The sequence below is a fragment of the Elaeis guineensis genome, chromosome 13, assembly GCF_000442705.2.
Source record: "Elaeis guineensis isolate ETL-2024a chromosome 13, EG11, whole genome shotgun sequence".
Lineage (NCBI taxonomy): Eukaryota > Viridiplantae > Streptophyta > Magnoliopsida > Arecales > Arecaceae > Elaeis > Elaeis guineensis.
In genome coordinates, this window is record NC_026005.2 from 1964285 (window position 1) to 2108463 (window position 144179).

At 36.9% G+C, this 144179-nt stretch overlaps 2 protein-coding genes across 5 annotated transcripts; one reads left to right on the forward strand and one right to left on the reverse strand.

The window, feature by feature from the left end:
• Positions 1-11431: 11431 nt before the first annotated feature.
• LOC105060872 (uncharacterized) lies at positions 11432-68451 on the forward strand. 4 transcript variants are annotated; one of them, XM_073247585.1, is made up of 18 exons: positions 11432-11602; positions 13804-13977; positions 15148-15329; positions 21964-22069; positions 26103-26179; positions 26947-27034; positions 28063-28252; positions 46984-47110; positions 47242-47322; positions 53410-53508; positions 53652-53747; positions 54005-54079; positions 55709-55828; positions 58022-58150; positions 63604-63681; positions 65784-65870; positions 67933-68019; positions 68130-68451. In XM_073247585.1, the coding sequence occupies exons 1-18, from the start codon at positions 11548-11550 to the stop codon at positions 68178-68180; spliced, it is 1902 nt and encodes a 633-aa protein (XP_073103686.1). In that variant the 5' UTR covers positions 11432-11547; the 3' UTR covers positions 68181-68451. The 4 variants fall into 4 exon arrangements, with proteins under 4 accessions (XP_073103686.1, XP_073103687.1, XP_073103689.1 ...); XM_073247586.1 differs by lacking the exon at positions 55709-55828; XM_073247588.1 differs by lacking the exons at positions 63604-63681; positions 65784-65870; positions 67933-68019; positions 68130-68451 and adding an exon at positions 62087-62105.
• A 28946-nt stretch (positions 68452-97397) lies between these two features.
• LOC140853349 (mannan endo-1,4-beta-mannosidase 1-like) lies at positions 97398-99771 on the reverse strand. Its single transcript, XM_073247858.1, has 5 exons — positions 99412-99771; positions 98798-98992; positions 98540-98662; positions 98090-98292; positions 97398-97894 (listed from the first exon to the last, which is right to left on the reverse strand). The coding sequence occupies exons 1-5, from the start codon at positions 99733-99735 to the stop codon at positions 97567-97569; spliced, it is 1173 nt and encodes a 390-aa protein (XP_073103959.1). The 5' UTR covers positions 99736-99771; the 3' UTR covers positions 97398-97566.
• Positions 99772-144179: the final 44408 nt, after the last annotated feature.

Genomic DNA, 144179 nt, shown 5'->3' on the forward strand with positions numbered 1-144179 from the left:
CGGTTGTGCTCCTTTTGTATTAGTACATGAATTATAAATAAATAAAAATTATTTTGATATTTTTTCATCACAAATGTTTCATCTTCTAATGAACTCCTGTGTTGTGGTGAAGTCCTTAGGACTATTTAGACTCGACAAAGGAGGATTTGTCGCTTAGTCCTTAAACATGTTCGCGACCAAATGATACGTTGTTATCAAGGACGACAACGTTTATCGAGCATAGGTCGTTGTGTGCCATATGGATTGGTTGTCCTCATAATCAAAGAGTGTGGAGACACTCCTATGGCATACAGATGAGATGTAATGGTACATCTGCACTGAACGTGACCAACTCCGGAGCTATTTCTGCTGTCAAGATTTGCTCCGATGGGATATGGGTATAAATGTCCCTCCAACCTGAGACCGCCACGGTGACTTGCAAGCAACTCACTATACTTAGGCACTGGACTACCTGAATTTCTAATTCAGTGATGGAAGGCTGTTGGGTGTAGTCAAGTACTTGACTTGTCGGTGCATGTGTCAAGATGGGATTGACCACTCCAGTTTAGGAGCTGTGTACAGTCGTGTTTCAATTTAGCAAAATCTTGGCCAGGGTAGTCCTAGTGAGGAGTCACAGGACTAATTGAGTTGAGCACGATTCGGATGATATCATCAGGGTTGACAGTTTAACCCTGAGTCGTCCTAAACACAGGGGTCAAAATGGATGAATTATACGGTAACCATATTCACGTAGGTTCTGAATGTTGCGATTGCGATTATTCGACCTATCCGATCGTCGGATATCATTGCTAGATGGTCACTTTGATTAGTACAGAAATTGGTTCCTGTGCTACTGGCTTAGGTTCGAACCTGCGGGGTCACACACATTAGAGGTTCCTTTTTGATCTGATGGCTGATTATGAGTCTTATCTGTCTGAAACTCTATGATTGAGAATTAGGATTCTCTGATCATGAGTTCCACACATTTTGGGTACCGGGGATCAAAATTTTGAATTTCAAATTTTGAATTTGAAATTTGAATTCTTTGATCAGGGTTTCATATCGATGGTCTCTGATGCCTGATTGCCCATCGGATTTAGACTCAATATTTATGAGAGATTTAATTAGTGATTTGATAGCTAATTAACTCAATTTGATTGATTAATTATTTTTAGATCAAATCCAATTGAATTGGATTCAGTTTGGATTGACCCGATTAGGTTAGATGTTGACCTAATCGCTAAGGTGGTTTAGTCCCTGATTTAATCAGGGATTAGGCTTAATTAATTCCTGATTTAATTAAGATTTTATTGAGCCTAATTAAGCCTAATTATGTTGGGTTTAATCTATTCTAATTGTGCTTAACCTATTTAGATTAGGTTGGCTCAATTTGAATCAAACCACCTTGTTTTAAATTCCCTGCGACACCCAACTTTCTTGCACCCATTTGAATTCACGAGAAGAAACTTCTCGTGAAATTTTTCTCATGCAAAACCCTTCCCCACGCCCTCATTTGTGCACCATATGGATGGATAAAATAATTAGTTAGCCATTCAAATTCAAAGCATGTTTGAATTTGAATGGATAACTTATCACTTGCCCCTTCATCCTTATCCATTTTGTGCACCACATTAGTTACATGAGAAAAGGTTTCTCGTGAAACATTTTTCACGCACAAAGAGCCACGCCCATTCTCTTCTCACGTCCAAAAGGATAGGGATAAGTTGGTTTTGTTTGAATTCAAATTTGATTTGAATTCAAATGTGTAACCTCTTGTCTTTATCCTCTCACGCGGATAAGACACGTTCGATGTTGTTTTAAAAATGGAAGAAAGGTGGGACGTGCGCAGAAAAATTAAGAGAAAGAAAGTGGGGCATGAGAAAGGCTGGTGTACGAGGTGAAGGTCCAAAACCTTTCGAGAGAAAAAGAAAGAAAAGAGAGAACATTGGGCGTAGGGTTTTTGGTGTATACCCTAGGGTTTCTACCTAGGGATCGGGAAGTGAGATTGGTGTGCCACGAGTGTTGTGAGTCCACCAAATTTTAGAGAGAGATCCATCAGCCTCTCAAGCAACTGTGCAGATGATCCGGAGCATCCGAGAAATCGGCACACATCGATCGAAGGAGTTCAATCAACATCTACCATCAAAAGGGTGAAATCACGAACTAGCATTCGTGAGGAGCTGATCAGACGGAAGCTTCGTGTGGACGATCCGCAGAGGCCAGATATTTGTGTGACTATGATGTGACGATCAGAGCCCCCCGACGGTGATCAGATTGTAGTGATCGACTACCCGCAAAAGGTGATGTATTCTGAACACAGTACTGTAAAAGGTTTACTGATTCAAATTTGAATTTCAAATTTAAATGCATGCTGTTGTATCATATTTAGATCCTAGTGTAGGGTTAATTAGTATTAATTAATGATATTAATTAATAATTCTGCTGTAAAATAGTAATTTTGAAAAGTTTTAAAATTACCATTTTGCCCCTGCACTAAATTTTTGCTACAGCATGGGCATGCAGGGGGCATGGAGCCGCTCGTGAGGACCATCGATCTGACCTCAAGGTCATCGGAGAAGTGTGCGAGCATACGGGAGATGCCGTCCAGCAGAGGGATGCGAAGTCGATCAAAGGGTGTGCAGAGGCGGCATCAACTGAAGGACACGCACCAAGGAGATGTCAGTCAGAGGACACTCGATGAGGAGGTGTTGGCAGGAGGGTAGCACGCAGAGAAGTCGTCAGCCGGAGAAGAGTGTGCGGAGGAGTTGTCGGCTAGAGAGGAGTGCGCGGAGGAGTCGTCGACCAGAAGGGGGGCTTTAAAGAGGAGTGGGGGCGCCCATCTGATGGGACTCGATGCACATGGATGCGCAGGAGGTGCCAGTTTGCTTGGGGGCCATCGATCCAGCATCAACACACGACGGAGATGAAGGAGAGAGGTCGCATGCGGGAGGCAGAGCCAGGAGAGGTTGCACGGGGGTGGAGGAGCCGGCTCCGACGCCGGTGGAGGTGTGTGAGCATGTGAGGAAGGCCAGTGACCGTCGGTGCTTGCTGCTTTTTTTTTTCTTCTTGCCTGCATCTTTTCTCCCTTCCTTTCCCCCTTTTTCCTCCGCTCCCTTTCTTCTTCTTTCTTTCTTTTCTTCTTGTTTTTTTTGGTACCTGTCACCTGTGGTGGATGGGACAAGAAGGGAGGGGGAATGCCAGGCATGAGTGGCCTACGTTAATCCCCACACAAGTCAAGAATGAAAAAATAACATAGTACATTTCTCCTTGTAGAGCATGGGTGGCCATGCATGGATGACTTTGGCAAGGCCGAGGACGGACATGCTGGGGGGCCTTCCTTCTTCCATTTGTTTGTTTTGGCTATCATATTTCAAACTTACTAAAAGAGCAAGTCCAGCTTGTCCGTCATCACCACTGCTGGCTGAGGGGGTGGAGGGATTTCTATCCATGACGGCCACTCGCTTGTCGAGAGATAGTGATGTTGGAGTGGCGAGAGGATGCTCTTTTGGGTGCCATTGCTGCTTTATCTCTATCTACGTTCCTCCAAATGGGATAGTGCGGTCCTTTCTCTAGCGTCAATCTGTTGATACAGAATTTCATCGAACATCAGAGTGGCTGGAGTCAGTGGAATGTCCCATCCATTAATGGCATGGGCTGACAAGCTACAACTGAAAGTGTGGGAGGGGCTTGTTTTACTCATGATTACCTCTATTTATTGATGGGAGGATGCGACAGAGCCGCACAGAGGCTCTCTAGGGGGTCAATAGAAAAAGATGGAGTGGAGGCCGATGCCAGGTCAGAGGCTGAAATGTGGTTGGGTGTGCACAGAGAGTGCAAGCACCTGCGGGCTGAAGCTAGGCACGTGGGAGTAACTTCTTTCCTCTCCTGTCACATATTCTCTTCTCTTTACCTCTTCTCCTCTTCCTTTTGTCCTATTGTAACGATGCTCATGGGGGGATGAGACAAGAAAAGGAGAGGCCATGAATGCCTATGGTAAAGAGTAAGGGCAACTCAAATAAATAATTATTCTTGTTCAAAGGACCCAGGGCAACTCTTGTTGCACGTACACAGTGGATGATGTGCGGTCGAAAATAAGATATAGAGGGCAGCATAGTAGATGAAGGCTTTTTAGCGCTGGTAGTGGGCTGGTTAGATACTGGGCCTCAATCTCTTCTTAACTTCGGCTCAGACGAAATTTTTCTCAATAAAAATAATTTAAAAATATAAATTAATAATTAGATCTAATCTAACTAGCATGCATAAAGAGATCACATCTCAAATAAAAATCTAGGCATCGTCATTAAATATAAGATTAAAGATCTAAAGAAGAATCTGAATTTTATACTTTGTGCAGGTAGATCTTCACCGTGATTCAATGGTTCATAGATATCTTCGAGATTCCGTTGTGGCCGCACAAGTATCTGACTTCTACAGATATCCACTAAGGCTAATTTGATCAGAAAGACTCAACCTCACTGAGGTGCTAGCTCTCTTACAGAGATTGCTCTTTGGATTATTGAATTGATTTGATCTTTGATTCTCTTCTCAAGAAAATCGCTTAGTTCTGTAGGAGGAATATAAAATCAAATCAAATCTGATTTTTTTTTTCACTTTTCTCTTCTTATAAGAAAAATAAAAAATCTACTGAAGAAGACAAGAGATCTAATATCTTTCTTCTTGTCCAATTCTTGGACTAGATCCAAGAAAAGAAGAGGAGAACCTTTTTGTCCATCTCATGGACCAAGAGGGAGAGAAAAAATCAGATCAAATCTGATTTTAATCATATCCAACTCTTGAACATTTTTGTAAGAGAGAAAGAGGGAGACATATCCAACTTTTGAATAAAGAAGAGAGAGAAAAAATTACCCCTAAACAACCAATTCTTGGTTGTAAGAAAAAAAGGATATGGTGAAGGGGCGCCTAACCTTCTTCACATTGAAATCCTCTCACGCCAACATCTCATATGGGGCGTCAACCACCTTCATCTCATCTCCAAGGGAGGCGCCCCCTTATCCCCTCTATTTAAACTTCAAAAGCTAGGGTTAGTTAGGGATTTGTTAAAGATAGACTAGGAGTCTATCTCTTAGTTGTCGCCCCACCTTGTCCCTCCTAGGATTTCTCTATGCCTAGACATATCTCATGATTTCTCCTTTCTCAATGTGAAACCAAAAACATGTAGGGCATGGACATGTGGTATGGTCTCCTCTTGGATTAGGTCAAAGTTGGTTCAAACCCAAAACAAAGTTAGAATCTAATTAGATTTGGATTTTATCATAAATCAAGTCCAATCCCATTAGACTAATGAAATTTAATTCAAGTCAAATTAAAACCATATCTAATCAAATTAAATCTGATTTAATTTGATTAATATCCAATCCAAATCAAACATTGCTAAAGATTAGGTCAAACCTAATCCAGATAGATTTGGGTCAAGCATTCATTAGGTCTAATCTCATTAGACTTGTAAAACATAATTTGAGTCAAACTTAAATCAAAACTAATCAAATTAAATCTGATTTAATTTGTTTAAGATCCAATCTTAATATTTGATTAAATCAAATAATATATAATAATTATAATTTAGTCCTCAACTTACTAACCCTTAACTAGTCCTCAATAAAACTTTTATATTTAAGTTCAATCATCAATTAAATTGATAATTAAAATCACTTATAATTTACAATTCGAAATCATAATTCGACAGTTCGATCTATCAAGATCTCGTTTATATGTGATAGATTCTATTCTGTCAGTAGTAGGAAATATCTTGATCTCTATCAAAATATCATTAAATTTTTTTTAATAGATTGAAATAATTTTAACTCATCAATCGAGAATTATTGATCATCAAAATAATTTTTGTTGGTCTCATAATCCATCAGTGATGTCTAGCAGCATGTAGTGACAAACAGAAGGTTGAACTTCTAAGTGTAGTTATCGTATGATTCAGTTTTTCTATCGTGAGTTTTGACAAGACAGAGATTATAAAAAATTTGTCAAACCCTATCATCTATCATATGTAAGATTTATTTGACTTGAGTTTATTTGTAAAATCTGATGGAAACTCCTTTTCATCATTCACACTTGTCCGGTTAAGATCTTCTGAACTCAATCTCATAAATCATATAGGACTATTCCTTAACTATTAAGATCGATAGATCCCTTCTAGATGTACATCCTATTTCTACAATAAATCTACTGCAGCCAACATATACCTCAAGACTCCATATGACTAGGAGATCGAGTTATGGTGCAGTCAAATTACAGCAGTCTCATTGTAAATAGTCGAGGCATCGTAGGTCAAAGAACTAGTTACACCACTATAGCATCGAGAATGTCATTGACGAGTAAATAGACATCTAAGTGACTTTTGACATCTAAGTGACTTCTCGTATTAGTCACACTCAGTACTTTTATTTTCTAATAAATATCTGCACTCTTACTCCAGTGTCTTCACACTATAGATTCAAGACTCGTCTATCTAAAAAAAAATGATCCTTGCACTAATCTTATCGGATCAATCACCGTCTCTATGATGATCCTTCGATCGAAAGTAATTTGAGAATTAACCATCAATGATACATGCCTCAAATTCTCAATTTTTGAGAATATGTATTATCATCTTATTAATTCTCTAGACAATTTATAGATACATACACTATATGAGTAGAATTAACTATCCTAATTAATTTGATCAAGTATAAAATTATGTCCTAGAAAAAATTAATGTATCGGTTTGATTGACTTCTAGGATATACATCTAATATAAATTTCTTAAAAACTAAGATCAAAGCCATGTCATAGGGTAGACATGCCTTTGCCTTCCCAGTTGCCTCTTTGATTTGGTGCATCATCAGTGCTGGGAGATTCAAGGCTGCCTCCTGAATCAAGCAGTGCAAGATGATGACATCTCGCTCGAACATGAAATCAAATCTATCTATCTTCAGAAAAAGAATGCATCCAATGATATGATGAAGTAGCCACATTTTGACTGATAATAGATTGGCATAAAGTTTAGTGATTCTTTTCACATTTGATCACTCTAAAATGTCCTTCAAAGTATCCTAGCCAGGCTAGATGGATATGTGAGGGTTGGACCTTGTGGAGAGAGATGCCCAATCCTTCCCAATCTTTATCGGTCAAAACAAATTGGACTCCCTTGACAGTGCATTCAACTCCCCTTGATCCTCTTTTTATTGAGTTGTAGAACTCCCTTAGTAGGCTAGGAAGATGGAAAGGTCCAGACTGCAAAAGAAATCCCTCCCTTGTTACTGAATCCATTGCCCTAATGTGAATTCTTCGCGATCTAGAAAATCAAAATCCATCTTATGGCCAGTGGTCACAATCTGATCATCTAGAGGATCAATTGGGAAGGATATTGAGATTGTGAAGGAGTGGCAGAGGTATCCTCATGGTGTGATGGGTAACTCCTAGCTTTGGTGCCATGCTTGGCTTCAATTTCGATCCATAACTACTTGGAGCGATATGCGAGCTACTTCTTTGGTCCCATTGCACATGAAAAAGATTTGAATCGAGAGAAATGGATATATGGAGGGCTCCATAGAGGTCAAAGAAAGGTTAGGGCACTGCTCTAAGGTGAATAGTGAAAAGAAAAAAATAAAAAAGACAACAGATGCCTCAATTAAAAAGATATGGTCCTAACCAGGAGTCAATTCGAGATTTTTGTTCGAGTCGATTTGAGCAGCAGTCAACTCAAACTTTATCTCGAGTCAACTTGAGCTCAGATATAGAAATAAACTGTTAATTTTTTTAAGAGAAAAAAAATCAACAAACCCAAGTCGACTCGAACTTCATCTCGAGTCAACTCAAGCTCAGATACAGAATTAAACTCCTAATTTTTCCAAGAGAAAAAAAATCAACAAACCAAGCATGAGTCAGCTCCAAGGATGTAGATTAGAGAGAATTTAAATTGAAAGTTATCAAGGGAACTTAGATATTCAACAAATCACGATGTTTCAAGGAGAGAAGAAGAAAGAGAGATTTTGAGAAGAGTTTAGGCAAAAAAGATCACATACTCCTAATTCTCTTCTAATCATACTAAATCTTTCCTCATTTAGGAGTTTTGTGAATATATCCGTTAATTGCCTATCAGTACAAGCAAAATCAAGCAATACATCACTATTTTGAACATGATCTTTTATGAAATGATGTCTTATCTTAATGTTCTTAGTTCTTGAATATTGAATAGAATTTTTAGTTAAATTAGTTGCACTTATATTATTACATCGTATGGATATTTTATTTAATTTGATGTCATAATCTTCTAGTTGTTGTTTAATCTACAAAATTTAAGTACAACAACTTCTAGTTGTAATATATTCGACTTCAGTTGTAGATAGTGCTATCAAATTTTATTTCTTACTAAATCATGAGATTAAATTGATATCTAGAAACTGGCAAATTTTACTTGTACTCTTTCTATCTATCTAGCAAATTGAATCAGTATCAGAATATGCAATTAGGTAAATAGAAGAATTTCTAAAATACCATAACCCAATATTGTATATACCTATTAGATATCTTAAGATTCTTTTGATAATAAAAAGATATGACTCCTTAGGATTAGACTAAAATCTTGCATATATAAAATATTATGTCAGATTTACTAGCTGTAAGATAAAGTAAAGATTTAATAATATATTTATAAGATTTGTGATTGATACTTTTACTATTTTTATCTTTATCAAGCTTACATGAAGGCTTATAGGTGTGCCAAAGAGCTTAATATTCTCCATCCCAAATTTTTTGATTATTTTCTTGATGTATTTGCTTTGATTGATGAAGATTTTCTCTTTGATTTACTTAATTTGGAGTCTGAGGAAGAAGTTTAATTTTTTCATCATGCTCATCTCAAACTCTTCTGCATTAACTTTGAAAATCTTGATAAAGATATTCATTAGTAGCATTGAATGTAATATCTCTACATAGATTTGAACAATTAGCAAATCTTTATTTTTTTTTCAAAAATAATGTTGTATCTACGCTACCTTTTGTAAAACTATTTTCAAACAAAAAGTTATTTAATCTCTCATGCCATGCAGGATGTGCTTATTTTAAATCATACAAATTTTTATTTAATTTTAAAACATAATTTGGTAAAGTATGATTTTCAAAATCAAAAGGTTATTCAATATAAATTTTGTTTAAAATGAAATCATTCAAAGATGCACTTTTAATGTCCATTTGATACAATTTGAAGTCCATGAAATATACAAATACAAGCAATAATCTAATACCTTCTAATCTTATAATATGAGCATAAGTTTCATTAAAATCAATACTCTTTTCTCGATTATATCTTTTAGCTAGTAGCCCAGCCTTATTTCTTACAACTAATCCATTTTCATCTAATTTATTTTTAAATATCTAATTTATTAATTTTAATTATTGGATGGTTAATTGGTCTGCTAAGTAATATTCAAATATTATTTTTTTCAAATTGATTTAAATCTTCTTGCATAGCAATCATCCAACTAGGGTCATTTTTAGCCTCTTTAATGAATTTGGATGCTATTTGAGATGCTAAGACTAAATGAATATTGATATTTCTAAAAAAGAATAAGTTCTTATCCCTTTACGATAAATCACCAATTATAAGATCTTTATGATGATCATATACGTGCATACCTCCATTCCTTCGATAGATTCTCATAATGAGCATTTTCATGACTTTCCTCTTCACCTTCCGCTTTCTTATTATTTTTTTATCATTTTGAACCGAGGATTCTTTGAGAGTAAATTTTCTATTCTTTTGTCTATAATCTTTGCATCATCATCAACATCTTTTTTATTAGAAAATAGGTCATTATTTTATGAAATACCACATGAGTAGATTCTTCAACAAGAAATATCCTCTTATTGAAGACTATATATCTTACAGATATAGAGTATCTTAAGAAGATACCTTTATCCGATTTGACATCAAATTTTTTAATTTTATTTTTTATTATTTAAGATAAAATATTAATAATCAAAAATATGAAAATAACTGATATTTGATTTTTTTTTTTTCAAAGCTTATTTTCTTTAAATTTGATCGAATTAAAGCATGATTTAAAATATAATGTACCATATTGATAGCTTCTACTAAAAAATATTTTAGGAGATTACTTTCATGCAATATGCCACCGGCTATTTCTTCTAAAATTTTATTTTTTTTTTATAATCATATTTTATTGAGGTATCTTAGGTGTAGAAAAATTATATTCAATACCTAGAAAAATTATACTCAATGCCTTTTTCAATATAAAAATTGTTAAAATGCTTATTTTCGAATTCAGTTTCATGATCATTTCTAATGCAAGCAATGGTTAAATTTTTTTTATTTGAAATTTTTTGATAAAATTTGGTGAGTGCTAAAAAAAATTTATTTTTTTGAGCTAAGAAAAAAATTTAAATAAATTTAAAAAAATTATCCACAATCACTAGTCTATACATTTTACTTCTTAGACTTGTGGTTCTAAAAGCTCTAAATAAGTCTATATGAATTAGTTCTAAAGATTTAGAAGTAGAAATAAAATTTTTAAATTTCAAATAATTCTTAATTTACTTTTCAAATTATCAAATATTACAAATCTAATTTTTTTAAAATCTAATTTTAGTAGTCTTTTTAACAATACCTCTTTTAAAATTTTATTTATAAAATATCTATGAAGATATTAAAAAATATTAATTTTTTTTTCAAGATTTCATACATTCCCGTCAAGATCAGATCTTCAACGTCTTGGCCACCCACGATAATGGTTGAGACGTGACGTGACCCTTGAAAAACCCACTCGACATTTTTGATTTGAAGGTGCCAAATGCAATGCGGATCGTGTGCCCAAGGAGAAATTATTGCCTGAACCACGTATACCTAGACCAGCGTACATCTGGAAGTCGTCCACGGTGGATAACGCGCAATCGAAAATTCGGAAAAGACAAGGGTTGGTATGGCGCGTTGCCTACCGTGGGATCTGAGTGGTCTACCTAGACCACCCTCAGGCAATAATGTTTCGTGCCCAACTGATGATGAGAGGAGGAAATAGCAGACCACGGGTCCACGAGGGTAAAAACATATTCGCACAAACAAGTTGACGTATCGAATGTGCCGAAACACGTTACATTAGCAGACCGGCGATCCAAATACTGCTGATATTTCCAATGGACCATGGTACTTTGTTTCGCCGTCAATCAAATTCATATTTCAATCGCTGCCTTCCAGAAGCCCATGAGCGACTCCGCCGTCCCTTTATTCTGGCCAACTACTACTAAACGGATAAAAAAATTATACCCGACACTGCGTGCACCGCGTATACGTGTACGCCAGCTGATTATAGGCTCTATTCATCAAACGGACATTTCGATGCACAGCTTTAAAGATAAACGGCTGTGATTGCCGGTGATGCCATGCCGTTTAGGACATGATTTCTCCGGATCGAAGGCGGCCATGGTACTGCATTTGACTGGGTGCCTCTCTTTGTGTGTCTTCTATTAATATATCATCACCAGGTCGCAACCCTCTGCGTCCAATAAATCTTTCGAACCGTAGCTTGGTCTGTCTGTAAGATGGAGCTCAAGCCCGGCATGTCCGCTCTCGTCACCGGCGGCGCCTCCGGAATCGGTAACCTGATTGCTTTCGTTATTTCTTTGCCTGATATGTTTTCTTTGGCCGAAGATTGTCGTAGAAAATTCAAAATTTCAGCGAAACGTTTGTTCAGGAGCTGTCAGTCATTAGGAAACTGGGTGACATTGCCCTGCTTCGGAAAAAGGTAGAGAGCAGAGGAGAGGGGAAGAAGGTGTCGCGCTTGCTCGATCCCCGCCGGATAAAGTTGGCCTCCCGAGGTCATTGTTTTCATCCCGGGAGCAGGGGGCGGGCTTTCGCCCTTCTTCTCCTCGTTCTCTTTCCTTCCGGGTTGGAAAGTGGAGTTTTATGTTGAAATGTTGAAATAAGTTCGATTGTGTCATTTTTGATTGATTGGAAATTGGTGTGAAGATGTGATGGATGATTCAAAGGGTTGAAAGTGGAAAGAGTTCCTGATTGGTATTAACATCAAGAGTATAGCTCAAACGCACAAGTTTTGGCTTTTTTTTTTTTTTTTTTCCCTGTAAATTTGGTCAAATAATGGATATGGTGATGGGTCACTCCGGACTTGTGTAACAACATGGAACCTCACACAAAAGGCTAGCTAAGAAGGTGTTATTTGAGTTCGTTGGTTGTGTGTAAACACCCAAAATCTATTCTGTATATAGCTGATGTGGGGCTAAATACATGCCTGTACAAGTCTTTATATACTCTTTCCGTTTGAGCCCTGGCATTCTCATGAAGCTAAGGATCCAATCCATTCAAATCCAATCAAAAGTACTATAAATCTAATCATAAACGCAACAATCAACCCTTGGTCAATCCAAATGGGCTTATGTTGCAATATCCCGTAGTCCACATAGGCCATGAATGGGTCCAATTGGATACCGGTGATAAAAAATAAAAATAAAATAAAGAGGGAGGAATAGAATCACCACCAGAGTTGCGAGATGGAGAAACTCGCAAGTTCACTTAGCCAAAACGTGGATATGGATAGACTTGGTCTTGTGGTTCCATCATACTTGATCTTAGAGTCCGTCTCTTATAGAAGTGCTCCAACATTCGGATCCCATAATAAGAGGCAGGTTTCGGTTCCATCTCTTCTCCAATGGATATATTTGTTTGGGATCACATATTTGATAGAATGGAGTATCACAACACATCAGTCAGTTGGATTTCATGGCCACAATGGTTAACAACTTGGGGGCTGCTTGATGGTTTATGTCCTTTTGAATACAGTTACTTGTGAAATTTTTTGTTGTCTCTAAGCTTTTGGATTCTGTTTTATCGACGTATGCGTTCTTAGTGATGCTTGAGGACAAAGAGCTGATGTAGAGAGCATGTGAGTTTTTTGTTCTTGAGAGTACTGTTACTGGCAAATAATAGTGGTCTGCTCTGCTGGAGTTCGGCACATGTTGAGCTGCCATCATGGTCGTTTCATTGGAAATTGTGGTTATTATTTTTTAGTTATGTGGAAAAAAGTATAAACCATCATCATTGATTACATAGTTATCACTATCATGAACTTTGTACATGGTGCAATCTTTTTCTCGTATGCCTTTTTTACTTAAAATTTTTTTGTTCTTTTTATCATTTTATGAATCAATTACTCATTGCTTTGAGCTGAAAGCTTCTGTTACACCATGAATAGCTAGAATTATAAGTCTTGAAAATTGAAAAAAAAAAAAGTAACTCACAGAAAATCTTTGGCAAATTGGAAATAGGGGTTTCCCCTCTTGCAGTTGCATAATGCTTAAATGGTACTTTGTCTGTTAAATAAGACGTTCTTGTGTATATAGGCTTATTCTACACTCTTTATCAGAGTAGATTTTCTGAACTATCAATCAAGTATGCAGCATGAAGAGGAAATTCCTATATAGTGAATGTACCTAGGGCCTGTCTGAGTACCTGGGCATTTTACTATTTGCGGTCCTGTGACTGTTGACAACAGAGGAAGTCTGATTTTTTAACATTTAAAACAAGTTACAATACGCTGACTTCTCTTTTATTTCTTAAAGCCTCAAATCATGAAATATCCTGAAATATGGTCCATCAATATATTATAAGTTTTGTTTAGATCAGGATTCAGAAAATTTGAGAGTTCAAAAGAGATCTTTAGATGTCAAACAAATGTGCCATTATGCAATAATGGTTTTTATTACATGTTTCTTTGTTATGCAAAATTGTCCTTGTCATGGATGTAAAGCCTATTACTAATTTTTTCTATCAATTTTTTGTAGGTAAAGCACTTAGCTTGGCTCTTGCACAAAAAGGTGTATGTGTAACTGTGGTTGACAGCTCTGAAGAGAGGGGGAAGGAAGTTGCTCTTTTGATAGAAAAAGAGAATGAAAAGTTCCATCTGAAACTTAAATTTCCACCAGCTATTTTTATCAGGTGTGATGTCACAAATACAAGTAAGTATTCCACCCATTTCCCAATTGCGTATGAGTGTATAACAATTATCAATTTCTATGCCTTAAGATATTCCTTTGAAATTTGAAACTAAATAGATTCTATTAGTTATTTTTTGCCACTTAAATTTTTCCAAGCTTAATACGGCAACACAAATACTAAACTTCTATTCAGCTTTTGGATTGAAGTCACTGGCCTAAATATGTGACTGGATTTCTCACTAGCTGAGGAGGTAAACTACTATATTACAATTACAAAAGTTAGCAGCATATGAAATATAATATAGCACCGTCAGGGATAGACACTGACTGGCTATTGATGCACTGCTTTTTTGCATGTTAGCGCCTGAATTTTGGATGAAGAATTCCTCTTTCCTTGTTATTTATCTTTATTCTGCAATGGTCTTGTATATACTTCTCAGACAAATAATCATTTTTGTAGATATCTATTCTTTCATACTTCTTTCTTTCAAAGCTTTGAATGTCCATGTGCTAAAACAGACATATGAGTAAATCATATTGGATTATGGCTGTGAACATCAACCAAATGTTTCTAATGATATATCATCTTCTATTACCATGAAGCAGTTGGATGACATTAACTTGCTGATCCTATGCTAATATGCACTTGCAGAAATTATAGTTGTGCAGAAGATGCTAAATGGGCATAACTGATGTCATTGTGATCTTGAGCCATGATCTGCTGCAAAACATGATATAATAAGAACATTATTTTGGAAGCTCTTACCTATATATGCATCAAATGGCCGCAAGATTAATATCAAAAGCATAGAAGTTAAATAAATTTTCAGAGAGGAACTAAACCAATTGTGGTGGTCCACCTGTATCTTCAAATCTGTAAATTATCATAAATGTTTCTTATTGTTGATTTGATGGTCCATGATATACTTTCACAAGAGGGAATGACTATATTTAAATGCTTTATGAACATTAATGCCATCCTTATGATTACAATTTTTATAAAATGAATCGAAGAGAAATTCATGGCTATTTTGATTTCCATCATTTAATTTAATTAAAAAGAATTGAAAGTTTGTTGGTTCATTGTGATTGGGTACATCTTAGAAATCATTGGTCTGTAAATAAATTATTTGTATGTAAGTTCTTGACTCTTTATTTAATGCCTTGCAATTGCAAATTAATAATGAGTAGGTGATGTTGCTGCTGCTTTTGAGAAGCATGTGGAGACTTATGGAGGACTTGATATCTGTATCAATAGTGCTGGAATTGGCAATATTGTTCCATTTTATCAAGACAAAACTGATGGGAATGGCACATGGAGACGTACTGTCAATGTTAACCTGACTGCACTTATTGATTGTACACGCATTGGGGTATGCATACTCATTATTAACTGTTAGGCAGTTCATTGTTGACATAGCAAATTTCATTTTGAAACCTGAGTCTAGAAACTTTTCTTTCTGCTACTTAAATATCTTACCCACTAAAATTGCTACTTCTTGAAGACAAAATACGTATGTATGTATATATTAGAATTTGGGTTATATGGAATATTCTATAGGCTAGATTAGGGCCGAGCAAATAACCGAAATCCGAAGAAACCCATCCAATCCGACCCAATAAATATCGGTTTCGGTCGATTGAAAGACATAAATCGGGTGGAATCGGGTTGGGGTTTGTAAAAAATCGATTATTTACAGTCGGATTCGGTTCCTGCATTTTTAAACCATATGAAACCGAACTCAACCGTTGTAGTATCTCACAAACTCACTTTCATTTTGGGACGACGTCGTTTAGACTTCAATACTTCATTCTAAAAAACACCGCGTCACCCATTTGGATTCATGAAAATATTAATATTGAATTGTTGATGGAAGCACATCAATTTGAGATAATTCTAAAGTGAAAGCTTTCAGATGTAGTTGCTTTCAGATGAATAAATCTTTCTTTTTTCTGTTTTGTTTTGTACAGGTTTAAAAATAAGTCCAAAATTCGTAACTTATAAGATTTAGATCTTTTTTGCATTAAATTGACAAAAAAAAAAGCAAATAAGTTTAAGTGGGCCAACATTGGGTCTAAAATCAACATTGGGTCAATATTAAAGTTCAAACCCACACAACCCACCCGAATCCACTGCAAACCGTTCATTTCGGTTTCAAATGGTTTATTCATGATAAACGGTTGGCAGCGGGTTGAATTTTCTTCAACCTGATTGGGTTCGGTCGGATGAAATTTTTCTCTCAACTCGACCGAACCCGACCCGTACTCAGCCCTAGGCTAGATAGTATTTTTGAGCAGCAGAGCTGCTCACCTGATATGTCTGGGTGCTCTGTGAAATGTGAAGAAAGCTAAAACTTCAAGAAAATGATGAAAGGGATTAAACCTTTAGTGCAAGAAGCCAATAACTATCACGTGATGATATTCATGATTGTATAAGTCGGCATTGTCAAGGTAGCAAAAAACTATGGGTTGTAGTAATTCTTTGCCAGCAAATCGTTATCATGCAAAACAGGCTGCCTGTGACGTGCTAGGTCAAAAGAAAAGGAAAGAGAGGGAGTGAAGAACTTGATGAAACCTACTATCAGAAGGAATTCAACACTTGAAGACCTGCAACAGAAACTTCTAATGATTTTATAATGCCTGTATAAATTGTAGGTTTGTGATTTTTACTATGCATACTAGTCTCTTGATGAAAAAATTTAACCTCTTATTCTTTCCTAAGACAAAAAAAGGAATAGAAAAGAGGAGAAACAAGGAAGAGATTAACTGTCTTAGGCTACTAGTCTCATTGCAAATTTGACTTTCATTTCATTTTCTCATGATGGTAGAACTTGGGAAAGCGTGAACTAGATACTTGTAGAGCTCAAAATTTTTATAATGACAGCACCTTTGTTCAATGGATTAGTTAACTCACTAATATGTAAAATAGCTGGTTTGGTCCTACATCAATTGCTTCTATCTTGTGGAGTTCCTCTTGTAGCATCTTTTAATGTTCTAAAGAATCTAAACAATAATGTGGACTCAACACTCAAAAGAACAACAAAATATATGATGAAGGTTATAATTTTCTTTTATTAACTGCATCTATGTTTCTTTCTGACAATCTTGTGAGATAGTTACACTGAAGGTTTTGAGCAAGATTTTATGTCTGACTCATGCTGAGGGGTACAGGGCATACTTTAGTGACTTCATAATGTATTGGTTTGGTAGAGGGACTTGGAACACCCTGTGCCAACACATCGTAAAGGTGCTGTGCCAAGTCCACTAGTGTACCATGTATTGGTAATAGAATGTACCATGTCCATACTATACCAATATGTATTAGTTAGATACAAATATGAGGCCCAATACTGAGGTTTAAAACATTAGTTTTGAGACTTGGGTTTCAGTTGGTCTTGTTGAGCAATGATTTGATAGTTTGCTCCATGTTTTGGATTTTTATAAATGAAATATATTGGAAAACCAGTAAAATAACAAAATAATGTATAAACAAAAAAATCCAAGAGAGTGCATATTATGTTATTTGAAATCTTGAATACTTTTTATTGTTTGAAATTTTAGAAGTATGGTCTTGATGATTTTGGACTGAAAGCCTGAAAGGCCAAAAACTGAAAGATAAAAATTATTGAAAAAAAATGAAATACATAAACAATCATTTAATGTACAAGTTAGTTTGTATGGTAACTTTCAATTTTTTAAACAACAATCTACTTATATTATTCATAACAATGTAAGTATGTAAATATTGTACAAATATTATCATGCATAGAAATATGAAGTTGGTATGTTGATTACCATTGTATATAGTTCTATATATCAGCATGCGGGTTGCAATTAAAAATTTTAAAAGATCTAAAGGCATAGAACTGAGCTCCAATCATCCAAATCCAAGTTCAAATCTTGTGAATCTGCTCATTGGAAGAGGGGGCTCAATATATTCCTTGAACTCCTTTTAACCTCTTTCTCCTCCACAAAAAAAAAAAAGGGTATTCAATCTTAATACAATGCTTTTGGAGTCTGGAACTTAGCTACCCGAAGTGGGAACAGGTGCAGAAATGGATTTAGGTGTAAGTGCAGGGAAATGAATCTCTTAAAAACATTTAGAATAGGAAGCACTTTTGAAGTGTGTTGGAAGAGAGTTTCCTTAGAGATTCTGAAACAAGAACAGAATTCTAGGTAGAAGTTTTTTTGATAGGTGCTACTAAGGTGTTGTGTTATCACCATCAGTAATTGACCCTTATTTTAACTCGAAAAATAAAAGTAAAGGGTGAAATTGAGGTCTGCCCTTGGATTGACTGCTGTTCTATATTTGGAACCTATGATTGAAAATTTGAAATTTTCAATCATTGGTTTCAAAAAATGCTTTTGGAGTCTGGAACTTAGTTACCCGAAGTGCGAACAGGTGCGGAAATGGATTTAGGTGTAAGTGCAGTGAAATGAATCTCTCAAAAAAGTTTAGAATAGGAAGCACTTTTGAAGTGTGTTGGAAGAGAGTTTCCTTAGAGATTCTGAAACAAGAATGGAATTCTAGGTAGTAGTTTTTTGATAGGTGCTACTAAGGTGTTGTGTTATCACCATCAGTAATCGACCCTTTTTTTAACTCAAAAAATAAAAGTAAAGGGTGAAATTGAGGTCTGCCCTTGGATTGACTGCCATTCTATATTTGAAACCTATGATTGAAAATTTGAAATTTTTTTTGGCTCTTAATTTCTATGGCCATTTCATGTTTAATCCATACCCCATGCTTAACTGTGTATAAGACAACCAGAACTATGTATGGGGACAAAACATAATGTGCTAACTGCGTAAAGGACTAAATGTAAGATGGCATTCAAACAAAAGATCGGATGTTAATTTCCCAAATAAAAATGATATCTGACACTAATCATACTTGAAGAAATCAAGAATGATTTCCAAAATACACTGAATTACCCAAATAACAATTGAACCTAGCATTGATGTTCATCCAGTGATTTTTGGCTGAAACCCTGAAGTTTACTGAATCCATCAATGCTGGCTGAACTGTATTGGATTAATTGGTTGGCTTTAGCGGAACAGATCATAAAAACTATTCTAGTATCCAGTCCAACCATTAGCGATCCATTATACTTGAAATAGTTTGATTAGGATCTGGCCAAAATTTAAGAGTTAAGACCTTTGTGATAATCTTGCTTGTGCTTCATTCAGATTACTTCTTGTCATTCATGTGCTGCAAACTAATAGAAAGTAGGTCTTCTATCAGAGGAAGTTCATTAATCCTTATTTTTATGAATCAGAGGACATAATTGCCCTAGGTAGCTCATCAAAATTTAAACTTTAATATCCATAGGCTAAATAATGGGTTATGAAAGTAAGACTTTGAAATGACTATGATAGAATAGAGGAGACTTCCACCTTAGTATCAATGAGTTTGGTTTCCTTAGTTCGGAAGCAGAGCATTCCCTAAGAGCCTGGCCTCAAAGGCCTCCTTCCCTTGTGCATGTCTCTAGCAATTTGCTGGAAGGCCTGACCCACCAGCTAAAGGGAAAAGAAGAAACAATATAAGTCTGATTAGAATCAATTGGCCCTTGAGATCTTTTGGAGGAGGGGAGAATAAGGAAGAGCAGTGATATTGCACCACTATGGCATTCACTTACTGTCCGATGGGGAAAGATGAGATGGACGGTTGGATTGGTGCTGTGGGGGTACTGGAGGGAAATAGCATTTTTTGATTGAAAAAGTATTGGGGAGTCTCGGTAGCTGGAGATTCTGTATTGCAACATGTTCTTTCCAATTTCAAGGAATTTCCAGATTGCCCCTTCATTTTTAAGTCCTTTCCACCAAGTCTTTTTATGCTTGTCCTACCTATATGTTTTTCTCGTCACTCTCCACTAACCATAACTGCTGAAATCACAGTGCCCCAAGCTGTGTTGAAAAAAAGAAAAATAAAAAATAAACAATGCCTCAGGTTGCTGATTTGGCCATGTCATTCTAACTCTGTTAGAAAATCGATAGGCTAGTAAAACACAGTCAATTTTTTTTTTCTTCTTTATAATCTTCTTTTAGAACATTTTCAAGTTCACACAATTTTTATGGCTAATAGATCTTGTAATTGGTTTGATTCAATTGCTACTAAGCATTTTACTAAATCTTTGTGAAGTATTACTAACCAACATAAGTAATAAAACAATGACAACATGATTTTTTTTTTTTTTTTTGTATTTTCAGAGCTGAAATGTTATTAGAGAGCTTGCCTCTTATAAATTGCATTTCTTAAAAGTTTTTTTTTATTGTATCTCTTTTAATCAGCACAAATGTCTAGAAAGAAGATGAAAGTTATTGTCAAGGTCGTGGAGGAAGAACTAACTTGAGTAATTGCAATTGATGGATAAGGTTACAATGTTACAGTTATTTTTTGATTTTTGTCAATTTTTCTTTTCTTCTTTATAGTCTTCTTTTAGAACATTTTCAAGTGCACACAATTTTTATGGCAGATAGATCTTGCAATCAGTTTGGTTCGATTGCTACTAAGCATTTTACTAAATCTTTGTGAAGTATTACTAACCAAAAGTAAAAAACAGTGACAATGTGATCTTTTTTTTTTTGGTATTTTCAGAAGCTGAAATGTTATTAGAGAGTTTGGCTCTTACTTATAAATTGCATTTCTTAAAAGGTTTTTTTTTAATTGTATTTCTTTTAATCAGCACAAATGTCTAGAAAGAAGATGAAAGGTATGGTCAAGGTTGCGAAGAAAGAACTAACTTGAGTAATTGCAGGTGATGGATATGGTTACAATGTTATAGTTATTTTTTGATTGTTGTACTATCTTAAGAAAATAATGGGTTTTGAACTCTAGTGCCGGAAATTGAATTAAAGGATGTATGCTCTTTGTATTAAGGTCTTCTAATTTGGAGGACGCTTGTTTCAAAATCTTGTGCTAGAAGATGAAGATCTATATAGATCTATATATTGCATATAATTGCAGCATATGACAATTTATATTTAAAAATATAATTTATTAATTATTTAATTGATTCTTAATTTTATGGTTATATATGTTATACAGGGTTGGACATGGGCTCAAGCCAGCCTAAGGCCTGTTGGGTAGGGCCTTGAGTCAAGCCCGAAATTGCTTGGGTTGGGCTTGGTCCAAAAAATGGGGCCCGAATAATTTTTAGGCTGGGCTTTGCCAATGCTTGGGCTAGTCAGAAACCCAAGCTTGGTTTTTGGCCCAAAGCTGGCTCTGAAACTTGGCCCAAATTCATTATTAGGATCTTTTGCGAGTTTTTTAGGTCAGTCTAGAGCATTTTGGGCCACAGGTCAATTAAGGCAGTTTGGGTTTGGCCCAGCCTTTTAGCTTAAACGGGCTTATTTGGGTCATGCTCAAGTGGTCTTCGAGTAGGGTCAGGCTCGGGCTGGGATTTGAAAGAAATTTTGAGCCTAAGCCCGGATTGCCCTAACAAATTTTTAGGCCACACTTGAGCCGGTGTATGGACCTTCCTGGCCCAGGTCCAAGCCCTAATGACATGACAAGTTTGTTTATGAACTTTGAAGTCTGACAAGCCTTTATTAAATAACATTGTGGACCCCTGCACAAGAATCATAGCTTCGCCCCTGGGTGGGGCATGACTTGAGTTGTCAAGAAACTTGCACAATAAAAATATTTAAGGCCATTTCTGCTGTGCCTACTTTGAGAGAGAGGTGAAAATAGCTTGGCTAAATTTCTGTAATAGCTGGAAGAGGAAGATGACTTGTGGAATAGTGTGGTTACAACGAGATATTACAAGGCTTGCTGGAATAGAATTCTTTCACGTCTATAGCTTCAAACTTGTGCTTAACAGTTTTAATTTTATTTATCTAATTTTTAATTTTTCCATTGCAAATTGACCCCTATCATCTGTAAGATTTTGATGTTATAACAGATAAGAATGTTTAGTTACATTCCCATCATTATTACTTTGTATATACTGTGTAAAATATACTTAAAGCTCTTTCTATTAGTTATCTGATCACAAATATTTGACTCAGATTCAAACAATGCTATCTACAAAAAAGCCTGGTGTGATAATAAATCTGGGCTCAGCCTCAGGTCTCTATCCCTTGTATGCTGACCCTATTTATTCTGCTACAAAAGGTTTGTCTCGCTTCTCTGACTTCATAATCCAATTGTCCAAGTTTCAAGTTCTTAAATGAACTACACAGTATGGACTTGTGACCATCTTTTCGGCTTATATTTTCTGTTATATTCTGTTTTGTATCAATTATGGATATATGAACGACAAAACATTTATATATATATATATATATATATATGTATGTTGCATATGTGATATAGTTATATCTTGCTCTGGATGGACCAAGTTCATGACTTTTCTTACTGGAAAACGGTTGCATCTCCCATCTAATGCTTAAGTTAGCATAGCTGTATTTTTGTCATTTGACTGCTGTCACCAATGCACATTTTGTTGGTTCATTGATTACTTCACTGTTTAATGCATTAGTAGTAACATGTAAATGATAGTACTCCCATACAGCTAATGCTATCTAATACGATCCATGGGGGTGAAACTGTCATCTTCTGGTAAAACCAAGATACGAACTTTGGTTTTGCTGGAGCATTGCAACAACATATATGTACTTTTATATGTTTGCACTTTGCACATGCGTATGCTGTTGAATTAGAATAATTTGCTTTACTAATGCATGCAAGCCATTAAAGTAAAACTAATCACATGATATAACAACAAACGATAAATTTCTTGCACTTGTCATTGCTTGGTGCAAGAAAAGATAAGGGTTCAAATAAGCCATCTATAACATTATAGACCTGTCATTACATACAATGATATCAAGTATGACTTCACATTTTATTCATATAAGTATTTTATAATATACATTGATATAACAACTTGAAATTTGACAAATATTCATCAGGAATCCCTTCGTTTTTCAAATATAAAAATGATTCCAGCAGCATTTTGATGTTATCTATGCACATCATTATGTTCATATTCTCTTGCCAGTATTAACTTAAGAACCAAGACTCTATCTAGCTTATTTTTCTTCTCTCTGTTCCCTTTTTTTTTTTTGTGGGGGAGGGGGGAGGGGGTTAGGATTCTATCTTGCTTTTTCAAGTGCATAAGCATGAAATTAAATCACAGTGCAATCTCATGAGAAACATAAATCAACTGGCTTGGACTCATTTGAATTGAGCAAAGATTTAAGTTTCCAAGTGTGGAGGACATAGCCAAGAGTTTCACATTAAATATCATATGAGCATAATGCCAAAACTTACTAGCACCCAACCACCACAATGAAATTTGGTGGTTGATATTTAAATATTTTGGCACTAAACAGGTACTAGAATTGGGTTATTGGGGCTCAGGTTGTCTGTAGGAAACAATTCTTGGTTGTATATGTGCATCTTGATTTTTTCAGATGTACATTCATCTCGAGTCCATTATTGGAAGACTGCATAGATTTGCCCAACAATCAAAATGAATCTGTGGAGGCATGGTTAGAGAGCAATGTCATTAGGATTTAGTCGGGTATTGGACTGTAAATCTGCTGTCCTTTGATCGTGAAGCCTCATCATGGTGGAGCAAGAGGTGATGCCCCATCTTTTATGCATATGCTGAGGAAGAGCGACCAGGTGACACTATGCTGGTTGTCCTCAAGTACCATGTGATCATCATGTTTGTGGCAGCATCATGGCTGGAGAGTTTATTAAATAGGGAAAGGAATGTCATGATATCAATAAACTGTGACAGTGATCTTTTCTGGAACCAACATTCTCTTCATATATTCTTTGGTATGCTTGTTATTTTCAGTTTCAGTTGCAATGTTGCCCTTGGCAAGCTTACAGAAGCAACATGCGCCACCTGATACTGCACGTCTCTCTTTCTTTCTCTCCTGGCATTTCAATGGTTGTGTATTGTGTTACCATGCCTCCACAATTCACCTGATGACTGCTTTCAAAGAACATAGAGAACTGCAAACTTTTCTTCCAAACTTTCTAAATTCACGTGGTAAGTAACATTGGAGCCTTTGCAATTCCGTTTGAGGAGTGCTTGACATTTGAGATCCTCCACTTGCTCTACTTGTATCATTGATGCGTTGAGGTCATGTCTCGAGCTCCTAATTGATGTTGCCTTAGTATTGATTGCTTTTTGGTATGAAACTTAGTAAATTGCAAATAAACTTAACTAAGATAGCAATCCATCTGTAAGTTTATCCGATTTTCTTTGGCAAGGTTTGCTGTCTCAATACTGGATCACGTACTGGTACTAATCTATTATGGTATCGGTACACGGTAAGGTATGAGATAGCAAGATGTATCGAGTGTCAGTATGTTATGAGACTGCATACCGGTTCGATATTGGTATGTCTGGTATAGTACGGTATTGACCGGTATAGCAAATCTTGCTTCTGGATAAATAGACTTTTTGACTTGCAACGTTTATTCGTGCCAAACTTCTTATTGTGTCTTCTCCATACATCGAAAATTCGCCCATCTATAGGAACTATCTCTTTGATCAACCTTTTCTCAAATTTATAGTATACCCATCTATAGGAACCAGCTCACTCCATTCACAAACCTACTAGGAGTTTGAAGAAAAGAGGAAAAGACCCTTTGAGCCAACCATCAAGCATGATACTAATTCAATATTGTTAAGCTGCCATTGTAATCTCCATGATATCTAGGAACTTGCGAACATCATTGCAGAAGACCATAACTTCAAACTTCTTAAAGTTGTTCCACTTATATGCTTCTTGTCATAAGCAAGATCACTTAACATACGCTCCATTTCCTCCTTATTTTGACAAATCAATAGTAAATATAGAAGCTTGATGTAAATAGAGCATTCTATATCCATTCTCAAGTTGCCATATTCAACCTTTAAGTGTTTGATAAATAGATCACTTATATCTCTCAAATATGTGGATTGTGGTCCTGATGGGAAGTTGATTGAAGATGTTTCTTCATCATCCAAAGCACATGCTTGCCATTTTTCATTTCTTTTCCACATAATAGCCGAATGCCTTTTCCATATTCCTCTCCTTAATCTTGGCCTACTTTTGCTAGGAACATTCCCCGCTTGCATAGGATATTAAGATCACATTTTGTCCTTGGTGGAGTAACAATTACAGAAGCTTTCTCCTGTTCTTCCCTCTCAATGACCTCCACACCTCATTTGCCCTTTATGTAGCTATGAGGAAGAACCCTACGCTGAGCTCATGTCTGAAGCCTTTACACCAAAAGCACCTCAAGACATTTCTTCAAGCTCTTCTAACATGTATCAGTGACCTCAAGATATGATAGAAAGCTCTTTCTGGAAAATTTGCTGAGAAAAGAGTAGTATTCCACCTTTTGCCTTGTGGCCAATGGTTCATACTACCTCCCCTCCTGGCTCTTTTGGTATCCTTCCTAAGAATCAGATCTTAACTTGGCCTGCTAGAAAGCCCTTATTTGATGATTAAATCTAGTTTCTCTAAGCGATTAGTGCTATAATGGTGCTCCATTGATGCTTTAGACAACATTTTGTGGACTTAGATGATTACTAAAAAATTATGCTCTATGATCTGAGCCATTGATTTCATCTGCTTCATCGTTGATGCAAGTTAAGGCTTGGTCGTTGTCTTCATCTCTATCCGAAGCATGTGACAATAGCTGGAATAATGCTAACTTGGATAGGGTCTACAAATATAGTCTTAGTCAAGGTTCACCATCTTGGTACCGGACTCCACACCGGGAAAATCTTATTATAGTGTCTGTACGCGGTTCGGTATGGTACAATAATGTCGGTATAGAGCAGTATAGCATGTTGGTACAGTACAATACGTCCTATACCTGGTGGTATGAGGTGGTACTGCAAACGATGGTCGTAGTATGACTTATACACTTTTTCCCAATCTCACTTGAAAAGGAACAAAAAGCTTGATGTGCAATTATAGTTTATAATCATGGGTTGATTGAGTAAATGCTTAAGAGCCAAAATGCCTGGCTTAACATGTGCTATAAAATCAAGGATCAAGGACCTTTTTATTCCCTTACACATTTACATGCATGCATACATACATAAGTACATGCATGTGTGCATGTATGTATGCTCTGATTCACTGGGCTATATAGAATGTTTGTGCACTCAGAATTTTGTGTTTAACAGGTGCTGTTGTCTTATTCACTAGATCACTTGCTCCATTAAAACGTCGGGGAATTCGCGTCAACGTGCTTTGCCCTGAGGTAATATATACTTGGAACTTATGAAGTTAAAGTTATTTTCACTTCTTAAAGAGTTTTTTTTTTTTTTTTTTTAATTCAGAGTTCCTTAATATTAACTATTGTTAAGTACCATACAATGCCAACTCTTAGTAGGTGGGAAAGGCTTGATAGTTATAGCTATGAGGCTGTTCTTAAAATAAATAGAATCTTAGTCAGTGTGTTTTTGCCAATAAATATCCAGACTACTTATGCCATGTCCAAGGCTTTAAAAGAACCACATACTTAGTGTTTCTATTCAATATCACGCATTGTAGAATATGTGAATGCCTGTTTCGTTCTTTAAATTAGTTAGAAAAATTAGAAATTGAAATTATTTTAAGATTGCTAAATTTTAAATTTATGAACTTCTGGTGTATTTGCTGGAAACTGTTGTTTGATAGATACGATCTTATTTATTATGAGTAAGATGTGTTTTCAAATCAATTTCTAATTTTAAGTACGTGTAAACAAGATTATATCTCTAAGAATCTTATCCTTTTCTCTTTCTTTCTTTCTTTTTTCCATTTCCCCTTGATTTTAAACATGTAATGGATTTGTCAGCTCATAATTAGCAAGTAAAATGATGAAGATTTGTATCAGTATCGGTTTGCATCTTGACATGTGAACTGAATGTTCTCTAAAAATCTATGTAGTGATAATGTAAATTTATTTTCTTGTTGTTGCTAAATTATGCAGCAGATACATATTGATCAGTAATTTGTCTACACTCACTCCTTGATTACGTGCAGTTTGTTCAAACTGAGTTGGCATCAAAGGTGGATCCTAAACTAATTAATGCACTTGGTGGCTTCCTCTCCATGGAGATGGTTGTGAATGGTACACTGTCTTGATAATGGTTGCTAAGTCTGTACAAATTTCATGAAAAAACTTCAAGTGCATTGAATTTAAGTCTTTCAATTTTTTAAAGTTATGATTTGATGTTATTAGTATCCATATTTGATTACCATTCACACTTTGTTTATCTGGTGGCTTTATTGTTAGTCTTGATATTATTCTGTTATCTTGTGGTACTATAGTAGTTCTAGTTGTAAAATTCTCTAAAAGAATTGATGCTCTTGATGGTTGATATAGATTAGTTATGGTTCCTAGGATGGTTGCCATATTGGTCGGGACTGATGCATACTGACCATACCAAATCTTACAAGTATTAGATCGGTATGCAGTATGGGAGGCCCACTAAGTGTCGGCATGCCAAACTAGCCCCATACCTCCGACATAGTAATAGGATGGTATCGGCATAGGAGACAGTGAACCTCGGTTCCTAATTCTAGTTTCAGTACCTATACTAGTATCTAGCTAGTATGATGTTGGTATGGGGTTGTTCATGATACTGACACTTGGTACACTTTCTGAGTATGGGTTCGCTGCTAGTATGTTATGGTATACCTATACGACCGGTATGGTTTGGCATTGTGAACTATTATTTAAGACCCAAAAGCAGTCTTCGTTATTTTGAATAAATTTCAGAGTATGCATCTATATCACATTTACATAATGCTTTCATTATAATTACCATATTACCTCTAGTAATATGTATTTGGGATTATGCACTTACCAGATGCTTTAACATATCTATGTATGCTACTCTAAGAATTAACATACAACTAGAATCAGATCGGAAGTTGAACCACATGCAATTGTATGTTATAGTGCATGATGAAAATTATGGGGCTTCAATTTTGTGTGATAAATGATTATAAATCTTTTAAGAGCATATGCATGTACCAAATTATTGGTCTATACAATGAACGGTAATAGAAAATTAAAGCGTTTTCTCTGTTCATGTTTAAGTTGTTGAGTTCCTTCATATTTTCTAATATATCTGCTTATTTTACCTGACCTAGGTGCATTTGAGCTTATTAAAGATGAGAGCAAGGCGGGTGTCTGTCTATGGATCACTAAACGTAGAGGTATGGAGTATTGGCCTACACCAACAGAAGAAAAAAAGTATTTATTGCAGCCATATAAGTCAAAAAGAAGTTTCGTGTACACTACGGGTTCTAAAATTGATGTACCTCATACTTTTGAGAAAATGTGAGTCCTCTATATCTTTTGTTATATAACTTTTCGAGCTAGCTCTTTTTGGCTGAAGTTCTAGGTTGTTACAAATGGTATCAAAGTGGACCTAGCTTATGGCTCATGTATAACTTGAGGATACTGCAGGGGCCCTTTTGGGGCTGAACACGAGTTGGTTGTGGTATTCCTATTTTAGATTGGACACTTTCTTTGCAAGGACACCAAGTCTTAAATGGGGGGAGAGGACCAGTGTGGGCATGTGTCTAGTCCCACACTGATTGTGTGTTTGGGAGGTCTTGGGTACTTAGGTAGAATCAAGGATCCTGGTTATAAACCTTCTGGCTACCCCTTTTAGGGTAAGGTCTTGGGTCCCTAAGAATTATCTCAAATTTAAAAGATCATCAATCATGTAATAAATCTTACATCACCATATAAAGAAACCAGTTCGTGAGAGTTACAAGGTTCTTTTCAGTTTACCTTGTTGTATGCTAGATTTTTGAAATTTCTTAGTGATTCATTGGTACATTAATTGATAGAATTTGAGCTGAAGCTTAGGATAAAGTTGTAGGTTTGCTTCTATTTCAATTATATAATGTGAAGTATTTGACATGGGTGTTATAATGGAAAGATTGTATTAGCAATTAGATCAATTGCTTTCTATTCCACTTTATGAGGTAAATGGCCTGTATAAGAGTTCTACAATCTCACAGCTGGTAATTGGTGTTAACTTTCGGTGTTATTAACCTTTCGATATCTAGGACACTTTTATTAGCTTTTGTTGCATTCACCCTGAAGTCCGCTATTCTAGAAACAGGTACTATTTGGGATCTACTCCCTTATGTGGAGTCTACTGTAGTCAATCTTGTTGCTAATGAAAGCTGCCTCTGTAACTTGACCTCATAGCAGACTCATCCCAGTATGATCAACATGATGTTTGTTACTACATGACATTGTCTTGGGTTGTTGGCTTCCTCCTTATCTAGCCCTTAATTGTGTGTTTACTGCAAATGCCATGCCAATTGAAATAAACTGGTTAGATGTCATTGAAAAAGCATGCACAGATGCTGGGTTCTTTTATTATTGTTAACCTAAGACTTAATTACTCAGATCAGAGAGTAGCTCTGATAGATTTATCAAGTTTTCAACAGCTCAATAGTAGCTCTGCAGATGCTGTCTTTTCCATGTTTGCCCCCTCGTTTGTTTGGTCATTATGACATTGGGCTATAGAGCCAAACACAACATTGAATCAGCTGCTTCTTTTCTCACAGCTTGGACTCGACATGTCATTTACCTCTTAGATAACCATAAAGTAATCTTCACTTCTATCTGACAACATGAGTCTATGATTCCATGATCTAGTCCCATTATTTTTCTGACCCTTGCAGATGTTTCTAAAATCTCATAGTTTTTGATAAATCTAAAATCTGTTATTTATCTTTCAGTTTCCAGTTTTATGCTTGCTTGTTCAATCCTTGTGTAAGCCTGTTATTTGTGGAGAAAGAAAGCTTTATCATTTGGATCTTTCATGTTCTTCACCTTTGCTGTAGCTTTTCTATAGTGTCTTAATTTAATCTCATTTGATTTGTAGCATCATATACTAGGTCATGGTTCTATTTTGTGTTAGATATTATCTTGATCAAGTGTAATGGGTGATGATCGACAATTCCTTTTCCTTTGTTATACACAATGAGCTGTGATGTGTCTTAAATTTATCGCAAGCGCACAGTGTGCAATGTAGCACGTCCGATGAGTACGGATCGATCCCACGAGGAATTGAGTTTTAAAGTATATTCAAATACTTGCTCAGGCGAGCTTTAAAGAAAAAGAAGAGAGATTGTTTGTTGAATTGCGAACTACCAAAGCAGTAAATTAATCAAATATGAAGATAAATTATCTAAAAGATCTAGGATTTTTGAATTCACTAGACTAATGAATCAGAGAGCCTTCATATGGTTTCTCTTATAATGTTCCTTGATTAAGGTGTAAAACATGAACAAGCATCGATCATGAAGAGATTTAACTTAACTATGATCCATCAAGCATTTCGCTTTCACTCTAATTAAGAGACTCTTTCTTTCTCCACTTCTCTTGTGTTACCCAAGTATGGGCTATGAAGGGATTCTGACCCAATTATAACCCATTAAGGTTTTCGTACGGAAAGAGAAAAAAGGGTTTAGAAATTGTAAGCCTTCTACCAATCATCCTCTCTTGCACCGAATTAAGCATGGACTATGAAGGGATTCTGACCCAACAATAGCCCATCAAGTCTCTTGGCAAGAGAGAAGAAGGAAGGTCTCTAAAAATTAAAAGCTCAAAAAGAAAAATTCAAAAAAGAAGGCTTCTGTTCATGGTCTAGCTTCATCGCAAACCCCAGAAGGATTGCTTAGCCAGACATAGTTGATTTGAAGCCTTAAAAAAATAAAATTTTATTCTACTTGCTGGAATTTAACTTGCGAAAATTAAAAATTATAAAATTAAAAGATGCAGAAATTTAAACTACTCTATTGCAGAATTTAAAATTGCAGAAATTAAATAGAAAAAGAATAACTAATTTATTGCTGAATAAAAATTCTGATACAAAAATTTTTAACTCCTAAGCCATTAACGAAGCTTGGAGTTGGAACAGAAAATAAAAAAAATAAACTCTCTTACAGAATCTGGTTTCTCTTTCTTGGCTTGGGGCCAACCTCCCCCTGGCTGACTCTCCTTCTCGTGTGTTGGAAGAGTGGAAGAAAGTGGGAACAAGGTGGCTAAAAAAATTTAAAGGGTGGGTATGCCTGCCTGTCACACGGACCCCCAACAAAAATTATGGTGTGGAGAGAGATATCTTTCAATAAGGAGGTGTAGAGGCCTTTTTATAGATGTTAGGAGGAGAAAATTTTTATAATTTCTCGATGTGGGACTAAAGAAAAGAGTAAGAATTAGAAGATGAACGGATGAGATTTGAGGGATAAGGGAGGATAAGGCAAACCATTCAATTTTAAATCTCTCTCTAAGAAATTTTCAAATATATATGTATATATATTTTTAATCTCGGCCGCGACATCTCAGATTTTATTTCTGCATGAAGGGGTGCGTGAAGCCGCGCGTCCATTCATTCACTCGCATGAAGCCCACGGTCCCGCATGACCACATGAAGCCAATCGTAACACTGCTGCTTCCTGCGCACTTCAATGCACGTGCCATGCTGCTTGGATTCAAATCGCACCCAGCCGCTTCCATTTAATTCATGCAGTGCCAAGCCCAGCACCTTCTTTTTTAAATCCTAACGGGCCTGATTCCATGTTGCTGTCATTTAAATCCTTGTAGGCTCTCATGACTTTTAATGCTCTTCTAACAAAAACTACGTCACAGCAACTTCTTAAGAACCATGAGTCGTATTATTTAATTCTTGTTTTCCACTTCTTTAAGCCAACCCCTCGTGACAAGAAGCCTCCACATTGCACATTCACACAGCCAGCTAACTCCTCTCACCCATTAAAAGCTATATGGGCCTTTAAAAGTTTTGGGCTTTTAGGCTTAGTGATCATAAAAATACAGATATCAGGCTGTTATTGCTTTAAGGATTGCTGATTGATTTATGAATAATTCTTTGTGATTAATAATTCATAGATTGACGTCTCTGTGCAGTACCTCTTTTCTGTAAAATATACGAAAAAAAGCATTAATTTTAAAAGAATAAAGATAATTTGGTTTATAAATGAATGCTTCTATATAAACAAATTTACACACTTATCACACCCCCCAACTTATTTATTGCTAGTCCCTTAGCAATACAATATATATATATATACACACACACATATACATATTTATAACCTTTTTTTTGACAATATTTTATTAAAATCATCCTTTATAAAAGTAGATCTAGGATTGAAAGTCCAAGAGTTTAGAAGTATTACTAACTAAATATTGAATTTTAGAAGTAAATTTCGTAGTTAGTGCAATCAGAAATTTTCTTAGAATACATCGAAAGATCTACAGTACTTGTGCTTGTGATGACCAACTTAGCATTTGAGTGCTGGCTTGTAAAGGACAAATGTATCTTCTCTTATCATCTTATTTTGGTTAATTTTCTATACACCCCCAAATAAAGTTCATGAACTTAAGGTAGCTTTCACATTGCCTTCTTTTTCTCTCTCTTTCTTTTTTTTTTTCTAGTGCTGAGCATTCTGGTCTTCCCTTCACCATTTGACGCAAACCTCCACACTTGACTTAGGTGCAGAGATCTGGTTACTAAGCTTAGAGCAATCCACATATACTCTGTGTTTTGTACTTTTATTTTAGGTAGGTAGCTCTTTCTTCAAATTCAAATTTTTGATTGGAGTGTATATCAATCATCAATTTTAAGTGATAATTAAATCCTCAGTTGGTCTCACAATCAGTACCTATTTTGCTTTGCCAGTGTGCAGGTGTAATTAGAAGTGCTAATAGCCTTTAAGTGATCTAAGTAAGTTGCTAAAAATCTACCTAACTAATCTACTCCTTAACTCGCTATAGTCATTAGCAAATACTTTGTAACTTTTATTATTTTTTTTCTAGTCTATTTCGCTCAAGATTCTATTTCTTGACACATAATTTATTCAAAGTTTTTTTTAAAAGAGTTTTTTTTTTAATTTTTTAATTTCAAAGATTTTTATGCGGTATATTTTTCAAAAATTTTTCAAAAATATTTTTAGAAGATTTTTCCTACCCCCCACTTAAGTATCATTATCTCTAACGAAGGAAGAAAGAAAATGGAATGCAAGAAAGAAAAAGAAAGATGTCACTTGGTGAATATGTGTTTTTTGTTGAAGGTGATTTGGTGCGATGTTGGTTTGAAAGTTTGAAATCCAAAGATGGGTATCTCTGTTTATTCAATAGAAAAGATATTAGTTTAAAAAAATTGGGTTGCCTTCCAGAAGTGCTAAGTTTAACGTCTTCAACCAGACTTTTATTAAGATGACGATTTTTATTAAGGCTATATCTAAGAGATTGGGTTGCCTCCCAACAAGCGCTAAGTTTAACGTCTTCAGCCAGATACTAAAAGAGTGCCTATTCTATTCCTGTCTGAATCTTAACATGGGTCTGTAATTCTTTACGTGATTCAGGCTCTTCCTCAAGATATTTTCTACTTGAGATCATTATGTGACTCATTTTCCTAATAACTAACAATTCTTCTTCTATAATTAGATTTAGGTATAACTTAAGTACTAGTTGGGGTTTTAAAAGACCTAAATCTATATACTCGATGTGCTGAGGGAGTATTTCTGGATCTCTTATTGTTGCCTCTTCTTTTTTAAACAGAGGTTCAACCAGTGTCATAAGGGGTTCAACAACTAATTTTGATTTTAGCTGAGTGTAATGGTCACTAGGTGTGGATATCTTATTATTATTATCAGCTTTGGGTATCGCCTCCAGTTCCTCAGACCTGAATGTTCTCAACTGATTGAACTGATCTTTAAGTTTTAGACCATTCTGAGCTTTGGGGTCAACCTCTAGTTGGCTTGGTAATCTACCCTCTTCTAGTTTACTAACCGCTATAGTTGATTGGCCCAATTGTTTAAATAACTGATCAGTGATTTGCATAAAATTATTGAGAGTATTTTTAATGTCTGAGGTTGATTGCGTTAAAATATCTAAATTCTTTTGTAATGTGTTGATTCTTTCCTCAGGATTTAAACCTGGTTGATCATTTAGTATTTGGTTGGGCCTGAGATAGGGTTGATAAAAATTATGGGCTCCTAATATTGCATCTTGTGACCATGTAAAATTGGGATGACTTCCCGACCTTGGGTTATAGGTTGATGCATAAGGTTCATTTATGTGGCTTTCATTGAAGGCACTCTCCTGTATGAACTCAGTTTGGGTTGGGTTCATCAAAAAAGAACACTCTACAACATGATCTGGTGCATCGCATCGAATGCACATGGGTGCTAGCACTTGGTTAAATTGGATATGTTTTTCGTATTCTAAGGCTTCAATTCTTTTGGTCAAAGTTGCAATTCTAGTATCTTCAAACTCTCTTGAATAAATGTATGCATCTTCAATTTCAGTGAATGTAGGATGCATGTTAATCATTTGAGGGTCAATTGTAAAATTGTTAGTTGAGGATTTAATTCTAGACGGTTGGACAGAGCTAATCGGATAACACAGGTCCAGCAAGGTTCTAGGTTGTCTATTGGAATCTATTTCTTCCTCAGTGACCTTATAGGCTTGTAGGCTTTAAATTGTGTCTGGCAATCATCATTTTGTCCTAGTAGAAATTTTTTTTAAATTTTTTATTTTAATATATGAGAGAAAAAGAGGAGAAGAAGAAGAGTTATAGGGATCAGAGTCCTAAAGGGTCCTAGACCGATAGATGAGAGACTTTTAGTTAGATTTAACTTTTAAAAGCAAGCAAGTTATCAAACAAATTAAAACTCTACGTAGGGTTATTCTAATTCTAGATGGCTCCTAACTACCAAGGTTGCTTTCGAGCCTTCCAAATTCGCAATCGATTAACCGAATCAGTCAGATAAGTATAAGATCGATGGGAGGCTCTTCGTACTTTCGCAACGGATCTAATTAGATAACCATCTTTCTTCGGAACGTAGTTCCTGAACCACTTTCTTAGACACTGACAGGCTAACCAACTTAAACCTTATCCAATTTTTGGGTTTTCTTGTCCTAATGAGCTCGGATGTCCCTAGGACTGGCGTCTAATCAATTTTATTTAACGGTTAGGTTATGTAGATGCAAGAAAGTGATTTGTGGGCTAAGGAAGGGTGATCAAATCTCCACCTTATCTGATTAATGAGTGATGCCCTTAAGATATATTATGAAAATGTAATGCAAAGAAAGAAAGATGATCAAATAAAGTGGAAGATTTTTAAAGTTTAGGTGTTTCTTTATATTAGTTAAATTTTATGTGACTATTATTTTTTTTATTTATGTTAATCTAATTACAGAAATTAAAGTAAATGCTAAGTTTTGAATACATCAGTGAGTTATGAAAGAAATAAAGAGATCCAACTAAAAAGAAATTAAATCAGCTAATAGGAAAAGAAAACTTATGCAATCTAAATATAATGTAAGAAATCTAATCTATATTAAAGGCAAAAAATCAACTAAGCAAATAAAGTAGCAATTAAAGGAGAAATCTAAGAATTAAAGGTAACGATTTTTTTTAATGCAAATCAAAATCTATCCTAGGACAATCATACAACGTAACTTTCTGTTACGTTAGGACAACCTTATGTCAGGATAGATTTTGATTTGACTAAAATAACTAAAAGAAGACAGAAAAAAATTACTAAAACTAAAAGTACGAAGAACAAGAATCTGAAACACAATTTAAACACGCCAATTTTTCGACAACGGCGCCAAAAACTTGATGTGTCTTAAATTTACTGCAAGCGCACGGTGTGTAATGTAGCACGTCCGACGAGTATGGGTCGATCCCACGAGGAATTGAGTTTTAAAGTGTATTCAAATATTTGCTCAGATGAGCTTTATAGAAAAAGAGGAGGGATTGTTTGTTGAATTGCGAACTACCAAAGCAGTAAATTAATTAAATATGAAGATAAATTATCTAAAAGGTCTAGGGTTTTTGAATCCACTAGACCAATGAATTAGAGAGCTTTCATATGGTTTCTCTTATAATGTCCCTTGATTAAGGTGTAAAACATGAACAAGCATGGATCATGAAGAGATTTAACTCAACTATGATCCATTAAGCATTTTGCTTTCACCCTAATTAAAACTCTTTCTTTCTCCACTTCTCTTGTGTTACCCAAGTATAGGCTATGAAGGGATTCTGATCCAACTATAATCCATCAAGATTTTCACACGGAAAGAGAAGAAAGGGTTTAGAAATTTGTGAGCCTTCTACCAATTATCCTCTCTTGCACCAAATCAAGCATGGACTATGAAGAGATTCTGACCCAACGATAGCCCATCAAGTCTCTTGACAAGAGAGATGAAGGGAGAAGGTCTTAAAAATTAAAAGCTCAAAAAGAGAAATTCAAAGAAGAAGGCTTCTATTCATGGTCTAGCTTCATCGCAAACCCTAGAAGGATTGCTTTAGCCAGACATAGTTGATTTGAAACCTTAAAAAAATAAAATCTTATTCTACTTGTTGGAATTTAACTTGCAGAAATTAAAAATTATAAAATTAAAAGATGTAGAAATTTAAACTACTCTATTGCAGAATTTAAAATTACAGAAATTAAATAGAAAAAGAACAACTAATTTATTGCTAAATAAAAATTCTGATATAAAAATTTTTAACTCCTAAGCCGTTAACGAAGCTTGGAGTTGGAACAGAAAATAAAAAAAATAAACTCTCTTACAGAATCTGTCTTCTCTCTCTCTCTTGGCTTGGGGCAACTTCTCCCTGGTTGACTCTCCTTCTCGTGTGTTGGAAGGGTGGAAGAAAGTAGGAACAAGGTGGCTAAAAAAATTTAAAGGGTGGGTATGCCTGCCTGTCACACAGACCTCTAACAAAAATTATGGTGTAGAGAGAGATATCTTTCAATAAGGAGGTATAGAGGCCTTTTTATAGATGTTAGGGGGAGAAGATTTTCATAATTTCTCGATGTGGGACTAAAGAAAAGAGTAAGAATTAGAAGATGAACGGATGAGATTTGAGGGATAAGGGAGGATAAGGCAAGCCGTTCAATTTTAAATCTCTCTAAGAAATTTCCATATATATATATATATATTTATTTATTTTTAATCTCGGCCGTGACATCTCAGATTTTATTTCCGCATGAAGGGGCATGTGAAGCCGCGCGTCCATTCGCTCGCTTGCATGAAGCCCACGGTCCCGCATGACCACATGAAGCCGCTCGTACCGCTGCTGCTTCCTGCGCACTTCAATGCATGCGCCATACCGCTTGGATTCAAATCGCATCTAGCCGCTTCCATTTAATTCATGCAGCGCCAAGCCCAGCACCTTCTTTTTTAAATCCTAACGGGCCTCATTCCATGTTGCTGTCATTTAAATCCTTGCGGGCCCTCATGACTTTTAATGCTCTTCTAACAAAAACTACGTCACAGCAACTTCTTAAGAACCATGAGTCCCATTATTTAATTCTTGTTTTCCAGTTCTTCAAGCCAACGCCTCATGACAAGAAGCCTCCATGTTGCACATTCACACAGCCAGCCAACTCCTCTCACCCATTAAAAGCTATATGGGCCTTTAAAAGCTTTGGGCTTTTAGGCTCAGTGATCATAAAAATACAGATATCAGGCCGTTATTTCCTTGAGGATTGCTGATTGATTTATGAATAATTCTTTGTGATTAATAATTCATAGATTGACGTCTCCACGCAGCACCTCTTTTTTGTAAAATATATGAAAAAAGCATTAATTTTAAAAGAATAAAGATAATTTGATCCGTAAATGAATGCTTCTATATAGACAAATTTACACATTTATCAAGCTGCAAGTGGCAAAGCACCTAGTCGTACCTATTTCAGTGGTGCCTCGGGTAGCCTCCGGAGGCTGTTTCTCTCTCTCCCTTTCCTTATCTCTCCTTTTCCTTTCTCCTCTCTTTCCTTCTCTTTCCCTCTCTATTGTGTTGGGTTGGGACAACGCCCACCACCTCGATAGCAGTAGTGAAGGCCTCGGTGGCTTCCGGAGGTCATGTCTCCCTCCCTCTCTCCTTCCCTCTCTCTCTTTTCCTCTCTTTCCTTCTCCTTCCCATGGTTCCTCATCAGTGTATCGTTTTAAGGGCCCGAACTGTCCTGATCCACCGTCAGTACGGTCTAGCATGCCCAAACCAGATGGTTTAGGATGGTTCTACCGACCCTGCATTTATTTGTTTCTACAGCTAAACGATGCCCCCATTTTGATCTTCCTATGCTTGATTTATATTGTACTGTAATATAGCTTCACTTGAAACTTAGTGCTGCTTATGACAAGTTACTACCAGGGGTGACTTTCTCACTACTACTGATAGCTAATCAGTTGCTTTTTTGTTTGGCAATTTCTCAGACTTATATTGTGCATGATGTACATGTGATAAGTCATTTGCCAGTGTATCTTGGTTTCTTCACTTTTTAACCTTTATATTTCCATATTTATCCTCTGGAACCTTAGGTCTCATTGCATGCCCCATTTTCTTCACTCTTGGCTTGTTAGTGCTTCAACCTACTCCAATCTTTGAAAGTTTTACAAATTGGATGACCCTTGAAGATTTTTAAGAAAACTGCCATGATTGAGTCATTTTTATTTGGATCCCGATCTCAAAATGAATGTAATAAATCATGATCATAAGTTAAAAACAGTAAGAAATAGTTAAGGGATTGCTAAAATTAATAGTGTTGTTGAAGTGAAGAAACAATGATTAATTTCATTAACTTGATATGAGTTACATATATATATATATATAGACATCATATAGGGCCTAAAGGCCCACTCAACATAACCACTAATAAGTAGACTATCTACAGGCCCACATAACTTAAAGTCCAACATATATGTTTTATTCTTAACACTCCCCCTTATGGAGCATAAATATTAATCATACCCAGCTTGTTACAAATATAATTAATCCTAGCCTGGGTAAGACTCTTTATAAACAGATTAGTTAGTTGATCCTCTGAGTGTATGTAACTGATGGAAATGAGCTTTTGCTGAATCTTCTCCCTCACAAAGTGACAATCAATTTCAATGTGCTTCGTCCTCTCATGAAACACTGAGTTTGATACAATATGCATAGCTGCCTGATTATCACACCATAGCTTCATAGGAGAAGAATCTATAAAACCAATCTCCATGGTCTGGTATTCTGATTCTGCACTTGACCGAGACACTATATTTTGCTTCTTACTCTTCTAAGATACTAAATTTTCTCCCATAAATGCACAGTATCTTGTTGTAGACTTCCTATCATTAGACGAATCTACCCAATCAGCATCAGTGAACCCCTCAATCTGTATACCACCATGATCTCCATACACAATACCCTTTCCTGGGGCTTCTTTCAAGTACCTCACTATACAGATTAAGGCATCCCAATGTACAGTAGTGGGTGCTGACATGAACTGACTCAATACACTCATAAGAAATGCAATGTCTGGAAGAGTGATTGTGAGGTAGTTGAGTTTTCCAACAAGTCTTCTGTATTTCTCTGGTTCAGTAAACATCTTCCCCTTTTCTGCTATAAGTTTGACATTTGGATCCATAGGAGTTTCGCAAGGCTTTGCTCCAAGTAGACCAGTATTTGTCAAGAGATCTAGAACATACTTTCTTTGAGAAAGAAATATATATTTCTTTGAGTAAGCCAGTTCAATCCCAAGAAAGTATTTCAGTTGTCCCAAAACTTTTGTCTGAAATCTTGCCTGAAGAAACTCCTTTAGTGAAGAAATACCTTGTGCGTAGCTTCCTGTAATCACAATATCATCAACATACACAATCAATAAAATACAACTACTATCAATATGTTTGAAAAACATAGTATGATCACATGAACTTCTCTTCATATCAAACTCTATCACCACATCATTGAACCTGCCAAACCAAGCTCTGGAAGACTGCTTCAACCCATATCATGATTTTTTCAATTTGCATACCCTACCATACCCCTGGGCAACAAAACCAGGAGTTGCTTCATATACACTTCTTCCTGCAAGCCACCATGAAGAAATACATTCTTGACATCTAACTGATACAAGATCCAACAACAAGTAGCAGCTAAGGAAGTAAATATGTGAATAGATGTCATCTTAGCTACAGGAGAGAAAGTATCAATATAATCTACACTATAAGTTTGGGCATATCCCTGAACTACCAAATGAGCTTTCAATCTATCCACAGAACCATCAGCCTTTATCTTCACTACATATATCCACTTACACCCAATAGTACGCTTACCTAATGGGAGAGAAGCCAAGTCCCAAGTGCTATTAGCCTCAAGAGCCGACATTTTTTCCTCCATAGCTGTCCTCCAGCCATTGTGTGACAACGTCTCATTTAGTGTCTTAGGAATAGTCATAGAATGAAGAGAGATAACAAAGGAGCTGGTTGACTGTGATAAATGGCTATAGGAAACAAAGGATGAAATAGGATTGGTACAATTGTGTTTATCTTTTTTGAGAGTAATAGATAGATCAAGATCAGAATCAGATGACGTGAAGCTGATAGGGATGAGATAGCCACTGGTGGATCTGCTAGTTAAGGACCTGCAACATCTGACTGGGGAGATTTATCTCGATGGGTGTAGACATAAGTAATGAAAAAATGAGGTGGATCAGATGCAGTAGAGGTGGGATAATTGACTGTAGATCAGAAAGTCCTCCATAGACTCCATCTCAAAAGTAGAAAGAGAGGGACTAGCAAAGAAAGGACTCGATTCAAAGAAGGTGACATCTTGAGACACAAGGTATCTACCTAACACAGGAGAATAACACCGGTATCCTTTTTGTGTAGGGGAGTACCCAAGAAAGACACACTTTAGTGATCGAGGGTCTAACTTACTGATCTGAGATCTCATATCCTGTACAAAACAAGTGCAGCCAAATGTCTTTGGAGGAATTGAAAACAATGACTGAGTAGGGAACAAAACTGTTTAAGGTGCACGACTATTAAGAATAAAGGACGGCATGCGGTTTATAAGAAATGCAGCAATATGAATTGCATCTGCCCAAAATAGTTTAGGTACTCTGATTTGAAATATTAATGCTCAAGCAACTTCTATAAGATGATGGTTCTTCCTCTCAGTTATTCCATTTTGTTGAGGGATAATAATACATGATGATTCATGGATAATGTCATTTTGTGTCATATAGGTATTAAATTGATCAGAAAAATATTTTTTGGCATTATCATTACAAAGAATACGAATATTGTAATTATACTGAGTACGAACTTTGGAATAAAAAGCAGATAAAGTATAAAACAACTCAGATCAAGATTCCATTAGATATAACCAAGTACTTCTTGAATAATCATCAACAAAAGTTACAAAATATCGAAAGCCAGACTTGGAAGTAACAGGATATGGACCCCAGACATCAGTGTATTAGATTGAAAAGGAGACAAGGCTCGTTTATTCACTCTTGGAGGATATGACACCCGATGGTGTTTAGCAAACTCACACGACTCACAAGACAAACTAGTTACTGAACTTAACTCAGGGCATATTTTCTTCAAGACTTTCAAAGACGGATGACCAAGACGACAATGAAGCTGGAATGGAGAGATGTCAGAATTGACGATAGATGCAACAACGGATGGGATAGTAGTAGCAATCTCGTCCAGCAGATACAATCCATTAGACTCACTTCCCCTATCAAGGATCTTCCGAGTCGATAGATCTTGAAACAAACAGTAGCCAAAAAAAATGTAATACAGCAATTTAAGACTTTAGTGATTTGGCTAACAGATATCAAGTTAAAAGAAAATTTAGGAAGATATAAAATAGAAGACAAGGGTGGCGAAGAGGTAATGGATGTATCTCCACTACCTAAGACTTTGGTAGTGGATCCATCTGCTAGTGTTACATTAAAGCACTCATTAGACGGTTTATAACGGGATAAGATACCTTGATCACCTGTCATGTGGTTGGTGGCACCTGAGTCAATGACCCGGTATTAGGATGAGGATGAAAGGTAGGCGATGGGGTTACCTGTCTTGACTAGAGTAGCTTTAGAGGAGGATGTCGACTGTTGAGACTGGGTGTACCTGGCAAACTCCTCATCAGACACGAGTACGTTGCGGTCCTTAAGGTGATGAGCAACTGAATCAACTGGATTTGATACAGCATGAGCAAATCTGGATGCCTGATACTATTACTGCATCTGCTGCGCCTGTGAAGGTTTAGGACACTGATGATGAAAATATCTTGGTTCTGCAGTTATAGCACATCCTCTGGCTCTCACGACCACCATATCTTTTACCACCATGTCCTCCTCTAATATCACCACGTCCTCCATCTCTCCCTCCTCTGTATCCACCACCACCATTGCTCTGAGATACAAGGGCAGATCCATTAGACATATCCTTAGTACCTAAGGTACTCCCTCAAGCTGCACTGAGTACAGTAGTGACAACATCGAACAAAGAATTCACATCCTTGTTGGCTAACAACTATGACTGAATCACCTTGTACTCTGTATCCAATCCAGACAACCAACCAAATACAAACAGTCTCTGATGTTGCTCCTTCATCATAGCTACATTAGTGGTGATCGGCATTGCTTTACAAAAATCTTCTGTGGCTCGTTTATACTCATAGTAATACTCTATGATACTTCGCCCATTTTTACTTGGACGACTTACCTCTTGAGCCAAACTATATAACCTTTTCATATTTTTAGTCCCAGAAAAATACTAATGTAATAACTCCCATGGCTCTTTCACCGTCGTAACATGTTGCATTGAGAGAGCCATCTTTCTATCAATGCGATTGACAATCTGAGAAACCAGCCTCTTATCTTCAGCCAACCACAGTTTGGCTTCCCTTTCTCCCTCAGGACATAATTCAGTAAGGTGCTCTTTCTTGCCAAGTTCTCTAACATTGACCTTGACAAGAAAACGCCATTCTACAAAATTGGATCCATCACTAGCTAGCATCACATCAATTAATTTCTGGTGTGCGGACACCACTTCAACACTCTTAAGGCTCTCTCCTGACGCCATTACTTAAAACACTGCACAATTTTAATCAATTCAAACAGTAACACAACAAACTATACCCTCATACCTCCACAACTTGCATCATGCTACCACAAACAACCTGTGATCAGCCCAATCATCTCTACTTGAGACTCCTAATCCATAGGTTATCATCACACAACCTACATCCTATCAAAACAAACTCCACAATCATTGCAAGAAATCTGAACTGAGAGACACGAACCAGTAAACACATAAAGACATAAGTAGTAGGCTGTAAAAGGGCTGATCTGGATGGTGGTATGGTAGATCTGTAGATCTGGTTCTGTTGTAGATCTGGTTCTGGGGCAGATCTGGTGGTCGGCAAGGGCTGGAAAGATGCAGATCTGGTGCTTGATCTCCTTCCCAATTCTTTTAGGATTGCTTGAAAATGTCAATCACACCTTCTAGTGGCAGCTGGACGGAGAGAGATGTGGCAGTAAGGAAATGATGGAAGGGTTAGGAGATGATGGGAGGCTGCAAGAAGATGGCGGCTGGACAGAGAAAGGGGGTGGCAGCAAGGATATTAGGAGTAGCAGCAAGGAGGGTTAGGGTTTTGGCAGACATAATATGATGGAAGGCAGCAAGGAGATGGCAGCTGGACAGAGAAAGGGGTGGCGGCAGCTTGCTGTGGCTAGAGTTAGAGTTTTGGCTCTGATACCATATTATTGAAGTGAAGAAAAAATGATTAATTTCATTAACTTGACCTGAGTTACACATACACACACACACACACACACATATATATATATACATCATATAGGGCCTAACGGCCCACTCAACATAACCACTAATAAGTAGACAAGAAATTTTTTGTGCATCGTAGGTGGTGTAGAAAATCCAATGTTGAGCGCACCACTTTGTCCGATTGGGCCACGTAGCCATCACTTCCCAACGCGCATTTAATGTCAGCAGGTCAGCTTTTTCATTTAAAAATTTTGTATGACGAAAATATCCTTCTTAAAAATTATGACATCTTTTTTAAAAATTATGATATCCCTTCAAAAAAATTATGACACCCTCTGCATAAAAGGCTAAACTGAAGCGGGGTGTTATAATTTATGTGAAGAGATGTCATATTTTTTAAGAAGAGGTATCATAATACTGTTTCCGCATATATTCATTATCTTTTTTCCTTCGTGCAGTATTATGATACTCTTTAAAAATTATGATATCCTTTCACAAAATTATAACACTCCGCTTCAGTTTAGCAGTGTCATAATTTTTGTGAAGGGGTGTCATGATTTTTAAGAAAGGTATTTTCGTCATACAAATTTTTAAACGAAAAAGCCGATCTGCTGGCATTAAATGCGCGTTGGGAAGCGGTGGCTACGTGGACCAATCGGACAAAGCGGTGCGCTCCACATCCGATTTTCTGCACCGCCTGCAATGCACAAAGAATTTCTAATAAGGAGACTACCCACAGGCCCACATAACTTAAAGCCCAACACATGTTTTATTCTTAACAAATAGTAATAATTGTGAAAAGAACATGAGTGGGCTCTAAAACATATCCTTAAGAACGTCAACTAAATACTAGACAGCTAATGTTACAAAAAAATGCCTCAATAGTAAGCTTTGGTTTAAGCTGTCAGAAGGGACGCCATAACACATGGGGAAAAAGATCTCCAAAGGACTTGCTATCAACAAATTGAGTGATATACATTTTTAGTTCAGAGCAGCCACCTCATGTTAACATAATGAAATGCTTTGGAGCCAATTTCATTAGAACATCCAGATAGAAAAGTCAATAATGGACTTCAGAAAGTTATCTCAGGCTACCAACTACCAAGGATCATAGAAAGATCAAGACAATGAAAGTCAACTCAAGTAGGACTACTAATACATAAAAGATAGCCCAATATTGCTTTTTTGGTTGAATAAAAATGAATAAAAAGGGCACTTAACTAAGACAAGAAGAAAAGAAAGGGAAATTAGTCCAAATGTCACAAGTTCAAGGTGGAATGATCTTTTGATAAGAGATGGTGGTTGGAATTATTGGTAACTAAGTGCTGTCCTTATGGAGATGCAAAATTGAAATGATTTTCTACTCCTTGGATGTTCCGCCATCAGAACCAATCTTTCCTTATTCAAAACCCAATGGTTTCATGGTGTTGGCAATTCTCGATGGGTTTGGTGATACTTTGTAAATGCTATTCAATACTATATGAGGATAGTGGGATGTCACCTCATAGAGGTTTGATCTAGTTGTTGTGATGGGAGATGGCTGAGTGAATAACCAGATGTGTTTCAGGAAACTAACAGTGGGCCTTGATTTAACGCTACGTGAAGGGGAAAAGAGAAGAAACAGCTAGTGATGAAGTGATCATCTAATGGGAGAAATAGCCTAATATATGTATGTGGCATTATAGTGGTCTAGAATGATGTTAATTCTACCATTATATGTGAAAGAATACAAGAAAGATATAACATATACTTTATTTTCTCTTGATAGTGTTTCATCCTGAAGATATGTTGTGGATGAGACTATATTGTTGTCTTATGTGAATTTTTCTCCCAAATTCTGTTTTTAAGCTGGAACTAGATGGCATGCATTTATTCAAAGTAGTGGTAAATTTTAATTTTTCTTGTTATTGATAGGTCTTATTTTTATATGTTAAGAAAATATTTTATTAGAAATATAAGAAGTGAGAATGTAGAAAATTTCAAGAATTTTGGAGTGAAGAGAAATCAATATTTTTAAAATTATGCCAAATTGCCAATTGATATAATGGACATTTAAGGATGGTTTATCATAACATTGCAAGTTACTAATAACTTGCTGTATAAAAAAGTTTCTAGTATCTGTACATTTATGGATTCAATGAGAAAATTGTTACAGATTAAATTATAAAAAAAATTTAGGTCAAAAGTGAATATATGTGAATAGTGTGGATATCATTTGAAATGAGCAGTTCAGATTGAATTGAACTTTCGATTGATCTTGGGACTTGAGATCTTATGGATGAAGATATGGAGTGCAACTAGCTGAAGCAAAAAAGGTTATATGGAGTGCAACTATGGTGAAAAATGTATGGAAAATTAAGCACCTTTCACAATTGAGCCACAACGGATGCCTAAGAAAGCTAATTCCTCAAAGTAATGTCGTTGCATTATAATCTATTAATGATGAATCATGGTCTTATTCGTATTTGTTAAATTAATGTTGATGTTTTTAATGCTTCCAATACTTTTGATATAGTTCTCCCCAAGGTTTGCCATACCGAGCAGTATCATGCCATACTGAGCGTATTGTAGTATATACCGAACTGGTATGTAGTCTCGTACCGTACCAACACTTGATACACATTGCTGTCTCATACTGTATTATGTACCAACACTGTCATAGGATGGTATCAGTACATGATTTGGTACCGAAACGATGAACCTTGGTTCTCTCCTTCTAGTCTCTCCTCTTTTTGGTGCCAATTGTCCTTGCCAGGAATGTTGGTTTAATCAGTTGGATGATTTATGTGAAGTTCATGGCTAGTTGTGAAAAATCAACGAGGCTTATGATCCATAGGTGACTTCATTTTGATGCGGTAATGCATGATAGCTGTAGCTATCATTATCAAATTAAAATACTATGAGTGGAATTTGATTGTATTTCCCCCACTTTACATGTCAAATATAAGCATCTCTTATGCTTCTATTACCATATGGTACATGTTAATGAAAGCAACATGCAATGTAAATATAAAGAAGTGTAGGCATGAATGCTATGCCTTGGAATCTTGAGTATGTTCATCATGCATCGAAAAAGATTTGCTGTTTATGGTTCTTAGTCCCACGTCGCCCCCCCCCTCTTTTTTTGCAGGGGACAGTTTACTGTTCTTAGCTGATGTAACTGATTTCTTACTTGAAATAACTCAAAGATCACATAACCATCTAGAACAACGGAAAACTATTTGAGATGTGTCATACTTCTTGGATGATCTTTGTGACCATGTGTTAATTGATATATTAGTTGTTTCATATTCATTTAATTTCTACTGCTAAACCTAAAATTCTCTAATTAACATTTTAGTTCCTTTTCTTCCTTTTCTATTAATTATCAATTCTTAAATTATCTAGTCATGTTTTTATCTATTGACATTTATGTTTTTGTTTCTGTTGCTTGTTGTTAGAGTTGTCCACACTCTGAGTCATAATTTCCGAAGTGCTACTAGCATTGTTCGAACTGAGTTGAGTTTGCCCATTAAACCAGAGCATGCTCTCGTGAAGGTCATTTATGCTGGTGTAAATGCCAGTGATGTAAGTTATTGATATTTTGCAATTTACATTACCAGTTTTGCTGTAGATAAAACCAACGAATATTTATTTGATTCTTTATGCTCTTTATGGCCCTTAACTTTCTTGCATAATGTCGATTGCATGCATCATAGGTGAATTTTAGCTCGGGGCGTTATTTTGGTGGCAATAATAATGAAGTTGCTGCACGCCTTCCATTTGATGCTGGTTTTGAGGTTTGTAAGATCTTAACCTCTACATGAGTATATGAATTTTTTGACATATTGTACTGTTGCACCTTGCACTTGTTTACATTACATCTGCAATTGTTTGTTGATGCTGTAGCATCAAACTCATTATTATTAAAGATATTTACTTTACAATATATTAGTCATGCACTATAATTGCCATCTTTTGTGTGCCATTTTCTATTTCTTTTTCTTCATCTAAATTGTAAATTATTTTCTTTTATCAAACCTGCTAAATGTTCAAATTGTTCCTGAATTTTTCTTTTTGTTCTCCTGGTGTCATATTGATGCTTTTGTTCTTTAGGATTTTTATAAATGTATTCTTTTTCCTGTCATACTTGTCTTGATCTGGTTAATCTGTTGATCTTTGTACCTTCATTTCCCCACTTTGGTGCATGTGTGTGTTAGGGTGGGGAGGGGGTTGTGCACTAAAATATATAGCTTTCCCAAAAATCATTAGTATCAACCATCGAGAATCAAAATCATGCTCTATATTAGTCCATATCAACTGTTCTGGATCAGATCAGTGAGATGTTGGGTCTTGGGACAGGTTTAGGACCACATTATATGGAACAACAAGTTGCCCTATTTGGTATTGCTTGGCAATCTGGTACAAATCAGGCTGGTGATTGCTGGCCCAAACTCATTGATGTCAACCAAGATGTATCAGAAAGAGGTGCCTGAGGTCTTTTCTCTTCCCTAAGAAACAAAAGATGGAGAAAACCTATCACAAGTAGCATTTACTATTCCAAATAGATGCGTTAAAACAAAAAGTTAAAAAAGTGACAGGTTGCTGTTAGAACCAACATCATAAATCTAATCATGGGCTCAAAAACCTCCCTGATCCTAAATTATGACCTTAACAAACCTTAAGAGGCATCTAAACAACAACTGAAAACAACAAACAAGAGGAAAAAGTGGGAAAGAACAAATAGTATGGGCATCCAAGTGAATTACTAGGATGCTAGACCTTCTCAAGTGTTCGTGCAGTTTTGTCCCATTGCTGTATGGACCCAATTCCTAACCGATTCTAGTCCAGAATTGGATTTTGAAACTTTGCTTAGTGTGTCATGCCTGTGCTGGTTGCACATCTTAGACATGCTTCCAATCTTGCATATGTCAACCATCAATTGATTTCTAGAGGCTTTAGTTTCCAAGTAATAAAAATTATTTACTTAAAAGGCATGATGGGGTGATGATGTGCGCAAGCTGTGGCACCTAAGCATTTCAGTTTTTGTGCCACAGAAGTCCTGCAAAGACCATTATCTTATGTTTGTTCACTATTACATTGCTTGATGTTGTACATGGACCATGTTAACATGTCTACATTTATATAGAAATTTTCCAGTACCAATGGCATCTCTCAGTAGCAGTGTATATAAAAATAATATACATACATACATATAAAGAGAGACGGGGGATATTGACTTGGTTATACTCAAATGGATTTCTATTCAGATGCAATTTGATGATGGCGGTCTCTCATCAATAATCTAAGCCATTGGATGTGATCTACTATCTCGAAGTTGTTAATACAAAAAATCAAATGATTTGGACACCCCTAGCTCATGCATTAAGTGGTGAAAAAAGCATGTATTTTTTGTTTCATGTTAGTTAAACTGTCCAATTTTTTTAACCAATTGATGTATGGGCTAGGAGTCTCCAAATCACATGATTTTTGGTGCATAAGTAGTTCATCAATGTGGGATCCGTATCATCCGATCTAGATTTGATCGGATCTGAGTAGAGATCTACTCAAGTGTAGCCAAGTTACTCTCTCTCTCACTTGCTTTCTATCTCTCTCTCTCTATAAATGAGTCATACTGCTATTGCAAAATTTCTATTTCTTTAACAATCTATATCCAACGACAATGTCTTTGCATCTAATTGTAGACATACCTGAAGTCCTTGCCATTCCTGAAAAGTATTGCCCACCTTGTGATCAGGATATGAACTTTCTACTGCCACCAAAATTTATCAGTGAGCCAAAATGGATGTATGTGTAACACACACACACATATGCATGCACGCATCATGCATGCATCCATCCATCCAACCATCATGATGGATGGATGCTGTAGGCAGACTTTCTGATTTCCATCCGTTGGCTGTATGCTGTTGATTATTGTTCATAAGCTATTTGATATAATTTTAGCAGACAACATGCCGCTGCTATTACTATATTCAGATTTAATGCTGCAAAATACTAATGTAATAATAATATGGATGGAAGAGTGGGGTGGTTCCAATAGCATTCTGTCTACCTTGAACTCTATAGAAATTGTATGCTTGCTATTTCTATATAAAATAGTTGATGAGGCTGGCAAGAGGTGAACATTGCAATGAAATTGTGGGAGAAAGATTCTACTAACCAAGTCTAAAAGAATAACCCTACCAAAGTGAGCTATGTAACTACAAATATAGTTGGTATATGCAAGGTTTTAAATTCCGTAGGATGGAGGTATCCTATGTTCTCCATGGAATGGGATACTTTCTTGTCCTGTCCCGTCTCGACAATAGTTTCGATCATGCATCTTGGTAGATGTCCTCTATCTCTCTCCTTTTCTTCTTTTCTTTCTTTATTTTTGTTTTTCTTTTTTTCTTTCTTTCCTTCTGTTCTTTGTTTTCTTTTACCTTCCGTTCTTTCTTTTCCTTTTTCTTTCCTTTTCTTCTCCTTGTTTTTTCATTTTTTCTTTCCTTTCATTTTTTTTCTTTTCTTCATCATTTCTTCCTTTCCTTCTTGTCTCTTTCTTTTTCTCTCCTTGTTTGGTTGGGTTTAGGCATCTTGAACCCGTCTTGGCCTCATTTCTCACGGAAACAGGATGGGATGGCCGGGATGCCTCCCATCCCGTTGGGACGTAAAATCTTGGGTATATGTGGGATTCTAGTTCTGCAAGCAAGGGTGGAGATTGTCTAGAGAAAGCTATTTTTTTTATCTCGATCCTATTAATTAAAAAAGTGATAAATAGATAAGATTGATAAAGTTTGAATCAAAATTTGAATCGGTACCAGGAGCTGTACTGGTCGATGACTGGTTCGGTATGGTATAGGTTCATACCATGCTAGGGTGTGCTGAAATAGGAGAGGGAAGAGGTGGAGAGGAAGGAGAGGGAGGGTGTGAGAGGAAGAGGGGGGCAGGCCCTATCAATGGGGAGCTTTGAGAAGAGAGGGAGGGAGAGGGAGAGGGGTGAGCAGAAGAAGGAGAGGGAGGGAGAGAGAGTTGGAGATAGATGGAGAGAGGGGGGGAGAACCGAAGTTGACAGGGAGCTTCGAGAGCTCCGGATCCAATGATGGGGACCTCGAGAGAGAGGGAAAGAGGGAGAGAGAAAGATTGGCGCCATGGACATAGAACTTTGAGAGTTCTGGACATGGTTTGCTCAAAGTTCTGGACATGGTTTGCTGTACTGCCTAATACAGATGTATCATACCATACCGGTACCATACTGGTATGCCATACTGATACTACCATACCGTATCGAACTGCATAACAATACTATAATAGAATTTTCTCGGTATGGGGTCTAATATCAAGATGGCGAACCTTGGTTCTAGATCCAATGATTTGTGGACCTTGAAAGAGAGGGAGAGACATGCTAGGGGCTTTGCAGGGATGCTAGTTGGCTTTGAACTAGGGGGAGAGAGAGAGAGATGCAATAAGCCATTTTGTAGGGGTCAATTGTGTCGGTAACCGACCAATCTAGTTTGGTATGCCCTAAATCGATTGGTTCGGCATATCTTTGTTTGTAGTATGGTGGATTAGAAGTGGTTCCTTTGGAGTGCTACATGATCACAAGTACTATTGACATTAAAAAAAGAAAAATTATACGACTAGTCATATGATAATCGATAAATGTCGTATAGTTTAGATACAAGACCAGTGTTATCATAAATCAGATAGGGAGTGAGATCACATTGGATTAAGATTTAAATACTTAATCGTAGATCATGAACTTTCTGATTTATTTTGAACATTGAACAAAAAGGTAGAACAACATGAAAAGTTGACAAGCATGATATATGTCACATGGAGACTCACTTCCAACTACATGTTGGATAAATATTCATGAGCTGGATATGTGTCAAGAGTTGTGGTTATTTAATTCTTTAGTTGCATTTTCCAAAGAACAATGGAGTGTTGACTTTCCCAATGAGCCACCATAATGACATTGGTGAGTAGGCGTATCTTACTTTCAATCTCTAGTCATAGACAAGGATGTGGACAATTAAAATAACTTTCTAAGCTATTATTTTCTTGTATCCTTGAGCTCATTTTGGAGCTTGGATGAGAAACATGTACCCACAAACACCTTAATAGATAATGTCTTTTAATGTTTTCTACTCTATATTTTTAAAAGGTTGATATATAATCTAGTTACAATTATTTTTTATCTATTGCCATATCTCTTTTTCTATCATCAAGTTAGACACCTGGATAGGTGTTTGAATCTTATTTTCATGTCTGTGTCCAAGCAATTCTATGATTTGTTTGTAGATCAAATGAGTAGTTATTAAGAAACCATTATATTAAAACATAAAAACCTTATATTTTAACAACTATAAACCTATAAATGGCATGCCTAAGCAAGATCTGCCAGATTGATACCATGGCTCGTACTAGTGGGCAATTGGTTCGGTATGGTATTTGGTTTGTACTATACCATGCCAGGTTGTGCTGAAATAGGGAGCGGGAGGAGGGAGAGGGAGGAGGAGAGAGAGAGGGAGGGAGGGGGAGAGAAAACCCTAACCCTAGGAGAATTGGGGGTGGGGAGAGAAGAAGAAGAGGAAAAAGAGGGGGGGGGAGAGGGAGGGAGGGAAGAGAGATGTTGAATAGTCGAAGAGGTCACAGGAGGGAGGGGGCTCGGGGGTTATTTAAGGGACTGAATTGTTTTGGCTGCCCAAACTGTCCTGATTCTTGACCGGATTGGTTCGATATGGCCTGAACCACCTGATTCATAATGCAGGGACTAACCCTGTGTCCAAAAACCATATTTAATTATTTCATATAGTTTTACTCTATAGGTACATTAGATATCTCCATTTGACCTGAAAGTAAAACCATAGATACAGCCATATCAAGCAAAGAAAGAAATGCAATGTCTTCATCACCATCATAATCGTCATTATCAGGTTTAATATACAAAATCACCTTCTTTTGCTTTTTGATTTCCCTCCCTTATTCACATCTTGAACCTTATGTAGCATCTTGAAAATGACTTTTCTTCTTTACTTTAGAAATATTTTGGTTACAACCAACAAAAGCATGTTTTGCCCATTAAATGCATTGATTTGGTTATCCTTTGAGGTAGAACATGGTATGGAGCCAAGGAACTAAGTTTCAGAAAATTGAAGAAAAACAAGTTTGAGTATAGGTCTTGGACTCCAAAGAACTGATGAAACTTTAAGGAGATTGCTTATTTTATGTGTTTGAAGCTTACTAATGATGAATTAGCCATTATTGTAGTGAAATGAATTGATAGATAGTAAATGATGTATGTTCTAATTACTTTAATACGTAATAACACAACCTATATCGGGGTTTTTTGATCCAAAGGATTGTAGAATCCATGATTTGGCATTTCAGTCCCAGTTTTACAATCCAAACTGATCCGGATCAGGGGTTGAGTCCAGATTGCCTAACACCCTTTGATCCAGCTAGTTTGTGGATCATAGGATCCCAGCAGCAATGTGGAATGGTATATCATTAAGGAGTGAATAGAGCACATGATCATCATATGAATGACCTTTTGGTAAGGTTTTTGGTGGAAGTGTAGTTAAAGTAAGTAGAGTCAAAATTCATGATAGCAAAGGATCTTTATGGTACCCAGTAGTGAGGCTGAACGAAACACGATATGTTTGAGAATATCTATCTGGTGTTCATGATCCAGAGATGACCCTAAGGTTGAGTATCTGCTAAAATTAAAATGTTTCAGTTAAAACAGAACATTTTTGCTCAATTTAGTATAGCAATTTTGATCACAGTTAGACAATCTTGGCACTGGCTAATTAATTTTTCAGAGGCATAGTGCATTTATCTCTTCTTTTCCCTTGCCAAATCTTCACATCATCTTTTTGCAGGCTGTGGGCATAGTTGCAGCTGTTGGTGATTCAGTGCATATAAAAGTTGGCACTCCTGTTGCTCTTATGACTTTTGGAAGTTATGCTGAGTTCACAATGGTACTACAGTACTACTTTTCTTTTACATTTTTTTTTTAATTTTATCCTTATTTGATGTTATTTCTGACACTCTATTTCATTCTTCTAGTATTTCAAATGTGTTAATTAACTACTACTACTACATATCTTACTTTTGATTGCAGGTTCCTGCAAAACATCTTCTTCCTGTACCTAGACCAGATCCTGAGGTTGTAGCAATGCTAACATCAGGTTTGACAGCTTCAATTGCTCTAGAAAAGGTATGTCATAAGTTTTAAGGTCTGGATATGTGCTTGTGCGGAAACTGTACTCATTTTATATATCAATATTTGGAGTTTGGTTGCCATACTGTCGATCAGCATGTTTGTGATTGAAACAATGGATATCAGGTCATTATGTGATCATCATGTATCTCAGGCATTCATAAGATTTAGTATTTTTTCTTTATTATATTTAAAATATCAAGATATAATTGATTCTTGCTGTTCATGCATGTAAGTATTTGCTGTACTTCTAGGCAGGACAAATGGAATCTGGACAAGCAATTTTAGTTACAGCAGCGGCTGGTGGGACCGGACAGTTTGCAGTTCAGGTCAGCAGCTACAGCAAGATTTTTCTCATTCTTGATTAAATGCCATCTTCATCTTTTGAAACATCATTATCAGCTTTGCTCATGGCATTTTGCTCTATTGTTATGGTTGCGGGAAGAAATGGCAAACAGGAAATCAAACCGTAAGCACATATGGAATAAGAGAATGTCGAATGTCGAATGTCGAAATTGAGGACTTAATGATAATTAAGGATTGTCCTGTAATACCAATTCATGTTGTATCAATATAGTGTTGTAGCATAAGCACAGAGCTGGAGAGAATGATCAATCCTCATGGTTAACATTTCTAATTGGTAAGATGGTCACTCACATGAATGTGACAGTTGCTACAGCTAGCATATCCTAACTAAAGCATGTGCATTAATGCCAAAACTTGTACAATTATAATGACAATTTTTATTTGACTTAGATGAGTTTAGGAGCAATTTCATGATTTGAATTATGTGCTTGTTCTTGTGAAAAATGCTTCAAGCAAATTAATTTTTTCCTACAATTTAGCAATCTATCGTGTTTATCTTTTGTTAATAACTCCTTTAAAGGATAGCGGTATTCTACATCCAAATCAGCCTCAATAAAAGTTCAGGCTATCCTTAATTGTTCCAAACACTTTGTCTGTTATTTTAATCAAGAGGAACTTTGCATCGAAATGTTTCTGAGGGAAAAAGGGGAAAAAGAATTTAAAGGCGCTTTTGGCTTTTGTTTGTAATGCAGGCATAAAATATGGAAGCAAAGATGTTTTTGTTTTGGATTTGAACCCTACAATGTTTTTATCCATTTTTAGATGGTATTTTGATTTGATTGCATTATTCAATTCTATCTAAATCAAGATAAATTCTGTGATCATATTTATTGCGGAAAGTATACTGTTTATTTCGTTTATCTGTGTAGTCCTCCCCCCCCCACAAACACACACACACACACAAAAGAAAAAAAAAAGAACAAGAAACAAGGGCTTCTGCCCTTGTTTCGATCGGCCACCTTTGGCCCTCCAACGGCCTCATCGGGCCTTCAGAGGCTCTTTCTTCCTCTCTCCTCTCCTTCCCTCCCCTTCCCTCTCTTTTCCTCTCTTTCCTTCTTCCTCCCCCACTCGTCACCGGCCTTCCAGCAGGCACAACGGCCCTACGGTGGCCTCGATGGACCTCTGAAGGCTCTCTCTTCCTCTCCCTCTCCTTCCCTCACCCCCTCTTTTTTTCTCTTTCCTTCTCCCTCCATCCTGCGGTGTTGGTTTGTGCCCAGTATGGAATGGTAGGGGGGCATACCGAACTGTATTGCCAACCAACTGGTCCGGGCTTCAGTATGAATACAGCGAATCTTGGCTTTTCCATTTTATATTTCAGAATTTATTCTGTTTTCCTTTCAAAAATGTTTTGAGAAGTTCAATTATTAGATATATTCCGTAAGTCTTTTCTAATATATATAATTGATGAAACATTTTTATATTATTATGGCAGTGTAAAAAGTAAAATGGGTGTTGGAAGCTTAATGGAGAACTATTCTGTACAGATAGGAATTTTATATATCTTATTTGAAATGTGTATAGAATAGGTTAGCTCGCATGCCAGTTTTATGTGACTTTATGGTTCCTAAATTATCTTCAATGTGTTGTGTTAGCTTGCAAAATTGGCAGGAAACAAGGTGGTTGCAACTTGTGGAGGTGAAAAAAAAGCTGCACTTTTGAGGTCTTTAGGGGTTGACCGTGTTATAGATTATAAGAGGGAAAATATAAAAGCTGTACGTCTCTTACATCTTAGAAGTTATTCTTCTGTCTTCTTTTGTTTCATTTCTACAACATGTTCATGAATAGTTATAATTTTCAATTGAAGATCGATACTTAATTGAATTTTCATTGTTCTATGGGAAGGTTTGGTCCTTCTTTCTGCTGGTAGAATTACTGTTTTAATGTGTTATACCCTCCAATAGAGGCATCTGAAAATATCTAAGGCTTACTATAAGATTGTTCACTGGTATCAATATCTTTAACTTCATTTTTCATTTTCATGTAACATGAGCCCTGTTTCATATAGATGTTATTAATCAAGTACAGGCCCATTCAATGGTGTTAATGTAGAATGATTGATTTGAAACATATTACTTATCATCAGTTATGCTAATGTCATTACTCATTGGCATATCTGTTCTTGTACTGACACCATTAAAAGGCATCTGATTTATTCATCTGATTTTTCAAAATTGTTTGCTATGCTGTTTAACATTAACTTAGTAACATACTTAAAAGAGATGCGCTTGTCTCGGTGATTTGTGGTGCATATAGCAACGGTACATCTGATTCATGGCTATGTATTTCTTTATATTGTAATTTGGAATTTTTAAACAGACTTTACTGCCCTCTAAATTGTATGGATGATGTCGTAGTCTCATAGGCTGTTGACAGTAATGTGTCTTTTAAGGTTGCTTAACATGGTATTCCCACTATTTTTTGTGAAATGGATGTTAAAATGCATTCTTAAATTTAAAATATATTATTATACATTTGAAGATCATGAGTGTCCTGAAACAGGATTGCAGTATGCTTCATCTAAAAAAATTAAAACAAGAGTTGAATAGGTGTCATGCCAACCTATTCTAGGTTCCAGCACTAGCACAGCACGATATGTGCCAGCCAGCACGGACTGGCACGGCTGACACTTGAAAGTTGAAACCATTTTTAAGATACAAAAGGCTAAGGCCTTTCATAGATGAAACATATGACAATAAAAATAATGAATCCAAAATAGAAACATAATAATAGGCATGATTAACGCTAGCTAGTTTCTTTTTCTTTCTAGAGAAATTTACCATAAGCTTGTTTCTAGGGCTATAAAATGGTCATATATATGTAGCTGTTAATAGGTTGTGGAGAGCTGATAGCAAATTTTTCTTTTCTTTTCTTTTCCTTTTTTTGTTCAAAGGCAACATTCTGTGAAGGGTTCTGGTTGATTACATGTTAACTTTGACTGACTGTTCAGGTATTAGATAATATAGGAAACCCATGAAGGAATTTTCCACAGCCCGTAATAAAGAAGAAAGTTTTCTTCTACACTCTTAGTTCCATGTGTTCAGAAGGAAGAAAAGTGAGTAATTTCATCTAACTATTTGTTAAAGTGATATATTTTTCTTTTTCACTTTACAATTCATGCGAAAGTTTCCCATACATTTGCCTTGGTCAATTATCACCCTTTTTCAATAAAAATTTGTATCGAACATTCAAACTGTCAAATCCACTTATTAAGATATATGCTGTATGGTCCAACTCCTTAACCAATTTCTATTTGCTGGAGCAAAGTTGTTGATGATTTATTTTAAGCCATTGATAATTTTGTTTAACAAAAGTGATCTTCATCACAGAACATTTTTACTGGTAGCGATGCTTTATTGATACTTCCTTTCATCATCAAAATGCATTGAAAATTGTAGGGGGGTCACATCCTCCTGTTAACTTATGATGGTTGAAACATAGTGGTGGATAATTACGGACCGGATTTTTCCGAGTTCTACTTCTCTAAAATTTGATTTGCACGGTTGCAACTCTTTCACTTCCTTCACACACATTCTATGTTATTATAATTTATAAGTATAAAAATTCATCTTCTGTAGTTCTTGATTCTGTCATTTATGAACTCTGGAACGTACTGTATAACAACTCAAGGATTTTTTTTCCCCAAAAGGAACCCTTACAACATGTTTTTTCAGTTTTTATTTTTCATATGTTTACTATATTTCACCTGCATCACAAAAACAAAGTACACCTTTTGTAGTTTGTAAATTTCTGGTTAGGTGGTTAATATGATTGTTCTCCTAAGTTCTAATCTGAAAGTAGCTTTGCTCATGAAAATTATTAACATCATGCTATTGAAATTTTGCTTCCCACAACCCCATTTTATTGTTTGTAATGACAGTGATGACTGGAACATTCATCTGCTTCAGGTGCTGAAGAAAGAATTTCCAAAAGGTGTTGATATCATATATGAATCTGTTGGTGGAGACATGTTTGATCTATGCTTAAATGCTCTAGCAGTTTATGGACGACTTATTATAATTGGAATGATCTCTCAGGTAGTTTTCTATACTTTTTTAGTTTCTTAATTTCTGTGGATTCTAAAATTGTTGCTTTGATGGGGTTATCATCGTGCTACTTGTCATAGTTTATTTTTATTGTGTAATTTAACTGACATGGTACTTATTATGGACATCCTGGAAGCAATGATAGAATAAGGACTGATCGTTCACTCTGTACTCAATTTTGCTATGGTAATATAAATTTGGATGAGGAAATTATCAGTTAAATATGATGCAAAACAAGCAAAAGAAGCACTAAATTCTTCACTTTGAAGAATGAATCCCATTCCCTGCATGGAGCAAATAAACTGTTGTTCACTGTATAGAACATCCGAAAAGCTTGGTCAAGAACTCAAGATGTTATCTCTCTTCTTACATGGTGTAGCTATATTCGGAAGCTCCTCTTGAAGGATTTGTGTTATGGGCACTGGTTGATAAAGGACAAAAAATATAGTTGTGTGGATCTATGGAGTTGGTTTTAGAAGCCCTATTTTAAGTGAAATTGGTGCAAAAACATCCTATTTTTAGAAGCCCTATTTTAAGTGAAATTGGTGCAAAAACATCCTATCTCAGGTATATATTCGGTTAGATAAGTTATGAAATCATTAGGATTTGATTTTTGAATGTTTTAGGTGTCTTTCTATACCGGGTTATGTGATATTCATAATTTTTCTTTTTTTATGAAAAATTCTGGAAATTTGTTTCTGAGTCATTAAGTGTCATAGTTTACTTGAAAATCAAGTTATATAAAATCTGTAAAAAGGCTTGATGGCTGACCTCTAGTGGATGGTAGGTAAAATTATTGAATAAATGACAGATTTCTGATTGGCCAGGTCAGGCTCCTTTTGTCCCTTTTTCTCTTCTTCTTCTTCTCTATTCTATTGTCGCTTACTCTCCTAAGCTAATCTCAGTTCTTTCTTTAATTTCATCTTCAACAATCTCATAAATCATCTGTTTCCTGTTTAAAAAGATTGCATGCACTGTTTGCTGATTTTCTCTTATAGGTCAACTGTGAAAGTTCTTATCTAGTCTAAAAATCATTAAAGTATTGTTCCTCCTATCCTTCTGTGTCACTGAAACCCAGGAAAAGTTTATTTGACCATAAGAGCCAAATTTCTTTTTCTACCTTATCTCTGGAAACCTGGAATAACCTCATCCATGTGACCATCCATGCATATGTAGGCAATCATTAGTTTGTCCTACATCAATTTGGTATTGGACCTAAAGGGTCCTATTCTTTCTTCCTTTCTTTGTCTTGATCTTCTTTGCATCCTTGTTCTCTCCCTCATCATCATGTTAACAAACAAGGAGTTAGTTTCAGGTTTGGTGCCTTTCATCAACATATCAAATGTGAGAAAACGGTGTCTGGGCGGATGCATTATGATATGATATCTCCCAAAAATGATCTTGCAACGACAAAGGATTTGTGACAAGCACTTGTAAAAGCCCGAGGTGTCGTGCATCACATGGATTGATTTCTGATCATTTAGAGGTTCCGAAGCAGATTTTCCAACACAAGCCCATGCTGAGTTGCAAGAAGAGCCAAAAACTGAGGATTTGTCATGCAAAGATCAAACAAATAATGATTTGATGGAAGAATAACTCAACAGCGATCCTATCAAGCTACAAGGGGATTTTCAACAAGTTTATCAAATTATGGTGCCATCAAAGGAGCATCCAGAACTTTTGATTGTTGAAAGCAAAATTAGTTCTTACACGGTGATTAATATTCAGATCATTGCTATAATGACCCATTCTTTGCCAGTTTCCATGGTTCCTCATGTTATAGTGTACACTAGCTGATTGGGAGCCTTCAAACAGCAGATTAAGATGCACCAGAGTTGTCATCCAATGTTTTGATTTCAAGATTGCTTGTGAGACTCCATCATCAATTTCTAGAGATCCAACAGGGAAGATTGTGTGTGGGCACCATTCAAGATATCTCATGGATGCGATCTCCCACAGTTAAAGCGAACGAGGACAAAATTTTTTACATATTTTTGAATGTTTTTCTTTGGCATTTTTTAGAGTTGGTTTCAGAGTACTATTTTAAGTGAAATTGGTGCAAAAGAGTCCTATCTAAGGTATATGTTGGGTTTGACAAGTCATGTAATAATTAAGGTCTGATTTTTGACTGTTTTAGGTGACTCTCTATATGAAATCATTAAGATTTGATTTGACTGTTTTAAGCGATTCTCTATATTGAGTTACATGGTATTCCGAATTCCTTTTAGGAAAGATTTTGGAGACTCTCAGTGTGCTGACAAGAACCAGCTTATTTCAGGAAAGAAAGAAGAAATAGGGTGGAAGATATATGTGTAGTCAACACTCAGAGTAACACTTATCAGATTCTTAGTTAAGTTGAAAAACATGCTACTTATGGATAGCACTTAGTGAAGAAGAGTTCACGAAGCTAGATGAAGGCTTGTGTTGGGCTTTCAAGGCAAATGCTTGAGCGGAATTGAGGTCTTTTTAGCTTGGCGAGATATTTTGGTATAATTAGTACTCTGGGTGCCCAGAAATTCAGTTTGTGATTAGGGGTAGTTTTCTTATTTTGGGTGCCGGTATTGATCAGGTTCAGTTGCCATATTTAGAGTACTTTTGAGTGCCAGTCCGTCTCTTGAGAGGACCAAAATTTGAGGTGTAAATTTGGGGTGCTTTGTAATTATTTGTTGTTGGAGGGGAGTTAAGTGGAAAGTTTGACTTCATGTTAGCTTCTCCTAGAAGCTACCTCTTCACCTATGGAATGGGAGCTGCTCTCTGTTTTATCTGTCTTTTTTTGCTGTGTTTTTCTAGGAAAGCTTCCAAAAAGTGATGGAGCTTCACCAGTTCACCTAGCTGGATGGTTTCAATATTCAAGCATTGGGATCTTGCTTTTTAAGGAGTCAAGCCTGTTGCATCTCTCAGTGTCTCTGTTGCTGCATTTCAAAGCATGAGTCCAGCCTATGCCAATGTTCTATTTGCTTGATAGTCATGGGAAGCTGCAACTCTCAGTTATTATCTGTGGTTTTCTGGGAAATCTTGAGTTTTGGGCTAAATCTGGTTACGTCTACTTGTGCTAGCTAAAAGTTTGTGCGGTGCTGCTGTATTAGTTTGACTAGTCTTATTGTCATTTATTATTCTTATTTCTTCCTATTTTGTTTCCCTTGTGCACTAATGGATGGGACATGAAATGTTGAGTGAATGACAAATTTCTGACTGATTGGCTAGTGATGGGGATTGCAATAGATTTTGAGTCTACAAAAGGCAAGCAAAGAAACATCTGAGCCTCTGGATAAACTTGGATGACCTGGCACCATGATGGGTGTTTCATGTATATGATTGTGTATTATTGGAGTTTATCGAATATCAGGTCTTAATGTCACTTTTTTTTAAAAAAATTAATTTTCTGTTTTAGTCCATTTTTTGTTAATTTAAGTGACTACTCAAGTCACATGTGCTATTAAAGAGACAAGAGGGCATTTTAGGAATTAAATAAGGGGCAAGTTACTGTGTATGGAACGAGTGTGAACAATAATGCTACAGCATTGTGCCTTCTATGGCTTCTTTGTTTGAGCTTTTATGCATTATGTGCAGAATTTTCCATTAAGAAATCAACATTCTCTCTCTCTTTTTTACGCATGTGAGCTGTGGAATATGGGTATCAGGCCCTGGGGAATGATTCCCTATTGGACTGGTGTGAGATTCGTTTGTTTTCTCTTCTTCTTCCTTTTCTATAATATCTCCTTGCTGTGTTTCTATTTTCTTTTCTTTTTTTTTTGTGGTTTTCTTCATTTGTGCCATATGATAGCTTAAAGCAAACATCCCTCTTCCCTTGTTGCCAGTCCATAATAATCACTTTGATAAATCTACACACCTATCTTGAATCCAATTAGATCTGCAACTTCTACAGACCTGTCATCCCTCTTTCTTTGGTTCTGGAAAACCTTGCAGTAAATCAGGATTGCTAACAGTCTATGGAGTGTCGCATTTCCTTCTATAACTGGAAAGGTCCTGTATCCGTCCTTCATGATCTATGAGCAAAGAAATGGGAACAAACTGGATTTGAGCAGCCACTGCGGTTTGTTCACCTAGCGAACAGGGTTCCGTTGCTTTGTATCCTTCAAAGAATTTGGTTGATGTTTAATACTTTGTTGCAGGGTGAAATGCTTTAATTGTGAATAGCTATTGTCCAAATCTAATTTCAGCTAGTAGCATTTAGCATCTATATCAAGCATCATCTTTGCATCAGAATAGATTATAATTTGAATCCTAAGCCTTGTAGTTTCAAATACTTACATCCATAGCATTTAGGTTTGCATAAGTTTGGGTTAGCATTTATCATATTTATGTGGCATTAATTATTAGGTTTTCTAGGGTTGTTGTACATTATATTTTGGTATCAAAGCCTAGGTTTGCATCATGGCCACCCATTGCAGGACACCTTATAGGGGATGTATGACTGATAGACGAAGAGAGGCATGTTATGGGAAAGTTGCTAATGGCCAGATGCCATGCAAGTCTGACAGGATCAAGTAGTTCGTGAGTTCATGAATGTCAATGGTTGTTTAGAATCTTTGGAGATCATTTCTAGTCCCAGAGCAGATGGGACCACTGAGAGAGGAGAAGGTTTTTTGCAGCCTTGTCTTGAAAGCAAGAATAACCACGAGCATTAGCATGAGCACCATCTTTGGTGTGAGCATGAGCCCGAGCATGAGCATGACCTAAGGTAAAATCCAGTGGATTTAGAGCATGTTGTCTAGAAATCATCCTAGACCAGCAGTTATGGCAACCACCATAGGATGCCAGTTGTTGAGCACACTCCATGGGAAGGATTTTGTACGGACCTTAAGGCACACATTGTGCACCTATTGCACCTTTATGACCCGCATATGATGGGTATGAGTTTGATAGAGGGTACGATGGTCAAGGAAGGCAGGATTTTCATGATATGGAGGAGGATTTTCATTATTATTGCATGGAATCTGCCTTCTGGAAGACATTATTCTTGCATGACAATTCCAGAATTTCTAAGCAACTTTTACCTGTTATCTTTTCATTTATTACTGACAAATAAAAATTTTGTGCTAGTGTCAGTTTCTTTTTTGATCTTGTTCATGCTGTATTGCTCAAAATTCAAGATAAAATAAGCATTAGTTGATACTGGATGCACTCAGCATCCCGTTTAGTTCAAAAGCTATTCAATCAAATACTTAAGGCTATTCCTACCTTTATGGGTTCCAAGGCTATTCTTCCACCTTCACTAAATTGCTTCAATGGCATGCATAGCAGAACTTGCTCTATAAACTCTAATTTTTGCTTGAAATATTTACAATTCCTTTCTTGTTACCAGGAGCATTCATTCAACTAAAACATTTCTATTAATGCATGATCAATTAGGAGATTGTAATTTATTCTAATATATATTCTTTCATTTAGCTTTATCATTAGTCAACTCATTGGTTTTTCAGTATCAAGGAGAACATGGATGGAAACCGTTGCCATATACTGGGCTTTGTGAAAAGATTCTTGCAAAAAGCCAAACAGTGGTATGTCCTATTCTGAACTTTCATACACATGATCAGTTATGGATGTGTTATGATTTCATCTCCTCATGCTTTAGTGCTGGACTTTGCAACTATATATTGTTGACCAAGGATTGAAGTGTTGCTCCTGGCTGGTCCATGCAGACCTTGTCATGCCCTGCTGGACTGTTGCCCACACTGGGCATGCATGTGCCGCGATATCCTGCATATCGGTGCATCAACCCTTGTTGGCCCATATCAATCCATGCTGCTTCGGCATGGCCCAGTACAGCATTCTATCGTGCCATGCCCAATTTTAGCGGCACAACTATTGGCACTTGAATTCTTTTGTTGATGGTATCAATGGTTTGATAATCCTATGGATGAAACCCATATTTGATGAGAAAAGGCTTGGAGTTTACATAGATTGCAAGGAGAAGTACTCACTAGGGTCACTAGAACTGCTTCTGGGTCAGACAATAGCCTAAGCTATGCCTTTCTATCCAACCTTTACTTGAGTCCATATATATTGGAAAGATATATCTGAAACCAAACCAATTTTATATATTTTACATCAGTCAACATTGAATCTGACCTAATATAACACATATAGTGAATTAGCACAGTACAAAACAAAAGGATTTCAAATTTTCTTGTTTTAATTTGGTTAACCTGGACCTAACCAAGAATGAATTTTAAGCCCTATAGTATTAAAAATAAATAAATAAATAAATTTCAGACATTTGCAGACCTAAACATGAGGGTTTGATTTCGATTTTTGGACCCAGTTCTCAAACAAGGGTATCCAGATGTGGCTTTTACCTGGGTAGGCCTGTTTGGTTAGGCAGATTGGAAAAAAAATTTACGACCCTTGTTTTCACAAGAATAAATCTTTAACAGAGGACTAAGTAAACTGTACAGAAAACTAGAAGGGAGTTTAAGGAATTGAAATATTTCATAAATACTTGTTGACTTGACATAAATAATATGAGGAATATTTTTTCACAGGATTTCAAAAATAAAGAAAATTGCAAGACACATTTTGTACATGATTCATGTAAGGGACTTATGACTATGATTGGAGTATTATTTTTTCTCAAATGATATGATAAATAAGTTTGAGTAGATTGTTCTTTCTTAATATTCTGAGTGGGTCAGAAAACCTGCAGATCCTAGTTTGCTTGTTGTTTCTAGTTTTTTCCATGAACTTCCAATATATTGCAATAGTTGAAGAGTTCGTATTACAGATTCTCAAATGCCATGGCCTCAAATTAATGATTAAAATCATTTTCCAAGGTTGAAGGCCTAGACGTTATAAGCATATCCAACCATGTCAGCTCAAGGTAGTCTGGTCTGACTTCTTCGAGCCATCAATTTTTTATGAGTTGTGGCCATAATTGATTTTGTAGATCACCTGGGGGGCTTCCTTATAGCAATGAAGGAAAGGGGGAATGTGTTTCCGTATCTAGTTTATCGCAAGCCGGGACTGTTTATGGTCTTTATCTTTTTCCAACCTTTCAGGTTTCTGATGCCTTCTTTAGGCATCTTTACCTTATTTTTCTCTTCTACATCTCTTAGGATCTCCTGGCATATTAGGATCTGTCTTATTTTGCACTCTTATGGAGCCTCAGGTTCATTCAGTTGCTGGCTTTTGTAATGTTTGACCGTTGGGCGGTGCATCGAGGCATGTATTTTAGGCTCTTCCCATGAACTATCTACTGAACTTACTTTCATAGACTTAACTTTTTTTAGGTTTTTCCATCAAATCAAGCATATGGCTTTGCTAAATAAGCACTATCATAATTGTTGTTGTAACATTGCACTTCCTCATCACAACTCCTATACCGAGTCCATGATGTGAAGATGATCAAATCATCTTGGAGCTGGACTGCTTTTATCTGTTAGGTTGCCATACTATCGAGTTTAAAAGCTGACAGTCCTGAAGTTGCTTGCACAGCTAGAGGATATTTCTGCACTTGCCTTACATGATACATTAGCATAGTGTCTTGGTTAAGATGACTGCCTTAATAATTTATTACATTCAATTAATTTTTCTTTTTTAAACAAATCCTTTTTTAAACAAATCCTTTTTGTTAAGTCTCATTTGTGGGCTGTTATTGTGACAGGCTGGCTTTTTCCTGGTTCAATATGCTCATTTGTGGCAAGAACATCTTGACAGGCTCTTTGATCTCTACTCTTCGGGAAAACTTAAGGTACTCTCTATAATCCTGAGATCATAATATGGTCAAGAATTGGTTCTCACTCGGACAATGATTTTGGCTGACCAGCTGATATCAGCCAGTAAAGGTGTAGTGACTCAAGAGAGTCCTCCTACTCATAAATATATGCTAGCAACTTAGAAAAACCTTGTCAAATAGGAATAGGCTCTAGTTCTTGGAGCAACATATTTCTCCACTTGTATTTTTACTGAATATACAAATGGCTGTGTTCACATTTTTACATCTATACTTTGTTTTTTTTAACTGAACCATTAATTCTTTTAATATGATTCTGGCAATTCTTATATTTCTTCACGTGTGTTATGATATTGATTTTTTTTAGCTGCACACTGGGTGGGGGTCTAGTTTATAAGCTTTCAATAAAATTTACCCTTTTTTTTTTTTGGTAGAAAAAATTACCTGTTTTTGATTCCTCTAATCTAGTCTTTATTCAAAATTTTTGGATCTTTGAGGTTTCAAGTGGGTGAGATATAGACTTTGAAAAATTATGGCAACGAAGCATGGACATGGGTAAGAATTATTGATATGACATGACATGGATTGCTGATACAGCAAATAATGAGAGAGATTACAACACCTCACACACACGTCAGAAGGCAATCATAAAGTACATTCATAACACAATAACATAGTCCATATTCCATACTCCAAAGCCCGTACAATAGCATTTACGTCATGAACTATAAAGTTAATCATCCATCATGTTCATCAGTGAAAAGTTTAAAAATTATTAAAAAGAATGAACGTGACGGCCCTCTCTCTCTCTCTCTCTCTCTCTCTCTCTCTCTCATCCCTGTAATATCTGGGAACTGTCTCAGGCGTTTCTCAGTTATTTTTCAAAAATAGGACACCTAAAACATGCATCTAATACTCTTCTAACCATATGCTACAAGTATGAATATATATAAAACATGCAATTTAAACTACAAGATGTTGTTTAGAAGGACTCGGCAAAGGTCCAAAAACTAAAGCATGATCCTTTTTTTTTTTGGTTCCTTTAAACTTGTTCTAACTAAAGAAAAGGAATAACTCATTAACCTAGCAGCAAATAAAGATTGGTAATTTCCAATTTTATATATCCAAATTGCATGAAGAAATATTTAACATGAGGATGTTTTCTAATTCATATCATATTTGCCATCTCAAATAAATGATACAAAAAGGAGAAACGTGAGATTGGGGCTTTTTTACTTTTTTATTCTCCGATGGAAAGAAGTTTGGTTCTTAGAGGTACGATGGCTGCAAAACATAGTAATCATAGTTTGCTTCTGCGAAAAAAATTGCAAATGAGCATATTATCACACCTATATGACATGAATTTTGAGATATATTGTTGAACTTGTATGAATGAATGAATGAATGACTGTGACCATGGGGGCCAAATTTAAAAAATGATGGACCTGAGAAAAGAACTAGATGAGAGAGGGAGAAGGGGGAGGAGGGGAGGGATGGGCAAGCGAGCATGAGAGAGAGAGAGAGAGAGAGAGAGAGAGAGGTACATGCACGCACGCACGCATACATGTACATGTACATATATGTATATATGGCAGACTGTGACGATGGGGGGCCAATTTTTAAAAGTGATGTACCTGAGAAAAGAACCAGATGAGAGAGAGCGAGAGGGGGCGGGGAGGAGAGGAGGGATGGGCAGGTGAGCACCAGAGATAGAGAGAGAGAGAGAGAGAGAGAGAGGCATAGTTGTTCATATTCTGACCCTGGAGCCTTGGGGAGAGACCTGTGCAACTTTAGCTCATTTTGTTTTTTTATAATATTTGTCTTTCTGTTTCATGTATTTCCAATGTAAAGAGCAAACTAACAAGTAGCCTCTTATGAGCCCCCAAAAGAAACACCAGAGTTTACTGCTGAATTTAACAAACAAGTGTTGGGAACAATTTTTATCCAGCTTAAACATGACACCGCACAACACCTACATTCTAGGTGTACATTTGGCTAATATCAATGATATCCAGAAGAGATGCATGTCATAGCTCCTCGCAGATCAAATTGCTTGTTTTAAATAAATTGCATTCTGCAGGTAGCAGTGGATCCCAAGAAATTTTTGGGTCTTGATTCTGTAGCAGATGCGGTAGAGTATCTCCATTCTGGTGAAAGCCTTGGCAAGGTAATTCAACTTATAAGAATCTACATTTCCTTTTTCATCTTTTAAGTTTACTCTTTCTCAAGTATCAGTAGAATAATTATTTCCTAATTTGGAGAAAACACAAATTGCAGGTTGTTGTGTGCGTTGATCCAGCATTCAATCAGAAATCAGCAAAGCTATAAGTGATGAGCATTATAATCTGTCAAATGTTAAGCTAGCAGCATCAATATTGTTTGGTGTCTCCTCAAATACTTACGGACTTGTCCTCCATGTTGATCAAAATATTTCAGGAAAACCTTGATCTGGAAATGGTCTATCAAGGTAAGAAATTAATTGCTACAGAGTGTTTGGAAGTAGTGTTGGAATAAGAGCTCAATGTGAATGAGCAACAAACAACTGTAAGATGTCTGGTGGTAAAAATAGAGCAATAAAGAGAGAATTTTCTTTAACCAATATCGGTGGCCCTTCAGCTTTGTTATTTAGTTTCGGTGGCCCATCTTTGGAACTAAGATTATGCAAGGAATTAATGGACTAATTCCAGATGCACCACCAATGACCGACAAACATGTGTAGACGTGAGAGAGAGGCGCAGAGAGAGAAGCTAGTCGCCGGGTATTATAGTTATTAATTTAGGGGAAGGTTATCAGATCACTGGTCCGAGTGCCAAGTCATTAGTTGGACTGTATTTATAAATAAAATATATTAATTAACAATAAAAATATAGAAATCATGTTGTATTACAAAAAAAATATTCTTACTTATTGAAGAAGCATGAAGAATATCATAGTTACTAAACCTAAACCAATGATGGTCCAGGATCGGTTGCTGGGTTAATTGGTCAAATTGATAACTTAAATATATTAATAAAATGTTAAGAAGTATGGAAAATGAGTTGTATTATAAAAGTATACACAAACATTGAAAAAAATAATTTACTTGAAATATTAATATTTAGGTCATGCAGATCTACATTTGAAACTAGTCTTTTTAGTGCAACATAAATAGAAAATATTATGAATCGTCTCTTAAAAAAATTGTAAGGTATGGTATATGTGATGTAGGAAAATATGTAAGATTTATTGGTATTCTGGTTATCTAAAAAGCAAATTATTAAAAATATCCAAAAGAATAATATGAAGTATATATAAATGGTAAATTTACTGATACTTTCTTGTGAGTCTCCCCTTCTCTCCTTTCTTTATCCTTCCCCATGCTGGAAAGGCTGCTTCAGATTTTTACAGTGGATGTCTCTACTGCTTTATTTTCGGATCGTAATATATATCCTCCTATTTTTGTATCTTTCTCACTTTGTAAATTGATAGTCTGTACTCTGAACTCCTATTCTGAATAAAATTGGTGAGCAAGGTGGGAATTCACATTGCTCTCCTTCTAATAAAAAAAAAGTCTATACTTTTTTTCCTATCTAAAAGAAACATAATTGATTGAAAATAATTCATTATTAGAAGATATGACAATCTTGCTCTTTTTAAAGCAAATTACAAGTTTAATAAATCATCAAGAAGAATTATTATAATAAATTTTGTTATGGTGGTTGGGGGATTTGTGACCATTTTGGATGTTAGAGGCCCAAATTTATCTTTAAATATTTTTGTACTATTCTACTAATTAAAATTGGTTCCATCTATTCGCTGAACCCATTTTTGAAAATCTTTCAGTGTTTTTGACAACTTTCCAATTTAACCCAATTTCTACCTGATCGATTGCAATTTTAGGTCTGATAACAAAATTGAGCTAGTTCAGTACTTCTCTAGTTTGATCAGCTAGTTTTGTCCGAGCTTAATAACCATGCTGGGTTGTCCCACGAGTAGCTTCAATATATTTTCTTTTTCTTTCAACTAAAACAACACTATTTTAAACGATGATGGAGCATTATTTCAATTTAAAAAAAAAAGATGACGATCATTTTCTAATTTAGGAGGATCATCGGATTTAATGAACTATTTTGGCTACTATATGTACTAGTGGACAAGATTCAGCAGTGAAAGAAATTAAGTTGTAAGTCAAATTTATGAAGATCATAATTTGGTTATATTGCGTTTAATTGAGATATTATTTTTTTAAAAAATTACATAATTTTTTGAGATTTACCGAATAATGCCCCATCATTTAGTGGCAGCTAGCAATCAAGCTCAAATTTTATCATTTGAAGTCTAAAATGGACCGATCAAATTGAATTTTTTTTTCAAATAAGGCTGATCAAGTGTATTTTCGAATCTGAGAAGAATTGATAGCAAAATAGAAGGAAAAGTTAATACAAAAGTTGAGATTTATTTTTAAAATTTTTGTAATTTTTTTAAATTTGTTTCTGCAAGTTATGTTTATTTTAGGAAAGAGAATCCTATTAGAATTAGTACGAGAAATCCGATCTAAATTATGCGAGAGCGAATCTTATATTATAAATAAAAACTGTATACCTTGATTTTAAATCATCAATGAAAGAAAGATTTAAATCCTATTTTTATAATTATTTTATTTTTTTAAAAAATTTTTTTAGAGAAATTCAAGTTGAGTAGATTGAGAGAGGTCTTCTTTCTTATTGATCCAATTATGTGGAAAAGATCAGAGTAGTGCCACCTTGCCTTAAATTATTTTGGAACACTCCAGTACGGGTCGATATCGTGGTTGTCATCTTTTCAGATTATTAAGATTGTAATAGCAAACCACCACTAGATTGTTGATAAAAGGAGTATAACTAATTTGTCTGTCTATAATTTTCTTAATATTTTTTTAATATTATACCCTATGTTATGCTTTATTTACATTAATAAATTCCATATTGTAGTTACGTACAATCCAACACAAATAAGTTTATACTTTATTCTTGATAACATCCAAGATTAAGGTTCTGTTGATTGATCGAACCGTAGTTATTGTAAGTTTTAAGGTGCACCTGTTGTCAATACTACAATCGAATTGCTCCTCTTCTTCTTATTGCTTCTCTCCCTCTACTAGGGACAATGCACATGTTAAAAATTTTATTTTTTATAAGAGCTGATTGCAATCTAATTAAACTAACAAACATATATTAACATTAAATCAATTTAAAATTAATATTAAATTAATATTAAATTAATCTAAAACTTACAGATCGAAGGTGTGCAATGTACTATCTTAGGTAATTTGTGATCCTTGTGTGAGATCAGACTCAAGAAATCCACCCCAAATACAACCGGAGACCTTTCCTGTGGGCACGACTGTGAAGAGAATAACAGAGCTTCAATTAGCAAATAAATGATCAAAGGATCAAGAAAAATTTTGAAGAAAAAAATATTGGGCGGAGAAGAAGAAACGAGATCAGAAGAGAGGAAGGAGTAGTGAGTATTTTCTGCCTCGAAACCCCTCCACCACAGTATCATTTTATAGGCCCACAGAGTGGCTAATTCAATATTAATCTCGTAACCATCCAGTCTAAATAGACAAAAAATAATTTAACAAATCACAAAATAGATAGAAACAACTTTACTGATCGCAAAATGGGCGAAAATAACTTAACAAATCTTAACGGGCAAAAACACAATATTCAAAAAACAAAAAAAATAAAGATTGGAGAAATAAAATGGAGGCCCCGCCATGCCGCAAATGCAGGTGCGATCATGCATATGTGAGCCAGACGGGCCGGACCCCGCATGCATATTCATAGGCCCAAAAGAAGGGTCTTCAAAATAAACCCCTTTCCCTTTTTTCTTTTTTCCAATATGGGACTAGACTTCATGAAAGCTAGAGGTTTGGTTGGAAATGGATGGAGAAAATTTTGAATTTTTATTTTTGCTTCAAAACCAACAATCTCCCTCAAAATTGAAAATTTTCAATATAATTAAAATTAATAATATGAAATAATTTTCTGCTAGGTATAAATATTGTACAATAGGTGAAGTATCTTTTAAGACTTAACTTCATTTAGTATTAATAGTATCAATCTGAAGGAAGCGAAGTGAACCAGATCTTGAACTACGTTCTCTTGACTCAGATTTTTACTATTACACATATAATACAGAAGCTCATGTCACAAGTTTGTACATTAATGACCGGTGTGTAGGTATCTTGATTATTTTATGAGAGTTTCTAGAGATTGTCTATATCTCTAGCAACGGTCAAGTACGGATACTCTCACATAAATGAGTCCTTCCAGAGATGTTTATAGTGTCATATCTTGAAAAATATCTCTCAGATCTCATTCAAAGAAAAAATCTTTCTAACCACTATATAGGAGCACTAATCACCATAGGGATAGGCTAGAGTCTTTGACTTCTATATCAGATAAATCACATATGCTCCCTGACCAACCAATCAGCTTGTTATTACCATATTGAACCTCCTTCAAAGGATCTCTATCATAGAGGTTGAATTTTCACTGCTGGAAGATCTTTTGTAGGCTAATCTCCATCCTCCTCGATGACTCTAGGATCTTAATCCCATTTAAACCTTTTGTAAGATAATTTGCTAAATTAAGATTAGATACAATATGATTTAAAGAAATTATTTGAAAATTTTCTTTTCTTCTTACAAACTTTTGTCTTAGTTTAATATGTTTGTTTATTTTAGTATTTACAAGTTTTTTTTTTTACAAAAATCTATTGCAACTCTTGAATCATAATAAATTGATATTGGAGGAATAGGAGAAGATACTAAAAGAATCTCAAATAAAAGTTTTTTTAGCCATTCAACTTCAATACAGATGGAATCAAGTGCAAAAAGTTCGGTTTCCATAGTACTTCTAGCTAAAATGGTTTGTTTGGAAGATTGTAAAGAAAGCACTTTCTCCTAAAAAAACATATAGCCAGAAATTGATATAACATTTAATATGTTAGAAATCCAATTTGAATCACTATAACCTTCAAGCACACCAGATAATCTACAAAATGTAAAGAATAATCTGAAGTACCTTTAAGATATTAGCATACTCTCTCTAAAACAGTCCAATGAACTAGACTAGGATTATTAGTATATTTGTTGAGTCTAGAAACAACATAAGTAATTTTAGATCTAGTCTGATTAGATAGATACATTAATGAACTGATAATTTGAGCATATTTTTTTTGGTTTATAGATTTTCTTGTGTTCTTCAAGAGGTAGTTGGATGGATCATAAGAAGTAGATACAGAAGTATAATCAGAATATCAAAATTTATTAATAACCATTTGAGTATAGTGAGATTGGGATAGATAGATCGAATAAAAAGTATGAATACAAGTATGTTTGGGCCACACTCAGTCTATAGGTCTTGGTTATATTCACTAAAGTACATACATGTTAGATAATGGGTACAACATTTATGCAAGAAACTAATCTAGTCTTAGAGCAACATAATCTAACTCAACATTTCCAATGTAATTAAAATACATAGGTCTTTTACATCAAAGTTTAGTAAAATTTCAAGATGAGTGCACTTTAAAATAGTATCAATGGTCTATTTAGATGTATCATGAAAGGAACTAGAAAGTATTAACATAACTTTTAGAGGTATTTGTTTTGGGGAAGTTAGGGCATGGAATAAAAATGAAAATAGATGACTCTCATTTCGATTGTTTGGTTGGATGGAATCTCATTCGGATTTCGATTCTAGGACGAAATGGAAATAATTTGATATTTTTAAAATTTAAAAAGACTAGTTGATCCAAAAAAAAAATAGTTGGAAGGTATTATTTGAATTATTTGATCATATATAAGTATTCAAGATCTTCATAATAAATAATCGATATGGAACTAAATATATGTCCGCACGAGTTCTCATAGTAAGAACATTAGGAACAATCAGATTTTATATAATATCAATTCTTGGGGGAAATAAATTTTATAATATCATCTCTCATTTCTATATATTTATCTTTCCTAAGTTGATCACTTTTTTATATTTCTTGATCGCAAACCAATAAAAACATTCACAATCAACTAATGTCTATTTTTTTAATTTTTATTATTTTAAAAATTGAATTTAAAATAATATCCTTATATGAATTGGTTTAAATATCTTCTATAACAATTCATTAAATTAATGATTCTTAACATTATTTTTCAAATTTATATAATTATTGTTGCGGCCAATCGCCTCGTCGTCCGATCGTCGGGAAGCGTGCACCTGCAAAAGGAAGTCCGCACTGACCGGAGGCGGCTCCGGCGGGGACCCTCCGACGGTCAAGTCAGAGAGGTGACTGGGCAACAGTGAAATGCAGACAGAGAGCTCTGAGAAAGAGAGAGAGGGAGAGAGGAGCGAGCCTGCGAATGTGGGAGAGACGGGTGGATCGACCCCTTTGCACTGTTGCCTTCCCCGGTATATATATAGTGGAGCCGGGTATGGCGCCGTCATTAATGGCGCGGACAAGTGAGGAGCTGTCAACTCACTGTGGGCTGTCAGAGCCGCCGTGAAAACGTCATGTCGCCGCGCGGCCGTCTAATCACCAGGGTTGACCCGGCTCTCGGCGGGACAATGCCCCTAGGTAACTGTGCCGCATGCCCGTGTCAGAGCTGACAACGTCTGGCGGCTGTACGGCGGTTGGAGGAGTCAGCCGACCCTAGGTCGGCAGCCAGCGGAGCGGCGTCGGGTTCCTCCGGTCGGTCGGCGAGCTTCATGTAAGTCGGGCCTCAGACCCCCGGGTTCAGTCGGTCGGGATGGTTACGCCCGACACACCCCCGGCTGGCGATGGGCCGTACTGGTCGGTAGTTAACCGCTGAAGGCATCCGTCAGTCGGTCGGGCGGTCGGGCCCTCCGGCGGTCGGCGGTCGGGCCCTCCGCGGTCGGTCAGGCGGTCGGGCCCTCCGACAGTCGGTCGGGCGGTCGGGCCCTCCGGCGGTCGGTCAGGCGGTCGGGCCCTCCGGCAGTCGGGCCCTCCGACAGTCGGTCGGCGGGTTTCCCCAACAGTTGCCCCCCTCCACTCCCAAGTCGGGTGGTGAGCAGGACGAAGCTTCCACTCGGGCAGCAATCCCGGACGACTGGGAGTGGATTTGTCGCACGTGTAGATCCGACCGTACTGTCGGATGATCCGATGTCAGACGCCTAATAAATGCTCAGCGATTCGGACGTCCGGTCGATGTCAGAGGTCACGTCGGCGTCAGATGTCAGACGCCACGTCTTGTCGTCGTCAGTCGTTACGTCGGTGTCAGAAGATCGGGCGCCGGACGATACGGCGTCAGTCGATCGGATATTCGGCGTCGATCGCGGAAGAGAGGGCCGCTGTCAGGCGTCCCATCGGGAACGCGAACCGGCGCGGGTGAGTGAATGCAGGGCCGCGCCCCGCGTGCCGCGTGTCAAGGCGGTTGGCCGGCGCCCCCTCCGGCATTTAATGCGGGCGGTGCGGCCGTCCCGGGGCGGGGCACGCCGAATCCTCCGCCAACCGGGGGGCGCCACGCGTCACGCATCTGCAGGTCTTCGGTCGGCGCGGAAGGATCTCGGCCGTCGGTCGGCCCTATATATATAGGACCTCCCGGACCCTGACCCACATTTGCAACATTTCGCTGGGGAAACTCTGTCCGGGCGATTTTTCAGTCGTCGCGGGCAGAGCTCTTCTTCGCCTGCGGAGGGTCCATTCGGTTCGTGGTCCCCCCTTTTCCTTCTTCCTTTCTTTCTTCTCTTTCTCCTCTTTCGGTCCCTGCATAATGACCAGGAAACCGACTCAGGGAGCTCGGTCGGGGAACCCGACCGACGACACCCGATCGGCTCCGAAAGATGAGGCCTCCTCGCTTTCGGGGCCGAACGTCGATCAGCTTCGGGAGCACTATCGCATCCCGGAGCAGTTTCGGCTCTCCGCTCCAGGGGCCGGCGGTCGGGTCAACAACCCTCCGCCTGGCGATCTGGCGCTGTACGTTGAAGACCTTCGCGCGGGTCTTCGACTTCCGATTCCGGAGTTCGTCCGGAATCTGCTTGATTACTACGGACTCTGTCCGGCGCAACTGGCGCCGAACTCTGTTCGGCTAATCATTTCTTTCGTGCTGTTGTGTCAGCTCTTGCCGACCAACCCCCGCGTTTCCCTCTTCCGGGCCTTCTTTGTGCTCCGACCCCACCCTAAAGCCCGAGGGTGGTGGCTCTTCAACCCCCGGAAGGGTCTTGCTTTTATAACTGGTCTTCCATCGTCCATTCACGGATGGAAGAACCAGTTTTTCTTTGTTTCCTCTTCCTCTTCTTGGGGCTTCCCTTCTCATTGGGGTACACCCCGAACAGAGGCCAACGAAAACAGTCGGGTGGATGCGGACGACCGGGAGGACTTCCACCGACTGAAGGACATGTCGGTACCGAAGCAGAGGGAGCTTGTTACCGAACAAGCTCTCTATGACGCCGGCTTGAGTCTGGTCCCCCAAATAGGTATCGCCCGATCCTCCGGCTTTTCTTTTTGTCCATCTTTTGGTCGGCTTTTGGTCCAGCCATTAACTCTTTTGTCGGTATCGCAGGGACACCACCGAGGATGAGGCCGACTGATGCCGAGATTCGGCAGTTCGCCAAGAGGAAGAGGCCTGCATCGGGGGCCGGCCCTTCGCGTCCTGTAAAGAAGCCAACCCCAGCACCGCCGATCGTCGAGTCGTCGGCAACCGACCAGTCGGAGCCGGTCATAGCTCTTGCGGCTCCGGCGGTCCAAGTCGAGGATGGGCCGACTGAAGAGGCGGCCGAAGGAGTATCGGTGTCTTCGCCTATGCGGGTGGAGCCGGATGACGTTCGGGAAACCGAACATCGTCCGGCGGCGTCCGTCGGCGCAACAGGGGGCGCCGGATCAAACTCCAGCGTCCCGTCGCTGCCAGTCCCGTCGGTCGGGGCAGCTGATCGGGGGAAAGCCCCGATGGAGCCCGCGGAGGAGGATAGGTCGGGGGGCCGGTCGATGCCCCCAAGCGCCTACTACCCTGAGGGTGCGTCGGCGTTGGCCGACCACGATCTTGCGAGGAGGTTGTGCCAAGGAATCCTCCTCCCAACCGATGTGGGGTCGCTGCGAACTCGGCAGGTGTCCGAGATGTTGTCTCGGTTCTACCCGACAATGGTCGAGGTAAGCTTCGGGTCCTCCCTTCCTTAGAGATTTTCCTTAGGAATTTTTGCTTATCATGCGATTCTGACGAAGCTTTTTGATCGGCAGCTAATTTTCACAATGTCCGAACTTAAGGCCGGGTACCGAAGGTTCGGCAACGTTCGGGCAGCCTTCAAGGAGAGGTCGGCGGTGGCCGAAGCTGAGAGGGCGATGTTGGCCGAACAACTTCTGCAGTCGGCCGACCGAGAGGCCAAGTTAGTCGACGAGGTCTCCCGGCTTGGGTCCGAACTGCAGTCGGCCAAGAAGGAGGCCAAGCACAAAGGTCGGGCCGTACGCCGCCTTCGACGCGAACGGGATGGTGCAACTGCCGAACTCAAAGGGGAACGCGAGCAACTCCGGGCCAGCCTGGAGAAGCTCGCGGAAGCCGAAGAGGAGCTGTCCATCGCCCAGATCGACGCCGAAATGGCGAAGGTCGAGGCGGAGTCGGCGAGGGAGGAGCTCGCCCGAGCCGAGGACGAGGCAATGTCGGAGAGAGAGTCGGCCGAACGGGCGGTGGAGGACTTCCGGTCCTCCGACCGATACCGGGAGGAGATGCTCGAATCGGGCTTCGCCTCATACCGGGTCGGGTTCGAGGATGGTCGGGACGCCGTCCATGCCTTGTACCCGGAGGTGGACGTCAGCCGCGTCGTCCCGCCGTTCGTCGAGGAAGGAGCCGAAGAAGAAGCCGACCAGCCGTCGGGAGGCATCATCCTAGCGGAGGAAGCTGTCCCGGAGCAGGGGCCGACCGAAGCTCCTTTGCCGACTGAAGCCCACTCTTCGCCGACTGAAGGACATCCTTCTGCCGTTGACCCAGCGCTGCTCTCAGTCGAGACGCCGATCATTCCCGATCCTCCGTCGGTTGAAGAGATCGACTAGGACGAATGATCGGCCCAACCGACCGTCTTCCCTTTTTGTTTCTTTTTGAAAATACATGTAATCGGGCTTCGACCCTGACTTTGTAATTTCCTTTTATCAACGAATGAAATTTTCTTCTTTTCCTTCTTGTTTGTAATGCCGACTGTTGCCGCGACGTGGAACCTTAGTCACTAACTTAAGCAAGTCGTCAACTTACGTAAGCCGATAGGGCTTCGACAATTTGTGCAGCCCCGAAGGTAGAATGCGTCCCGACTTTAGGTCGGCTTCGGGTAGTCGAAGTTGTCAGTTGGGTCCATCTGTTGGGTCGGGAGCCGACCGAACCTGGTGAATGTTAGGGGGTCGGACTTCCGTAGATGCATTTAGTCGGCCATTTGCATCGCAATGTCAGGGAACGATAGTAAGTCGGGTTCCCATACCCATGCATCGGGTTCGGTGTTTTCCGACTTCCGATGGTGAGCCGAATGTCGTTCAACCGGCCGTTGGTCGGTCGGCAAGTCGTAGGTGCGACAAAGGTCGCGTCGTGTGATAGACGGTGGTAAGCCGAATATCCCTCGACCGGCCGTAGCCCGATCGGAAGTCGCGACAATAGTCGCGTGGGCTTTTAGCCTTTCTTCGGTCGGGGCCCAATCGGCCTGTCGGCCGATGGATTCTGCCCGAAAATTCGACCGTAGAGGGAACATGAACTCCCGTCGCAACAACTGCATCGGCCTCTGTCAGGGGCGGATGTGTTGCCGAAAGTCGAAGGAGTGTAACTCCCGTTCATAAGAGTCCGTCGGCCCTTGTGAAGGTCCGACGAGTCGTCGAAGGAGTATTGACTACCGTCGTTGTAGATGCATCGGTCCGTGTAAGGGGCCGATGTGTCGTCGGTGACAGATCCACGTCGATGCGTCGGGGCTGAGCGCCGATCGGTAGTTGAAGAGTTAGAACTCCGATTTTCCACACTGAAATTGTATTCCGACAATTGAATTACAGAATTCACTGGTAATACAGCTTCAAGTTGTCGGCGTTCCAAGTCCGGGGAATGGGTTTCCCCTCAAGGGTCTCCAGCCGATAGGCTCTCGACCCGAAGGTGTCAGCAACCTTGTAGGGTCCTTCCCAGTTGGGAGCCAACTTCCCTTGGTCCAAGGGCTTCGACACTTCTGCCTTCCTCAAGACTAGGTCGCCAGGCCTGAAGAGCTTTGGTCTGACCTTAGCGTTGAAGTACCGGGCGACCCTCTGTCGGTATGAGGCCATTCGGATTTGAGCCTCATCTCGCAGTTCGGGGAGAAGGTCTAGGTCGGCCCTCCGGCTTTTGGAGTTGTCCGGCTCGTGATACTGCTCGACCCTTGAAGATGGCAGGCCAATCTCGAGTGGGATCATAGCTTCTGTCCCGTAGGCCAAACTGAACGGCGACTCCCCGGTCGGGACGCGGGGGGTCGTTCGGTAAGCCCACAGGACGGAGCCCAGCTCGTCGACCCAGAGACCTTTGGCTTCGTTCAGTCGGGTCTTGAGTCCATGGAGCAAGGTTCGGTTCGTCACCTCAACCTCACCGTTGGACTGTGGGTGCCCGACTGAAGTTAGTCGGTGACGGATGTGGAACCTGGTGCAGAAGTCTTTGAAGTCTTGGTTGTCGAATTGCCGTCCGTTGTCGGTGATGATGGTGTGCGGCAATCCGAACCTGAAGATGATGGACTTTTGGATGAAGTCCTCCATCTTTCGCTCAGTGATCTGCGCCAAGGGCTCGGCCTCGACCCACTTCGTGAAGTAGTCGATGGCGACAACGATGAACTTCCTCTGACCCGACGCCGGTGGAAAGGGGCCGAGAATATCGACTTCCCACTGAGCGAAGGGCCACGGAGCGACAATGGGAGCGATTTGGCTGGCCGGCTGGCGCTGAACATTGGCATATTTCTGGCACGGCTCGCACCTTCGGACCAACTCGACCGCATCCCTCTTCATGGTCGGCCAGTAGTAGCCCTGTCGCAAGACCTTGAAGGCTAAGGACTTGCCCCCCAAGTGATTCCCACAAATTCCTTCGTGAACCTCTCAGAGAGCGTAGTCGGTGTCGGTCGGTCCCAAGCACCTGAGCAGAGGGAGGGAGAACGACCTCTTGTAGAGTCGGCCGTCCATGATCACATATTGCGACGCCGACCATCGGAGTCGCTTGGCCTCCGCGGGATCTTCGGGACTGATCCCGTCGGACAGGTACCGGACGATCGGGTCCATCCAACTTGGTTCGGACGTTAGCTGCTGCACTTCTTCGACCCGATCGATGCTCGGCTGCTGGAGGTTTTCGACGAACGTCCGACCCAAGGAGTCATAGGCCGACGTTGCCAATCTGGAGAGAGCATCGGCACGGGCGTTCTCCGTCCTGGGGATGTGGGAGATCTCGAAATACTCGAGGCGGGCCACGAGATCCTTTACCTTCTGAAGATACTTGATCATGGACGGATCTCGCGCCTCGAAGTCGCCCTTGACCTGCCCCACGATCAGCTGAGAGTCGGAGAATGCCCGGAGGCTGTCGACGCCCAGCTCCTTCGCCATCCTCAAGCCCGCGAGGAGTGCCTCGTATTCGGCTTGATTGTTGGAGGCCTTGAAGTCGAACCGGAGGGCGTATTCGGTGACTACCCCATCCGAGTTCGTGAGCAGGAGTCCGGCCCCGCTTCCCTGAGCGTTGGAGGCTCCGTCGATGTGGAGTACCCAGGTAGAGATCGGGTCTGGCTCAGGGACCGTATCTCGTCCCGGGTCTTCAGCTCCCGACCCTTGGTCGGTCGTCGGACATTCGGCGATGAAGTCGGCCAAGACCTGGGCCTTCAAGGCAGGCCTTGGTCAGTACTGAATGTCGAACTCGCTAAGCTTCATCGCCCACTTAGCGAGTCGTCCGGATGTGTCGGGTCGGCGCAGTACGGCCCTCAGGGGCTGGTTGGTGAGTACCACGATGGCGTGGGCCTGGAAGTATGGTCGGAGCCGTTGCGCGGAGACGGTCAGGGCGAAAACCATCTTTTCCGTCTCCGAGTATCTGGCTTCGGCGCCGTGGAGCACTCTGCTGGCATAGTAGATGGGCTGATGAGTCCGACACTCATTTTCCCGAACGAGCACCGAGCTAATCGCCTCAGAAGATGTGGCCAAGTAGAGATACAAGGTCTCCCCGACTTGCGGCTTTACGAGCAGCGGCGGGGAAGCCAAGTACCTTTTCAGGTCTTCGAAGGCCTGTTCACACTCATCCGACCAAGAAAAACCGTTCGCCTGGCGCAGGGTCTTGAAGAATGGGAGGCACCTTTCAGCTGATCGGGAAATGAATCGGCTAAGGGCAACGATTCTTCCGTTCAGCTGTTGGACCTCCTTCTTGGTGTTCGGATGACGCATGTCGAGGATTGCCTTTATCTTCTCAGGGTTGGCCTCGATCCCTCTCTGAGAAACGAGGAATCCGAGGAACCTCCCTGAGGTCACCCCGAAAGCACATTTGGTCGGGTTGAGCTTCATTCGGTGTCGTCGAAGGGTGCGGAAGGTCTTCTCGAGATCCCGAACATGGTCCGGGATCTGCATGCTCTTCACCAGCATGTCGTCCACGTACACCTCCATGTTACGCCCGATCTGGTCTTTGAAGACCTTATTGACGAGTCGCTGGTAGGTGGCGCCGGCGTTCTTCAGTCCGAAGGGCATCACCCGATAACAGTAGAGGCCCTTGGGAGTGACGAATGCGGTGTGCTCCTCGTCTTCAGGCGCCATTCGGATCTGATTGTACCCGGCGAAGGCGTCCATGAAGCTGAGCAGTCGAAATCCGGACGTCCATCCACCAGCTGGTCGATCTTCGGGAGTGGGAAGCTATCCTTCGGGCAGGCTCGGTTGAGGTCGGTATAGTCGATGCAGATCCTCCATTTCCCGTTGGCTTTCTTGACCATGACGACATTGGCGAGCCAATCGGGATACGTAGATTCCCGAATGAAGCCTGCTTCGAGCAGCTTGTCCACTTCTTCGTCGATGGCCTTCTGCCTTTCTGGGGCGAAGGACCTTTTCTTTTGCCTCACCGGCTTCATTGTCGGGTCGATGTTGAGTCGGTGAGTAATTGTTTCTGGAGGGATGCCCGACATATCTGCTGCCGACCAAGCGAATATGTCGGCGTTGGCCGTCAGCAGTTCTGCCAGTCGGTGACGTTCGGTGTCGGGCAATTGAGACCCGACCCAAACTTTTCTGTCGGGATTTTCTCCTATCGGGATCGCCTCGAGCTGCTCGGCCGGCGAACCCCGTTCTTCCTCCTCCCGTTGATCCAGTTTGTCGATTGTCAGGGGATCCTTTGTCTCGTCGTTTTGAGCGGAGATTTGGAAGCATCGTCGGGCAAGCTGTTGATCTCCGCGCATCTCTCCGACTCCATTTTTGGTCAGGAATCGAACAAGGAGATGGTATGTCGAGACGATCGTCCTGAGGGCGTTCAATCCGGGTCGCCCGAGTATGGCGTTGTAGGCCGAAGGAACTTGGACAACCGCGAAAATGAGGGAGACCGTGCTTTGCCGTGGTTCGGTACCGACCGTTACGGGCAGGGTGTTTTCTCCTTCTGTCGTGACGGTGTCTCCGGCAAAGCCGATCAAGGGCGTGGAGACCCTCCTAAGTCGGTCAGTTGACAGTCGTATTCGGGAGAAGGTCGAGTAAAACAAAACATTTGTCGAACTTCCATTATCAACAAAAATTCGTTTTACATCATAATTGGCTATTGTCGCCGACACAACAACAGCGTCGTCGTGGGGAGTCTGGATGCCCCAAACGTCGTCTTCTGAGAAGGTGATTACATCGTCCGGGCATGGCTTTTTCGTCGGCTCCCCTCCTGTAGGCGTCCCCGATCCCAGTCGCTTGGAGATCATGTTGATGACTCCGACCGTCGGTTGGTTAGTCGGCGCCTCTTCAGTCGGTTGGGGGCATCGATCGGCAATCGGTCGGGTCGGCGGATCCTTCCGGAATTTGCCGAGATACCCCCGGCGGATGAGATTTTCGATCTCATCCTTCAACTGGATGCATTGCTCGGTGTCGTGGCCGTGGCTCCGATGGAACCGACAGTACTTCCGATGGTCGAGGTCCTTTGCCTTCAGAGGCGGAGGCCATCGCAGGTACTCTTCCCCCTCGATCTCCATCAGGATCTGCGCACGGAGAGCGGAGAGAGGAGTGTAGGAGTCATACCTGGGACGCACCGGCCTCGGAGTCTGTCGACGGGGTGATTTTTGGATCTGTCGGGGTGGAGAAAGCCGACTATTGGCCGGGGGCCTGCTTGGTTCGGCGGGCTCCCGACCTTTTCTCCGCTTCTCCTTCGGACCCCTGGGCTCCGCCAAGCGTCGGTCGGACGCTCCTTCGTCCGCGCGCATATACTTGTATGCGCGCTCCAGTAGCTCGGCATATGTTCGGGGGAGGATCTTGTCCAGAGAATAAGTAAATCGGGACGCTCTCAAGCCCCGCTTCATGGCTGAAACAGCCATGTCTTCATTGAGGTCCCGGACCTCGAGCGTGGCCGCGTTGAATCGCGCCACGAAGTGTCGGAGCGTCTCGTTTTCCCCCTGCTTGAGGGAGAAAAGGCTATCCGACGTTCGCGGCGGCTTTCGGCTGGTGCTGAAATGGGCCACGAACGAGTGCTCGAGCTGCGCGAAGGAATGGATACTGCCCGATCGAAGACCGGAGTACCAAGCCCTGGCAGCCTTGCGGAGCGTTGCGGGGAAGCCGATGCAGAAAAGAGCGTCGGTTGCCCCTTGAATCGTCATGAGAGCTTTGTAGCTCTCGAGGTGGTCGACTGGGTCGGTGGAGCCGTCGTATGGCTCCACGTTCGGCATTTTGAACCGACTGGGAATCGGCTCGTCGAGGACCAGTCGGGAGAGAGGTTGGGCGGTCTGGAAGTCGACGTCGTTCGAAGACTTCTGGCCGTCCATCTGCAGTTGGGCCAGTCGGCGGTCGATCTCTTCGAACCGTCGCTCGTAGTCGTCCGCTCGTCGATGCTGGGAGACCCCAGGGGTGGAGCCTCCAAAAGATTCTGAGAGAGAGGCCGACGGTGTACGTGGTCGCTTCTCCTTCCTTGCCCGTTCCAATGGGGAAGGAGAGGGCCGCTGGGACCGTCGGTCGTCGCGCCGTGGTCGCCCCTCCTCTTCGTGGGAGCGCTGTTGGGAGCGCTCGCACGGAGGCGACAGGGGTCGGCGCGGCCGTCGGCGGCTGCTCCTGGAAGGCATAGGACGGGCCGTCGGTTGCTGCTGGAGGCTTTTGACTGCGTCGGTCAGTACGGTCATCTGTCGCACGATGGCCGCAATCTGGGCCTCCGTGGTCACTGCAGGGCGCGGAGAGCTAGGCTCCGCCGCCGGTGGGGGCGGGAGGCTTCTTCCCGGCGGGAAGAGCGCCTGGCCGACCCAGTGACTCTTGATCGTTGAGCTCTTGTCTTTGTCATGCCTCCCCCTACCTGGCGCGCCAATCTGTTGCGGCCAATCGCCTCGTCGTCCGATCGCCGGGAAGCGTGCACCTGCAAAAGGAAGTCCGCACTGACCGGAGGCGGCTCCGGCGGGGACCCTCCGACGGTCAAGTCAGAGAGGTGACTGGGCAACAGTGAAATGCAGACAGAGAGCTCTGAGAAAGAGAGAGAGGGAGAGAGGAGCGAGCCTGCGAATGTGGGAGAGACGGGCGGATCGACCCCTTTGCACTGTTGCCTTCCCCGGTATATATATAGTAGAGCCGGGTATGGCGCCTTCATTAATGGCACGGACAAGTGAGGAGCTGTCAACTCACTGTGGGCTGTCAGAGCCGTCGTGAAAACGTCATGTCGCCGCGCGGCCGTCTAATCACCAGGGTTGACCCGGCTCTCGGCGGGACAATGCCCCTAGGTAACTGTGCCGCATGCCCGTGTCAGAGCTGACAACGTCTGGCGGCTGTACGGCGGTTGGAGGAGTCAGCCGACCCTAGGTCGGCAGCCAGCGGAGCGACGTCGGGTTCCTCCGGTCGGTCGGCGAGCTTCATGTAAGTCGGGCCTCAGACCCCCGGGTTCAGTCGGTCGGGATGGTTACGCCCGACACACCCCCGGCTGGCGATGGGCCGTACTGGTCGGTAGTTAACCGCTGAAGGCATCCGTCAGTCGGTCGGGCGGTCGGGCCCTCCGGCGGTCGGTCAGGCGGTCGGGCCCTCCGGCGGTCGGTCGGGCGGTCGGGCCCTCCGGCGGTCGGTCAGGCGGTCGGGCCCTCCGGCAGTCGGGCCTCCGGCAGTCGGTCGGCGGGTTTCCCCAACAATTATAATTTAAAACTTTATAATCATGATTTTCTTAAACATATTTTGCTTCTCCTAAATTGTTGATGATTGTTATATTTATTGATCTCTTTTGAGATTATTCGTATTTATAGATAAACTAATAGTGTAATTGATTAAGTGGCATCTTATGTGATCTATTCTACCAAACAAGTTCAACTTTATGAAATTCTATAATACATTTTCCTAGTTCTTTGTTAAATATTCTATTTGCGAGGCACGATAATAATATAATCATGGTTTCTAACGGGTGTAAGATGACCATGTCAACCCGGAGGCAGTGGCCCCAGACATGCACGTTGGCTGGGGCCGGTTGCAATGGTTGCACGCAGTTGGTTTGGTTTGAATTAGGCTCAGGACTCGGTTGAGACATAAGTATTAGACAAAAACTTTTCATTTGAATTTGACCTATCTATCAAACCTAATTCAATCCATCCAATTTCAAGAAGCAGGTTATATGCTAACTTATTCAATAAAACAGATGAGGCTGGGCGAGCAGTGATCTACAAATCCAAATTGACAAGTGAATGGACAGCAAATAGGTCAGGCTGAATTAATCTGATTAAGAAATAAATACTAAATCTGAATGTGATCCATCTAATAAACTAGTTAACGTTAGTGCACTTTATTGTTAAAATAAAAAAATAATAATAAATTTTGAGATTGCGGGAAATATGATGATTGTATAAAATAAAAAAATAATAATAAATTAAAAAGATCTCTTATCATTATAATATATCATACAAGTCATTCATAAGACTTAGAGTTCTTTAGCCAACGGAAGTATTTTTTGTTGGAGCTTCGGACTCTATTTTTATGTAGAGTTGGTCTCGAGACATGTGATGATCTAATTGGATTATTGTATCTTGGAGGTGACAAATTAAAGAGCTTTGTTACACCTATTTGTGAGCTTTGCCAACCATTAAAGGCTCGAATCTCGTAAAAGAGAGCAAGATTTTGCACTTTAACTTGATTAGTGTCATCATCCTCATTAGATTAATTCTTATCCTCTATTATATTTTTGTTCCAACTATTGTATATTGCACCAATACTGGTTTAGTTGAGTTAACCCATTTAATTCAAACCTAGGCCCGTGTGGGTGGGATTTGTGCTATTATTTGCCACCCTACGTGCATGTTAAAAACAAGAAATGAGATTATAAAAATTGAATAACAATTAATGTAATGTTAAATAATGATATATAACAATGATTATAAGAGTTTAAGCGTGGATAGGAATTTATATGACAACCATTTTATTATCTAATATTTAATCATAATGACCAATATCCCAAGAATATTGTTTAGTATTTGATCCTTTAATTGTTCACATAATAAAATCATTTTTATTACTTTTAGTTCTAATGAGCCATAAATTATTAGTTTTTGTTATTAAAACTTTAGATCAAATTCTGTCTAATTTGCCGCTTTTATGAATATACATGATCGGCAAGAGACCGCATTGCTATCCATCAGAATTGAAACCCAATAAAGATATTTAACAAATGTTTAGTTTTAAAAGAAGGAAGTGTGTGAAAAAATATTTCTTGTTAAAAGATATTTTCTTCAAAACTTATAAACTTAGAAATTTATTACTGTATTTGACAACATTTCAGCCAAAGGATATAATTTTTATGTTTTTAAGAAATTCCATACTACCAATTACCAAGCATATGGTAGTGACTCATACCAAAAAAAGCATATGGTTTTGGTTCCCAAAAAAAAAGAAAAAATAAATAAATAAATAGAGGCATACGGTAGTGAATAGTGAAATTGTACGGTGGAGTGACACTATCAGCCACTTACCGGAGGGAGGCAAGACCAAAAGGACCCCACAGGGGGCGTGGGGCCTGCTCACGTACAAATCCAGCTGCCTCGCGATTGACTTACAGGTGGAGGGCCGCGGACGCAAGCGCGTAAATCTCGCCTCCAATTTTCCCATCCTTCCCAAACTCTCGCGCACGTCGCGCTCCCCCATCCGTGGCCAGAAAATGCCAACTTTGGTCCCGAGAATGGTGCATACGAAGTTTAAAATTCATTATATATATATATATATATATATATAATTTAAATTTATATAAATATTTTTATAAAATTAATATTCATATATATATATCTTCATAAAATATTTTTTTTACATATATATCCATATCATCTAACATCATTAAAAATTAATAATTTAAAATTAAAATAATTAAAATATTCTTACGGATAGATATACAAAAAAATTTTATAAAGATATATATGTAAATAATAATTTTATAAAAATATTTATATAAATTTGATCATTTGGAAGGGTATACATGTAAAAAATTCTTAACATAAATATACCTCTTTTGGTTTGTTAATTTTTTTTATTTAATAAAAAAAATTAATATATATAACTAAAATAGTAAATTTACTTAATTTATTAATTTATATAGATAAGATGATCTTTTTATCAAATGATAGATCAAAATAATTTTATTTAAAAAATAAACAGATTGTAATCATCAATATTTTTCTAATGTATAATAATATGCTTTTAAGAAAAATATCTAAACCTGATATTAGATGAACAGCTTATATATTTACATAGAATGTATATAGTTGTGAATTTGAACATTATGTAACAATAAGAATTTATAATCTTGTTATATTTTGTTTTAAAAATTTTTATCAAAAATATCTTTGCGAAGTATATAAAGTATATCATATTGTTATAAGATGGACATAATCGTCCCATCTTGTATAAAAAATAAAATAAATATAATATTTTAATATATAAAATATTATATAATATCGTCATCGTATTGTTATATATGTAATATGCTACTACATTAATTGTAGAGTAAGAGGGTCTAAATCTATTTAGATGAAATAAATAAAAATTAAATTAAAATTTTTTACGTGTATATCCTTCTAAATATTCAAATTTGCATGAATACCCTAATGAAATTGCTATTTGTGTATATATCTTTATATATTTTTTTACATATCTATCCATAAAGATATTTTAGTCATTTAAATTTTAAATTATTAATTTTTTCACGGTATTAAATGATGTGGGTATATGTGCAAAAAAAATAAAAAAAATAAGATATACATACAAAACAATTTTTTATGAGGATATATATATAAGGCAAATGCTACGGTGCTCCTTTATAATATTTTATGATAAAGGGCACTGTAGGAACTTTATTTTCTTTTTTTCTTCTCTGCTTCTCCCTCCGCCTCCCTCTGCTTCTTTGCACCGCGGTCCCCTCCCCGCCCCCAACACCGCTGGTCCTCCTCCCTCTATCTGCAAACCCCGAACCCCCCCATCTCCCCCGATGGTGCCCCCTAGCATGCAGGCTTGAACCCTGCATGCCCACGGTCCTTCGTCTGCATCCAACCCCCTTGGCGCCTGTGGCTCATCCGCCCCCGGCCACCCATGGGTCGTCTGCCCCTCCTGCCTGCAATCACCCCCCGCACCACCGACAGCTCCTTTGTCATTGGCCCACGCGCCGCCCCTCCCCCCGATGGTCTTCCCCCCTGCTCGTGCTGCCGTCCCCCACCCCCTCCGACGATCGCATCGCCCCCTCTTCTTGCTTCTTCTTTGCTGCAGCCCCTCCTCCCCCCGTGCTCGTGTCGCCACCAACCTCCCCCTCCCCTCCATCCCAGCCCCGGCCTCGGCCCATAGCTTCTTCTCTATGCGCTCCTGCACACCGACGACGGCCCACGATCTTCTCCCCTCTCTATCGGTCGGGCATAGCTTCTCCATGATCTTCTTCCCTCCTGCCTCCGACGCAACACCCACCTCCAGATGGAGAACTGTTTTGAAAAAAAATTACTGTATAAATGAATTTTAACTTTCGAAATAATTACCGCACTAGTCATACACAGGGATATTTACTTATTTTAAATATGAGTGGTCTATATTTAATCTGATGATCTAAAATAAATAAAAAATAAAAATATTAAAATATCTATGGAGTATTGTAGTAAAATTTTTTATATAAATATTATTTTAAAAAAATATTTATATAAATTTGAATGTTTAGAAAGTTATATACGTAAAAAAAATTAATATTTTTAAAAAAATATGCATTAACGTGGGACATGGCAAGACGTAAAAAAAACTTGCTGCCTAACGTTGCGTTGTTATCAGAGGAATGTAAATTTCTCTGGGATGCCGCATGTTTTCTGTTTTCTAATGCCATCTTAAAAAAAAAATAGGCTGTACCTTTATCGAAAAGAAAATATTTTGTTGTACCTTTGGCACACTAATTATTTTGGAAATTTCTGGTGGTAAACTCAATAATTTTTAAAAACCAGGCCGGAAAGTGATGTAGTACTCTGACCGATTCACCAGAACGGATGGATGGTGTCAGCATGATAAGTTGATAACATACTAACATCATAAATAAATTTTATTTTCCAAAATTATACAAAAATATGAAAATAATATTAAAAAAAATAAGAAAAATAGAGAAGGGCATTTCATCTCTGAAATTTTTTTTCCTCCATCTCGTATGAGAGCTTCGATTAGAATGGATTTATCGTCATCCCCTTCCTCTTCTTCTTCATTGTTACGTGCCATCCTCTTCACTCTTTCAACAACGCCCTCCTCGAGCAGTGACATATTGTGATTGAATTTATTGGCAGTTCATGTTGTTTACCATAGGCACCTCGCCATCCTCCTAAAGGATGTAGTGAGACCATCATCAGATCTCAGTGGAATCCTCCTAGCCTTCGGTGGATGCCATGGTAGACAACTTGGACTACCTAACGAGTAGTGACAATAGAAATGGATATTCTGTACTAGCTCGACATAGAAAAATCCTGCAGCCTTGCAGCATTCATGAACAAAGCAAATAAGTCTCACAACTTCAGAAATCCGAGATCTTACTGGGCTTAGATAGAATTTGATTGCTTGATGCAAATCCTAAATAATATACAGTTAACGGAGGTTGCTGATAAAAGAATGAAAATAGTTCCACATACACTCCTTTACGGTATCTTCCTGCTACAACTTCATGAAACACGGAGGTTTAGTATCCCATTGTGAAAAAAATCATCTGGAGGCTTCCAATACCGGATAAATGTAAGGTGTTCAATTGGCTATGCTTCAATAACAAGCTGCTCACTGCTGAGGCTCAAGCAAAAAAAGGCCTCACTGGTCCGAGTAGGTGCACCTTCTATTATAACAATACCGAAACCATGGACCATCTGATGGTTTAGTGCATCTACGTACTCAATGGAGGTTTGGAGTACTCTACTTCAAAGTTGCAGCATAACCAAACTCCCTAACGACATAATGACGCTATGGCACGAATGGAGGCAAGAACAGAGGTTTGTGACATCCCCAATTGTAGCTGACATACTTTATGTGGTCATTTGTTAAATATTGTGGAAAGAATGAAATAACATACTATTTCATTTGGAGGCTTGCACCTATCGCGAAACTGCAAAGATAATCGTCTTTGTGGTATGAGTGTCACGCCCCGAACCCAACATTCGGGTCGGATACGTGATGGCCGCACACTCCTTAGAACAAATCCTAAAGGATATGCAAGGCCAAATTAAATCATTACAATCTTAACAACCATAATATTTAATTTCAATAATAATTCATAAAATCTTGCATAATTAAATTTAAATTTCTTCAATTCTCTGATCAGATACTATGACACTTTTATCTATCCTTCTGCTCATCCATAAATCCAGGCCATAGCCAACCATAAGCATCCTGTAACTCTGAGAAGAAAAGAAAGATGAAGGGGTGTGAGCTTTACAGCCCAGTAAGAATTTCCATATCACACCAATATAATAATATAATCTGAAAATAAAGATAAGCAATAATACATAAAAGTCGATGTTCACTGTCCAAAATACTGCAAACATTTATAGATTATCTGTTTTATCAAAAGAGATGCATCATCATATGTTAATAAGTGAAACAATTTTGTTCAACGATTGTTTCATGTCTTATCTTTCTTTTTCCTTCTATTATCACATCATCTTTAATCTTTTTCTTTTGGCTTTAGCTTTAGCTTTGGCTTTGGCTTTGGACTACCAGGATCATGCGACGATATTTTATTCGGATCGATTTCTGTGATCTTCTCGGATCAAATATTCATGATTTTTCTCGGATCAAAGTGGCCATGATCTTTCTCGGATCAAATCATTCATGATCTTTCTCGGATCAGATTCTTCATGATCTTTCTCGGATCATATTCTTCCACACATAAGCCTGTGGGGGCTGTCCCAGGCATAAGCTCCTGGCAAGTTATTCCACATGACAAGGCCAGTCCAAACCATATTTCTCTTTCTTTTCATTTTCATGAAATTAAAATATTTGACTTCATTAATCAATTCAACTTTTGCAGTGTAATAAATATGTCATACACATATAATCATGCCATCAATCACTGATACAAATGTATTGATATAACATACTCATACTCAAAATCACATAAATAAATAAATAACAATGTCTCAGATATAACAAATTCATCGATCTCAAAATCCAACGATGCAAAATCAAGGAGATAAAATCAACGATAAAATAACATATATAATGATGATCACGTACAGAGATTCTTACCTTTATCGGTGACTGATCCAAGACAGAAATCAATGTTCTTCTTTGATTTATGAATTTTCTTAACAAAATATTTCACTCGATATTATATGCAGACAATCATCTCTTCATGACCCTGATCAATATAAAAATCACATATATGGAGAAAATTATCCGATAATCAATCCTAATAACATAAATCTAGGACCTCTCTTAGGATTAATCAAAATTAGGATTTATCTATGTATCAGGATCTTCCACTAATCCATAAGACTTCTAGAGAGAGAAAATCCATGAAGAGAGAGAAAATTCTAGAGAGAGAAAGTAGAGAGAGAAAGTGGAGAGAGAAATCTTCGTATTCTTTCGATGAGGCAATCATGGTCAAGATCATCAGAGGTCCTATCAGATGACTTAACATAAATCAAGTGTTACAAATTTCAAGTAGAATCGGACTGGATCAGATCTACTGCACAATTTTGGAGCAATCTCAAATATCATATTTTTACTTCAAATTTATCCTAGGGTCTGTGATGTAATCAGAGAGAGAATAGAAAGATTCTAGAGAGATAAAATCCAAAAAAGAGAAAAAGATCTAGAGAGAGAAAATAGAGAGAGAAAATGTAGAGAGAGAAGGTAGAGAGAGGAGAGAGAAAGGAGAGAGAAAGAAGAGAGAAAGGAGAGAGAGGAAAAATTCTCTCCTTCGTCTTCTTATTTTATTTTATTTATTTTATTTTTATTTTTATTTTTATTTTTCCTTTTTCTTTTCTTTTTCTTTTCTTCTTCTTCTTCCTTCTTCTTTCCTTTTCGTTGGCCGAACAGGGGAGGACCGGAGGGACGTTTGCCCATGGTCCGGCGGACTGCGGTGGTATGGCTGGTGGTCGGCCAGCAGCAACCAACGGCGGTGGAGCCAGAGATGGCCGGCGATGAGGTTCGGCGGTGGGAAAATTAGAAAAATTGAAAAACAGGGGACGCCCCTTTTTTTCTTGAATTTCTCCGGTCATTGGCCGATCACCGGCGGCCATGACCTTCAGGAAACATAGGCAGAGAGGTAGGGGTCCAAACCTAGGGGTGCGGCACCATGGACAGCGGCGCTGGTGGCCGGAAAAGGGAGGAAGAGTCCAGTCGAAACAGAGCAAAAACATGGGTCATCTTATTCATGGATTTTCCGGCGACCCTGACGGCCGGCGAGGGTGCACGAAGCCGTGGAAAAGAGAGGAAAGAAGAGAGGAAGGAGAAGACGGGTTTACCTCCGACTCCGGTGAGGTCTCCGGCGAGTTTTTGAGATGAACACGATGAGGACATCCGCGGCTTCAATGGAAAAATTCGAGAAAAATAAAAGAAAAATCCGGTGCTCGTCGGACCAACCTTAGAAGGAAGGAGAGGGGGTTTTATAGGGTGTAGGGGAGGTTGAATCCGCCTCAGATTCAACCTCTCCATCGGTGATTTGGGTGGAAGAAGACTCCCGCAGGAGTCTTCTTCATTTTTTTTTTTTTTTTTGTAATGCTTTGGGCTTTTTGGGCTGATTTGGGCCGGGGTGTTACAGTGAGATTGGACGAAAATAACAAAAAAAGATGACCGACTAAGAGATTTGCGAATGCTTTTTACCTAGCTTCCATTCAGCTAACTCTTCTCTTAAATTTAAGGCAAACGTTCCTCTCACCTGATTCCAGAAGTTGCATGCAATATAAACCAAGTCAGGGTAATTCTTAAAAAAATTGTCCACTGTTCATTGATGTCCTGCTATTTCAATGGTTTGCTATTTCAATGCTTATTTGATATGATTTTTTTTTTTTTTTGGTAAGAAGCATGAGATGCTACATTATCACAAAATAAGGTTTGTTAACATATACAGACTCACCCTCCATCCAGTAAAGTAACTTTTTACAATAGATAACCCAGCAACATATATAAACACAAAACCAGAATAGTACCCAAAAACTTTTACCCATGAACTTCCAGAAACTTTCAATGCTCATTTGACATGATTTGAAGAAGCTCTACATCAACTTTTCTCCATAGTCCGTTACATCCTGACCGATTTTCCAATATTTATGTAATACATCCCTAGCTACATGTCATTATCTATGAACCTTTCCCACAACTCGTCCTCTCTCTCTCTCTCTCTCTCTCTCTCTGTAATCTTCATCTTTTTACTTAATATATAATTATGGGGTAAGCGACTCACTAACCTCATTTTTTTCACCTAAACAAAAACGAGCAGTGACAATGTGTCCACTAGGGAAGGTGGCGACTGGTTTCCCATCAAGGCTGGAAGAGCAATGGGGGAGGAAAGGGGCAGAAATGAAACCTAGAATTTGGTTTAAATACAAAAAAACTGATTCGGATGATCTATACTAATGGTTATCTAATCATTTATTTTAGACCCTTCATTTTAGAATCTATGGTCAAGATTATGTACTTCTAGAAAGACTTAGGAGTACCATAGCAGAATTTTAAACCATTATAATGGACGGGTTTCAACCACCCCTAATTACATGATTGAGGTGGATAACGTAAAGGATATAACAACCGCTACTTTCCATGATAATAGAGTTATAAGACAAATACCAGCCTCTATTTTTCTCCTGTACTTTTTTTTCAATATAACAAAATCTATTCAAATTTCAAAATTTTCTTAAATTCCTCCACTAAAATGATTGTACGATCAAAAATTATATTATTTTTTAAAAAAGTAAAGAAAAACATAGCGCTATTATTATTTTTGTTATTGTCCATTATTTTTCATTATAATATTGTTATAACAGCTATAACACTGGCCATTATAATAGATTGGTAGACGAAAATTAAGTTTATTGAGATGTTTGAAATAGTTAAACTTAATTTTATTATGTAATATTTCTGGTGGAGTTCATGAATGTCTTGGAATTCCAAGTAATCATATTTTTTAGGTTTCCATGGTGTCTCTTAGAGTCTTGTATTATGTCTCTTGAGTGATAGCGATGAATTTATGTACAGGTATTTGAAATGTGATATTGTATCTATATAAAATTATATCAAGTATAGCTAAGAATTAAATGAAAAATAATAGTGAGTTTCTCCATTGTCCTCTCATACTCTCTACCTCAATAATAGAATGTGATTTAGTGCCTCATTTTTACTCCTGCTACCACCAGCACGATCCACCAAACTAAGAAACTTAGTTTGGAAGCTAGATCACTCGCTGATTTTAGAATTAAAAGTTTAGAAGGGATGCTTTGGATGTCTATAACAGTTGCGAAGAGAAAGGTAGTCATTTCACTAGACTTGGCAACTCACTCCACCAACGAGTAAATCTGCTATATGCGCATTTCTCTCTCGGTGATTTGCAAGAGATAGATTCAGAAGATAGGAAAAGTGTCATGTAAGTTGGTTTAATGCTACATGTATGCCATTCTCCATACGTAGGTATATGATCACATGCTAGCTGGCTATGCTGGACCAGAAAGTCCAAGAGTATAATCATGTAGAATGGGTGACAGCTTGTGGTCAACTTGCGGCGTAATTTTTAGCTCATCCCTCACGTGCACATATATCAGTGATACTGGTGTAGCTCCTATAGCCACCGCCACTTCTCCCTGACTTCTACTTCTCATTTCTTGTGAAATTCTAAAAATATATTTTGTTTTTTTCTGGAACTTCAGCTATTTTTGCTTGGGGATTTGACGTGACTTCACGTTATCCTCTTAAATCTCTCTCGTTCGAGTGATGTTACTCTGGAACTTATTTAGTTGACAGGAAATAGAGAGAGAGAGAGAGAGAGAGAGAGAGAGAGAGGGCACTTATTGGAAAAAGGAGAGGAATTTTTTATTTGATTGGAGTTTTAGAGAAAAAAATAATAAAAAATTTTTATAGGAAGTCACTTTTCACATAAAAGTAAAATTCATGAGGAAGATGATTTTGATATTTTTCATGGGATAAAAAATGGTGTACTTTTTTTTTTAAAATAGTCTTTTAAAATCTATTAGATTTTGTAAAATATCAATAGATGGTTAAGATGAAATACTGAATAGTGATATATAATATATATTAATATTATCATTATATTTATATAATATAATATTAATATTATAATATTTATTATATTTTAATATTTATTTTAATATATATTTTTATTAATATTAATATAATATTTATATTAATATATTAATATAATATTTTACTTATATCTATATTAATAAATTTATTATATTAAAATATTAATATATTATATTATATTAACATAATAAATTATTATGATCTAATATTATATTATAATATATTAATATTATATTATATTAATATAAATATAATATTTATATTTATACAAAGTTTAGGAGTAAAAAGATAATATCTACAAGGATATAATAATATTTTATACATTTTTTCAGAAAAATAGATACTCAACCAAACAAAAGCTATTTTCAATAAGTACTTTCTTATAGTCAACCAAATATACTAAAATTCTATCCTAAAAAAATAATTTTGAGAAAGTAATTTCTTAAAAAAAAATTTTTTTTCTGCAAACCAGACGAGCCCCGGAAGTGTTGATGTGCCTTAGACCTTGTAACCTTCTACCCCCAACCATGTTCTATTACCTTAACAAACACTGATGTGGCCACCGTAGGATTGAATTGGATCGGATACGGATCGGATACCGTCATATCTACATCCATATTTGTTTTGTCTGCGGATGCAAATATGGATACAGATATTATTCGGATGGAAAATTCATATCATATTTATTTTAAACGGATACGGATACAATTTGGATACTGAAAGTATAGATATCATTATAAATATTATTTAGATAATTAAATTTATGACTACAGAATAAAAGTATTACTAAATAGATGATAAATCAATTAATAATATATTTATATAGTTAATATTTTAAAAAAATTAATAAATATTATATAAAATTATATACGATTATCTATAGATTCGAATATTCGGATACGGATCAGATAGTTGCCTATCCATATCCATATTCATATATTTTTTTTTTGATAGATATATATAGAATATAAATATTAATTAAATTTTAAATTTTATTCATATCTAAATTATTTTAAATATAAAAATAAATTTGAATAGATAATACCTATATCATCTTCACCTCCAAGCTATTTCTTCTCCGTTTCTTAAAAAAGAAACAACTTTGGCCTCCTTGCCTGAGGCCCAAGCTTACCTTCACGGCAAGGAAATACCAGTCGGTGACGTTGACTAAGGCCTGATTACAATACCCAAATTTTCTGGAGCGGTGGTGAATACATACTCGTTAGGACATTGAAACTGTACTATATTTTTTACTAGAAGGGTGTTTTGATAGGGTTTTAGAGTATCGAAAAAAAAAAAAAAGAACTCCATTTTCTAGGGAAAACTCTAGTAATCGTACTCTTTGAGCAGAGTTCCCCCCCCCCCCCATAATCATCGGGCTTAACTTCAAGGTTTTGCATAACTGGGACAAAGTGGGAGTAGAATCCATGAAATGCAATATCATATGCCACTTTTGAAAAAAAAATCACCATGACGCTGAAAATTTTGAAAATTATCATTATAAAAAATATGCTAGACAAATATATATATATTTTTTTCAAAATGTACCACGCACGGACTCTCTTTTCATTCATAATAATTAAATTTCTTTATTTCCTGCAAGAATAACAATTAACGATTTGAAAACTTGCTACTTTCGTTACAATCAAACGATCAATTTTTTATAACATTTGCATCCTTAATTAATTCTTTCAAATTAAGAGAATTGGTTCAATGGAATAGACCTAACTCATCTTATCAATAAAACAAAGAATGGAGATCCCAGACTTTTGTGCTGAGATCATTTATTTATTCTCCATATAAGGAATATAAGAAATTTCCAAATTCAGTGGCGGTCCTTCTTTCATCTCGTCATCTCTGCAGCAAGAGTAGTGGGCTAGCTAAGGCTAGCTATCATGTGGGATTGTTGGGAAATGATACTTGCCATGGAGGGGCTTTCTGAAAATATGATCTCATAGCCATCTCTGAAGTTATCCATCCCTTGAGCCAGCATTTGCCAGAACAGCCCTCCCGTGCATGGCCCCCCGGCTCTGGCTGAGTTGTAGATCATGTTGTACACTGCCCAGTAGAAGGAATCCCGCTCGGTCTTCCTGCCAAATTCTGTGATCATGAGTGGTTTCCCAAGTGTTGCACCAGCATCGTCAATGTGGGATTGGATCCAACTCCGGAGGAATGCCATTTGAGCGTCATCAGAGCCTGAAATCCTGTGGGAAAAAAAAAAAAAATGTCAACGAATGCCAGTGTCTTGTGAATAGAAATGGATTATCTGTGCGAATAATATGCAGCTGGTGTAATTTATAATTTGCCAATTATACTGATCTTCACTCCCCTTAAATTAGAATATATGGTACGTGTCAAACTTTATGTTTAAGAAGTTAATGATCAGAGACTCAGCTTACCATTGATCAGGGTAGGCATGAATGGTAGCAAAGTCAATTTCAGAGATTTTGTTGTTGGAGATGTAATCGGTGCCGACCTCATAGCCCGGGTTAAATTGCTTTCTTTCAGGCATTGATTCCCCATAGAATCCTTCTAACCCAACTTCAAGCATGTGGTTGCTATCTATTGATTTAACATAAGCAGCCATCTCTGCGATCCAGTTCTGTATGGTAACAATTAAAAATGTCAAGAGGATCTGTACGTGGACCAACTTTAGCTGAGTTTGTTCTCCATGAAGTGGCGATCTAGCTAGCATTAAAATCCTCCTAGTGGAAACATCTCCATATTTCTTGAAGAAAAAAATCGAGGAATGAGTAGAAAGATACCAAGAAATATGGTAGTTGGGTTGGAGATAAATATTAATAATTCAGTAGGAAAAGATCAGTGAATATTGTTCTATATGGATCGACCTGCACTGTTTTGCCAGAGAGATCGCCGTCGCATCGTGGTTCGTTTATAAGCTCCCATGCAAGGATTGTGGGATCATCTTTGTATGCCACTCCTGTCATCGTGTTGGTCCTCGTGAGGACCGTCTGGATCAAAGCAAGACATGAAGTGCAGTGATGTTACTCGAAGTAGCTAGCTAGCTTCTACTTGCGTACGTGGCAAAAGAAAAAGGAAACATTATAAGTTTGGTCACAGCAAGAAGGGATCAGTCATGTATTCACCTTGACATGGTTCTTGTAGTATCCCTTGACAACTTCGTGCCAGTAGAAGTCATTATCCCAGTGGACATCCGCTCCCCTTTCCTTCGCCCACTGAACATACTGCTTCCTGCCCCCAAAGTCGGCATAGTTATTCACCAGACTCAGTATCAGAAACACTCCATGCTTCTTGGCCTCAGAGATGACAAAGTCCAGGCCCTGCAAACCAAAAGGAAAAAAAAAAAGAACTTATTTCAACAAAAATATAGAGCCTAACAAATAAAACAAAAAGGACCCATGCAGGTGTTCTGAAATCATCAAATGCGAGCATTTTCTCGTGAAATCTGAACTATAAGCTATAAAGCATGCTTTTAAACACCGCAGGATGTAACGGATTTAATGACAGGCTTTCTGCTTGGTGTCTACTCTCAAAATTTGTTCCAAATTATACATTTTCTTAGCCAAAGCTAATACAAGTGGGGCTACCATCACCTTCATGTTTGGTGTATACATAGGAGGAAAATCTACTCTATTGGTCGTAGTACATGTAATCTCGTCGAACCAAGTGTTTTTTTGACTTGCTTAACTAAGAGAGAGTTTAAGCCCGGCTACCATGATGCACGGGCTTATATATATACCTGGAACATGTTCTCATTGTAATAGCCGGGAGAGTACTGCAGCGGATTGCTCCCACCATCGCTGAAGGCCCAGGTCCTTACCACACTCATTCCATAATCGGAAGCTTGTTGTAGGACAGATGACACCTTATATCTCTGTGTCGGGTCCGATGCCATCAACATCAGCCAATATGCGTTGAACCCATTGGAGTAGAACGGGCGCCCATCCAAAACAAAATGGGTTCCGCTTGTCCTCACAAAACCAGAGCCAACATATGCACCACCACCTTGGAGTACAAAGAGGGCCAAGAGACCAAGGCTGAAAAGGACTCTCTTTGCCACCATCTTTGAACTACAAGATGAGATATAATATAACAACAGGGATCGTGGAAAGGGAGGAGAGGGTACTCAGAAAGCCCAAATGTTTGAGCCTGTGATGGTGGAGAGCTGTCATGGTTGGGGGCTTATATAGAACTCAGACGAGTGCAAGAGGACAAGGGATACTCCTTGCGTCGCTGCAAAGATCCGGTGCAACTTGGATAACCGTATGGCCAACCAATAAAGGAATACTATAATCTGAAGCAAACTAATACATATCAGATGCGTACATGAGAAAGCAATTTATGGAATCCCAAGTGTTTGAGTGTAGTTCTAGTTATGCATGGTGAGGTCGTTGGATAACGATGAAGTAGCCTACACCGTCAAGCGGATAAATCTTTTATGATCAGATCAATCATAAAAAATATTATGATGGAATCGTCATCATCTGTCATACCTTCAAATCACATCGTATGTATTTATATATATATATTAAAATATTAAAAAAATAAAAATAAATAAAACCTAACGATATCCGCTCGTCGCGTACCGTTATCAACATGGAAAGGGGTAACTACCTGCACGAGAGTGGATACGGAGAACCCATTTTCGCATTTATGGTCGTTACCTGACCTTTTTCTTCAGCTTTTACATTAAATATGGTCATGGCAGTAACGGTGTCTGAAGAAGTTTCAGTCACGGATAGATAAAGATCCTTAAAATCGGTTGAGATGGGCAGCCCTTGTTCTCCTTCCAAAACCAATTTGTCCGTTACCTTTTTTTTTTCCTTTTTGTTTTCTTTTTGCATCTGCTAACCTTTTTTTTTTTTGTTTTCTTTTTACATCTGACAAGAAAAACATCTTGGTTATTTCCATGGATAAATTTGAACCGTCCGACCATGGGGTTAAGTGTAAAAGATTAAGAAAAGTGGATTGTTTGAACAATAATGTCAATTTATGAAGCTTTGTTTTAGTATAAAAAATATATACATAAGTTATGTAAATCTATATTTACTGTTGGAAGGATTGAACCTAATTAGAAAAATTATCTAAATAAGGATCTAGGGATATTATGCTTTAGCATATTTTTTGGTATTCCTTGGCATATTCTAGTTATTCTCTGACTATATTTGGATCTACATACCTGTATTTATAGGCCCCTTGTATGCACTCTTAAAGTATGAAAAAAATAAGAAAAATATTTTTTCTCTTCATTTTCGTCATGGTATCAGAGCACTCAGGTTCTGATCCATTTCCCCTTCCTTCCCTATCATAGTTTTTTTTTTTTTTTGGAACCACCTCCTCTTAATCCAAATCATTGTCGTCTCTTTCCTTCCGTTCTGTCCCCTTCCGTCGCCCTCATCACCCAGTAGATCAGCCCCATTGCCGCCATCCAAACCGTTCTTCATCTTCCCCTTCTTCATCTTCCCAACGAACCCCGCCGCATGCTCCGCTGCTCCGCTGCAATCCGACGTCGGGGTAACCTGTGCACTCCGACGCACACCCCGACGCCGCTTCTCTGCCTCCATTTTTGCCTTCGACCTCCTCTGTCTCGTCCACGGCCGCTTCTCTACCTCACTCGACGCTGCTCGACTGCAATCCGACGACGCACACCCCGACGTAGCCTCCATCTGGCTTCGATCGTCAGAACCGCCGCACGCCCCACCCATGCACCAGATTCACCACCTCGCTGTCGCACTCTGACGCCAGAACCCACAATCCGACGCCACCGCCCACCGCACTCCATTCGTCGGAACCCACCGCACGAACCACGATGTCGGCCGTCGTCTTCTCCATCTCGTGGTTCACGGGTGATGGGTGTCGGTAAGGAAGAAATTCCTTCCCTTAATTTTTTATTTTTTCCCTCTTTACTTATTTTTTTCTAAAAAAAAAAAAAGAAGAAAAAGAAAAGTGGATGCTCGGAAGCTTGTAGTTAAGAAATATTCGATGTTCGATAGTGGGATGGTGAGATTATCATACTTTGTCTTTGGAGATGGCCAATGCAATTACTATGCGAGATATCGAAAGTTTACTGAATCGACTTGTTATAGCTGCCACTTAATCTGGTGGATCGTCAAGAGATAGTGGATTCCTGAATGCTCTTCAAGTGACTGTAAAACTTGATGGACCAGCAACATATCTGCAATGGGAAAGGAGCACTCGTCTGCTTGTTCAAGGATGAGATTTAGAAGGATATCTCACCAGCAAAAGAAAAAACCTGCTAATAGTGAGCAAGATCTGGCCCAATGGAGAATGGAGAATTCTGTTGTTCTGACATTTCTTCTCAATACCATGACACAGAATGTGGCCAGAAGTGTGCAACTGCTGGAGACTGCACAGGAAGTCTGGGAGACAGTGGCCCAAATTTCTCACAGAAGCAGAATTCTGCTCAAGCATTTGAGATCAGGTCTCAATTGTGTCAGCTTCGTCAAGAAAATTTATCTATCACTGAATATGCCACCGAGTTGAAGCATCTCTCGTTCGAGGCTGATTATTATAGAACTTTTGTTCCACAATGCTCTATTGATGTTGATGGGTTTCAGAAATACATAGAAGAAGAACGGGTTCAGAATTTTCTATATGGTCTGAATCCGAAGTATGAGTCTGTTAGAGTTCAGCTTCTCGCCAGAGATATGATACCTAGTTTGGGTCAAGTCTTCTCTACTGTTTTGAGCGAGGAGACATGGCGACGAGTAACCTCTGACTCCAGTAGTCCTGTAAGATCTGCTCTTACTGTGCAACCACAGCAGATAGTTGCGAATGTATATTTTCATTGCAAGAAACCTGGGCACACTAAGGCATTTTGCTGAGATCTCCATGGTCGCCCAAATCAGCCTGGGCGTGGTAGTCGGGGTCATGGAGGTCGTCGTAGTAATGAAAGAACTGGAAGATAGAATCATGGTCGTGGATCTGCTCAAGCCAATCTCTCTGAAGAGACTGAGGGTACTGTACACAGCTTATCTGCAGAGGAGTACCAAACCCTCCGACGAATGATGGAGAAGTATGAATCAACTTCTAGCACCACACCTTCTACTCAGGAACAGCCTAGCCACCAGGATGAGTATCTTGATTCCTCTCTTTTTGCACACTCAGGTACTCCATATACACTATCATATGCATTTACTTGCGGCACATCCAACTCTTGGGTAATAGACTCAGAGCATCTAGTCATATAACAAGGACATCTAATAGTTTTATTTCATATTCAACATGTTCAGGACAGGACAAGGTCCGAATAGCTGATGGATCCTTTGCCTCTGTCTTAGAAAAAGGATCCATTGATCGTACTCCTAGTTTAAGATTATCATCAGTATTGCATGTTCATCCTTTCCCACAAATCTACTCTCCATTAGCTCTGTTACTAGAGATTTGAATTGCTTTGTCACATTTTGGCCTTCTCATTGTCAATTTCAGGAGCTGAAAATGGAAAAGATACTTAGGAGTGGTAGGTTGCACAATGGACTCTATTATCTATCAACTGATGAGAGAAATATGAACTCTTCATTGATGAGGTATGCATTGTCTGCTGAAGGTGCCACTTCAGAACTTATGTTACACCATCGTAGGCTAGGTCACATTTTTTTTTATTTTTAGTCGCTTATTTCTTTTTTTATCAAATAATTTAATAAAAATTTTTAGTTTGTGATCATTGTGAGTTGGCTAAACACACTAGAGGAGTATTTTCTATATCTGGAGTTAAAAATTTGAACCTTTTGTTATAATTCACTCTGAGTATGGGACCATATAGTACTACTATTCTCTTGGGCCATAGATGGTTTGTTACTTTTATTGATTGTTTTAGTCGAGTAACGTGGGTCTATTTGTTGAAAGAAAAGACGGAAATTTTAAACTGCTTTAAGAAATTTCATAAATTTGTGGGTACTCAGTTTAGTGCTCAAATTAAAATTTTACGTTCTGACAATGGTACCGAATATACTAGTCAGAAGTTTGTGCGTATCTTCACACTCATGGAATTCTTCATCAGACCACTTGTGTTGATACTCCTGCTCAAAATGGAGTTGCTGAAAGAAAGAATAGGCACTTATTGGAAGTAGCCCGGTCCTTACTCTTTACCATGAAAGTTCTAAGTTTTTGTGGGGTGAGGCTGTCTTGACCGTTGCATACTTGATTAATTGTATGCCTTAAGGATACTCGAATGTAAGACCCCTATACAATGCTTGAAGGGTTCTACTGATTATGTGGTCACCCCTAGGGTCTTTGGTGTGTTTGTTTTGCTCGAGATCATAGACCCATAGTAGAAAAATAGATCTACGAGCATTGAAATATGTCTTTGTTGGTTATCCTGCTACTCAAAAGGGATACAAGTGCTATTACCCTCCTGAGCGACGAATGCTTGTCACTATGGATGTTACTTTTCGAAAAACTGAAGCTTATTATGAAAGTCGTCCATCTAATAATAGGACACCAGAATTACTTCTTCGGGTGACTCTCTATGCACGCCTGGATATTCTGGTGCTCAGGGGGATATCATAGTAATGATGTTCAGGGGGAGCCTGGTATTGGAATAGTTGAAGAGTCCAGTGTGTACTCACCAACTGCCCAGGTGTTTTTACTGCTTGAAGCCTCTTCTTCAGAATCAGAATCTTCTAACGGTAACATTATTTCTGCTACTCCCTTCATTTCTGATCTTAATATTCCTATTGCAAAATGGAAGGATACTCGTCCAATTATTCCTCCTGCTCGTTACCGTTATGATATAGCTAACTATATTTCATATAAAATGTATCTCTATCTTATCAAAGCTTTATAGCTGTATTAAACTCCATCATATTTCAAGTACCTGCAAAAGACTATGGCAGAACCTAAGTGGAAGGAAGCAATGTTAGAAGAGATGACTGCTTTATCCAAAAATTAAACGTGGATCTGGTCACTCTACCAGCTGGTAAGCATCCTGTGGGGTGTAAGTGGGTGTACACTGTGAAGCAGACTCTAGAAGGCAAGATGGAAAGATACAAAGCTCGGCTAGTAGCAAAGGACTATACTCAAATATATGGGTAGATTATGATGAAACCTTTGCTCCAGTAGTCAAGATGAACTCTATTTGAACACTGATATCATATGCTGCTAACTTTGACTGAGAATTACATCAGTTAGATGTAAAGAATGAATTTATTCATGAGATCTTCAGGAGGAAGTATACATGCAAATACCACCGAGATTTGAGACCGGAGCAACCACTGAAAAAGTCTGCAGCTAAAGCACTCTCTCTATGGTCTTAAACAGTCTTCTCAGATTTGATTTGATCGATTCAGTCGGATTATGAAAGAAATAGGATATAGACAGAGTAATGCAGATGATACTCTGTTCTATAGGCATTTCAAGGCAAAGAAAACTATGCTATTGATTTATGTTGATGATATTGTAATAACAGGAGATGACCATCATGAGATAAAGCAACTCAAAGAAAAACTGAAGCAAGCATTTGAGGTGAAAGACCTGGGTCCACTAAGATATTTTCTGGGCATAGAAGTTTCACGATCATCCAAAAATTTTTCTGTCACAATGAAAGTATGTACTAGATTTACTTTCTGAGACTGGGATGTTGGGGTGTAAGCCTGTGCTACCCCGATAAATAAAATCATCAGACAGTGACAGATGGTGGAGCCCCTGTTGATCGAGAAAGGAACCAACGGTTGGTTGGAAAGTTGATATATGTTTCACATACAAGATCCGACATAGCTTATGCTGTCAATGTCATCAGTCAGTACATTATGATCCACGAGAATCGCATATGGAGGGAGTTTTCAGAGTATTACACTATTGAAAGGATGTCCTGATCGTGGTTTGTTATTTTCGCGACACAACACCTTTAGGTAAGGGATTTACTAATGCAGATTGGGCTGGATCACTGGATGATAGGCGATCTACCTCTGGATATTGCACATATATAGAGGGTAATCTAGTTATCTGGAGAAGCAAGAAACAGATGGTGGCATGATCATCGACAGAAGCTGAATATAGAGAAATGGCTCTAGGCATATGTTAACTTCTTTGGCTTCAGAATTGCTTCAAGAATTATAATTCTGAATAAATTTTCTCTTCGATTGTATTATGACAGCAAGACAGCAATTGAGATTATAAGTAATCCTGTACAGCATGATCGTACCAAACATATCGAGATTGACCATCATTTTATCAAAAAAAAAATTAATCCGGATCAGATCTGCATTACCTTCATTTGGTCTTCTGATCAGGTGGTGAATATTTGACCAAAGGACTTAGTTTATCATCTTTTTCTAGATTGATTGACAAGATGGGGCTTCGAGATGTCTTCGCCTCATCTTGAGGGGGAGTGTTGGAAGGATTGAACCTAATTAGAAAAATTATCTAAATAAGGATCCAGGGATATTATGCCTTAGCATATTCTTGGTATTCTTTGGTATTCCTTGGCATATTCTAGTTATTCCCTGACTATATTTAAATTTACATACCTATATTTATAGGCCCCTTGTATGCACTCTTAAAGTATGAAAAAATAAAAAAATATTTTTCCTCTTCATTTTCATCATTTACTTTATACTGCCTAAAGGAAGAGTGGATTTGCCTTGCTGAAAGAAACTCTTAACCTTTTTAGATAATTTGTTGGATTGTGAAGGGGAAGAAGAGTTTCAAAAATTTAAGAATATTAGTATATATAATTTAATATTTGCATTTGCATCAATAGGAGCCAAAATTAATAATAAATCAAGATCTTATATATTATAAATCAATGGTTAGAATCATCATAGGATAGTTTCAATCCTTCCGATTGATAAAGAGAAGTCTAAATTTATGTAATTGTATGTAGTGTGTGTGTGTGGGTGTGTGTGTGTATATGATACCGAAAATAAGTAGGTAATGGAATTAAAGCATTGAATTGAAATAATGATTTTTTAGATATAGATCGAGAAATTATAAAAGGACTAAAGAAGATATTTGATGATGAAAATTAGATTGTCAAAGCTTTTAAATAGCTAGAGATTGTTTTAATTAGTTAGAATTCTTGCTAGTGCAATTAGGATTATTAGGGTGATGTCAAGGAGACAACTTGTTGTATAGCTGTCGTCCAGTGAGACAATTCGAGGGGGGGGATGATTTAAGTTTTCTAAAATCTTTTTTGAAACTTAAAAATAGATATGTGCTTAATTGAAATAAACTATGTAAGAATGTAGTGGAAACAATATATATAAAGAATAAATATGATAAAGTAATAGAGCAAAGTAGAAGCAATCATTAATTACCACACATAAACATAATATTTTATAGTTGTTTGGTACCAAATTCAGTACCTACATTCACTTTTCAAGCAATCCCTTGAGAATTTTAATAATAATCACTAAGATTATAGTCTCATGGTTTTGTCGGGATTATAATTAACCCAGTTGATTTTTTTAGGCACACTTGTTAGATGTATGCTCTAAAAGTCAATTTGGCTGACACTTGTAAATACTCTAAGGATATAGTTCATAATTTTGACTTATTAAATTAATAATAATAAATTATTTTTTTATTTATGTTAGTATTTTAGTGTCCATAAATCATCCAAGAGATTAACAGATGATGACACATATCTTGAGATATAGTCATTGATGGTTAATCTCTAAATTGCTCCTGATCATAGATCATCATGAAAATGATGGCTGATCAGGTGAGATTGGTGTATGGATTGCTTCTTTCGGAATAGACAAGTCATGAGTTTACAGTATAGGGACACTGTGCGAGAGCGTAGGTGGTTGCTAGAGAATAACGTACTAAGCGTCACCATACAAGAAGTCACTTAGATATCTACTCACTCGTCAGTAACTTGCTCGATGTTGCAGTGGTGTGACTGGTCTTTGACCTGCGGTGCCTTAACTATTCACGGTAAGGTTGCTATAGTTTGACTATATATACACTTGGTCCCTAGCCATTCGGGCTCTTACATGCATGTTGGCTATAGTAAGTTTACTATAGGAGTAGTTGCACCTAAATGAAATCTATCAATTTTGTAGATAAGAAGTAGTCCTATGTGATTTATGAGACTGAGTTTAGAAATTTTTAACCAAGGTAAAGTGATTAGTGAAAAAAATTTTTATAGATAATCACAGAATGAACTTGAATTGAATAAATCCGATATATAACTGATGATGAGGTTTGACGAATTTTTTTTAACCTCCATTTAGTCGGAACTCATAATTGAAGAACTGTATCATACAGTAACTGTACCTAGAGATTCATCTCTTTCATTCTGCTGGATTGCCACTACATACTGCTAGGTGTCACTGATAGATTATGAGACTCATAAGCATCATCTCAATGATAGATAATCTTTGATGGGCAGAGTGGAATCGTTTCAATCTATTAAAAAGAGTTTCAATGATATTGTGATGGAGATCATAGTGTATCTCACTATCAGACAGAATAGAATCTATGGGATCACACAAAAAAAAATTTTGACTGATCAGATAGTTGAATCGTAATTATGAATCACATATGGATCTAATTATCAATATGATTGATGATTAATCTAATGAAAAGTTGCAATACTGAAATTCACTAAGAGTTAATTAGTGAATTGTAGGAAGATTAATTAGTAATTGAATTACTGATTGACTTAATTTGATTGAGCAATTGGGTGAAATTAAGTCTAATCGAATTGGATTCAATTTGATTTAGTTTGGGATTGATTAGATCAATCATAATTAGATTATGAGATAATCCAATTGCAAAAAAGATCAATTTTCTATTTGATTAGGACTTGAGTGTACCTAATTCTTAATCTGATTAAGATCTAATTGGCTTCTAGTTGAACTAGGATTTTCCTCAAATTGGTTGCAACCAAATCCTATTTGATTAGGATTTTGACCAAAGCACTTGAGAGGTCCCCATTTGACTGGGACTCTCTCTCCTTGCATGTGCCCAAATTCCACATGCCTTCTCCACTCTCATGGACGCCCTCTCTTGGGTTTTTGCATGAAAGAAGGCATCTCCATGCGCCCCCTTTCTCATACTTTAGCATGAGATAACTCACGCATAAAGTGGGGAGGCATCCAACCCAAAACTCTATCGATAGGGTTTTAATCCTATCTCTAATGATGCCAAATAGGAGGGATTATTCACGTAAAAAATAAGATGAGAACATCTATTTTGGACGTGGGGTTTTCCTTAGGCATGTATCTTTTTTGTGCGTGAGTTTGAGAGGAAAGGTTCTCTATTGGTTGTGATCAAAAAAAAAAAAGATGGCATCTTCTCTTTAGGCATGGGTCTAGGGAAGAGAAGAGAAAAGAGTTTTTTTCTTCTTCCTCATCTTCCTCTCTTCTTCTTCTCTAAGAGAGTTGAGAGAAAAAAAAAAATTTTCAACCATTAAGAAGTGATCTCTACAAAAAAGCTAGCACCTCAGTGAGATCAAGGAGCTCCGATCGATTAAAGCTTCATGCCACTATAAGAAAATGAAGTATTAGCGACGCAAACACACTGTCGCTAATACTAAGCTTTACCAATCGAATGTTATGATAAAAAATTTTTCTATCGTTAAAAGGTCAGCGAATTATTAACGACAACTTAAATACTTATTAGCGACAGCTTATAAATTTAAATTTTAAAAATATCTATTAGTGACGGCTTTAGCGATGTAAGCTAGCCATCGCTAATAGTGTGCCCTAAAAATACCCCTTGAGTCCTCGATTGCTTTTCCTTTCCCCCTCGCCTTCAGCCCCCCTTATCTCCCACTATGCCATCGGAGCCCCTGACTCCTCCCCTCAGCCCCTATGCTGCCATCTCTGACTCCGATCTGGCGTCCCCTCATCGGATGCATGTTCTTGAGCCCTCCCCTTATCGGATAGCCCTCTGTCTCCCCTCTTCCCCCTCGCCTCTAGTCCTCTTTTTCCCTCATTGTGCCGTCGGAGCCTCCGACATCCTACCCCCAGCCCCCGCATCGCTATCCCCACCTCCAATCTGACATCCTTTTGTTGGATCACCCTTCCCTTATCGGATTGAAGCCCATGCCACCTCCCCCTTCGCCAGACTACCCCTCCCCTTATCGGATCGGGCTCCTCGCTGCCTCCTCCTTCTCCCCCCACCCCTCTCCTTGTCGGACTAATCCACGGCTACCTCCCCCCGCCCCTCCCCCTTCAGACACCCAATTATCGGAGCATCGGACCGTCGACCCATCGCCAGACCCACATCGGACTTGCCATCGGACCCGCACCACCATCGAAGCCGCCAGGTGATTTTTAGCGACGGCGGCACAATGGACAACCCATTCTAACTTTTTTAATTTTTTAATATTTAAAATTATATTTATCTGATTATTTTTAAATTAATAATATTTAAATTTAAATATTATTAATTTAAATATTAATAATATTTAAATTAATAATATTATTAATTTAAATAATATTATTAATAATATTATTTAAATTAATATTATTTCAGAAGATGGAACTATTTTGAGAAGCTCTCTGATGAGAGTAGTCCTACTGCCTTCAATGGCAGAGATTCAAATCGGACCATCGCTGGATCGGTTCTAGCCTACTCATTCGGAGCAGCAGCTCGACGATTGGACTCTAGGTCCTAGGCCGGGCTCGAAGTCCGAAAAATTTTTTTAGATCGGACTCAAAGAGAGGTATGGCTTGGCCACCCAGCTCGTTTTCAATCCTATTTGCAATCCTGCTTGATACTTTAGAACCTCTAGGATTTGATTTACCTAGATGCCATGCTAGTATGCTCATACGACCTAGTCATCTAGCACGCTCCAAGTTCGTATGCGTAGGACGTGCATTCCGACCGTATTCATTTGCAATGATGTCTTTTACTTAAAAACTCAGTATTTTAAAAAATTTAAAAGTATTACATTACATATAACAATAGATCCATCTTTTGATTAATGTATATATTCTGCGGCATCCGTATATTTATATATTTTCGTACGAATCGGAGAATTATGTACATTAATCAATTGACTGTTCAGTTTGAACAGTTTGAGAATTATAATTAATTTTATAGATAATTACAGTAATTAAATGGTATGTTGAGAGTTTGAGAGATATTTCGAATAGTATTTTTTTTTAGTTCTCCTCACATATTTTCAACCGTATGGGGACAACTAAGAGAAAATACTATCAAAATTTTTTTCAATCTCTATTGCATATCGTTTGATTACTGTAATTGATTATAAAATTAATATAATTTTTGAATGGGATATGATCTTCTATACATATTAGTTGATGATAGGATGGATTTATTATGTAAGTCATTTTAAATGATAAAATATTTGATAAGTATTTTATCTTGTATTTATATATGCAGAATCTTTAGATAGTGTACCATGGACCATAGTTGGATGGACTGTCGAGTAGTTGACGGATGATTTTTGCTTAATATAAGAAGGATGTCAAGTACTTTTGTAATTATGCTTTTAAGAATGCTGCACTCTTAGTTCATGGATAGACTCCTTGTCCTTATAAGAGATGTGTCAATAGAGAAATATGGGATACAATAATTGCTCATTTACATAGGAGTAAATTTATGCCAAAGTACAAGCATTGGTACTTGCATGGGGAGACATGAGAGATAATTACAAGGGTTAGAAGTCTTCAGTAGGAGAGGGGCATAGACAGAATGGCAGACATGGTTGTGGATGTGGCTAGTCCTGAATTTTATTGAAATATAGAGGATGATCTAGAAGTTGGCAGTGACGATTTCTATCATATGCTAAAAGATACTCTTGAACCACTGTGGTCGAGATGTGAAACATACACTGTATTATCAGCTGTGTCAAAATTATTGAATTTGAAGATCGAGTTTAATATGATGGCCAATTATTATGATAGGTTATAGGATGGTAGCAATAATAAAGAAGATGCTACCGAAGATGAGAAGCTTGTTGGAGCTTCTATACTTCAAAAAAAATGGTGAAAGAGTGAGGCATGGGATACGAAAAAATAGATACATACTGTAATGATTGCATGCTTTTCTACAAGGAGGATCAACTGAAGAGTACACAGTGAGGTATGAAAAAAATTTGATGCTTGCCATCCTTTATTTACTCAGGAATCACGCAATGTCGATTGGGTTTGTCTATGGATGGATTTACACCGTTCAGTCATGCAGTGGCCCTTATTCATGCTGACCGATCTTTATTATTCCATACAATCTATCGCTTGGGATGTGCATGAAAGAATATAACATCTTTTTTACATTAGTTATTCTTAGACCACGGCATCCTGTTAGAAGTATTAATGTATATTTAAGGCCTCTTGTTAATCAGTTGAAATTTTTATGATCTAATGGTATACGTATATTTGATGTATCGAAGAAGCAGAATTTTATAATGAAGACTGCATTGATGTGAACCATCAGTGATTTTCCTACTTATGGGATGCTAAGGGTGAGTATGATCCAGTTTGGACTGGTTCCATGCTCAAACCTAAGCCGAACCAGTCCTAAATAGTTTGGCATTTCTAGAAACCAAATCAAACCAATAGAATATTGAAACCAAACCAAACCAACATGATTTAAACAGTCTGATTTGATTTAATTTATCAATTTATATTATTATTATTATTATTATTATTATTATTATTTTGATTCATGAAGATTTATTTTTTTTCATATAAGAGTACCATCAAGAGAATTTATCAAGTAAAATGATTTAAATTGATATAAGATATTATTACTCAATCAAATAAATTCTTAAACAAACATATTTATTAAGAATTAAGATAAAGATTTCAACACATTGTAAAAAAAATAAACAATTCAATAAGTAAGTCACTTAGAGTTTAAGGCTAATCAACACAAAATCAAATTGATAAATAATATCATAAATATAAAATTATTTTTTAATATATTAATACTCCAGCATAAACAACATCCTAATCAAAATGACGTCATTTTATTAAAATCGATCTGATTCGATTGGAGAATGATTTTATTTACTGATAAACTTGAATCAATCCAAACTTATTTTTTATATGTCAAAAACCAACTAATCCAAATCGAATAAAAATTTAAACCAAACCAAACCTGTAGTTTGATTTTGTTTCACCAGTTTGATTAACTCAAGTTCGATTTTTGCTTACCCCTATGGGATGCTGTCAGAATGGAGCACTCATGGGAAGCTAGCATGTCCTATTATATGAAGAATATAAAATCATTTCAACTTGAGCCTGATCGTTAGCACTGCTGGTTCGATTGTCATCATCAATTTTTTTCGAGTATCATCTTTTTGAAAAGCAGCAGGATAGTTTCAGGAGGAATAAGATAGAGAAGACTGTACAGCCCGCATCTCAATGGTATGAAAGTATTTTAGAAGGTATCTCAAATAGATAAAGTCCAATTTGGCATACTATTTAACAAACAGAAACTTCAGAGGTTCGGTAGAACTCATAACTGGGTGAAATGCAGCATCTTTTGGAATTACTGTACTAGTCGATCAATTTGATCCGTCATAACCTTAACGTCATGTACATTAAGAAAAATATATTCGATAATATTTTCTACACTGTTATGAATATCAAGGATAAAATAAAGGACAACCTCAAGATTCGAGCAGATATGAAGAACATATGCAAGCATCCTCTATTAGAACTAGTTGAGGTGTCACCTGAAAAATTTTTGAAGCCAAAAGCATCTTACACCTTAACAAGAGAGCAGTTGAAGGATATATGTGAATGATATAAAAATCTTAAATTTTTGGATGATTATACAAGTAATCTATCTCGGTATGTCAATGTCAAAGATTGTAGATTCTATGGGCTAAAAAGTTATGACTGTCATGTCTTCATACAACGATTACTCCTATTAGCTTGGGTGATTTTCTTCCAACTTCAAATAGAGTTTTTTCTTCAGAGGCATTTATACTACCGAACTATCTACCGACCACATCTCCAATTTTGAAACTAGCAGTGTAGAGACTATATGTAAGTTGGAGAAGATATTTTCTCCTAGTTTCTTCGACTCCATGGAGCATTTCGTAATCATCTAGCATATGAACTAGGATGGAGAGACCAATGCAGTATAAGTGGATGTATCCATATGAAAGATACATGCACAGTCTCAAGAAGAAAGTAAAAAATAAGATCAGAGTCAAAGGTTCTATTGTGGAGGTTATTTAATTAAAAAAATTTTAATTTCAGCCGATACTATTTAAACCTCAGTGTGGAGATAAAGCTGATTCAAATGGATCAAAATGATGATGGTAGTGAGAGATCAGAGGTGGAGATCTCAATATTTGCCTATCCTATTCGTGAATTTGAGCATGAAGTTCGTCGGATATTAACTGATATCGAAATTCGACAGATAGAGACATATATTTTGCTAAACTGTATAGAGGTCGATCTATATATTAAGTATCCATCACAATCTCAACTTTTAATCATTTATCATCCTGTACTTATCTTATGCATGTATAGGCAATATAATAAGATGCTGAGATGGACAACCTAATGATAAGCGAGGAAGAAATCTCCACTCAGCGCTCACAGAATTTTGTAAATTGGTTCCATCAACTGGTAAGTGACCATTATCATATTATTTATTTTAATTTATTTTAATTTATTTTAATTTATTTTTTATAATATGCGGGTCATGCAAGGGGGTGAATCCATACTTAGAAAGCTAAGACCATTAGGTTACAGGCCAATAAAATACGTGACATGTTATAATGCCGTAACATAAATAGTTTCAAATTTCACATGCAGAAATATGATATCATAAGAGTACAATAAACAGCTATGTGTGTATAAAGGGCAGCTGGTGGGTAAAGGCGGACAGTGACTACTATGGAATCTTCAAATAAGTGATCAAGTTGACCTATTTTGGAGGTAATAGTATCATTTTATTTAAGTACTGATGGTTTGATATCGACAATTGTATAAAGATTGATCCATGACATGGGCTTATTGAAATCAAATGGGAATCAAAAACATATTCAATGATCCTTTGTGCTAGTCCAACAAGCTGTTCAAGTGTATTATACTCCATTCCCATTAAGGGAGAGAGAGGAAGAAAGAATGGTGGACTGTATGTAAAGTTAAGTCTCGAACTGTTCATTATGTGCTCGAAGAAGAAGAAGAGTTTCATTTACCAGAATGCTTTCAAAGAATGAAATACTTGGAGTTCATCAATCTTTCATAGATGCAGAGTTGGATGCTCTAGATTTTTTTCTACGTGATGGCCAACATGAAAGGTAGATAATTTTGCGTTTGTTTTAAAAGATAATCCTATCTAAGAAGGAAAAGAAGAGGAAGAAGATGAAAAAATAAAAAAGAGAAAGAATCAGACAAAGAATTCGAAAGATTCCAAACATCTGAAGAGGTCGTTGAGTAGTACTTCTCGCTTATGATGAACTTTCCCACCTCTAACTCATTTTAAATATTTATCTTGTATTGCCACCCATCCGAAAGATACCAAACATCTGAAAGGTACCAAGAAGCTAGATCTGCCATCTGATGTCGATCCTCCATCAGAGAATTAGACTCTACATATATTGAGCACGAAAAGTAGCCAGATGTGCATAATATGCTGGGAGAATTATCCGAAAAAAGATATTATTTAAGATTATTAGTTAGCATATGTAATGTATCAGCAAAAAAATGATTCTCATCCAATAATACATGATAATGTGTTGGTCTGTTGGTACAAAGTTAAGGTATCATGATATACAATTAAATAAATATGATACATAATTATTTTATTTTGATCATAGTTAATCTAATATAATACATATTTATTTTTATTTTTAAAGATTATAGATCATATCTTTTCAGGTCGAAGCCGTCACAGTCGAGGAGAGCTCTGGAAGAGAGAGCTCTTATGTCACCGGTTTGCATGCTTCTGCGCCACATGTACCATGCGGTAAACTCTAATACTTTAGATATTCTTCTTTATATTATTTTATCCTTTATTATCTAATACAATATTTTTTATGATGTCTTGATACTCTCAGGTTCGGACGATGTGAGGTTACCAGTGTCCCCACAGTCACACGGAACCGCATCTGGCTCTTAGAGTCAGAGGCATGGTAGAGGACCTGTTCGGCTCACGGTACCTTCGACTCGATCGGAGGATAGAGAGCTCATCCATGTTTAGAGCCACACATAAGTACTATATAACTTCATTGAATATATTTAAATTTTAGCTATTTTAGAGTCTAATATTTATTATTTAAAATAAATTTTGCAGCACATTTATAGAGCCTGGGGTGCCTCATGTGGTTATTGACATCATCCGATAATTGATGTCGGGACCGATGAACGAGTTCTCCATTTGGCCATCGAGAGCTCGTGATGCAGTCTGAAAGATGTTCCTGATAAGTTAAAAATATTTAATTTTTAAATTCACAGTAGATTTGTATTTTATTTATTAATATACGATTGCTTCTACTTACAGAGATACTATTGATTTGAGACTCCTCAGGATGAGGAGGTTAGCCATCGGACCTTCGAGAAGATGGCCATGCAGAGGTTTTGGGATGGGCTGTGCAGCCTTCGACAACCTGTCATAGAGCACTCCAGTTTTAAATCATCATCGGACTGAAAATCTTATATAGATCACTAGATGTAGATGGACATATAGGAGGCCCTCTGCGATCAGTGGAGTACTCTGATAGGTGGCAGAGGGCATGGCAGAATCGATCTGTCCAGCAGCATCCGATCAAGCATATTGACAGCTCCATTGGCACATATGTTGTGGCCGATAGATTGATAAAAATTCTACACTTAAATTAAGTTCATATTAAATTAATCATATATATATATTAATTAATTTATTTATTATAGTAGCTAAATCATGCATCAGGGCAGCTATAAATATGGGAGGCCAGACACCAGTCTAGGAGGACTGGTGATTACTTAGATCCTTGATCTCGATAGATCATAGTAGTAACTTAAAATATTATTTATTAAATTTTTATATATACTGATATATATGGATTAATGAATTTTTAAACTGTATAAGTGGATTATACGAAGTACCTTGTATCACGACATGGCGAGGATCTATCCTCTTAGCCCTTTTTGACCTGAGGGATGGCTCAGGGCCATCAGAGGGATGAGTAGGAGCTGGGTTATAGGATTCAACCACAGCTTCGACCCTCCATCAATTCAAAGATCTTCATCCATATCCTCTCAAGGCTCGACAATCTAGACGTGGGCTGACGCACATGTAGACGTGGTCATGCAGAAGCTTTGGAGCCAGTGACCATAGAGCTTCCAAAATACCATCTGTGATACAGTCATTGAGATTCTTCAAGATCTATATCTGCATGATCAACTGGGCTCCTTGTCACAGCCATCATAGTAGATAAGTCTATCAATAATTTTTTTACTTATTTTAAATTTTTATATTTAGAAGCTTTACATGTTTAGGCTTGAGTCTGAAAAAGAGATATAGAGGGTAAAAATTCAACATAACCATTCAAATAATAGATCGAGAGTATTTATAACTCCGGTATCATCGAATGAAATGTGTAGGAACAATCTGTTCGAGAATCAAATTAGTATATCAAAATATACATCTCTACTTCGATATATACTGATAATTGATATATTTTTATATTTATTTTAAATATTTTGATAATTTATGATGCTAACATCTTTCAAAAAATTTAATTTCATGAATAAATTAGATTTTTTTTATAAAATAAATAATTTAAAAAAAAATAAAATTAGAACATATTTATAAAAAATAGATGTTGATCTAATTGAGTAATTTAAGCATCAAAATAATAAAAAATTTAAAAAATTTAATACATATTTTTTAAAATTTTTAGATAAAAATCGAAGCAAAAATGAGTCACAATACCTTAAAAAATTTTAAAAATAGCCTTCGGTACACGGTGGACCGATCACTCAGTCACAGAATCAGGATGCGGTCCACAGAAAACCTTTCGCGGTCTATAGGCATGACTCACGGGGGCTGAGATGATTTTGCACGATCCAATGGTCCATAATCATCCCGACTCAGATCCAACGGCTCCTGTTCATTGTCGGTTGATAAGAGGAAGTTTTTGCACGATCTGATGGCCGAAACTCAATCCATCACGCGATCGGACAGTCAGCATCATTTCTGACTTTGATAAGAAGTTAAACTGTATGATCGATGGCCCAAAACAAATCTAAACCCAGATCGAATGACTGTGGTTGAATTCGACTTTGATAAGATTAAAACAGTAATTTTTTATCAGATCTGAGCGGTTCGAAGCTGATCCGACAGTCAGAAATAATTATAAAAAATTTTATATGATTTTTAAGGATTTTAAGACTCCTTTTTCTATCAAAAAAATATAAAAAATTTACCTATAAATAGGAGGTCCGAGAATAAATCTTGGGAGTAGAAAAATTCAGTGAAAAGTTAGAAAAAAATAGAGAAAAAAATATTAGAGCTTTAGGGACCCAAGGAGAAGAAGAAAAATCAGTTCGCTCTACGGAGTACGATGAAAGAAGGAGAGGTCATCAACCATTTTTTCGATGAGACTAGACTGATCAACTTCAGATCCTTGTTATAATTTTATTTTTATTTTATTTTATTATTTTTTTAAATTTTTTATACTTGAATTTTAATTTCAATTAATGCAAAATTTATTTTTTTTTTACTTTAAATTTTATCTTTTATTTTTATTGCAATTAAATGCTAGGATCTAATTAGTAGATCTTAGTACCAATTTATTTTATACACTTTAAATTTTTATTATTTATTTTTATTGCATGTAGATGCTAGGATCTAAATAGTAAATCTTAGTACCAAATTTATTTTTTTTACACTTTTAATTTTTGTTTTCCGACTTAAATTATTTTCTTCAAAATTTTATCAATTTTTTGACGTCGTTGCCAGGGAAGGCACCAATTTTAATATTTAATTTCTTTGATTTTCTTATAAATATAGCTCACTAATTTTTTTGATTTTTTTTACAGAAAAAAAAAAAAATTCAAAAAAAAGAGATAGAAAGCTTCCACTTTTGCTTAGTGAGATCAATCTTAATCCTAACCCCAACTATTTTTTTTAGTATTAATTATTTTTTTTCAAATTAACCAAAAATTCACCCACATAAATCTAATAAAAATTACATAACAAGAGTAGAAATTTTATTATTTAAAAGTATTCATCATCTTAGATTTATTTTGGATGATCGCTGGAGACAAAGTAAGCTTTTAAGTTTGATTAATTTCATGCATCTAATTTAGTTGCATAGAACCACTTGTTTGAAATTGGTTGTGCATATTCATCTCAAATCAACTTAAGGGCTACACTCATAAATAAGATAAGGTGGAGATTTCATCATCCTTTCTTAGCCCAAAAATAACCAACCAGCATCCCGCATTAATCCTAATCTAATTAAAATTCAGTAGACATTGGCCCTTAGGATAAATTGAGTTTAGTTAGAGTATTATGGTGAAGTCAAGTGCAACATAAGTTGGGACTCACCTCTGAAACTGGTGTCTAAGACAAGAGGTTATAAAGGCTCAGCCTAAATAGACTCGTGATTATTTAATTAGTTCCGTTAGCTTATCTAGCCAATTCAATTGGTGTCTAAGGCAAGCAACGGAGGAATCCCCACAACTCCACCTCTTATCTGGCTAGTTAAAGGAAGTGAGAACAAACCCAATTTATATCTAAGCTAAGCTACTCTACATCAAACTATTAGGTCTAAGAAATACGTAGATATCTAGGTTTAATTATTTGCTAACTTGATTACAATTAACACTCAACCATAACTAATTCTTCTCATCTTTCATCTTTAAGTCTACGTTTTTCTTAAGGATATCACCTTTAGAACTTTTCTCCTTCTTTCTTTTCTCTTTTCTTTCTGTTTCTTATTTAAAAAAAAAACTCAATCACATATTAGGGTTTGCACTGATACATGCATGGCATAATTTTTTTATTCTGATCTAATTGAATTCAATTTTGAAATTGAACGATTGATCCATGTTACACCTAATAATCAAGTGACTAAAAATCCTGGGAACCACCTAAGCAGATGAAGGAATATTTTATTCCTTCCATCTATAATCCATCGATGTTTTCATCATTCTATGGGATCAAACATTCAAATTCTAGTCCTAAGATCAATTTGAACCTGTTAGCCTAAAAATTAGATTAAGTCGACCTTCTTATAGATAAATACCTAGCCCTAGGTCTACAATTTTCTGCGTAATACACATCACCTTCCAATTATCAGAAGATTTATTCTATCTGTGCTAGTCCAGCCCATCATGTTAGCGAATGTCTTATGGCTGCACAGTTTCACCTTTCATCCAAGAACAAGTTCAAGCTGCTCAAGGTTACTCCAATCCTATCAATGTCCCATTCTTAAATGCATATAACCAAGATTGGAGGAACCACCTAATTTTTTTTGGAGACCCAACAGACTCAGGCTAAGATCTAAATTTTTTCTTTGTAGAACTTTCAGAATAGACCCTAATACCAAAATTATGCTTATACTAGAGGTCAGCCTACTCAACCATCCTATTACAATCCACCGTCATACCCACCTCCTCAATAGATTAATCTAGCCGATGATAGGTTCAACCAACTTCAACAAATGATTATGACCCAACAACAATCCCTCATGAGGTTAGAAGCATAAATAGATCAGTTAGCTGAGTCTACCATGAGGAGAGAACAAGATCAATTACTAAGCCAAACAATACCGGAATTTTGAAAATGACCCACCTATCTACCAACCATCTGGACCTAGTCATCAATCTAATGTCCCACTTAAGAATCCTTAATTTGAAAATGATAAAATAATTTCTGAGCTTAAAAATGATAGGATTCTTAAAGATCCATATCAACTCCAAGTGAGTGAGATTAGTACAGATGCTAACCAAAGTATGAATTTAGAAGAGGAGGTTAGTACTGAGACTAACCCAATAGAAAAACCTGAGTCTGAAATTGTTACTGATCTGAGTGAAAAAGATAAAGAAGAGAAGAGAACGGATGAGTTACCTGAGATATATTCACCAAGAGTCTAATTTTTTCAACCCTAGAAGCTGGTTCTTCCACTTTAGAATCACCTCCTCCAGAACTAAAGTTATCTTTGATCATATCTGGATACACATATTTAAAATCAAGTGACACCCTTCCATATCCATTACTTCAAACTCAACTCCTAACCTAAAAATTCAATTCATGAGCATTTTAGAAGAATAAATAGAAAAAATTCTCAGCAAACAAGGGTCTGTCAATAGATTTATAAATTATCTTCTTAATATTGGAAAGATAAAACTGACAAAAAATAAAATTATGAAATACTTTTTGAAGATTGGCAACAAAATACTAAAATTTATTATAATCCATCTTCCTAAGATTGGCAATCTAAAATTATTAAAATTTGTCAATCCAATATTTGATATGAGATAGGTGAGAGAATCAGTATGATCTGACTGAAGACGGTAAACTTAGCGCTTTCTGAGATGCAACTCAATTTTTAATTTTCAGTTTTATACTTTTTGCTATCTTTTATATTTTATTTAGGTCAATCAAGTCTTATTTAGTATATTTTGTAGGTATCTGAAGACAATATTGTCTGAGTTGGGGGGGAATCAATTTTGAAAAGACTTCTAGATTAGGTGACATCTCTCCTTTTCTTTCTCTTTACATACACCCTTCATTTTTTCTACTCCATTGAGAATAATGTCGATTAAGTTGGAGGAAGAGAATAATAAAAATTTTTAAATTTTTAAAATCCTCAAGTAAGTTAGTATTTAGTATTTAAGCACTTGATTACACTTAAAAATTGAGTTAAACCATATATTTTTTTAAAAAAATTGATGCACAAATCAGAGAATTTATGAGATATTGAGGGATCAAGTATTAAAAAAACTCAATAAAATATTAGGTTTAGAACTTAAATAATTTTTTTGAATATTTTTAAATTTTTTTACTAGCATTAAAGAAGAGTTTACTTTCTATAGGCTTGTGTAGGGTAACTATATATTTTTTTATATATTTAAAAAAAATAAAAATTTTTAAGTACTTCTTACTGAGTAACCGGGTCTCTTTGCCTAAGCAAGCATTGAGTTTCGTGTCAAAAGGTATGAAGGGCAAAGAAGCTTTATTGTAAAGTTAGTTTTTACTCGTAGCATGTTTGATTCGAGCAAGTAGATCTGAGGATATTTTATACTTAGTACTCTAAAGCCGTCTGGTTCGGGAGTCACTGACTGAAAACTCGCTACATGGGTCAAACAGAAAGCTTAAGGGGTTAAGATACTTTATAGCAGTACAATGTTAAAAAAAAATCAATCAATAAATGAAGGACAGAAGTAATAATATACTTGTCCATATAAAGGTTAATAATTTGAAGATAAAGGTAGGGATAATTTAGAAAAGTTCAGAAAAAATTTAGTATTTTTAGTTTAACTCCCACATTGATTAGTATTAATATCCTAATAACATACCTCACTCACGCTCTACTGAATATCAATGATCTTTTGAAAATTATTTGGTAAAATTTGAAACTCTAAGTTAAACGATAGTTAATTCTAAATTCTTTCTTTACTCGAGGACGAACAAAGTTCAAGTTGGAGAGTGTGATAATTGACATATTTTTGCATTTATTTTAGATATTTTTGATAATATATAGTGCTAACATATTCCAAAAAATCTAATTTCATGAATAAATTAGATTTTCTTATAAAAATAAATAATTTAAAAAAAATATGAAATTAGAGCATATTTATAAAAAATATATGTTGATCTAATTGAGTAATTTAAGCACCAAAATAATAAAATTTTTTTGAATAATTTAATAGATATTTTTTCTAAATTTTTCAGATAAAAATTGAGGCAAAAATCGAGTCAAAATATCTTAAAAAATCTTAAAAATAGCCTTCAGTGCACGATGGATCGGTCGCTCGGTCCACAGAATTAGGACGCGATCCACAAAAACTTCCGGTCTACAGGTGCGACTCACGATGGACGAAAATGATTTTACGTGATCCAACGGTCCACAATCATCCCGACTCAGATCCAACGGCTGCTGTTCATTGTCGGTTGATAAAAGAAAGCTTTTGCGTGATCTGACGATCGAAACTCAATCCATCACGTGATCAGATGGCCAGCATCATTTTTGACTTTGATAAGAAGTTAAACTGTGCGATCCGATGGTCCAGAATAAATCTGAACCCAGATCGAATGGCTGTGGTCGAATCCAACTTTGATAAGAATTAAAACAGTGATTTTTGATCAGATCTGAGTGGTCGAAGCTGATTCGATGGTCAGAAATAATTATAAAGAATTTAATATGATTTTTAAAGATTTTAGATTTTTTTTCTACCAAAAAAATATAAAAAATTACCTATAAATAGAAGGTCAAAATAAGTCTTGGGAGTAGAAAAATTCAGTAAAAAGTTAAAAAAATAAAAAAAAAAATATTAGAGCTTTAGGACCTAAAGGAAAGAAGAAAAAAAGTTGATTCGTTCTACGCAGTACAATGAAAGAAGGAGAGATCATCAACCATCTTTCCGATGAGGCTAGACTGATCAACTTCAAATCTTTATTATAATTTTATTTATTTTAATTCTTTATACTTGAATTTCAATTTTAATTAATGCAAAATTTATTTTTCTTACACTTTAAATTTTTATCTTTATTTTTATTACAATTAGGATCTAATTAGTAGATCTTAGTACCAATTTATTTTATGTACTTTAAATTTTTATTATTTATTTTATTGTAAGTAGATGCTAGGATCTAAATAATAGATCTTAGTATCAGATTTATTTTTTTATATTTTTAATTTTTATTTTTTGACTTAAATTATTTTCTTCAAAATTTTATTTATTTTTTATAAAATTAAAAATTTCAAATCAAAATCTTGCCTTCTTTATGGATTCGACCCAACTCACTACTTTATTTATATTTTTAATTTTTATTAAAATTAAAATTAGATTGATAATCACAATGTCCTAACAATAACATCGCGATCATATCATATATGCTTTCATATCGAAACTTGTTAATAATATTTTATTTTTTTTATTATAGGATGCTGGGATATTCGATTTTATCCACCAACTGTTGGAGAGGACATACAGGAAGAGGATGAGGAAGATGATGAGGAAAATTGTACATGATTTTTTTTGATATGTATGCAATTTTGATACTTATAAAGTAGTATATATATGTAAATTATATAATTTATATTTTTAATATAATATAATTAATTTTATATTTATGATTACCTACATAATTATTATCTTATTTATAATAAGTTTTAAAAAATATTATTGCTTGTTACTGTGATTAAAATTGATTTTAAAATATTTAATTACTAATTTTTTAAAAAAATTTAAAACTATTATCGACGGCATTGGGGATGACAATAGTGATAAAATTACCATCACTAATAGTTTTTTAATAATTTAATTAAAAAAATAAAATTATTAGTGATGAAATTTTATCGCTAATATCAACGCTAATTATCTTTATTAGCGATGGCTAACTTACCGTCGTTAATGATAGTAATTAGCGATGAGATTATTTTTATCAGATTTTTAGTGATGGTATGCCGTCGCTAATAGCATTAGCGATGGTAAACTGTCTATTAGCGATGATAATTAACCATCATTAATAGTCTTTTTTTTGTAGTGTGTGAATATCTGCAGAGGTCGGATGCTTATGCAGCTTCAAAAAAATTGAAAGACATCCATAATCATCAGTTCACGGTGAAGATCAATCCGCACAAAGGTATGAAGGTTAAATCTTCTTTCCTTATATCTTAAATTTTAGATTTTGGTTTTCTTAATTCTATCCATCATATAAAGATCATGTTGCCCGATTTAGATTAAATCTGATGCATGTTATAGATTAAAAGAGTTTTAATCTGATTTTTATTCCACTACATTCATGATTTTTAAAAGTTAAAAATCTGCATGCATAAACCATGGCATTCTAACAACACCAACCAAAACTTTACCTAAATCACTTCTAGACTTATACAAAATCTAATTCAAAGCTTGGATGAGTCTATTTCAAAGTTTCAATTGTAATTGAAACTTATAATAGTAGAAAATTGAATACAATGTAGAGCACAAATAAAAAGCTCCTTTAGAGCAAATAAAAAGATCAATGTAACTCAAGCTGAAGAGATGAGAAGCTTTACAATTAATGCTCCTTTTTTCTCTTGAAAATCAATGAATGGTCAAAAAGCAGATGGTTGGAATTTAATTTTTCTTCTTGAAAGCTTACTAAATACTCAAACTGATTTTTGGTCTTTTTTTTTTTTTTTTTGGGGTTCAACACACTTATCTCTCATTCTCTTATGTCATTAAAGCCTTTGACACCCATGTATCTTTGTTAGAGTGTACAAAAATAAGTTTCTAGTCATTGGGAGGTGAGAACTAATTATTGAAAGACTTCTACGTAAAACTGCAACATCTGAAAATTGATCGTTGGAGCTATCAGTCGTAGTAAAGTCAACTCAAAGATAGCTCGGTAGTCTTTAGGGGTTGACTCAAGGATGAGTCTCTCTATCTTTTCTAAGAGAGTCGACTCAAGCTTTTTTAGAGTCGGCTTGAGGCCTATACCCTATATCCTTTGATGTTAGCATGCCAAAGTCGACTCTTCAAGGCTTAAAGTCGGCTCTAGCTCCTCTTCACTTGATTTTTCATAGTGTGACTTCTTGATCCTTGCTTCTTTGGATTTTTAACATGAAAATCATATGATTCTTTGAAATATGGCTTTAGCTTCCTGAAACTTTTTTCAAAAATATAAATAACTTGTTGGTATCAAATATATACTCAAATATTTTATTCTCATCAAAATTAATTCTATGGCCAGCAATCTTCGATCTTTTTGATGGTGACAAATTTTGAATATAAACAAATAATATAGCTGAATAGATATGCCAAAAAATAATCCAAAAGAGTATGCATATCATCAATTATTGCTTATCACATGACTTGATATAAAGATCAAATTTTCTTGTCATTTCAAAATTAAATTTTTAGAAAGTTGGTTAAGAGCTACAGTCCTACAACTGATATTAGAGCATTAAATCCATTTGATTGTCACTTTCAATTGTCTTATCGGCCTTTCAATGGTCTTAATATCACTTGATTCATATTTGCTTGATTCTTATCCATACTGAATTTGGATTCATTTTATGTTCACTTGATTCAACTAATAATTCAATTATTTTCTCGCTAAACTTATCTCTCCCCCTTTTGTCATCAGCAAAATGTATATCAACATGTAAAAGGCAAGAATGAGAAGAAAATATAATTTATTTCATAAAAGACAAGATGTTTTACAAGAGTGTATGGCACACAAGAAGTTGCCTAAAACAGTACATCTAAACATCAATACAACAATGAAGTAAATAAAGCATAGCAATAAAAGTAAGTGAACAATGTAAGATCCTAGATCAGGACCTAGACCTAATCTTAATCAAAGAAGACTTCTAAGGCCAATGATGAACTAGTCTTAGAGGTAGAGAATTCATCTTTCCTGCTCTTGCCTACAAGGGGTGCCAATCGCAAAGGATGGGAACCCTAAACCATATCTAATGAAGATACTGAAAGGTGGTCTAGGTATGAGCCAAGGGAAGTGGATGGTTGAGGGAAAGGTGGTGGCTGGGAAGGTGGTGCATGTTGAGACAATTGAGGAGTAGATCGACCATGAGCACTAGATGGACCTGCTGCTCTTACTACTACTGATGCTACTACTGCCATCGCTATCATATTTGGTGAAGCAAATGTCTACAACTACTTAATTAACTAGCTACCTGATAGTGATTGGGAGTGACATCACATCAGACTTTTGAGTTGTCCTCAGTTTTATGATCTCATCCTGTATCTGCAGAACTCCTAACTCTATCCTTCCTTTGAGAGGAGCAATCTCGCCAGTCAGATCGGAGAAATCAGATAGCTCAATAGATCCATCTCTAACCTTCAAAGCTGCCATCCTCTCCATCAATCTACCTAACTCAAATCTAAGTCCATTGAGCTCCGACTGTCGTTGCTTCCTCTTTGGTCTCAATCCATCTAAAATCATCTCAACTAACCTCCTCATCTAATCAAACACTAGAGGTCTGAGTGGGCTGTACTGTTGAATGGTGCTGATGCTGGTGGTGGAGTCATTAGAGGAGTAGATATATGAGATGCTCCGATAGGCATTTGAGGCTCTACTAAGTGAGGTGGTGGAGGCTCGGGTTTTGAATCGGTTTGAGGATGACTAGGTCTTACCTCATCCATTTGTCTCTGTGCCTCCTACCCAAATACCCTGCATATCCAATGATTGTCCAACTTATGGTGCCTCTTTGATCAAAAACTCCTTAAGTGACCTTCAAACTCCTTGAAAACTAGGATCAAAGCCATGCCATAAGGTAGATATGCTTTTGCCCTCCTAGTTGCCTCTTTGATCTGGTGCATCATCATTGCTGGGAGATTTAGGACTGTCCCCTGAATCAAGCAGTGCATGATGATGACATCTTGCTCGAACATGAAATCGAATCTACCTATCTTCAGAAAAAGAATGCATCCAACGATATGATGAAGTAGCCACATCTCGACTGATAATGGATTGGCATAAAGCTCAATGATTCTTTCCACATTTGATCGCTCTAAAATGTCCTTCAAAGCATCCTTGCTAGGCTGGATGGATGTGTGGGGGCTAGACCTTGTGTAGGGAGATGCCAAACCCATCCTAATCTTTATTCGATCAAAAGAAACTGAACTCCCTTAACAGTGCATACAAGTCCCTCTGATCCTCTTTTCATTGAGCTGTAGAACTCTTTTACTAGGGCTAGGATAGATGGGAAGGTCAGACTGCAGAAGAAATCCCACTCTTGTTGCCGAATCTACTGTCCTAATTTGAATCCTTCACGATCTAGAAAACCAAAATCCATTTATGGCAGTGGTTACAATCCGATCATCCAGAGGATCAACTGGAAAGGATATTGAGACTATGAAGGGGTGGTAGAGATCTCCTCATGGTCTGATGGGTCACTCCTAATTTTGGTGCGATGCTCGCTTCAATCTCGATCCGTAATTATTTGGAGTGATATGTGAGCTGCTTCCCCAATCCCATTGTGCATGAAAAGATTTGAATCAAGCAAAACAGATAGATGGAGGGCTCCATAGAGGTCAAAGAAAGGCTAGGGCACTCTTCTAAGATGAATAGTGAAAAGAAAAAAAGTGACAAAGATAATAGACGTCTCGATTAAAAAGATATGGTCCCAACCAGAGACCAACTCGAGATTTTTGTTCAAATTGACTTGAGCAAGAGTTAACTTAAACTTCATCTCGAGTTTATTTGAGCTCAGATATAGAATTAAACTGCTAATTTTTTTAGAAAAAAAAATCAACAAACCCAAGTTGACTCGAACTTCATCTGAGTCAACTCGAGCTCAGATATAGAATAAAACTGCTAATTTTTTTGAGAGAAAAAAATTAATAAACCAAGCATGAGTCAGCTCAAAGGATGTAGATTAGAGAGAATTTAAATTAAAGCTATTAAGAAAACTCAGATAATCAATAAATCAGGATGTTTCGAGGAGAGAAGAAGAAAGAGAGATTTTGAGAAGAGTTTAGGTAAAAGGATCACGCACTCCTAATTCTCTTCTAATCATATTAAATCTTTCCTCATTTAGGAGTTTTGTGAATATATCGCTAATTACCTATTAGTACAAGCAAAATTGAACATGATATTTTATGAAATGATGTCTTATCTCAATGTTCTTAGTTCTTGAATATTGAATATGATTTTTAGTTAGGTTAATTATATATGTATTATCACATCTTATAGATATTTTATTTAATTTGATGCCATAATCTTCTAGTTGTTGCTTAATCCATAAAATTTAAGGATAACAACTTTTAGCTGTCATATATTTGACTTCAGCTGTGGATCGTGCTACCAAATTTTATTTCTTGATAAATCATGAGATTAAATTGATATTTAGAAATTGACAAGTTTTACTTATACTCTTTCTATCTAACTAGCAAAATTAGCATCAAAATATAAATTAAGTAAATAAAAGAATTTCTAAAATTTATAATCCAATATTATATATACTTATTAGATATCTCAGATTTTATTGATAAAAAAAGATATGACTCTTAGGATTAGACTAAAATCTTGTATATAGACAAATGCTAAATATTATGTTAAGTCTACTAGCGTAAGATAAACTAAAGATCTAATGATATCTTTGTAAGATTTGTGATCGATACTTTTATTATTTTCATCTTTGTCAAGCATACATGAAGGACTTATGAATATGCCAAAGAGCTTAGCATTCTTCATCCCAAATTTTTTGATTATTTTCTTGATGTATTTAGTTTGGTTGATGAATATTTTTTTTTTGGTTTGCTTAATTTGGAGTCCAAGGAAAAAGTTTAGTTTTTCTATCATACTCATCTGAACTTCTTCTGCATTAACTTTAAAAATCTTGACAAAGAGATTCACTAGTAGTACCGAATATAATATCATCTACATAAATTAATTTGAACAATTAGCAAATCTTCATTTCTTTTCTTCAAAAATAATGTTGTATCTGCACTACTTTTGTAAAATTATTTTCAAATAAAAAGTTATTTAATCTCTCATGTTACACAGGGGGTGCTTATTTTAAACCATACAAACTTTATTTAATTTAAAAATATGATTTAGTAAAGCATGATTTTCAAAATCAAAAGATTATTCAATATAAACTTTCTTCAAAATAAAATCATTCAACGATACACTTTTAATCACTACAAATAAACAATCATTAACGATATTTTTAAGTGATGCTATGATTCTAAAAAATATCATAAATATCTTTATCGATATTTTTGTAGCATTTTCTTATACACCATCTTAAGATGATGTCGATAATTAATTATTGATATTTTCAAAAAAATATTGATAAAAAAATTTATTTTAATGGCATATATAAGTACCTTTAAAATTTTAATACCACCAATCTATAACTTATATTATTAACATATAAGCATACTCTATTTAACTTATTAGCATACATTTACGTCATTAAATAAGTAATATTAAAATATATATATAATAACATATTTTATGAGATGATATGACTAAATCAAGCTTTATATATAAAATTTTATAAAATTTTATAAATTATGGTATTATTTATCGGTATATTAGTTAAATGCCATAATAATAGTTCTTATTCCCCACACTTCAAGTAATATACCATAAAATATAAATTTATAGTGATATTTATAGAAAAGTACCATTAATAAAAAATATTTATTGAAAGATAGTGGATTTTTACCAAAATATAGTGAAAAAAAATTTTAACGGCATATAATAAGAAATTCCACAAATAATTTGCCCCTAAAAATTATTTTTATTGTAGTGAATGTTCATTTGATATAATTTGAAGTCCATAAAATATAGAAATGTAAGCAATAATCTAATACCTTCTAATTTTACAATGTCAGCATAAGTTTCATTAAAATCAATACTCTCTTCTTGATTATACCTTTAGCTAGTAGCCTAACTTTATTTCTTACAATTAGTCTATTTTTATTTAATTTATTTCTAAATATCTATTTTATTTTAATTATTGGATGGTTAATGGTCTACCAAGTAATGTCCAAATCTTATTTTTTTTAAAATTGATTTAAATCTTTTTGCATAGCAAAATCCAACTAAGGTCATTTTCTGCCTCTTTAATTAATTTGGGTGCTATTTGAGATGCCAAGACTAAATGATTATTCATGTTTCTTAAAGAAGAGTAAGTTTTTACCCCTTTATGATAGATCATCAATGATAAGATCTTTCTGATGACCGTATGCATACCTCCATTCCTTCGATAGATTCTCATCATGAGCATTTTCATAACTTTCCTCTTCACCTTTAGCTTCTTTGCTATTTTCTTGATCATTTTGAACTGAAGATTCTTTGAGAGTAATTTTTTCATTTCTTTGTCTAAGATCTCTGCATTGTCATCAACAATATCTTTTTTTTAAAAAAATATATTATTATTTTATAAAATACCACATGAATAGATTCTTCAATAACAAATTCCTCTTATTGAAGACTATATATCTTACTTGATGTAATATCCCAAGAAGATACCTTCATCCAATTTAACATCAAATTTTTTAATTTTATCTTTTTCATTATTAAAATAAAATATTGATAACCAACAATATGAAAATAAATAATATTTATTTTTTTCTTTTCAAAGCTCATTTTTTTTAAAATTGACTAAATTAAAGCATGATTTAAAATATAATATACTGTGTTGATAGCTTCTTCTAAAAATATCTTGAAAGATTACCTTAATATAATATGGTATCGACCATTTCTTTCAAAATTCTATTTTTCATTTTTACAATCTTATTCTATTGAGATGTCCTAATATAAAAAAATTATATTCAATATCTTTTTATTACAAAATTTTTAAAATACTTATTTTTGAATTTAGTTCCATGATTACTTTTAATGCAAAATATGGTTAAATTCTTTCAATTGAAACTTTTCGATAAGACTTGATGAATGCTAAAAAATTTATTTTTTTGAGTTAAGAATAAAATTCAAATAAATTTAGAGAAATCATCAACAATTACAAGTTCATATATTTTACTTTCTAGATTTGTGGTCCTAATAGATCCAAATAAGTCTATATGTATTAGTCTAGAGGTTTAGAAGTTGAAACAAGATTTTTAAATTTAAAAGAACTCCTAGTTTGATTGCCAAGTATTACCATTGGTTCTTTTTAAAATTTAAGTTTAGTAGTCCTTTAACAAAATCTTTTTTAACATTTTATTTGTAAAATATCCATGGGGATATGAGAAAATATCAATTTTTTTTCAAAAATTCATACATTCCTACCAAGATCGGATCTCCAACCATCTATGTCTTGGCCACCCATCGACAATGATTGAGATGTGACGTGGCCCATGAAAAATCCACTCGGCATTTTTAATTTTAAGATGCCAAACGTGCAATGCAGATTGTGTGCCCAAGTGATGACAAGGATGAAATGGTGGACCACAGGTCCACAAGGATAAACATATTCGCAAAAAAAAAGGTTGAGTTACCAAACATGTGAGTCCTTTACCATACGAATACAATTTAAAATTTTTTTATCAGTTTAATACAGATTCTAACTTATTTATGAGGATGATGCAAAGTTTGTAAAATACTATTTCAAATAGAGTTTTTCTTGAGAAAACACCATTTGAAATGATATTTTTTTATTCAAGTCACCACCTACGTGAAATCCAGCAAAAAAAAAGTGAAAGTACCATTGTGAATGATATTTTTAAAAATATCATTCAAAATGATATTTTTAAAAATACTATTTTAAATAAAAATATCATTCAAAATGATATTTTTAGAAATACCATTTGAATAGTGTTCTTTCTAAAAAAATATCATTTTGAATGGTATTTTTAGAAATACCATTCAAAATGATGTTTATATATATATATATATATATATATATATAACAACCTCAATATCCCTTTTCGATCCTTCTTCTTCGACAATGCTCTCTCCCCGATCCTTCTTCTCCGATAATCAACCCCTCCCCGATCCGTTCCAGTAAGCCACCGCCCCCCTCCCCCTCTTCTTCCCCCTGCCCCTCTTTCTTCTCTCTCCCTCTTCCCCTCTTCCTCCCCTGGCCCCCTCCTCCCCCCATCTGACCCCCCACCCAACCGACTGCCCCCTCCCTCCCCGTTGGTAGCCCCCTCCTCCCTCCTCTCCCCCGCTCCCCTGTCGGCTGCCCCTCCCCCATCTAGCTGCCCCCTCACCCCCCCACCACTGGTTGCCCCCTCCTCCCCCCATCCGACACCCCCCTCCTCTCCCCCCATCAGTTGTCCCCCCCTCCCCCCCATCCGACTATCCCCTCCCCCTGCTGGCCCTTTCTTCTCTCTCCCTCTGTCTGACGGGCCACCCATCTGATGTCCCCTCCCCCTCCCATCCGATGCCCCCTCACCCACATCGCACCCCCCTTCCTCTTCCTTCTCTTTCTCCTTTCGGATTTTTTTAGTCATTTTTTTACTAATGTATTCATTAATTTAATGTATCTATTAATATATTAACATCGTTTGTTATATTATTGAAAATCGATCGAAATATGATTTTTTTTAAAATTTGATTAAAAAATTTAAATATATTACAGTGCATAGAACCATAGACCCATCTCTTAATTAATATATATATTCTATAGCATTCGTACATTTATATATTTTTGTACGGGTGGGAGCATTATGTACATTGGTCAATTGACAGTCTAACTTGGACAGTTTAAAATTATAATTAATTTTATAGATAATTATAATAATTAAACGATACATAAAAGATTTGAGAGAAATTTCGGACAGTATTTTTTTTTGGATCTCCTCACACATCTCTAGTCATATGGAGAGAACTAAGGAGATATGCTGTCAAAATTTCTCTTAAATCCTATTGCATATCGTTTGATTGCTGTAATTACCTATAAATTAATGTAATTCTTGAATGGGATAGGATCTACTTTTACCTATTAGTGGATGATAGGATGTATTTATTATGTAAACTATTTATTAAAATAATTATTAATATTAAATATTTTAATTTTAATATTGTCAAAATTTTTTGAGAAGATGATCAATAATCAGGTTCGTCTACTATTATATTATGATGGTATAATAAAAAATGATGAAGATGACATGCAGTACAGTCAGCTTGCAAGTCGGATGGTTAAATTATCTTCATCATTATCACGTCAAAAATTATTGGACCATCTATACAGTGATTTTTTTATAGGCAGGGAAAAATATGAAATAAATTAAGATGGAGATCTCCTAATTTATCAGGACAATTAATGCAAAGTAAGTATATCTTAGTTTCAATTGATGATGATGAAGATGTTCAAGAAATACTGATATTTTCTTTGAAACTTTAGAATATCGATATATTAATTATATATTAAAAAAAGATGTATCTTTTATTAAAAATACTATTCAAATGATTGTATCGAGATTTGGATACTTTAGTAGGCTTTTAACCCAAGAGGACAATACCCTTGGACCTTCTTCACTTTCGTAAGTCCAATGGTGCGAACCATTAGTGTTGAGGCCATGTTTGCAGAACAACATTCTAATACTGTTGATCCTAGTTGTCTAATTATTCAAAGTTCAATAGTAACTTTTCTATGGTGATTTCATCTATAGTGACTTCTTCTATGCTGGAAGTAGTAGTAAGTGTGGGATACGATACTCAAATAAGAGATGATGATTGGGTCAACACTGAATAAATTCTGATAATCGAGATTTTGAATCAGATGAGAATGAGACTGATGAAGAATGAATTGATGAGGATAGTAACAATGATGAAGATGAAGATGGTAATGAAGATAATCAGCCTGATATTATAGAAAACTTAAATCTCATTTGCTGAAGATGATAATGTAGGAGAATCTAAATCTTATTTGCATGAATCTCCATAATTTTTTAGCAAATTAAATTTAGATCAAGATGATGGTGTTAGTACTGGTCGAAGATTGAACTTTGACTCTCAGTTTTGAAACTCCTCGATGACTGAATTTTCTATAAGTCTGATATTTTAGAGTAAAAATTAGCTAAAAGAGCTTTGATCTTTATCACATTCGAAAGCATCGGATATACAATATAGTTCAGTTACATTCAAAGTTATGGTTCATACGATGTGCATCATCACATACAGAATAAGATTATAAATGGAAGCTTCTTACTACAATTTTAACAAAATATAGATATTTTCAGATCATAAGATATGAGAGTTGTCACATTTGTTTGTTTATGAGATTGAGTTGAGACCATAAATATATCAATGGAAGGATGATTGGCACACTAGTCTGATATTTGATTGAAAAAGATTCAGATGTTAAAGTTGAAGCTATTGTGGCAGTTGTTAATGAGTAATTTCAATATACAGTGTCATACAGAAAAGTATGGTGTGGAAAACAAAAGGTATTGGTTGATAATTATAGAGAATAGGAGCGTCTTATGCAAAATTATCCTATTATATGGCTGCACTCCAAAATGCAAACTCCGGCACTGTTGTTTCATGGGATTTCTTTCTAACTAAAAATTTTAATGTGCGGATTTTAAATTATATTTTTTGAGCTTTCCAACCATCCATCCAGGGTTGGAGCATTGCTGTCATATGATCAGCATCGATGGCTTGCACTTGTATGGAAAGTTTAAAGGTAAGATACTAATTGCAACAAGAGTTGATGTAGAGAATGGGATTTATTCCTTAGCATATGTAATTGTAGATGAGGAGACGACTGCTAGTTGGAGTTGGTTTCTTTTCCGGCTCAAGATACATGTCACATAAGATAGAAATAAAATATGTCTAATTTCTAACAAACATCCAGGTATATTGAATGCCATTACAGATGAGTCTATTGGATGGAGTTCGTCACGTGCCTATCACTGATACTGCTTAAGATATTACTGCAGTAATTTCAACACTCACTTTAAAGATGCATAGCTCAAAAGAGAAGTATGGCAAGCAGGGAGCACTCATCAAGTTCGCAAGCTTGACTTTATCATGGATAGGATCAAGACAGTAAATGTAAAGGCTTGGAGTTGGCTATCTGAGTTGGAACCAGAGAAGTGGACATTGGCACATGATGCCAGCATGCGCTATGATGTTTTAGCTACAAATTTATCGGAGATTTTTAACAGTGTCTTATAAGGAGCTAGAAATATACTAATTACAACTTGTATTTAAATGATATTTTACTGTTTAGTGAAATATTTTAATATGAGATGTGCCCAAGCTGCAAGATGTACGTAGAAGAACCAAATAATTTTTTTTACTCTTCATGTTGTAATTAAGATTGCAGAAGATCAAGTTAAAGCTAACCAGCATACTGTAACAGCATTCAAAATCCAACAAGACATATATAAAGTGCTTATGAGGTGAGCAAGTACAGGGTTAAGAGATGGAGAAAATTTTTAAACTGTGACTTTAAGTGACAGAAAATATTTTTGTGAAAAGTGAAGCATCTATAGATATCTTTTTTTCATCATACCTTAACTTGTGATATGTTTTATTTATATTTTTTAAATCAATTTTTTTGAATGCGATATATTTTTTCATTATTATTTATATTTTTTATATGTAATATTATGTTTTAAACTAATTTAAATAGTTCTTTTAACATGATATTTTTTTTTTTTTTTGAAACACATCTGAAGATCATGACAAATCATGTAGCATCCTAACACTTGAAATTAAATAAGCAAAATATCTAAAACTCTAATAGAAATAATAATTAATAATATAAGATAGAAAAAAATATATAGTTTATAAAAAAATCTCATAGTACTATAAATCAAAAAATACTAAGTCCACAAGGACGTCGTGATGTCCGTGGCCGCTTAGATCTTCTCACGAAGGTCCTCAACAGTCGCTCCTACTCCTGTGTTACCTGTGATGGCTCCTTTCTTACATCAGTGGATGTCTCCTAAGCATGCATGTCAGGAATAATAGGTGCTGTGGAGCATCTACGAGCTGAGTGACCCCCTCAACCCCCTCACCTGATCCAATGATGAACCTGTAGCAAAAAGATCGGACCACTCAGATGAAGAGTCATGATGCCAACTCGGATCCGGTGCTATCATCGGGCATGTAGGAAGATGAAGGCTCAGGCATCTGTGGATCAAAAAGTGGTGGCGTATGTCCAAATGATATTTTTATGGTAATTTTTTTTTCACCTTAACCTTCGATGTGTGATATATTTTATTTTATTTTTAAATCAATTTTTTTGGATGCATTATATATTTTTCATTATTATTTATATTTTTTGATATATGATATTATTTTTTAAACTAATTTAGATAGCTTTTTTAAACGTGACATTTTCTTCCTCAATTTTTTTCGAGACACATCTGATGATCATGACAAACCATATAGCATCCTACAATTGAATTAAACAAGCAAAATATCTAAAACTCCAATAAAAATAATAATGAATAACATAAGATAGAATAAAAATATATAATTTACAAAAAAAATCCTACAGTACTATGAATCCAAAAAATACTAAGTCCCACAAGGACGTCGTGATGTCCGTAGCCACTTGGATCTTCTCATAAAGATCCTCAATGGTCGGTCCTGCTCTTGTGTCATCTATGATGGCGCTTCTCCTATAATAGTGGACATCTCCTGAACATGCATATCAGGAATAATAAGTACTGCTGGAGCATCTACAAGCTGAGTGACCCTCTCAACCATCTGATATGGATCCAATGATAGATCTGTAACAAAAAGATCAGATCACTCAGATGAAGAGTCATGATGCCAACTTGGATCCGATGCTGTCATCTGGGGTATGTAGGAAGATGAAGGTCCTGATATATGTGGATCAAAAAATGTGGCATATGTGCAGCATGTGGCGATGACATCTGTGGAATATATAGTGTTGGTATGTCTAAAGCATGTGGTGACGATGTATATCTCATATCTGATGCATAGAATGCTCCAATTGCCGTCAATATCCCTAAACATGTTTTCTCCATCTCCCATAGTATTCGGATCTGCTCGTCCTCATCAATCATAGATAGAGCACGATGAGTGTCCAATATAAGATCCGATAAACGATCAGTCTACATAACAAAAAAAATAGCAATACATTATAGATCATAAAATAAAGATATAATGTAGTTATATAAAATATTTTATATGAATGATGAGAAGTAAATAAAGACTTAATGAATTGAAATTGAATATAAGATTGACATAAGACATAATTTTCGAGGTCTTACCAACATGCGCACAATAGAACTCTCACCCTCATATCTTGAAACTCATATCGAGGCTGCCCGATGATCGATACTGCAATGCTAAAAAATCAAGTCATGTAGTCCTCGATATATGGATGATCTCTCAATATGTGATCATCATGAACTATATGATCTCGTCATGTATTCCAAATAGTGATATACTATGCATATCTAATATGCTAATCAATATGAGATCTTCCTCATCGGTCAATATGATGAAGTCATTGACTGGTATCAAACTACTCTGGGATGTCCTGAATCCGACTTAACTGTCATAGCACACGATTTGAAAGGTGCCACTCTATCACATCAAAATAAATAAGCGGCACTTTAGCGGTCCATATATCATATCCATCCGTGCAACTCTGTGGTAATATGGATAATATTTAATCTATATATGACTTTCATAAAAATTGATAGTAAAAATAAAGTCGGATTAGTAAGTTTATTTTTTAGTAGACTATGAATACTATAAAATAATATTTATACATAAATTAAAATTATCCATCTACGTATATTAGTCAATGTATCCAGCTGACATCTATAAACTTGTGCTATCTTTGTCGATATATGGTGAACGTCAAATACAACGTTCCATCTACTCGACAGTATATTCATATTAATTAAATTTTATCGAATTAAAAATAGCAGTAAGTTGCAAGTAATGGAATTAATATTTTTATACCTATATCTCTAAGGTGCATCTAATCTGAATGGAACATCAGGGTCGTGTTGCTCTAGTGGCATCTTAAGCAACTGTCTCCGCAATGGACAGATAGTCGGCATCCTCTCCTATGCCCAAATCTGTCAATTCAAAAAAAATCATATATGATATATCCAATCAGAGCTATAATAGAATATAGAAAATTAAAATTTATACATCATATATCTGTAATAATATAAGATAACCATTGATCTCTGACTCGTCTGCCGCAAAACCCCGACACATGGCCCTATACAGGCAAGCTAGTACTGCACTATCCTAACTAGGCCTGCAAATGGGTCGGGTCAAATTGGATCTTGAGTGATCCCGACCTGATCCGGTTCCTTGATCGGATCATGATATTGGATCCATATCCATTCTGATAAAAAATTGGATCGGATCGGATTTATGGCCAAATTTATTGACCAATTGGATCATTCGAGTCGGATCGGGTCCATATATAACCCGACTCCAATCCATGAAATGTGGGTCCAGTTCGGATCCAATTCAGATCGGATCGGATCACGGGTTTAAAAATCCACATAAAGTAGAATTAGTGGTCACGTTGACAGTAAAATACCACGGCCATGTCTATCTTTCCATATAGATATTCTCTTTTCTCTTCCCCTCCCACGTCTTCTCACTTCCCCATTGATAGTGGATATATATTGTATGCCATCCAATTTCCTAATACAATGGTAACGTACAATAGTAAACAAGTAACTGGATATTTTAACTATGAACAACTATTGGCATGTCCCCAGTTTACTTTGTATTTGTGGAAGGACTTTTAGAGAAGTTCCAAGGTTAGCTGTGAGAATGGCATTTCTTGTGCAGTGCATTAATGACCTTGTGGCAGTGTGACAGTATTAAAGATTTTAGTAAGAGATTTAAAAAAGAAAGAATTTGGCTGAGTCACTCTTTTGCTCCAAATCCAAATCTTTATTTGGGTGAGTCACTTTAATTAAGTTCGGATCCTATATTTGGATCTGATTCGGATCGGATCATATATCTTAAGATCCAAATTAACCCAAAAATTTTTATAGATCGGGTCGGGTCGGGTTGGATCCAAATTCAAAAAATTCAGACCCGACTTGAAAAAAAGAATGGATCCAATTTTTGAATCCGACCCGACTCCATGGGTCTTTTAAATAGATTCGGATCAGATCTAATCAGATCACAGATCAACCCGATCCATTTGCAGCCTTAGCCCCAACTGAGCCTACGAGTGAAATCTAAATTTTCTAATAATAGTAAAAACATCAATATTATCTTGTTAGATGAAGTATCAAGTAAAAGGACATCCTTTAGTAATCACAGTATATAGCTCCTGACATACTATCATATCATCTCCTCTGGTGCATCATCTTCAATATAAAAATATCGATAATAATAATCCAAACACTCTATCCTCAATCATGAATGATCAAAAAACTACGCTTTGGACTAAAATCCTAATAATCGATAGCACATATACTGCCACTGTGGAATGTTAAAAGTTGAATCAGCTCCTGTAACTACCTCACCATCAACTGATAGTCTGGTGAGAATATTAATATCCTATAACGTGATGGTCGCCTCATCAAATGAAAGATGAAATATGTGTGTCTCTGGATGCCATCTCTCAAGTAAGATAGTAATAAGACCAACATCCATCTGTATCCGTCCAATCCGATAGACTCTACAAAATCTCAGATATCATAAATAATCTACAACTCTATCTGGAGTGTCCTCCATCCTCCATATGTCAGCATCAGCTCATCGTAATCAGAGGTGTATGGGTTCCTGCAATAAGATAGAATAATTAGATAATGTGTATCTCTCCAATAATTTTTTTTAATAAAAATATAAATAGTAAGATTAGGAATATAATGCTTACATTGCCATCTATGATGACCTGTGAGCGATGAGTCTCCTGCAATTTAAGAATACTATGATCTCGAGGGTCCAGATGCCATCCCTCGTAAGCCATAACACACTAATGACTTTAAAACAATAACATACATCCCAAGTGTATTGGAGCATGAGAAATATGATACTAATTTATTTCATGATAAATATAACTCTGCAATCATACATAGAACAATGGATAGAATAATATGCAATTTTAAACATAGATTACACAACAGTTTAACTATCGAAAATACATAAAATAATACATAACTCTTTAATATCTTCCACTACTTGAAGTTGATGTGTGTGGAAGTAACTTACGACAACAAAGACGATCATGATCTTGTTTCTTACAAATACCACAATGATTCTTGCTTCTTATTTGCCTATCATCCATCTCATTTCGCAGTCTTGTTGACTTTGGCCTGCCTTCTGCTTAGGTCTCAAATGATGATGATTAGGAATACATGTGAACATATATGTGGACATCCAATAGTCTTCATGTGGTAATGGATAAAATTCGTCACTCCAAGTATTCATGTATGCCGCAACTGTGTATGCATCATCCACGAATCCACTAAAATGTACAGTAATTTTTGGTACATAGCTAAAATGTGTGAACAAAGATATCTATAGATGCTCCACTTTTCATAAGAATATTTTCGGTCACTTAAAGTCACAGTTTAGAAATTTTCTCCACCTCTTAACCCTGCACTTACTCTCCTCATAAGCATTTCATATGTACCTCGTTGGATATTGAATGTTATTATAGTATGCTAGTTAACTTTAACTTGATCTTCTGCAATCTTAATTGTAACATGAGGAGTCAAAAAACTATTTGGATTCTTTTGTATATATCTTGAAGCTTAAGCACATCTCATATTAAAATATTTCATAATACGATAAAATATCATTTGAACACAAGCTATAATTGGCACATTTCTAGCTCCTCGTAAGATACTGTTAAAAATCTTAGATAAATTTATAATTAAAATACCATAGCGCATACGGGCATTATGTGCCAATATCCACTTCTCTGGTTCCAACTTAGACAGCCAACTCCAAGTCTTTACATTCACTATCTTGATCCTACCCATGATAAAGTCGAGCTTGCAAACTTGATGAGTGCTTCCTGCTTGCCATACTGCTCTTTTGAGCTATATATTTTTAAAGTGAGTGTTGAAATTACTGCAGATATGTTTTAAGCAGTATCAGCGATAAGCACATGGTGGACTCCATCCAACAGACTCATCTGCAATGGCATTCAATATATCTGGATGTTTGTCAAAAATTAGACATATTCTATTTCTATCTTGTACGACATGTGTTCTGAGCCAAAAAAGAAATCAACTTCAACTAGCAGTCATCTCTTCATCCACAATTGCATATGCTAAGGGATAAATCTAATTCTCTGTATCAACTCCTATTGCAATTAGCATCTTACCTTTAATCTTTTCATACAAGTGTGTGCCATCGATGCTGATCACAGGATGACAGTGCCTCCAACCCTGGATGGATGGTTGGAAAGCCCATAAAATATAATTAAAACTTGTACATCGAAATTTTCAGTTGGAAAGAAATCCTATGAAACAATAGTGTCGGAGTTTGTATTTTGGTGTGCAGCCATATAATAGGATAATTTTGCATAAGATGGCTCCCATTCTCCATAAATATCAATCAATGCCTTTTATTTTCCATACCATGCTTTTCTGTATGACACTGTATATTGAAATTGCTCATTAACGACTGTCACAATAGCTTCAACTTAATATCTGGATTTTTCTCAACTAAATATCGGACTAATGTGCCAATCATCCTTCTACTAACATATTTGTAGTCTCGACTAAATTCTATAAACAAACAAGTGTGACAACTCTCATATCCTGTGATCTGAAAATATTCATACTTTTTCAAAATTACAGCACGAAGCCTCCATTTACATTCTTGTTCAATATGTGATGATGCACATCGTATGGACCACAATTTGTATGTGACTGAACTACATTGTATGTCCGATGCTTTCGAATGTGATAAAGATCAACAACTCTCTTTAGCTCATCTTTACTCTGAAACATTTGACCTATAAAAAATTCAATCATCGAGGAGTTTCAAAATTGAGAGTCAGAGTTCAATCTTCGACCAGTACTAACACCATCATTTTGATCTAAATTTAAGTTGCTAAAAAATTATAGAGGTTCATGCAAATGAGGTTCAGATTCTCCTACATTATCATCTTCATGCAAACGAGGTTCAAGTTCTCCTATAATATCGGATTGATTATCTTCATCATCATCTTTATCTTCATCATTATTACTGTCCTCATCAAGCCATTCTTTATCAGCCACATTTTATCTGATTCAAAACCTCGATCATCAAAATTTACTCCAATACTGACCTAATCATCATTCTCCATTTGAGTATCGTATCCCACACTTACTGCTAATTCCAGCATAGAAGAAGTCACCATATACGAAATCACCATAGGAGAAGGCACTATAGGACTTTGACTAATTGGACTACTAGGGCCAACAGTACTAGAATGTTATTCTGTAAACATAGCCTCAACACTAATAGTTCGCATCATTAGACTTACGAAGGTGAAGAAGATTCAGGAGTATTGTCCTCTTGGGTTAAAAGCCTACTAAAGTATCCAAACCTTGGTACCATCATTTGAGTAGTATTTTCAGTGGATGATACATCTTTTTTTTCAATATATAATTCAATATATTGGTATTTTGAAAATTTTAAAAAGAATGTCAGTATTTTTGGGACATCTTCATCGTCATCAATTAGAACCAAAATATATTTGCTCTGCATTAACTGTTTCGATAAATTCGGAGATCTCCATCTTAATTTCATTTCATATTTTTTTATCTATAGGAATACCACTGTATAGATGGTCCAATAATTTTTGACGTGATAATGATGAAGATAGTCTAACATCCAGCTTGCAGGCTGACTGCACTGTATGCCATCTTTATCATTTTTATTGTACCATCATAATACAATAGTAGACGAATTCGAGTTTGGTCATTTTTTCAAAAAATTTTGATAATATTAAAATTAAAATATTTAATATTAATAATTACTTTAATAAAATAATTTACATAATAAATGCATCCTATCATCAACTAATAGATAAAGATAGTCTTATCCTATTCAAAAATTATATTAATTTTATAGGTAATTACAGTAATCAAATAATATGCAATAAAATTGAAAAAAAAATTTGATAGTATTTTTCTTAGTTCTTTCCATACGATTGAAAATATGTGAGGAGAACTAAAGAAAAATACTATCTGAAATTTCTCTCGAATCCTCTGCATATTGTTTGATTACTGTAATTATCTATAAAATTAATTGCAAGTCTCAGACTATCCAAACTGATCAGTCAATTGATCAATGTACATAATTCTTCCATCCGTACAAAAATATATAAATGTACGAATATCGTAGAATATATACATTAATCAAGAGATGGATCTACGATTCTATGCAATGTAATATATTTAAATTTTTTAATCAAATTTTAGAACAAATTAGATTTCGATCGATTTTTAATAATATAAAAAATAATATTAATATATTAACAGATATATTAAATTAAAGAATACATTAGTAAAAAAGAAAAAAAGACTGAAAAAGCCGAAAGGAGAGAGAGAAGGAAGAGGAAGGGGGTGCTGTGTGGGTGGGGGGCATCGGATGGGAGGGGGAGGGGGCATCGGATGAGTGGTCGGGTGGGCAGAGGGAGAGAGAAGAGAGGGCCAGTCGGGGGGGAGGGGGCAGTCGGATGGGGGGAGGGGGGACAGCCATCGAGGGGGAGAAGGAGGGGGTTGTCGGATGGGGAGAGAAGGGGGCAACCGATGGTGGGGGGTGGGGGAGGGGGCAGTCGATGGTGGGGGGTGGGGGGTGACAGTTGAGGGGTGTCGGATGAGGGGAGAAGGGGCAGCCGATCGAGGGGGCGTGGGGGGGGCAGCCGACGTGTGATGGGGGGCTGTCGGATGGGGGGAGGAGGTGACTGGGGGAGGAAGAGGGGAAGAGGGAGAGAGAAGGAAGAAGGGTGGGGGGAAGAAGAGGGGGAGGGGGGGTGATGGCTTACCAGAACAGATCAGAGAGGAGTTGATCGTCAGAGAAGAAGGATTGGGGAGGGGGCGTCGTCAGAGAAGA

Coding starts and splice junctions, on each gene's coding strand:
- LOC105060872 (XM_073247585.1), top strand. CDS start 11,548: ATGGAGCTCAAGCCCGGCATGTCCGCTCTCGTCACCGGCGGCGCCTCC. Junction 13,978..15,147: donor GTGTGATGTCACAAATACAA/GTAAGTATTCCA, acceptor AATAATGAGTAG/GTGATGTTGCTGCTGCTTTT. Junction 58,151..63,603: donor TAATTGGAATGATCTCTCAG/GTAGTTTTCTAT, acceptor TTGGTTTTTCAG/TATCAAGGAGAACATGGATG.
- LOC140853349 (XM_073247858.1), bottom strand. CDS start 99,735: ATGGTGGCAAAGAGAGTCCTTTTCAGCCTTGGTCTCTTGGCCCTCTTT. Junction 98,993..99,411: donor ACAATGAGAACATGTTCCAG/GTATATATATAA, acceptor TTTGGTTTGCAG/GGCCTGGACTTTGTCATCTC. Junction 97,895..98,089: donor CATGCCTACCCTGATCAATG/GTAAGCTGAGTC, acceptor TTTTTCCCACAG/GATTTCAGGCTCTGATGACG.